Source organism: Embiotoca jacksoni, unplaced genomic scaffold (assembly GCF_022577435.1).
Source record: "Embiotoca jacksoni isolate LCO1_2020_lvr unplaced genomic scaffold, fEmbJac1.0.p SCAF_26, whole genome shotgun sequence".
Taxonomy (NCBI): domain Eukaryota; kingdom Metazoa; phylum Chordata; class Actinopteri; family Embiotocidae; genus Embiotoca; species Embiotoca jacksoni.
In genome coordinates, this window is record NW_027185377.1 from 3,801,706 (window position 1) to 3,945,884 (window position 144,179).

General features: G+C 41.1%; 4 protein-coding genes across 4 annotated transcripts; 2 read left to right on the plus strand and 2 right to left on the minus strand.

Annotated features, from left to right (window-relative positions):
- Nucleotides 1-11,846: 11,846 nt before the first annotated feature.
- LOC138204513 (mitochondrial nucleoid-associated protein 1-like) lies at nt 11,847-15,459 on the minus strand. The gene is given in 6 exon segments (XM_069159806.1): nt 11,847-12,468; nt 12,638-12,754; nt 12,908-13,018; nt 13,429-13,970; nt 13,972-14,677; nt 15,307-15,459. Coding segments are annotated over 6 exon segments (1,515 nt in total). The 5' UTR covers nt 15,317-15,459; the 3' UTR covers nt 11,847-12,439.
- Nucleotides 15,460-18,056: 2,597 nt separating this feature from the next.
- LOC138204743 (guanine nucleotide-binding protein subunit alpha-13-like) lies at nt 18,057-26,050 on the minus strand. The gene is given in 6 exon segments (XM_069160195.1): nt 18,057-18,775; nt 19,636-19,728; nt 19,730-19,837; nt 20,936-20,986; nt 24,241-24,467; nt 25,731-26,050. Coding segments are annotated over 6 exon segments (1,134 nt in total). The 5' UTR covers nt 26,014-26,050; the 3' UTR covers nt 18,057-18,403.
- A 791-nt stretch (nt 26,051-26,841) lies between these two features.
- On the plus strand, nt 26,842-41,500 carry rgs9b (regulator of G protein signaling 9b). Its single transcript, XM_069160196.1, has 19 exons — nt 26,842-26,991; nt 28,675-28,771; nt 29,493-29,543; nt 29,769-29,875; nt 31,297-31,348; nt 31,438-31,496; nt 31,578-31,654; nt 31,734-31,815; nt 33,564-33,626; nt 34,070-34,099; nt 34,200-34,261; nt 35,016-35,129; nt 35,238-35,353; nt 35,541-35,628; nt 36,650-36,788; nt 36,895-36,977; nt 37,330-37,453; nt 38,742-39,139; nt 40,153-41,500. The coding sequence occupies exons 1-19, from the start codon at nt 26,923-26,925 to the stop codon at nt 40,316-40,318; spliced, it is 1,977 nt and encodes a 658-aa protein (XP_069016297.1). The 5' UTR covers nt 26,842-26,922; the 3' UTR covers nt 40,319-41,500.
- Nucleotides 41,501-53,626: 12,126 nt separating this feature from the next.
- Nucleotides 53,627-103,133, plus strand: LOC138204745 (glutamate receptor ionotropic, NMDA 2C-like). The gene is made up of 17 exons (XM_069160198.1): nt 53,627-53,996; nt 54,468-54,619; nt 62,966-63,341; nt 64,652-64,750; nt 76,120-76,185; nt 76,972-77,160; nt 77,956-78,296; nt 79,301-79,415; nt 82,216-82,427; nt 89,157-89,325; nt 91,018-91,171; nt 91,658-91,783; nt 92,801-93,030; nt 95,481-95,641; nt 96,656-96,843; nt 98,746-98,978; nt 100,222-103,133. The coding sequence occupies exons 3-17, from the start codon at nt 62,982-62,984 to the stop codon at nt 101,767-101,769; spliced, it is 4,191 nt and encodes a 1,396-aa protein (XP_069016299.1). The 5' UTR covers nt 53,627-53,996; nt 54,468-54,619; nt 62,966-62,981; the 3' UTR covers nt 101,770-103,133.
- Nucleotides 103,134-144,179: the final 41,046 nt, after the last annotated feature.

The following is a 144,179-nucleotide window of genomic DNA, read 5'->3' on the forward strand; positions in this document are numbered from 1 at the left end:
ACTATAGTATGTCTTCTGAAATATGATAAAAAAGTCATACTATAGTATGTCGTCTGAAATATGATAAAAAAGTCATATTATAGTATGTCTTCTGAAATATGATTTAAAAAAAAAGTCATACTATAGCATATCGTCTGAAATATGATAAAAAAAAAGTCATACTATAGTATGTCGTCTGAAATATGATAAAAAAGTCATATTATAGTATGTCGTCTGAAATATGATAAAAAAGTGATATTATAGTATGTCGTCTGAAATATGATAAAAAAGTCATACTATAGTGTATCTTCTGAAATATGATAAAAAAGTCAGACTATAGTATGTCGTCTGAAATATGATAAAAAAGTCATATGATAGTATGTCGTCTGAAATATGATAAAAAAGTCATACTATAGTATGTCGTCTGAAATATGATAAAAAAGTCATATGATAGTATGTCGTCTGAAATATGACAAAAAAGTCATATAGCATGTCGTCTAAAATATGATAAAAAAAAGTCATTATAGCATGTCGTCTGAAATATGATAAAAAAAAGTCATACTGTAGCATGTCGTCTGAAATATGATAAAAAAAGTCATACTATAGTATGTCTTCTGAAATATGATTAAAAAAAAAAGTCATACTATAGTGTGTCGTCTGAAATATGATAAAAAAGTCATATTATAGTATGTCTTCTGAAATATGATAAAAAAGTCATACTATAGTATGTCTTCTGAAATATGATTAAAAAAAAAAGTCATACTATAGTGTGTCGTCTGAAATATGATAAAAAAGTCATACTATAGTATGTCGTCTGAAATATGATAAAAAAGTCATATTATAGTATGTCTTCTGAAATATGATTAAAAAAAAAGTCATACTATAGTGTGTCGTCTGAAATATGATAAAAAAGTCATATTATAGTATGTCGTCTGAAATATGATAAAAAAGTCATATTATAGTGTGTCGTCTGAAATATGATAAAAAAGTGATATTATAGTATGTCGTCTGAAATATGATAAAAAAGTCATACTATAGTGTATCTTCTGAAATATGATAAAAAAGTCAGACTATAGTATGTCGTCTGAAATATGATAAAAAAGTCATACTATAGTATGTCATCTGAAATATGATAAAAAAGTCATATTATAGCATGTCGTCTGAAATATGATGAAAAAGTCATACTATAGTATGTCATCTGAAATATGATAAAAAAGTCATATGATAGTATGTCGTCTGAAATATGACAAAAAAGTCATATAGCATGTCGTCTAAAATATGATAAAAAAAAGTCATACTGTAGCATGTCGTCTGAAATATGATAAAAAAGTCATATTATAGCATGTAGTCCGAAATATGATAAAAAAAAAAAGTCATATTTGATTTTGATTTGATACACTTTATTAATCCCCGAGGGGAAATTTCATCACTACAGCAGGGGGGCTCTCATGGGGGAGCTGCTGCAGCTGGCCGCCACTAGGGCGGCGCCAGGTAACCTGACCTGAGGTGCATGTTTTTGGATGATGGGAGGAAGCCGGAGAACCTGGAGAGAACCCACGCAAGCACAGGGAGAACATGCAAACTCCGCACAGAAAGGCCCAGGACCGGATTCGAACCCAGAACCTTTTTGCTGTAAGGCGACAATGCTAACCACTGCACCACCGTGCCACCCAATATATCTATGATAGCATGTCGTCTGAAATATGATAAAAAAGTCATATGATAGTATGTCGTCTGAAATATGATAAAAAAGTCATACTATAGTATGTCGTCTGAAATATGATAAAAAAGTCATACTATAGCATGTCGTCCGAAATATGATAAAAAAAAGTCATATGATAGTATGTCGTCTGAAATATGATAAAAAAGTCATACTATAGCATGTCGTCCGAAATATGATAAAAAAAAGTCATATGATAGTATGTCGTCTGAAATATGATAAAAAAGTCATGTTATAGTATGTCGTCTGAAATATGATAAAAAAAGTCATACTATAGTATGTCGTCTGAAATATGATAAAAAAGTCATATTATAGCATGTCGTCTGAAATATGATAAAAAAGTCATACTATAGTATGTCGTCTGAAATATAATAAAAAAGTCATGTTATAGTATGTCGTCTGAAATATGATAAAAAAGTCATATTATAGCATGTCGTCTGAAATATGATAAAAAAAGTCATATTATAGTATGTCGTCTGAAATATAATAAAAAAGTCATGTTATAGTATGTCGTCTGAAATATGATAAAAAAAGTCATACTATAGTATGTCGTCTGAAATATGATAAAAAAGTCATATTATAGCATGTCGTCTGAAATATGATAAAAAAGTCATATGATAGTATGTCGTCTGAAATATGATAAAAAAAAGTCATATGATAGTATGTCGTCTGAAATATGATAAAAAAGTCATACTATAGTATGTCGTCTGAAATATGATAAAAAAGTCATACTATAGCATGTCGTCTGAAATATGATAAAAAAAAAGTCATATGATAGTATGTCGTCTGAAATATGATAAAAAAGTCATACTATAGTATGTCGTCTGAAATATGATAAAAAAGTCATACTATAGCATGTCGTCTGAAATATGATAAAAAAAAAGTCATATGATAGTATGTCGTCTGAAATATGATAAAAAAGTCATACTATAGTATGTCTTCTGAAATATGATAAAAAAGTCATACTATAGCATGTCGTCTGAAATATGATAAAAAAAAAAGTCATATGATAGTATGTCGTCTGAAATATGATAAAAAAGTCATACTATAGTATGTCTTCTGAAATATGATAAAAAAGTCATACTATAGTATGTCGTCTGAAATATGATAAAAAAGTCATATTATAGTATGTCTTCTGAAATATGATTAAAAAAAAAGTCATACTATAGTATGTCGTCTGAAATATGATAAAAAAGTCATATTATAGTATGTCGTCTGAAATATGATAAAAAAGTCATACTATAGCATATCGTCTGAAATATGATAAAAAAAGTCATACTATAGTATGTCGTCTGAAATATGATAAAAAAGTGATATTATAGTATGTCGTCTGAAATATGATAAAAAAGTCATACTATAGTGTATCTTCTGAAATATGATAAAAAAGTCAGACTATAGTATGTCGTCTGAAATATGATAAAAAAGTCATATGATAGTATGTCGTCAAAAATATGACAAAAAAGTCATATAGCATGTCGTCTAAAATATGATAAAAAAAAGTCATTATAGCATGTCGTCTGAAATATGATAAAAAAGTCATATGATAGTATGTCGTCTAAAATATGACAAAAAAGTCATATAGCATGTCGTCTAAAATATGATAAAAAAAAGTCATTATAGCATGTCGTCTGAAATATGATTAAAAAAAAGTCATACTGTAGCATGTCGTCTGAAATATGATAAAAAAGTCATATTATAGCATGTAGTCCGAAATATGATAAAAAAAAAGTCATATTTGATTTTGATTTGATACACTTTATTAATCCCCGAGGGGAAATTTCATCACTACAGCAGGGGGGGTCTCAGGGGGGAGCTGCTGCAGCTGGCCGCCACTAGGGCGGCGCCAGGTAACCTGACCTGAGGTGCATGTTTTTGGATGATGGGAGGAAGCCGGAGAACCTGGAGAGAACCCACGCAAGCACAGGGAGAACATGCAAACTCCGCACAGAAAGGCCCAGGACCGGATTCGAACCCAGAACCTTTTTGCTGTAAGGCGACAATGCTAACCACTGCACCACCGTGCCACCCAATATATCTACTATAGCATGTCGTCTGAAATATGATAAAAAAGTCAAAACAAAATTCTACAGCTAATCTTGAAGAAAGAAAGAAAGAAAGAAAGAAAGAAAGAAAGAAAGAAAGAAAGAAAGAAAGAAAGAAAGAAAGAAAGAAAGAAAGAAAGAAAGAAAGAAAGAAAGAAAGAAAGAAAAACATGAAATCCTGTTATCTTTGTATGTCCAGTCTACAATCGGTGGGGTAACCTCAAGCACTGATGGTTTAGATGTTTTGTTCTTTTTTTTCCAAAGTATTTCTTCCGAAATATGATAAAAAAAAGTCATATGATAGTATGTCGTCTGAAAAATGATAAAAAAGTCATACTATAGCATGTCGTCTGAAATATGATAAAAAAAAAGTCATATTATAGCATGTCGTCTGAAATATGATAAAAAAGTCATACTATAGCATGTCGTCTGAAATATGATAAAAAAGTCATATTATAGCATGTCGTCTGAAATATGATAAAAAAGTCATATTATAGCATGTCGTCTGAAATATGATAAAAAAAAAGTCATATTATAGCATGTCGTCTGAAATATGATAAAAAAAAGTCATACTATAGCATGTCGTCTGAAATATGATAAAAAAGTCATACTATAGTATGTCGTCTGAAATATGATAAAAAAAAGTCATATTATAGCATGTCGTCTGAAATATGATAAAAAAAAAAGTCATACTATAGTATGTCATCTGAAATATGATAAAAAAGTCATACTATAGTATGTCGTCTGAAATATGATAAAAAAAAGTCATATTATAGCATGTCGTCTGAAATATGATAAAAAAAAAGTCATACTATAGTATGTCATCTGAAATATGATAAAAAAGTCATACTATAGTATGTCGTCTGAAATATGATTAAAAAAAAGTCATACTATAGCATGTCGTCTGAAATATGATAAAAAAGTCATATTATAGCATGTCGTCTGAAATATGATAAAAAAAAGTCATACTATAGTATGTCATCTGAAATATGATAAAAAAAGTCATACTATAGCATGTCGTCTGAAATATGATAAAAAAGTCATATTATAGCATGTCGTCTGAAATATGATAAAAAAAAGTCATACTATAGCATGTCGTCTGAAATATGATAAAAAAAAAGTCATATGATAGTATGTCGTCTGAAATATGATAAAAAAAGTCATACTATAGTATGTCTTCTGAAATATGATAAAAAAGTCATACTATAGTATGTCGTCTGAAATATGATAAAAAAGTCATATTATAGTATGTCGTCTGAAATATGATAAAAAAGTCATATGATAGTATGTCGTCTGAAATATGATAAAAAAAAGTCATACTATAGCATATCGTCTGAAATATGATAAAAAAGTCATACTATAGTATGTCGTCTGAAATATGATAAAAAAGTCATATTATAGCATGTCGTCTGAAATATGATAAAAAAGTCATATTATAGCATGTCGTCTGAAATATGATAAAAAAGTCATACTATAGTATGTCGTCTGAAATATGATAAAAAAAGTCATACTATAGCATGTCGTCTGAAATATGATAAAAAAGTCATACTATAGCATGTCGTCTGAAATATGATAAAAAAGTCATACTATAGCATGTCGTCTGAAATATGATAAAAAAGTCATACTATAGTATGTCGTCTGAAATATGATAAAAAAAGTCATACTATAGCATGTCGTCTGAAATATGATAAAAAAAAAAGTCATATGATAGTATGTCGTCTGAAATATGATAAAAAAAGTCATACTATAGTATGTCGTCCGAAATATGATAAAAAAGTCTTATTATAGTATGTCTTCTGAAATATGATAAAAAAAGTCATACTATAGTATATCTTCTGAAATATGATAAAAAAAGTCATACTATAGTATGTCGTCTGAAATATGATAAAAAAGTCATATTATAGTATGTCGTCTGAAATATGATAAAAAAGTCATACTATAGTATATCTTCTGAAATATGATAAAAAAGTCATACTATAGTATGTCTTCTAAAATATGATAAAAAAAAAGTCATACTATAGTATGTCGTCTGAAATATGATAAAAAAGTCATATTATAGTATGTCTTCTGAAATATGATAAAAAAGTCATACTATAGTATATCTTCTGAAATATGATAAAAAAGTCATACTATAGTATGTCGTCTGAAATATGATAAAAAAGTCATATTATAGTATGTCGTCTGAAATATGATAAAAAAGTCATATTATAGTATGTCGTCTGAAATATGATAAAAAAGTCATACTATAGTATATCTTCTGAAATATGATAAAAAAGTCATACTATAGTATGTCGTCTGAAATATGATAAAAAAGTCATATTATAGTATGTCGTCTGAAATATGATAAAAATGTCATATTATAGTATGTCGTCTGAAATATGATAAAAAAGTCATACTATAGTATGTCGTCTGAAATATGATAAAAAAGTCATATTATAGTATGTATTCTGAAATATGACAAAAAAGTCATACTATAGTATGTCGTCCGAAATATGATAAAAAAGTCATATTATAGTATGTCGTCTGAAATATGATAAAAAAGTCATATTATAGTATGTCTTCTGAAATATGATTTAAAAAAAAGTCATACTATAGTATGTCGTCTGAAATATGATAAAAAAGTCATATTATAGTATGTCGTCTGAAATATGATAAAAAAGTCATACTATAGCATATCGTCTGAAATATGATAAAAAAAAGTCATACTATAGTATGTCGTCTGAAATATGATAAAAAAGTCATATTATAGTATGTCGTCTGAAATATGATAAAAAAGTCATACTATAGTATGTCGTCTGAAATATGATAAAAAAGTGATATTATAGTATGTCGTCTGAAATATGATAAAAAAAAGTCATACTATAGTGTATCTTCTGAAATATGATAAAAAAAAGTCATACTATAGTATGTCGTATGAAATATGATAAAAAAGTCATATTATAGTATGTCTTCTGAAATATGATAAAAAAGTCATACTATAGCATGTCGTCTGAAATATGATAAAAAAGTCATATGATAGTATGTCTTCTGAAATATGATAAAAAAGTCATATGATAGTATGTCTTCTGAAATATGATAAAAAAGTCATATGATAGTATGTCGTCTGAAATATGATAAAAAAGTCATACTATAGTATGTCTTCTGAAATATGATAAAAAAGTCATACTATAGCATGTCGTCTGAAATATGATAAAAAAGTCATATGATAGTATGTCTTCTGAAATATGATAAAAAAGTCATACTATAGCATGTCGTCTAAAATATGATAAAAAAAGTCATTATAGCATGTCGTCTGAAATATGATAAAAAAAAAAGTCATACTGTAGCATGTCGTCTGAAATATGATAAAAAAAAGTCATATTATAGCATGTAGTCCGAAATATGATAAAAAAAAAAGTCATATTTGATTTTGATTTGATACACTTTATTAATCCCCGAGGGGAAATTTCATCACTACAGCAGGGGGGCTCTCAGGGGGGAGCTGCTGCAGCTGGCCGCCACTAGGGCGGCGCCAGGTAACCTGACCTGAGGTGCATGTTTTTGGATGATGGGAGGAAGCCGGAGAACCTGGAGAGAACCCACGCAAGCACAGGGAGAACATGCAAACTCCGCACAGAAAGGCCCAGGACCGGATTCGAACCCAGAACCTATTTGCTGTAAGGCGACAATGCTAACCACTGCACCACCGTGCCACCCAATATATCTATGATAGCATGTCGTCCGAAATATGATAAAAAGTCATACTATAGTATGTCGTCTGAAATATGATAAAAAAGTCATATGATAGTATGTCGTCTGAAATATGATAAAAAGTCATACTATAGTATGTCTTCTGAAATATGATAAAAAAGTCATATTATAGCATGTCGTCTGAAATATGATAAAAAAGTCATATGATAGTATGTCGTCTGAAATATGATAAAAAAGTCATACTATAGCATGTCGTCTGAAATATGATAAAGTCATACTATAGCATGTCGTCCGAAATATGATAAAAAGTCATACTATAGTATGTCGTCTGAAATATGATAAAAAAGTCATATGATAGTATGTCGTCTGAAATATGATAAAAAGTCATACTATAGTATGTCTTCTGAAATATGATAAAAAAGTCATATTATAGCATGTCGTCTGAAATATGATAAAAAAGTCATATTATAGTATGTCTTCTGAAATATGATAAAAAAGTCATATGATAGTATGTCGTCTGAAATATGATAAAAAAGTCATATGATAGTATGTCGTCTGAAATATGATAAAAAGTCATACTATAGTATGTCGTCTGAAATATGATAAAAAAGTCATATGATAGTATGTCGTCTGAAATATGATAAAAAGTCATACTATAGTATATCTTCTGAAATATGATAAAAAAGTCATACTATAGCATGTCGTCTGAAATATGATAAAAAAGTCATATGATAGTATGTCGTCTGAAATATGATAAAAAAGTCATATTATAGTATGTCTTCTGAAATATGATAAAAAAGTCATATGATAGTATGTCGTCTGAAATATGATAAAAAAGTCATATGATAGTATGTCGTCTGAAATATGATAAAAAGTCATACTATAGTATGTCGTCTGAAATATGATAAAAAAGTCATATGATAGTATGTCGTCTGAAATATGATAAAAAGTCATACTATAGCATGTCGTCTGAAATATGATAAAAAAGTCATATGATAGTATGTCTTCTGAAATATGATAAAAAAGTCATATGATAGTATGTCGTCTGAAATATGATAAAAAGTCATACTATAGTATGTCGTCTGAAATATGATAAAAAAGTCATATGATAGTATGTCGTCTGAAATATGATAAAAAGTCATACTATAGTATATCTTCTGAAATATGATAAAAAAGTCATACTATAGCATGTCGTCTGAAATATGATAAAAAAGTCATATGATAGTATGTCGTCTGAAATATGATAAAAAAGTCATATTATAGTATGTCTTCTGAAATATGATAAAAAAGTCATATGATAGTATGTCGTCTGAAATATGATAAAAAAAGTCATATGATAGTATGTCGTCTGAAATATGATAAAAAAGTCATACTATAGTATGTCGTCCGAAATATGATAAAAAAGTCATATTATAGTATGTCTTCTGAAATATGATAAAAAAGTCATACTATAGTATATCTTCTGAAATATGATAAAAAAAAGTCATACTATAGTATGTCGTCTGAAATATGATAAAAAAGTCATATTATAGTATGTCGTCTGAAATATGATAAAAAAGTCATACTATAGTATGTCGTCTGAAATATGATAAAAAAGTCATATTATAGTATGTCGTCTGAAATATGATAAAAAAGTCATATTATAGTATGTCGTCTGAAATATGATAAAAAAGTCATATTATAGTATGTCGTCTGAAATATGATAAAAAAGTCATATTATAGTATGTCGTCTGAAATATGATAAAAAAGTCATATTATAGTATGTCGTCTGAAATATGAGAAAAAAGTCATATTATAGAATGTCGTCTGAAATATGATAAAAAAGTCATACTATAGTATGTCGTCTGAAATATGATAAAAAAGTCATATAGTATGTCGTCTGAAATATGATAAAAAAGTCATACTATAGTATGTCGTCTGAAATATGATAAAAAAGTCATATTATAGTATGTATTCTGAAATATGACAAAAAAGTCATACTATAGTATGTCGTCCGAAATATGATAAAAAAGTCATACTATAGTATGTCGTCTGAAATATGATAAAAAAAAGTCATACTATAGCATGTTGTCTGAAATACGATAAAAAAGTCATATTATAGTATGTCGTCTGAAATATGATAAAAAAGTCACATTATAGTATGTCTTCTGAAATATGATAAAAAAAAGTCATACTATAGTATGTCGTCTGAAATATGATAAAAAAAGTCATACTATAGTATGTCGTCTGAAATATGATAAAAAAAAGTCATACTATAGCATGTCGTCTGAAATATGATAAAAAAAAAGTCATACTATAGTATGTCGTCTGAAATATGATAAAAAAGTCAAACTATAGTATGTCTTCTGAAATATGATAAAAAAAAGTCATGCTATAGTATGTCGTCTGAAATATGATAAAAAAGTCATACTATAGTATGTCTTCTGAAATATGATAAAAAAGTCATACTATAGCATGTCGTCTGAAATATGATAAAAAAGTCATATGATAGTATGTCGTCTGAAATATGATAAAAAAGTCATATTATAGTATGTCTTCTGAAATATGATAAAAAAGTCATATGATAGTATGTCGTCTGAAATATGATAAAAAAAGTCATATGATAGTATGTCGTCTGAAATATGATAAAAAAGTCATACTATAGTATGTCTTCTGAAATATGATAAAAAAGTCATACTATAGCATGTCGTCTGAAATATGATAAAAAAGTCATATTATAGTATGTCTTCTGAAATATGATAAAAAAGTCATATGATAGTATGTCGTCTGAAATATGATAAAAAAAGTCATATGATAGTATGTCGTCTGAAATATGATAAAAAAGTCATACTATAGTATGTCGTCCGAAATATGATAAAAAAGTCATATTATAGTATGTCTTCTGAAATATGATAAAAAAGTCATACTATAGTATGTCTTCTGAAATATGATAAAAAAGTCATACTATAGTATGTCGTCTGAAATATGATAAAAAAGTCATATTATAGTATGTCGTCTGAAATATGATAAAAAAGTCATACTATAGTATATCTTCTGAAATATGATAAAAAAGTCATACTATAGTATGTCGTCTGAAATATGATAAAAAAGTCATATTATAGTATGTATTCTGAAATATGACAAAAAAGTCATACTATAGTATGTCGTCCGAAATATGATAAAAAAGTCATACTATAGCATGTTGTCTGAAATACGATAAAAAAGTCATATTATAGTATGTCGTCTGAAATATGATAAAAAAGTCACATTATAGTATGTCTTCTGAAATATGATTAAAAAAAAGTCATACTATAGTATGTCGTCTGAAATATGATAAAAAAGTCATACTATAGTATGTCGTCTGAAATATGATAAAAAAAAATCATACTATAGTATGTCGTCTGAAATATGATAAAAAAAAAGTCATACTATAGTATGTCGTCTGAAATATGATAAAAAAGTCAAACTATAGCATGTCGTCTGAAATATGATAAAAAAGTCATGTTATAGTATGTCTTCTGAAATATGATAAAAAAAAGTCATGCTATAGTATGTCGTCTGAAATATGATAAAAAAGTCATATTATAGTATGTCTTCTGAAATATGATAAAAAAAAGTCAAACTATAGTATGTCGTCCGAAATATGATAAAAAAGTCATATTATAGCATGTAGTCCGAAATATGATAAAAAAAAGTCATATTTGATTTTGATTTGATACACTTTATTAATCCCCGAGGGGAAATTTCATCACTACAGCAGGGGGGCTCTCAGGGGGGAGCTGCTGCAGCTGGCCGCCACTAGGGCGGCGCCAGGTAACCTGACCTGAGGTGCATGTTTTTGGATGATGGGAGGAAGCCGGAGAACCTGGAGAGAACCCACGCAAGCACAGGGAGAACATGCAAACTCCGCACAGAAAGGCCCAGGACCGGATTCGAACCCAGAACCTTTTTGCTGTGAGGCGACAATGCTAACCACTGCACCACCGTGCCACCCAATATATCTATTATAGCATGTCGTCTGAAATATGATAAAAAAGTCAAAACAAAATTCTACAGCTAATCTTGAAGAAAGAAAGAAAGAAAGAAAGAAAGAAAGAAAGAAAGAAAGAAAGAAAGAAAGAAAGAAAGAAAGAAAGAATGAAAGAAAGAAAGAAAGAAAGAAAAACATAAAATCCTGTTATCTTTGTATGTCCAGTCTACAATCGGTGGGGTAACCTCACGCACTGATGGCTTAGATGTTTTGTTCTTTTTTTTCCAAAGTATTTCTTCCGAAATATGATAAAAAAGTCATATTATAGCATGTCGTCTGAAATATGATAAAAAAAAAAGTCAGACTATAGTGTGTATTCCAAAATGTCCTAAAAAAAGTCTTTTTTTGTTTTGAATTATTTATTTATTCATTCCACTTGGGAAACTTCCTTACCTAAAGCATTACTGATAAATATCACTGAGAGATAGCAATAAGATTAAACTGAAAACATTCCTTTCTGATAAAGCTTATAGTTCGGGCTGGCTCGGTTACCCATGAACCATGCCTCAGTCCAGGTTACCACTTTTAAAATGATTGACGCTTTCTCTGTTTATTGGGTGAAGTGACGGTTCTCCTTTTGTTCCCCTCTGCTGACTCACCAACAGCCACACTATAGTGCTAACTACCTAAGGAGGGGGCATGGGAGCAACCAAGTGTACAATTGGGAGGGGGGAGTCACACAATTAGGTTTTTCTTAACAATGGAAAATAAATTGAAAATAAACAGCAAATAACGAGAGACAGAAGCTTTGACAGTGTTCGTAAAAGGAGAATATATTTACAAATATTTCATACTCTGTATTGGGGGGGGGGGGACAGATTGTTATTTCTTCAGTATCGGGACGTACATAACGTATCTGAAGACTTGTTGATTTGAAGACTTGATTTGAATCCTTTAGAAAAACAGAAGGAAAACGCTCAGATGACGAGAAACTGGTCCCAATGTCTCGGATAAAAAATATCCGGTGTAGAAGCCTAAAAAGGCCTGGATCCTCCCTTTTCAGTGGTACTTCCTCCATCGATCAAGCTCTGGATAAAAAAAAAGAAAAAGCATGTCAAGTTATGTCCAAATCTATCCATTGTAAAAATCATTCAAAAATGACATCCAAAAATCATCCAAACAGTCATACTATATAGTATGTTGTATAAAAATGTCATACTATAGTAAAAATCATTGATCATTGTTCCAAACACGTACTTATACGAGGGTAAGACCAGATGTAGCTGAGCACGCAGTATCCCGCCAACAACATGCCCGGTCCGGCTACGCCACCTTTCTTCACGTCAATATACCTCCTGTAATACCACTGCCAGCCTGAAGGAGGCGGAGGAGAGGAAAAACACGCGTCGTGGAGTTACAGCAGGAGATGAGAGAGTGGTATTGATCTCCTGAGCCGACACAAACACAACTACACACACACACACACGGCCTGCGGGTGGCGCTCTTGCGTTTGCGTGCGACGCTGACCTCTCCGCATCGTTTCCACGACTTCTCTCGGACGGCTCGGGGTTTTGCAGGCCAGCCACTCGGGAAGCTCCTTCAGCCTCACCTGACCGAGACTCCGCCGCGCCAGAGCTCCTGACGATTCGGGACACAACCGGGAAAAGATCAACGCACAGACAGATAAATAAACACACACCTCGAATAAAACAACACCCTCTTTCATTACGTGACCGCCGGACGTCGGTCCAAATTCAGTCTCGACCCAATAAAACCGAGTTTTAACATTTAACTCCAATTATCTTTTCGAAGAATCTTTTTTTTTTGTGTGTGTGTGTTTGTGTGCGGAGCTCAAAGGTGACGTCTTGAAATGATTCGTTTTGTCTTCCAAACCCCAAAGACATTTTTAAATAAGGACATTGCAACACAGACGTTTGACATTTTGCGAAGGAAATTATCAACCGACTTGTCAAAACAGTCGATCGGTCGGTTGAAGGATCTCCGAACGAGATGAAACGAACGGAGTCGGCCGCTCGCCGGTTGCTGACCTTCAGCTGGACTTTCTGCACAGATCCGCCGTCTCCCGACCTCGAGCGTCTCCGCGTCCTCCGTCCTCGCGGCTCGCTGCTGTGCACGAGGGAAATGAAGCGGGCTGGAAAACTGGGAGGGTGGTGGTGATATTGCGAGTAGTCCTGTCAGGTGATGCCCCACCTTTAGGCTGACAGGAGGAGGAGGAGGAGGAGGAGGAGGAGGAGGAGGAGGAGGAGGAGTGGCTGAAAGTGCAGAAAGGAGAGGAATCGCAGGCTGACGGGAGGCTTGGTCTGGCAGCGGGGTTAAAGCTGGTTGTTTAGACTTCGATCGTCGCTCCGTGTGAAGCTGCTCCGACAGAGTCGCATCTTTTTGCTTCTCTCCCGGGAGCCGGACCGGACCGACGCCGGCGCCGGGTCGGATTTTGCTGCCGAGGTCGTCAGTATTTTCGATCCGGCTGAGGACGCTCGGCCTGCCGGACTTGAGGGAAGCGTTCGCTCGGCCCAACGTGGCTTTAACATCCCGGAGGGTGATCCCCGCCCGCTGACCGCTTCCTGGTTTCCGTAACGACGACCCCACAGACAGATCCTCGGTCCCCCCCCTCGCTGTCCACCCAGAAGTCGTCTCTCGCACGGGGTCCCGCGCTCCTTCCATTCAATTCGGAGTCCAGAAAGTCGGAGGCGTGTCCGGGTTGCGCGGCCCTCTTTGTTTTCGACACCTTCTTCTTCAGGGTGCTTCTGGGTTTAGTCTCTGCGGACAGAAGTGTGAGACCGGCCTCGTCCTCCAATGAGTCCTTTTCTGGGTCGGTTCTGGTCTCCGTTTGTGCTCTGGTTCCGGAGCTTCGAGTCGAATCCGCAGTCGGGCGCTCTGAGGTGGATCCGGTTCCCTCCAGCGACCCCTCCGTGACCCGGTTGGACTTTTCAGCTTCTATCGAAGCTCGGAGACTCTTCTTCTTCGGTTTAGAGACGGTGGGAGACAGAGGCGAGGACAGGCTGGCGGTCTTGATTTGATCGGCCAGCTTCTGTTTCTTCTTCTTAGTTGTTGGCAGAAGTGATGTGGAGCTCAGGGACGAAGATGTCGGCGGTGACGAAGACAACGTCTCCGCCGCCGCCGACGTCTTCTTTCCCTTCGCTGCGGTTTTCGACGCTGTCGTCTGATTGGCCGAGACGTGGCGTCCCGTCGGAGGTGTTTTGGAGCTCGCTGCTGCTTTGCAATGTGGCAGGTGACTCTTCAACCTTTTGTAAGTTTTCCCGCAGAATGGGCACACCTCTGTGGGGGGTAAATAACAGTTGTTATTTACAATACTGATAGTCTGCGGATTATTTCCATCATTTTGTACATTTGGGAACAAATATTCATTTCCAAGACAAAAACGTTGTTATATTGAAATCACAAATCATACTTAAGACAAAGAAAAGCATTAAAACAGCTCATCTGAGAAGGTGGAACCTCCTCTTGAAGAAAATATTTTTGCATTTCTGCTTGAAAAATGACAGAAAAATATAAATAAATTACTGATTACTTCGTCGCTGATTAAAGGTGCTTTAGAGGTTTGGTGTTTTTTTTGTTGTTGTGTTTGCTTGCACTTTTCTTTTCAAAAATTTTTCTTGACATTGATATTTGAATGTAGATGTTTTTGCAGAGTGATTTTGTACTTAAAATTTAAAAAAAAATATTCGCTAACTTCCAATACTGTAAAATACCAGTAAATATTAACCAATATCTGAATAAAAAAAAAGTAGTTTTTCAGGGTGACCTTTGCGCTGAAGGAAAATAACAACATATAAACTGATTTTTCATCATTCATCAGTGCATTAAGTTCCTAAAATAAAGACTAATACGTGTGGAGATGGTTAACCCACGTGGGTTTCCTGCTTTTCGTAATTTATGACACTTACCGGAGCTCATGCTTGCACGCGGCTATTAAACCGGCAATCACGTGGGACGCATGAAGTCAGACCGGAACAGTAACTGGTTTTAAGATCTACTTTAAAGATCATTAACACGCAGAGGTGCCACTTTTCAAGAGTTTTAGTCGGATCGGTGTTCAAAGTTGTTAGAAGTCGGTGGTCGTAATTGTTGTTCTGTAAGAAAGAAAGACCCCCCCTTTTAGGTAGCCTGTTGGGAGCCGGAGTGTAAATCGCTAAATAAATAAATAAATAAATAAATAAATAAATAAAATGACCACGAAACTTCAGTGCAGCTGATTTTTTTTTAATTTTTTTTACTGGGCACTTAGGATGTTAGGTTATAACGGGGCTGCCTGAGACACTGTGATAGTGAAAGTCCTGCATGAACACGTTGGGATCTGTCAAGTGGGTGTGGCGCGTCGATTCAGCGGAGATGATTCACTCCTCCCTACTTCCGGCTTTGCGTAAATCCCCAAACAAACCGACACATTTATGAAGAGAAGTAAAACAAAAAAAAAAAAACCCACTAAAAAAAACCAAAAACCCCTGAGGTTTTGACTTTTATGTCAGACTCGGATATGATGTAGTGTTCATAATTTTTTTTTTTTCTGTAAAAGCGTGACATTTATTTGATTGAAAACAACTTTTATTGTTTTAGGGCGTGATGTTTGTCATTATTTACATTTCTCAAATAAGCTTAGTTTTTAGGAAGATACCAAAATACACAAGCAACTCACCTGCTTTTCTATGTACATTTTGTATATTCAGACCTCTATTTTCTGTTGAATATTTTTGAAATATTTCTCTGGGCAAAATTTATTTTTCTCTTCGTCAGCCGTAAATCTGAAAAATATATACCTAAAAAAAAAAAAAAAAAAAAAAAAATATGCGTAATAAACAACGAAGGTCATACTATCATTAGAAAAGTGTATTTTATTGATAGGGTTAGAGTGGCACGAGACTTGACATGAGAATGAATTTCCAAAAGGTGATGAAACAAATTACACAAAAAAATACATCTACATCGAAAGGTCATCTTCATCGGAAAAGCAGTGATTTGAAAAACATTCAGAGTGGGGGGCGGGGGGGGGAAACGCCAATTCTACAACCATTTACATATAAAAGGAGATAAACCTGAATATTATTTACATAGCAACAGATTACAGTATTTACAAAGCCAGGAGTGGAAGCGGACTGGAAGAAAACTGAAGCTCTCGTGAGCTTCATGTTTGGAGAAAAGAAAAAAAACAAAAAAACTGCAGCCTGTCGGTGTGAACAGTCTTGACAAAGTGTGGCGTGATTTGGAGGCGAAACAGAGATTTTAACAGTGCCTGGAAATTGTCCTCTCAACAAAGGCCGGCCCCGAACAGAATACAGTCGCTGACAAAAGTATTCAACTCCGGTAGCTTTCTTTTTGTCACATTTTGTTCTACAAATTCAAAATGTACTTTAGAGGGAAATCCAAAAACAACATAAAAAAAAAAAGAAATGTTGAAGAGTTTTTCAGAAATGCTTGGAGTCACAACTCGGTGCCGGTGCAGATAATCCTCACATGACGAGTTACATCTCACCACAGCAACGCTGGTTACAGTATATTCAAAACAATCTAGAGCAAATCTCTGTACATTTATTAACAGACATTCATGATTCGGGCAAGCAGGGGAGGTCTGTCCCTTTACGAGGCATCTAATCAGAGATGAAAACAAAGAAAGAGAGAGAGAGAGGGGGATTCTGGGTAAACGGCAGGGAGTCAAAGCCAGGAGGATGCAGAACTGGAACACCACCCAGCTAACGGTATGGAGGACTGACTGAGTCTGACACCACTCTGCCACCCAGAGAGAAAACAGAATATTCAGTTAGTTCACCAACAATTACATCAGCATTAACACCGGTTTTGATTCAACCCTGAGAAAACAGTGGACTGCATGTTCACTTACTGGCACACCCGCCCAACGCGCCACCGAAGGTAATCTGCTTTACCCTCCAAACGACAGAAGACAAAAGGGACAACTCGCACCTTAATTATCCGATTAAAGAAGCTGAGATTGAGTTGAATTCTACGGAGGGCGTTCGAACAGTGATTAGGTTTTTAGGAAATGACGCAGGAAAGGCGTCGTAGGTTCAGTCTTGCGGTTCGTGGCCTCTTTTAGCAGTTTTTTCACCCCACAAACGAGGTGCCAGTGCTGGAGCCGGATTACACGTCGCGTCTTATAACCGTTCAACGCGCTCGACGGCCCCTTCGGCCGGTAACTCGTCCCGGCACCTTAAACCTGCTGATCTCAGGGGAAAAGTGTTGACTGGGATGATGAGAGGGAAGAAGAAAAAACAACAACAACAACAACAACAAATGTGCAGCCTTCAGATCTTTAGCAGGTTGACAAACCTTCCTCAAGAGCAGCGAGGCTTTGAAATAACGTTGCAACAGGAACGAAGGGGTGAATTTGGACTTACTGAATTCAGTGCTTGGACACGGGTTTGGCAAATCAACGCCGGCACAGAAAATCTCGGTACAGTTTGACTGTCTAACTCTTCGTTATATGTTTTCGAACAAAGATTTTTTTTTATTTTTTTTTTCCGCCGTGGATATTTCTCGATTAGAAACCATACGTCTGGTTTTGTAAAGAGTTTTGCTGACTTCCACTGGCGCCAGCACCGGCACCTTGTGAGTTGAAAAGCCCCCCCCCCCCCTCCCTCCCTCCCCCCGCCCCACCCACCTAACCTCCCCCCCCCCCCACCGCCCACCGCCACCAGTCACGGCAGAGCTCAGGACAGAGGAGAGAGAGTCCCAGGATGAAGCAGCCGGGATCAGATGTTGTCCAAGATCCAGACCAGTCTCTTGTCTTTCTATAATGCCACAGTCTGCCCAGCTGACTCGCTCTCCGCTCAAATCCTGAACTAGCAAAAGAGGGCCGACTCTTCAAAGAGGACAGTAAAAACTAATATAAAAATGTCTGACGTGGAACGCTGGCGTCTATCCGATTCTTCTGAGGCGGGTCTCTCCCGAGTCCTCTTCAGGAGCGACGGGGGTGGTTCGTCCCCATTCGGGTCCTCTATTTTTTTTTTTTCTTTCACAGGTTGCCAGGGGTCATTGGAGCATGAGCTGCTTGAGGTTGTCGTGGAGGATGGTGTCCTTGACGTCCCGGAACACCAGCCTGATGTTCTCCGTGTTGATGGCCGTGGTGAAGTGGTGGTAGAGGGGCTTCTGGGTGGCGTCTCGTCTCTTGGTCCGGAAGCACTCCACCATGAAGGCCTGGACGTCCGGCAGGCTGTGCTCCTGCCCGGTGTAGTCGGAGAAGTAGTCCTTGAGCGGAACATTTTTCACCTTCTCCTCCAGCAGGTCCGTCTTGTTGAGGAAGAGGATGATCGACACGTTGACGAAGACGCGGTTGTTGACGATGGTCTCGAAGATGTTGAGCGATTCGCGGAGCCGGTTGGTCTGCCGGTCCTCCATCAGCACCTGGAAAACACGACGGAGATTCAGTTTGGCTTTAACGTGAATTAGCTAAACCATGCTAGTTGGGGTTAGCCTGAAAAAAGAAAGCAGCTCATGTAGGAAGCGTTGTTGTTTTGGTGCACACGACTTGTTAAACCAGAGCTGGAAGAGCCTCTCGTGTTGTAGAAACGTCCTCCGTCGGGTCGGTGAGCTGCCGATTGAAAGCCTTGAGTCTTATTTGTATAGTTTAGAGCCAAAAAGTCACCGCACTTGGATGAGCTGGGGCTCTGACCCAATCTCCACGGACACGACGCCCCGCCCACCCACAGCAGAAACCTGACTGCACCACAGGCCTGTCAATCAAACGGACACGCCCACCCCGAAACGGGCCACTTTTTGAGAACAAAACTAAGAAGGACTGACTTTAGAGAAGGATGCCACGTTGTACAGAAATTGTACCAAACCACGAGCATCGTACATCCTTCCTGTCGGCCGAAGGGCTGTCGTTACGTAGATCATTCACATAAAAAGATACGAGTACAATTTTGTGGTGTTTTTTTTTCCTTTTTCGTAGAATAGTGAAGATAACGAGCAAACAAAAGACAGACTGAATAAAACGGGAGACAATGTAAAGTCTTAACGACGTTACCAGCACGCCCTCTGAATATTAAAAGAACATTTTAGAGTCACTTACAAAGCTTCAGTTTTGTATGCGAGTTATTAATTTTCATTAGAGGAAGTCTCACGTGCTGGAGTGAGAACCAGCAACCACAACTTCTCAAAATTCAGCGACCGTTATCGAACTGATTAACGTACCACTCGTCTGCCTGTCTGAAGTGTGTGTGTTCGCTCTACGGGAGGAAAAGACGAGTGCGTGACCTCACCTGGTCGTATTCAGAGGAGGAGACGAGGAAGAGGATGGAGGTGACGGAGTCGAAGCACTCGAACCAGCGCCTCCGCTCCGACCGCTGCCCCCCCCACGTCCACCATCTTAAAGGGGACGTTCTTGATGTCGAAGTCATACTCGTGGATGCCCTTGGTGGGTTTACGAGCCAGCAGGATGTCCTGCTGAGTGGGAAGATAATCCTGCGGGAGGGATGTGAAAGACGCAAAAAAAACAACAACAACACGTGAACACGAGAGAGAATAAAGTTTGTCCGCTTCGGAGTCCGTTTACGCTGAAATTCAAAACCCCGCGCTTAAAAAAAAAAAAAAACGACAACCCAGGAATCAAGTCCGACATCGAGTTTGTCTTTACAGAAACATTACTGCAGAGTTTCAGATCTTTTGTGTCGAACTGTTTTTGTACTAGAAGGTAAACACGGACAATGTGTTACTTGCGGTAACGTTTCATACAAAACCAGGAAGCAGTTGGATCTTAAACGAAAGAAAAATGTCATAATAATAATAATAATAATAATAATAATAATAAAAATAAGACGACACATTTAGGAGCTTCACGGGAATCACAATGTAACTTTACAAAGAAACAGGTCTTTAAATATTCACAGATGTGATTTTGTACTGACGTCAATGAGGAAAAATAAAGTGTTAAATATCCTTCCGCCATTCGTATCAAAAGGGTTTAATAACATGCGAGGGCACGTCGCAAAAAAATTGTTTTAAATATGCTGTATATTATTTGGTGTATACGTTAAGACGATTTATCAACATCAGAATATTTTTGCTTCCTAATATCAGCATCAATCAGGCTCCAGCGTCTGTGGCTCCCAATATAAATGACAATACAGAGTATTTGAAGGAGGTTATCAATTATGACCGTTATAAAAGGTGCAAATTAATTCAATTATATTCGAGTAATGAATGATGATTGCCGTTGTAATGAACTGCATTATATTGAGTGATGCATCTAATATAACGTAATGCGTTTTGTATTGAATGTAGTTTGTATTGTGTTGATTTGCAATAAATTATACAGGTTTATATTATAAATTATATTTATATTTAATTTCCCGGCTGCTATTGCCAGTTTTTTGGGGGTTTTTTGATCAGCTGTAGGACGCTTCTTTGACAAAACGTTGGCATCACCTCTGGTGAGCAACCGTCTCCGTCGGCTGTCGTCTAACTTTTTTTTTTTTGAATTGTCCAGACATGTTGCAATATGAACTATAACATGGAGATGTGTGATTATAACAATAATGAGTGCAGGCAGAAACAACTTACCGGCTCGCTGAGCTTATCCAGATTATCCAAGAAATACTTCACTGACTCACCCTGCGACAGGACAGAGGAGGAATTTCTGTTAATTCTGCACAATTAATTAGCTTCTGTCACGGTCTGCATGCATCACACATGTGCCGCTTGCTTTTATGACATACAACACAATGCATGTGTTGCTCTGGCGTAAAAGCACGAAGCTGGCAGGGGAGAAACGCTCTATTTAGCTGCCACACACTACACACACACAGGTAATCGGTTCGTTTTCGCTTTAAAACGGTGAGTTTCTGAGGACTCCGGGCAGGATGCAAATAATTTTGACAGTGCAGCAGCGTGTCTTTGATGTACGCAGAAGTGTGGCTCCGTCTTCATGTGTGGGAGCGTCTTTTTTCTCTTTTTCTAGACCGTTCTGATGCCGCTTCTGTGCAAGTCCAGACACGGGGCTGCCACCACTGACATGCATTCCTTCATCTGTCTGTGTGTGTGTGTGTGTGTGTGTGTGTGTGTCTGTGTGTGTGTCCTGCACTCAACATAACCCCCCCCCCCGAAAAAAAAGAAGAAGCAAAGCTGATTTTTCCTATCATCATCCTTCCTGTGACCCACAGTGTCTCCGCTGCAACACACCACACCTTTACAAGGGGATTATTTTGCATCTGTTTTGCATTAATGATACAATAAGCCAACACCCAAATTCAAATTGCACCAATAGTAGTCGCCGGGTTCATGCGTCTGTGTGCTCGGAGCAGCCATTCCCGTCACTGTAAAGCTTCTGTTCTCGCCTTTTTGATCTTTAAAAAAAACTAACCAGACCTGAAAAACCTGCGAGTGCGAGTGTGCGCACGGCTAAGATCACACAAGGGAGGGGTAGAGTGGTGTGGCGCTTCACTAAAAGAAAGAGGAGCTACTTTTCTTCTTTTTTTTTTATTCTGTCTCTGATTAAAAAAGCTCAAATCTGAGGGAAATGGTGGTTTTGAAATCGTTTAAAAAAAAAAAAAAATCTGTTCCATATAAAAAAAAAAAAAAAAAAGGAGAAGAGAAACCAGAAGAGCAATCACTCTGAGTTCTTTGCTCATTATAAGGCATGACAACGCCAGCAGTTTAAATGAGTATGGTGTAAAAGCAAAATTGAAACACGAGAATCACTGATGTCATTATGACACCTCGATTCAGGAAGTTGTGACTGAACATTTTGATATGTTCTGCTATCTCAGAAAGGAAACAAATCTCAGGTGAGAAGACACCGAATGTTGTTGTTTGTAGATTTTAAAAAGACAACACACTTGATGGGACTATAGAAAGCGGGAGAGGTCATATTCAGTCTGTACATATGTTTTTTTTTTTATGATAATTACAAAGCAGGCCTGAAGGCACGACTGAGCTGTGATGCAAATACTTAAAAGGGCAAAACACAACAGCTTTTATCTGCTGGCAGAGAAACCGACCGGTCCTCAATAACAAGAGGAGGGAAAACTGATCTTCAATCCCATTTAGACTTTATATTAAAGGTTTTAGACACCAAATACACCTGCAATTAATAATCATTTTCATCAGCGATTAATTTGCTGATTATGTTTTTGTTTTTTTAATGGGTTGGGGAATGCACATCAGAATTTCTTTAAACCCAAAGTATAATCCAAACCCCAAAATATTAGGTTTAATTTAATTTAAGACAATGCATATTCACATTTGAGCAGCTGGAACCACAAAGTGTCGAACAAATAAGGAAATCATTGGTGATTCATTTTCTGTCAATAATTGTTTCAGCTGTGCACTAATCTGTCATTTTTAGCCCACAAAGATAAAAGATAATAAAAAAAATTTAAAAAAAATGCACGCTTGTGAACACGTGATTGAAAGGTTGCAATATATATATTTTTTATCTATAAAATATCTAACTGAATATAAAATGTCTCAAGAGCCTGAAAAAAGAGAGAAAAGCAGCAAATTCACTTGTGAGAGGCTCAAACTAACAAATACTTTACTGCAGTTTCGCTTTGAAAATATCTTGTTATTATCTCATGTCAAAGGTTCAAATTCATCCACTTTGTTTGTATTGTAAGTTGTTGATGTTTGGATAGTTGATTGTTTATTTTGTGTTTCTGCAGGTTTGAAAATGTGTAAATATGTTTAAATGAATTATCAGTTAACACCCCTGATGACAAATTCAAAGTGGTGTAGTCCATATAGACACTATATATTAATAAATTCATATGTTCCAGCTTCTAATGCTGCAAATCTGATGTTTTCTTGTTTTCTATGATAATAAATGTGATATTTTTTTGAGGTTTTGGTTAACTAAACAAGCACTTTCCCCCCCCTGATACTTTTTAACCCGAATACATGAAAATAATACTTGCAGTCATACATACATGGAAAAATATCTGTGTGTGTGTCTTTGCACTGGTGTAACTCGAGGTGTGTGACACTCTTAAGTGTTTGTGAGCAAATAACGCTGAGTGGGAGAATCTGGGCTCTGTTTGTGAGCATAAAGCTGTTTAACTACAGCTCAACATTCCTGCTCTGATCACTCTTATTCCCCTTTTCTTGTCTGCGAAACCAGTTCACACCGACAAGCTGGTGAGGGGACCAACAAAACGCCATTGAGAGCGGTTCAGTCTTACGCAACTGACAGGCAAATTGTAATTTCTCTTGCTTTTGTCTTATTGCCGAGAGACACGTGGAGAAGTGTGTCCCTCAGTGGGATACGGGGGGGAGGGGTGGGGGGCCCTCAACAACAGGTTTCACCACATGAAACTACAAGGCAGGGAAATAAGTCAACTTTGAAAATGGCAGCAGGTTGTAAAAGTAAAAAAAAAAAACCAAAAACCAAAAACCAAAAATGACAAAATAAGAGATCGGAAAAGGTAATCGGGGGAGGACGTGAACAGCTCTACCGACCACAGCTGCTGTTCTGAGGTAAATGTTACAGCATTAAAAACACACATGCTGACAGCTAAGATATGAGGAGTGGCGGGAGGTGTAAACAGGAAGCTGCCTCGATCACATGGCGCTCGCTCTGTCTCTGTGGAGACACTCGAATCAGAGTTGAAGATACAGCGGGAGAGAAGAGAAAAAAATAAATAAACAAAAAATAAAAAAAGGAGGACGAATTCAAGATCGGTTTCACTTTCTGTTTTCAGAGCCTCTTTCGACTCTTGGTGTAAAAACCCCCCAAAAAAACTCGTACTGGATGTGGAGAACGAAAACGTTCGGGTCGATGTGAGCTGCTCGTCAATCTGGGCCACCGCGATATCTGCGTGCAAGGTTATTCATATATGTGTGTGTGTGTGTGTGTGTGCGCATCGACCTACCAGCTGAAACTCCCTGCGACGATCGTAGGCGTTCTGTATGCCCAAGTCCGCCCACAGAGCTTTAATGGCGGGCATGTACCGCAAGAAGACGGACGTCTCCAGCTGCCCGCTGGCCATCTTCGCCGACCGCGTGTCGAACGCCATCAGGCTGTCGCCGTGCTGCTGGTTGTCCGGGTCGCCCCACGGGATGTGCAGCTTCTCCCGCGCGTCCACCAGCACACGTACGCCTGAAGAGGAAGCGAGGAGATATGAAAAACACACAAAATCCGAAACAAAAAAAAAAAGGTGCAATACGTGCGACTTTTAGTTTAAAACGGTGAAAAAAAAAAACAAAAAAAAAAACTTCACACTGAATGTGATGACAACAGTTTTGACATTATGTCTCGTGGTGCAGAGACATCTACTGAAGTTTAGCGTGCCCCGGCCCCGGCCGTGTCTTCTTCGTAATACCACCCTTCGCCACATGAGGCGATAGCGAGTTGCTGTATCAGATCAGCCTCCAACAGGAGAGAAAGAAGAAGTAGAGAGTTTTAACCTCTTGTTAGAATGAATGAACCGTAAACAACAATGGCTTCAACGCCTGCAAAAATTAAAAAAAAAAAAGAAACCTAAAGAATTTGAAATCGGTGTCGCTTTCCGCCGCTGCAGACGGCTCCGGGTCGGGTACAGGAATTACGTTTGATGCTCGTCGGCAGCTGTTAATAACGACGGGGCAAGAAAACTTTAAATCTAACCACGTGACCTGAACGTTTGGTTTAGGCGTGAGAGTATTACGGCTCTCAGATTTCAGCGTAATACCGAACTGAGCCTCACTGTCGTCCTCTAATGGACGAAGTGGTACTACAAGACGGGATTTATGCGTATTGCACCTTTAAGCAATATCCCACAACTTGCTATAAATTGGGAGGTTCATTTCCAAACGATTTCTGACGTCACAGACATGTGCAGAGGATGGACGGATACAGCAACATCTGAACGTGCAAATAATTAAAATTAATAGTTTTAGAGCTAGATTTTAACACATTTTGTGACTATTAAAAGGATTAATCTCTGTTTCGGCTTAAAGGGATTATTATTTTTTTTTGGACCTTTGATAATATTCAGTAAAATGTCCCCTTGTTGTTTAAGTGAGTGGACAAACAGGAACACCTTACAACATAATGCCCCGGTGGGTTTACCCTCCATTAGCTTTCGTCCATAGCTTAGTGGTCGAGCAACACGATGTGCCGATGGCTACTCGAAACCGCCGACTTGGTTATAGCCGCGATAAAAAACCCAAAATCGCGAAATTCGTGACGGTTACGCGCGAACGAAGTTTTAAACGGGATAATTCCGGTAGGACCGCGGTTCGGTCTGGGTGTGTACAACTGTTTATGTCCTTCTCCAGCCAGCGGAGCGCCCGCTTTCAACAGATGTGGAAACTTTCTCAGCCGATTTAAAAGCGCCCTTTTCTGTCGCTTTAACGCTTAAAGAAAGCGTCGGTGGTTTACCTTTGATAACGTTGCTGTAAATCGTGGACGTGAACTCCTCTCGGTCCCGCTGGTCGAAGTCCTGGCCGTGGATGATCCGCATTTGTTTGAGGAAAGTCGACTTGCCGCTCTCGCCAGCGCCGAGCAGCAGGATTTTCACCAGCCGTTTCACGTACGTTTTCTCCCGGGAGAGGCATCGGTCGATCTCCTTGGACTTTCGCAGCTGGTCCACCTCGCCGCTGTTGAGCAGGCAGACGGGCAGACAAACTTTTAACACGGATCTGGTCGGCAGGAAATCCGCCATGTTCGCACAAACTTCATCGATGCTAATTTGACGCGCGTTCGCGGGGCGCGGGCACGCGACCAAGCCCCTTCCCTAAACTCAGGAAGTACAGCCGCCGACTGTTTAACGTTGCGGCGCTTCATGCGTTGCTGTTTACGTGACGGAGCCCACGCAAACCTGTCGTTTATGGTATATACGGGTATAGTTATAATACAATACAATCTATATTTAAAGAGTTTAGTAATAATAATATAATATAATAAATCGAAACACTGACTGGAATCGGCTGGCGGCTCCATGTCGCCCTCTGCTGGTTAGGTTTGGTAACTTCATTTAAAAAAAAAAATCCCTGTTACAAAAGGCTGCGCTCTGATTGGTGGATTCCCGTCTCGCTTTGGGTTTGCTGCCTTCACAGGCTGTAGGAAATATGGGAATTTATACTTAACCGCTCTTCAAAAGATCAATAAAATGTGAAATACAGACGGTGAAGTCTTGATTTTAAAGACTAGACCTTCTTAAATTTTGTTGTCAATGTTTGGGGAATTTATGACGTGAAGACAACTGAGCGACTGTTTATTTTTGACGAATAAAATTGCAGAATCTGTCATTTTAGACTTATCGTGATGATTTTTTTGTCATTCTTTTACATTGTGCCATTGCATTTGGTTGGTTTTAATTAAATCCCACGTGTCATACAAGTAATTTAAATATAACATCCACTCGAATAATGAAAAATGTGAATCTAACATTACCATCCTTCCAAATAAGGCGCGTTGTGGAGGACATTTGAAGGCGGCATCGCCATCGATCATTGCACATGCCCCCAAGCATCCTCACACGACACGGGGCTCACAGTGACAGCAGCATTGCATGTGTGTGAGAGTGTGAAAGAGAGAGAGAGGGAGGGAAAGTGGAAAAGCATCAGACAACATGACCATCAGAAACACTCTCCTGGATCATGGACAGAGATTCCGACCACGGATGGCTTGTCTCAAAAAGGTAGGCTATTCTCTTACACGAGAGATGATGTAAATCACAGCTGTGCTCGGGCTTATAAAGCGTACCTATAGACGCACCAAGAGATCGGTCACTTATATGAGATCTCCAATACAAGGCTTGGGCTGCAGTGGTCTGCTGTTGCCTCACAAACCCTGTTTTGTTTTTGCATTTGTTCATGAATTACATTAGCCTCTAAAAAAAAAATAAAAAAAAAATAAAGGTATTCTCTACAGGTCTTTAAGGGAATCCTAGTTTCCTGGTGCTTTTAGCAGATTGATTTCTGAATAATGGACTTTTTTTTTTTTAACACAACAAAGCCCACAGGGGGACTACTAAAAAAAACAACCCAAAAAAACCCTGAGGAACTCCCAACACATCTTAATTTTAGTGATAGGGTTATTTTTAATCACTGAAAAATGTCTTTTCAAAAGAATCAAACATTCAAAATACAGAAATCTGTAAATTAGATGTAATCTTGGTTTCTGTGCGCACTTTATCTGCTTGTCACATGAAGTGTTAGACTGTGTTTTGTCTCAACCTTTTCACATTGATAAGGTCGTTCAGTTTAATAAGCATTAAGCCTGGATCAGTAACAGAGCTTCCATCTACACTAACCAGCTGCTGCAAAGAAGTTAATCCAGGCACTGTGTATTGAACGCAGCAGCCCCGGTCCTGCAGGCCAGAGTGGGGGCTTGATCTCGCATTTGAAATTCATTCAAGAGCTGGATTTTTTTTTTTTTAAATAATTTAGCTGTTCAAATCAATACGTAAGTTCTTTCATGAGGAAAATGTTTTTGCGGTGTATTGATCCCAGATGCAGCGCTCACAGTGTCCTGCTCTCCAAGGGGAATTCATCGCCAGGAGAACTTTGTGTTTTGGTTCATGAAAGCCCACTTTGGTTCAGGCTCAGCCTGGGGCTCATAGCCTCTCCAGGATGACTTCAAAGCACAAAGCCACTTCAAACGGGCCCGAGAGTCAGCGGCTGAACACTCCCCACCTCACAGACCGAATTAGTGAAGCGTACGATTCCTTGCTTTCCCCGGTACGCACGTGAGTGGTGGGACCGGTGGGAGCTGTGGGATCAGATGATAAGATAACTGAAATAGTGTTTGAGGACAGTGACTCATCGCAAGCTGCCCACACAAGCCAAACACAAGCCATGAGATCAGGGCAGAGAAACAGACCCCGTCATCTCACCTCCCTAATGCAGCGTTAAGAATTCAAATAGCAACGCCGTCTTTGGACTGAAACGCTGAATAGTCATGTTGGGAGTGTTGAGTAATCACAATAACTGAATCATGCAGCATTTGTTTGATTGGAAATATTAATTACAAGCTTTGATAGAGAGAGTTAATGTCCCAGGGTGAGTTTTCGTATCAAAGAAAGGCAATTTGATGCAGCTTTTTTACAGGCTTTCATTAAACAGTGATGCTGTGTATCCTCGAGATAACCATCACGATCATCCAATAAACAAATTGTTCTGGAGCAAATTTAATTCACAAAAATCCAGGATTTCCGGACGGTTCCCTTCATGCAGGCTGCACGCCCACACACACAACCTGTTGCCAAAACAACCTGTTGGCATGGTGACCTGTGCCCCCCCCCTCCTCTCTTCCTCCCCCTCTTCCACCAATCAAGTTGTTGAGGTAACCTCCTCTCACCCCTCATGATATTCCTCTGCAGGCGGAGAAGGTGGTGCTGGAGATGCAGGACCCCAGAACGGGAGTCAAGTCGCAGCCTCAGAGGCTGGTTATCACCATGATACCACATGCCATCACTGGTAAAGAGGACACACACACACACACACACACACACACACACACACACACACACACACACACACACACGCACACACGCACGTATACAAACACTGATGAATGCACACTTGATGTCATTCAGCGGCTGGTCGAGTGATTGTGTCTGCGTTTAGTCTCACATGGAGGATACCAGATCTCTGGGCTCAAACTCGAGAGCGAGAGAGCTTCAGATTTCATCTCCATGACAACCCCCACGGTCTCAGAGTCAGGGAGAGGGAAAAAGTAGGAGGTGAAGGAGGAGGAGGATGATTGAGCGGGAGCGAGGAGGCGAGCAAGTAGAGGCAGACAGAAACAGGAGGGAAACAGAAGGTAGGTGGAGGAGGAGGAGGAGGAGACGCACAGAGGGAACCTCGACCGCTACGTCATTGCTTTAAAATCAGGCAACTGAATGAATGACACCAAGTAACCATGCCGACTCTCTATCCTTTTTTTTTCTCTTTGTTCATCATCTGTCCTTTCTTCTCCATCAATTGACTCCGTTCTTCAACTCCTCTTCTTCTCTTGTGTTGTAATGTTTCCTTTCCTTTCCTTTCCTTTCCTTTCCTTCACTAGACCCCCTGTTCTGTCTCTCCTTCCGCCTCTCTCCCCATTAACTCTTGACATTTACAGTCACACACACACTTATTTAATCTCGTGCATATTTCTGTAAACTCTGTCCCCTGACCATGTGTCTCTGCTCCTCAGGTGAAGACATCATCGCGTGGTTAGCGGACAGATTCCAAATAGACGCACAAGGTGAGAACGAGCTCAGCTGATGATGTCTGAAATTACACAGCACATCAGTTTAAAGTGGCTTTTAAGTTAAACAACCAGTTTTGTTTTTTTTAAGATGTTATCGTGTTGTTGCGTCAGCAGCGTAACGTGGCCATGAATCCATCTTTTGGAGTGAATATCACCAGAGATGCCACAGCAGCTGGTAAAATTCCCGCTCGTCTCCTTCTCTCTGTCTGTTGTCTTCAGAGGCGAGGAGTTTCGGCTCGATGCTGGTGGCGTTAGGATACATCTACCCTCTACAAGACCACAAACGTTTGGTGATCAAACCAGATGGATCCCTGTATCGCTTCCAGGTAAACAATTCACATCTCAAGGCTCAGCCGTGAATCTCAAACCAACAGGAGCTATCAGACAAAACAGTACTTCCAGCTCAGATTATGTAATTTTCTAGTTGCAGCACTTCGGACAGGAAGCCCCCCCCCCCCCCTTTTTTTTAAAAATTTTTTTTTTTATCTGATTTACGGGTGCCCTGTTGAGATATCTATGGATCAATGTTTTCATAAAGGCGTCCATGTTTTGTTTGTATTGGGAATGCACGAAAGGGAACCACACACCCACACAGAAACACACAGGGTGATGCCATTCACAGTGCTGCTCCCAGTCTCTTCCTCCCACCATCACAGCAAAGCGTGTATTACACCTGCCAGTCCACAAGAGGGCAGCGTGTTGGGGACGAGAGAGCGCTGGATCTGATTCGATCTGACCGGGAACCCTGAGGCCACGACGCCCCGAACACCTGTAGCGGAAACCTGACAGCGCCACAGGCCTGTCAATCAAACAGACACACCTCCAAACATTCTGCTTTTTGAGAGCTAATATCGAATTAATGAAGGGATTATTTTCAGATGGGCCGCCAGAAAACTGATTAGGAGGAGTGACTTTAGCGAATGACGTCATAATGACTTTTGGCAAAAAAATGGATTGACTTTGTATTTCATGGGAGAAGTTGAATGGGAGTCTTTGGAACAAACCCCTAGTGGCCCTCGGTGGTATTGCCCTTTAAGGCACTTCTGCACTAACCTCACTTTTCAGACCAGGACGTGCCGTCCACTTTTATATACGGTCTATTTCCATGAACCCTCCAGCCTCCTCATGGGGACATCACAACCATTGTACTTCATCACATGACCTCTGTCACATGACCGGTCTCAGTTGACATGCGTCTTCTTCTCACGCCAAGTTGACAGCAGGTGTGAGACTAGATTGTGACACTAACACGCTGTCCTCTAGTGGACTGACAGGTGTATTACATGCTTCGGTGTAATAATGGGTTGAATCTTCACATATGAAAATCTTGTACCAGGAAATGTTTGGTAGTTTTGCTTGATAAATACACGTGAACTGCGACTATAATTTCTGTCAAACGTGCAAAATGTATTGTTGACAAAAAAAAACAACAACACATGAAATGAAGGTTCACTGAGAAATCATGGTCATTCCAGCTTTGAAACATAATTTTTGCTGAACTTTTTTAACGTGAACATAAAATCAGACGTTGCCATTACACGATACATAAAAAAACCCTCTGAAAAACAAGATAAAACAGCGTGCTTACTATTTTTTTCTATTTTGTGTGTGCCGTAAAATCCCAAATTGGTTCAGTTCTGGTTTCCCGAGCAACGATAAATTAAACTAATTGTGGTTCGGACGTGCAACAAACAAATCCAACTCACACCTCTGACTCAACGTCCACTCTGCCCTTTGTTGTCTTCAGACACCGTATTTCTGGCCCACGCAGCAGTGGCCTGTCGAGGACACAGATTACGGTGAGTGCGACGAGGAGTTTTCACACATTTTCTCTCACATCCTGTTACCGACAAATCAGTTAACACCCTTCTCCGTTTCATCGCCGCAGCAATCTACCTGGCGAAAAGAAACATACGTAAGAAAGGGATCCTGGAGCTGCACGAGCAGGTGAGAAGGAGACCGAGAGACCCGCGAGGAGTTTCATTTTGTTTTGTTGGCATTCGCTGAGGCGTTATTTTACGTCCTCAGGAGCAGTACAACCATCTTCACAAGTGGATAAATCACAAGTGGGATTTCATAGTGATGCAAGCTAAAGAGCAGTACAGGTTGGTGCGTAGGAGACTCAATGACGTTCGCCGAGTGTCGCGGTCGAGGAGGTGTTACGATTCCTGTGTGTGATTTCAGAGCAGCGAAGGAGAGGAAGAAACCGGACCGGGTGGTGTTTGACTGCCAGGAGAGAGCCTACTGGGTGGTTCACAGACCACCGGTGAGAGAGAGAGAGCGCGCGCGCGCACACACACACACACACACACACAAAATCATGTTTACGTCACTTCAGGGGACATTATAGGTTTTCACCTTAAAATTCGATGATCTACATTATGAGCCGCTGCTTTTTGTCCCTTGAAGGAAGGCAGGTCCTCACAATTGTCACTAGGTACACACATCTATGTTCCCACAACGCGAGGAATGCAAGTACACGCCCACAGATAGTTATCAGACTTGTGTGTGAGCACAGGATGCAGCTTCATGCAAGATATAAGTGGCTTGCCAGCAGGCCCAGAAGTCAGAAAACAAATTGCGTGCCACATCTATACTTCCCAGGGTATCTCATTATCTCTGCCCGTGATGCCTCATTACCATTACATGTCCAGTCAGAGGAAAAGGGCACAACTGATTAATATTTCACACTGCATAGGAGAATGTGGTGCAGCGGTTTGCACGTCGAGAGTCTTGAGGCCGGATTACAGACCGACCGGAGAGGGCGGCAGCTCCACAGACCCTCTGGGCCATTCATGACCCCTCCCTGCGTTTGCCATGTGTTAGTTGGTTTGTGGTCAATTGATTAAGTACCAATGTGTTTGGGACTATTCCCTATTAAAGGAAATATCAACTGAAACAATAACTACCATCTCAAGCGAAGCCTGACTCCAGTTTGTCTTCTTGTATTCTTTACTGGTTTGTTTCTGTAGCTTTCGGTCACGTAGCGAAGCTGCCGTGCGTCTGTTTGCACTGCGTGGCCACTTAAAAGCTGCACAATACAACTTTAGCTCAGCAGCTGCTGGTAAAAGTTCACCCTCATAAGTGAGAGTTGCAGGATAATAGTCAGTGCTGACACATAATGTGACAGCAGCACAGGAGGAGTCGGCGAACTGACTCATTACACACATCAGTAACATAGCAACATCTATATAAATTTCTGGCAAGTTAGCCAGGTCCTCATTTCTGGATGTGAACTATCAAATAACGCAAAACCAACAATTTAAATATCGAGTAGACACTCTATGGAATAACCCAGATAAAACAAACACGATACAGTGAGTCTTTTATTGACCATTAGAGATGCTGGTAGGTGTATGTTTGTGCTTTGCAGATGACAAGGTTAGCTGTTTCCTCACTAAGCTGATTGCCTTGTGGCTCTGTCCTACGGACATGAGTGGTGTCACTCTTCTCACCCAACTGCCGGTAACATGAAGAATACCACGACCGATACCTTCCTGTAACAGAAGAAAGAGGCCCATTTATTGTTCACTCTTAACTCCACAGAAAATGTTGACACTTTTTCTAGAGAAGCAAAATGGTACTTTTTTTTTTAATGGGAAGATTTCTGAACCAGCATGCCAATTTATAACAGAAAAAAAAAAAATCTTTAAAAAGACAAATTAAACTAAATCTTATTCACCCATTTGACAGTTACATGTTGTCCACAGACTCACTCCCTTTATTTAAAGCCAGCTTAATAATTTACCAACAGATTTATCCTGATAAATGTGATTTCAATACAGCTGTTTTCACAACTCCCACTGAAAACCAATTACTTATATTTGTTGTATTTGTATTGTCCAAGCGGGAATCCACCATATGACACTAAACTGCCGAAACTGTCCTCGTGTTGTCTCAGATGGCGCAGCGTCAGCCGATGATTAGCATTATAAAACAGCCATCTGCTTTATTTATCTGGTCCTTTGGTAAACACACACACTGTGTCATCTTCTGTTGTGGATGTGTGTGCAGCCCAGGACGGTGAGCGCCATGGATTACGGACTGGAACGACGAATAGATCCCAATGCAGACGAGGTAAAAGGTGAGCATCGCCGCATGACCCGTACGAACATAATTCCTGTCAATCAGCTTGGATTCAATAAGAGGGCTTTAATCTGTGGATGAAGGTGCGGTGGAGGATACTTGCTTTCTCTTTCTGTTTCCTGTCTGTTGAGATTAATCTCTTCTCTTCTTCTTCTTCCTCCTCTCCTCTCCTCTCCTCTCCTCTCCTCTCCTCTCCTGCAGGCATTTCCCACGGCTCTCTTTTTGTATCTGGATTTTTAAACGGGTTACAAACACATACACACATATTGTCTCATGTTTCTACTTGACATACTGCTTAACGAACGTTTACAGTCTGCACAAACTACATTAGTCGCTTCTAGAATAAGACTCCTGAATCTCAGATCGAACAGGTGGCCGCAAATTTGCATTGTGAGTAATGTAGGCATTACGATTTGCTATATTTCTTTCCTTAGGCAAAAACACCTGATGTCTACGAGAGAATCGTAAGTGAGGTTTTTCAGTCCACTCCTCCTTTGACTTTTCCATCCTCCTGTTTCATTCATCATGTAACAGCTAAACATTTTTCTCCTCTGCTCCCTGCAGATGATCTTTACCCAGCAGTCCATCATGAGGCCCAGAGTGAAGTCATCCGTGTCCATCGGAGCGTAAGACAGTCTCTCATATTACCGGTTCTCCTGTATATCAGTGACAAACCAATCGCCTTAGATTAATTACAGCATGAAGTGTTTCTCTCAATAAACATTATAACACACACATCAGTTGCACCACATCTCTAGCTTGCTATTATAGATTTGGTTGAGTAAAATTATGTTCAGTCATATATTTTTTTTTTTTTTTTTTTTTTAAAGTAGAACAGTAAATAGAAAACACTCGCAGAAAGTGTAAAATCACAAAGCGACGCTCAAACACTGGAAATGTGTTATTATGAAATAGAAAAAGAAAAATTCGTAACCTGATCTGGATTCACACTAAATATTTGGAAACATTTTTATGATAGGGATGTGCAGTAGCTCTGGACTCAGAGCCTACATTTCTGCAGTTTCTCTCAAGTCTTTTACTGTGACACATTTTATACATGCTTTGCTAACAAATAATAAAAGGACAAATAAACAGACTCTTCGTGGAGTCTAATATTTAGGCAAATTTATTTAGAGCTCTTTTCCCTAATTTGCTAGACTTCATTTAAGGAAGATTACATTATGCCAATTAAGTCACCAAAGACAATGCTTGAATAATGATTAATATATAATATAACTCCTCTAAGTGAAAAATTCCCTTTTACACCTGCGTGTTCTTTCTAAACTGACCTGCAGATCCGCTGCGTCTGTGGGAGATGATCATAGTGAAGAAGTTATTTTCTTCAAATATTACAGTCATTTCTTTTTCCCTCCCGTGCAGATTGGTGAAATACAGCGCCACCTACCATAGTCACGACCCGTTCCTGTCCAAGTGTCTTCCCAGCAACCCCTGGCTCACCGACGACGTCACGTACTGGACTTTGAACATGCCCAAGTGAGTCAGCTGAGGATTACAGAAAGTTGGACTGCAATTTAAAATAACTTGTTCAATCTGCTAAATTCAATGATTTTCTTCCCCTGTGGTTGTTTGCGTGTGCGGCAGGGTGGAAATACCAACCAGAATGCGCGTGGAGAGGTGGACGTTCAGCTTCGCAGAGCTGCTGTCGGACCCTCGAGGACGAGATGATTTCAGACTCTTCCTGAAGAAAGAATTCAGTGGTACGACGAGCGGCGCTTTAATTACATCCTGAACAAAAAACACTCCAAAGAGCAGCACTAATGTGTTGCTGTTGTAAACTTGGTGCACCGTATATTCATTTTTGGTTCATGTTAATTTATTTTTTAGACATTAGGTCAGGCTGAGCGTAGTATGGTAACTAAGTTGTCCTCTCTTTTATTTTCGTAGGTGAGAACTTGGCCTTCTGGGAAGGTTGTGAGGATCTGAAGTGGGGCGCTGCTGAGACCATGAAAGAGAAAGCACAGCATATCTACAAGTAAGATCTTTGTAGAATCTTTTCTCTTCTCTGATGAATATTGACAGCAATAGAGATTAAAAATAGAGCAGTTGATTGACGGAAAAATAATCAGTAACCGTTTTGACGATTGATCAGTTTCATATGGTTTGGATAAAACAATCCTCTTTCTTTAGTTTCTCCACTATGCAGATTTACTGCTTTTTCTGTAACTGTTAACAGTAGCTGTCACACAAACTGTTGGTCAAACAAAACAAGACATTTGGGAAGTTGTTGTGGATATTTTTCACATTTCTTTTTTTTTTTTTTTTTTTTAACATTTCATTAACAAAAAAACTGTGTTGAATAAACATGCAGTATGAAACTTTTGTCTCCCCCTTTCTGCCAGTGGAAATAACTACCACAACACTGTCAACATGTGCTTACATCACAGGCTCCACTGTAGACTACATTTATTATTATAGCTGTGAAAGTGGATAACTTGTGGATAGAAGAAATAAAAGGCGTCACAACCTGACTTGTTTCGCCATCAGAACTTTATAAATCTGGTGTCTGTATGTTATCAGACCGAGTGGATGAAGTTCTGATGGCGAAACAAGTCAGGTTGTGACGACGTTGTGTAACTGCATACAGTTAGAAACAGACTTATCTGGATATGACAGGTTTAATCAGCATTATGTGAACTAAATGTTAAAACATTTACATCAACGTCTGTTACGAGTCTGGCACTATAGGTTTAACGAAAAAGTTAACTGTTAATGAAAATAACTGCAAGCAGGTTGGAAATGATTTGGCCTTTTACTGATCACGTTTTAAATCTTAATTCTGTCCATAGTGAACTCAAATTATCAATTTGGTGTTTAAAAAAAAAAAAAAAAAAGATTAGATGAGAAAAATGAGTATCATTTTAAATTTGTTTTTAGTTTTGAGGATATTTTGCCATGAAATGAAGTAAGAATATTTTGTGAGTGACTCACTTTGTGTACAGTAACGCTTGTGTTAAACCACCACCTCTTCATTTCTCCCACTCTCTTAATCCCAGGACGTTCCTGACACGAGGAGCTCCGCGATGGATCAACATCGACGGAAAGACGATGGAGATCACAGTGAGCGGCCTGAGACACCCCCACAGATACGTGCTGGACGCGGCCCAAACTCACATCTACATGCTCATGAAGAAGGTCAGTAAACACACCAGTAGGTGAGAAAAGGTGTTTTACCTGTAGTTCCCACAAACCGCACTAAAATAAAACAATGATTCACGACAAGGTTTTGTGTCCGTCGCAGGACTCGTACGGCCGGTACCAGAAGTCTCCCGTGTTTAAGGATACGTTGAAGAAGGCCATCAGTCCCGAGGAGCAGAAGTTCAGGTGAGAGGCAGCTTTTACATGTTTTTACCTCTAAGTAAGGAAACCATCTCAGACGATGCTTAAAAACTTGAAAATATTAGTCTGAATTTGACCAACTAGTCTGACACAGAACGAGTACTCAGTCAGAAATGGCCCATCGGATGAGTTTACTCACAGCAAACAGAGATATCGGTCTGAACGCGTTTGCGTTTCTCATCTCTGAGACTGAAACGACCACATCCATCGCACACCACAAAACGTCCTTTCCACCTGGTCTTTCCCTCCCTGTTCTCTCCTCCGCGCGCTCAATGACAAATCCTTCTCCATCCTTGATTTTCATCCTCACTCACTCTATTCATTCCTGTGACCTCAGTGACGCCCAGCTGGAGCAGAACTCGAAGAACAGACGGCCCAGTCTCAGCCCCATCATCCTCCGGCAGCAGGAGCAGGAGCTGAAGGCCAAGATGGCCGCCAGCGCCCCCGTCGACATCACACAGGTCATGAGCAAACTCAGCAAGCAGGGCAAGGAGGTGCCCCTTCGTAAATGAACGCAAGCACATACGGTTCAGTGACGTAGGAGTTTTACATGCTAACGAGTCAGGATTAGGACGAGTTCACTTTCTTTCTTTGAACCATTAAGTGTAGTTTCTTTTGAAATATTTCAAGGTTAAAGCCGCTATAATGAATATTTTACAATAACAATTCCACAGTGGAGAAGTCTCAGTAGGTGGTTGGTTGTTTCAGCCGCAAAAATGCCACAAAACAAAATCCGAAGAAAACCCTGTGAGCCACTGCTACGCTGATATGTTGATTAGTGCTACGAGAAAGTGAAAGTGATTGGAAAAACAGGGACCTGTAATAGTGAAAGTCTAATTGAGTTGCATGTTATTCAGCCAGTGTTTAATATGCTCATTAGGTTATACATGTCCAGTATACTGTACATCAAAACTGATATATTTAATAATAAGCTACAAAATGTTGGCGTTTACTTCTTGTGATATGTAGTCGTGCACGTAGTTTTGGTGTTATGTGTATTTGTATATAGTCAGGTTTTGAGATCTTTTCCATTTTCATACTACTAATTTATTAACCTGGAAATTGTCTCAGTGCTGCAGATCTCAAAACCTGGACTGACAAAAAAAGGGGGCGCAGTTTGTTATCTGGGTGAACTGAGCCTTTACATACTAAATTACACACACATCTGTACACGAGTCGCGGAGACGAGTGACTGCAGGCGGAGGACGAAGGGCCGTGTTGACACATCTGTTCCCATCTGTGATGTTTCTGTCCATACAAGCTGTACCTGTCGTTTGTTTGTCATCATTTTGTTCTCCGTCTTTGTTTGTTCAGAGTTCTGTTTTCTTTGTTGTCAGTCATAAACAAATAAAACATAAAAAAAAACAACAACACCTCATGTTCATCTGTTTGTCTTAAGTTATCGTTCATTCATCATTAACAGTCAAGCAGATTTTTACTTCCTTCCTTCCTTCCTCCATTCTCTGTAGCAACAAAAAGCTGCATGAAGTTCATGAGCAGATTAAATAAGAATGAAAGTATAATTTTGACATAGTTATGTCCCGTGTCTTCATCCCACCATTCTGTTATAATGATGTTTATATCAACTGCTGTGATTCATTATAAATGTGATGTCTCCAGTTAAAATTTTTTTTTACAAAAATGATGATGTGGGAACCAATAATTTCCAAATCACACAATATGTTTGGAGTGACTCTCTCTCTCTCTGGACGCCCTCTGACTGGTGTTTGTTGCCCTTTGACCTCACAGCTGTGCCGCTTCACCACTCCCGTCCCCCACCTCGCTGTCTACTCTGGCATCACCGATTTCCCCTCTGGCAACGCCTCGCCCTCGCTCCCCTTCCTGGCCCACACCCCGGCCTGTCCGTCCCCCATCAGTCTGGCCTTAGACAGCACCTCCGCCTCCGAGCGGCGGGTGGAGGCCAACGAGGGGGAGGGGAACCCCGAGGCCCGAGCCCCCGTAGCAAGAAGTGAGCCCAAGTCTCGCATGGCCGTGTCGCTGCGCCGTCTGCTGAAGCGCGGCTGCACCCCCTCCACCATGTTCGCCAGCCTGTCGCCGAAATGTCATTCAGCTGCCGGGACGAGTTGCCGCATTCAGCCAATCAGCCCGGACGAACCCAGCCGGGCTCCACCCAGACGGATCGGCAAGTAAGTTTATTGCCAAAATCTACACAATACTCGCACTCACAAATCATATGTTTGCTATCTTTTTTTTAATCTCTGATCCATCACTTTGAATATGACATTAAAACAACACTTTAACATTAAGGTTAAAGTGCTGACTTCCCCATTGCTGATGTTTTTTTTTTTTTTTACATTCATGTTAGATGAACAGGGGAATAATTACCACCAATTCAAGTCAACCATGACTTTAGTACTTGACTGGCCAAGTCAGTCTTCTGGCCTCAGTTCAACTGCAGAAAAAGTGAAACCGCCAGGGAAGACACTGAGTGTCTGCTGATGTCTGTGAACACAATGATATTTACTTATCACACACACAAAAACTAGAATGACCACCTCACGGCTGTATCCCTCTACCAACCAGTCAAGTTGCAGTTTACATCCGTTTCTGTCCAGACTTGTTTAATTTGTGTATTGACTGAGGATTTAAAAGGAATTTGACCTAAATCTGATTCTGATTGAAATGTTGCTGCAAGGAAGCTCCAATCTTTTTTCTTTTTTTTTTTTTTTTAAAAAGGATGCTTCATACACATCTTCAACCCAACAGAACAGATATCTGTATTCAAGATACTGAGTTATGGTGCTGAATAATTGCCAGAAAAATGTTTACGCAGAACATTATAATATCAATTAACCTTTGACCTTTCGGATATGAAATGTCATCACTTCCTCTTTTGATCCTGTTAGACATTTGTGATATTATTTCATAGTTAATGTTCGATTTCTTGGGTTATGGCCACAAATGTATCACAGTAACCTTTGACCTCTGACCACCAAAATCTAGTGAATCAAAAGTTTCAAAAGGGCTACAGTTCCTATAAAGTTAATCTGATGTGGATGGAATTTTTTTTGCATCAAAACTTAATATCAAAACTGTGACACACAAAGTATTAGAGTGCTAAACCAAAACGACAAATAATGTCACCTTTACTTTAAGCCTGCTGAGTGTCTTACTACGTCCTTTCCGCAACGTTTCTCAGCTTTTTCCAGATTAAAGTGGATATCCCTCCCGAGTGCCGGATCTACCCCATAGAGTCGGAGGACGAGGACGAGGAGGAGAACAGGGCTGCCTCTCTGGGAGGAGTGGGAGCCAAAGAGATCATCTGCCCCTGGGAGAGCCTCACTCCACATAACGGGATGGGCTAAAAGGGTTTACCGCAGGTTAGAAAATGACGGGGACGGCATCAATTTACTGTTTACTTAGAGGAACCGTTTTCAGTATTGAACACTCGACTGCCTGTTGGCTTTAAAAGACAGTGTCAGCATGATCATCCTCTCCGCTGTGCACCCTCATGGTTTTCAAAACAGTTTCTGTAAAATAGGGCTCAATACACAGTGTTTACTTTATTATGCACAGGATTTAGAAATAATAGGGTCACAAGTTCTAGCTCAAGACCCCAGAAAACAATGTTGGTCAACAAAACCCCGCCGTGAGCAATTTGGATGAAGTTTTTATAAAACGCGAGTTTTTTTTTTGGCGGAGTATTCCTTTAACTACAGCCTTATCGTCACCTACCCTTACTGATGTGAGCACTAGCTGAGCCCACCGTTCAGGTTGGAGGTTTTAGTTTTGATGGGAGCCACAAGAGGGCGACAGGATGCATGCAGTCCTTTCAAAAACGCACATTCAAACCTCATCCTGCATCCGTTAGCGAACTGTAGCCCAACAGCAGCCTTATGCACCTCCACACGCCCGAGATGTTTTCTTCAGTTTCTGCAAAGCAGGCATGTACACAGACATTTGACAGCCAGGGCGAGAAGACGACGACGACGACGACGAAAGAACGAACGAAAAATAAATATACTCAATTATTTTTGTGATTGCCAAGTAAAACCAGTAATTATCAATGTTTACATCCAAGAGGGTGACGAGCCAAAAGCAGCCTGTCTGCACACATGCCTGCCAAAATGTATCTCAATATTTACTGCAGTGGAGAAGTGTTCTTGTGCTAGACGTAGATGCCTCATTCCCAGTTTACTCACCTCTCAAACACACTCTGTGAAAACGACTGAATAGATGCATTTCAGGTGAAACGAGAGCACATGAGCAGCTCGTCTACGTATTACTATTTTTGCTCCTCATGCAGGACGAGTTACTGTGACGGGAGTCGGGTATTAGTTTTGTACACTCCGTGTAGCTGTCGTGTACTGTACACTACCCCGAGCGAGCTGTTGATATTCGGGTCGGTGCGACATGAACTAACTGTCAGAATGTATTCTCTTTACCATGTTTACAGATGCAAGAATGTGACTAAATACCTTAAACTTGTTGTATTTGATTTGTACATTCCATGGCTTATGTCAAGTGCCTCAATAAATGAGTGTCTTTACAAAAAAAAAAAAAAAAATCAAATTGCCTGTTATTTGGGTGGACTGAACCTTTACATCGTTTTTTTTTTTTTTTATCCAACTGATGCAGCAGCTGCGTTCAAAATCACATACTTTTTCTTTTTACTTCAGTGCGTGAGTTTGGCAGTATTAGTATTGGGATGCACAAAGCGTTTCTAAGTTGCAAAATATTCCTCTGCAGCCTTAAGTGAGTGGTGACGACAGCGTTCAACCACTAGATGGCAACGTAGCAACAGAGATACAAGCTGGTGGAGGAAAGTAAAAGATCCACGTGATGTTCACTGAAACCTGAGTATTAAAAACACATCAGAGCACTTTTATGCAGCTTCTTATTATGATAATAATTATTTGATATGCTATTTAAAAAGAGACTGTTAATGTATAAATCGTATTATTGACTTAAATTTGCCAGCTCAATAACAAACAATGAAATTATTTTTGTCTCGTCAAACATATTTATACAAACTACCAATCCCAGTTGTGCAGACATTTGTATGGCTGCGTGTTTTTAAGACACGAATACATATTCTTTTTGTATTCTGTGTAATGTTTTGTCCTTACCTGGACCCTGAATCTGTAATGCAGTTTTTTGAACATTTTTTGAATATTGAATTATTATCCAATATAATATTATATTATCCAATTTCCACATGCACCTATAGGTCAACATATGGGGACAGTACGGGCCATGTTACGATCTGACATCGACACAGGTATCACTGCAGACTTTGCAAGCATATGTGCTCCGTGTAAACATCATCTCTGCGCTCAGCGACTGATCTCTGGAGAAACAAAGCATCACTGAGGTTACTGAACTGAGGCCGCAGCAGAGCTTTGATCTGTCTGTGTGTTTTTTAGTGTCTCTGAACAGAGCCGTCCGATCGCTGTCTCACAATACCCTCAGTGGGACATTCACACGCAGTCCACTCATACATTAGCTTACCAAGAAGGAGGGAATTTATGCAACACGCTTAACATTCATCTCAGGTGTGCATATATTAAAATGCATTTGTGTCTTTTAATGAAGCCCTTAGAGTTTGGTTTTACACCTGGATGAGTTTCTTAAGAAACGTATAGCATACATGGCTTAATGTTTACTTTACAGGAATCAGGGTTTTCCTGTCACGTGGCCTCAGTCTGAGAATATTTGTACATTTTGTTCATGATCTGTTTACCTCCTTTGACTCTTGGATTTCCCTCTTAAAGTGCTGGATTTATTGGGCTGCAAGGAGCACAGGAAGAAAAGAAATCAACATTTTAAGCAGGAAATTGCAAACGTGACACGAGACATAAATATATATGATTTCCCGGTCCAAAAATTTCTGATTCAAAACTCAAAACAAGGTTCATTAAAGGAAAAGTTTAACATTTTGAGAAAGACAATACAATTTTTCAAAGAATTAAATGAGAAGATTGATAACGTTGATGAATGTTTTGTCCAGTATTTACTCCTCTTTAAGCTCTAGTTTGGTCTCCACCAAAGCCTGAGAAAAATATCTGGCTTTTTATATTGCAAATGTACAACTTATTCAAGTCATAAAAGTATTTTCCAAAATGTAGATCTATTTTTTCAATAATCTTTCATTTGAGTCAAACACATGTCGAAGTCCACATCTTCTTTGCTTAACACAAAAAACGGAAGCAGGAAACACAGGAAAAAGAAACCACCACAAACAAATGCATATTTAAACACACATACAGTATACACACACACACACACACACACACACACACACACACACACACACACACACACACACACACACACATCTACAGACACACATCGTCTCCGCAGACATAAACATGTGTCGGCCGTTGTGTGTGACCTCGATGTGACATGATGAATGACCAAATCAGCAGCGTAATGAAACGCTGCACATTCGCCTGCTGCTTCCCCATGTATGCATGTGTGTATGTGCGTGTGTGTGTGTGTGTGTGTGTGTGTGTGTGTGTGTGTGTGTGTGTGTGTGCCCAGGACCTCAATCAGAATCACAGGTGACCTGGTGTCTCGCTGAGCCTCCTAGGTTTGACAAGAGCAGATAATTACCAGTGACCTCCCACCTCGTAAAATCAACCAAGGAGGGAAAGTGAGTGGTGAGGAAGAGGAGTAATGACCTTGAAACTTCAACTATATTTAGGTCACCTTTTATGGCCCTTTCTTCACACCCCGTCACTTTTTTTTCATCCGTTAGCCTTTAACCCCCCAAGACACACCTTCTTGAACTCCTTTAATTCTTCCCCCCTTCCTCGAGGAATTAGATTATTGCGTGAGCTGATTTAACTCAGTCATAAGCCTGTCAGCGACGACTGGCTACACGCGTTTCTGAGACACACACACACACACACACACACACACACACACACACACACACACACACACACACACACACATTTTTTTTCTGATCTCAAATATGATCGAGGCTAATGGAGGGGAGCGCGATGCAGTAACACGATGTGCTATTGATTAACAAGCAGTTGTAGTTGTAAAGAGCAATGCCCTGAGAAAGGATATCAATTCAACTACATCAACAATTAGTTGATATGATTTAAAGACTAAAATCCTATTTCACCTCCTTCACTAACAATAAAACATTATGCAACTCACTGGACAATCGATAACACAGATGATATTCTTTATATACTATCATGGACAGGCAAGTAGGTGAAAATAGCATTAAAGATACCATAAAAAAGGGCAATGAAAGACATATGAGTGATCATCCATGACATATTGATATTCTGAACAGAGCAAGATATCTATTCAAAGATGCATCACATGCTGCAACAACTTCCACCGGTCGTTATCCAATTCGCTAGGTGGCGCTGTCACGAAAAACTACGGTCCAACCAAACAGCAGCCAACAGTGACGTCACCCATTGGTTTGTAAACTGCCTGTCTGAAGCCTCGAGTTCAGATTTTGGCCGTCATCACCTATAGCAAACCCTGAATGCACCACAAGCCTGTAAATCAAACAGACACGCCCCCAAACATACAGATTTTTGAGGCCTAATATTTAATTAATGACGGGATTATTTTCAGATGGACCATCAGAAAACTAATAAGAAAGAGTTATTTTAGTTGAATGAAACTGTAATGACTTTTAGAAAAAATGTATTGACTTTGTATTTCATGAGAGAAGTTGAATGGGAGTCTATGGAGCCAGAGCCTTTCTGGAGCTAACCCCTAGTGGCCTTCACTGGTACTGCAGTTTAAGGTACTTCCGCATTGGCCTCACTTTTCCGACTCACTTTTTTCCGACCTGGAAGCTATTTCTATATACAGTCAATGGTTCCAACAAATGCAGTTCTACGACCGTAACCCCAAAACTACAACCTCCCCTACAGCAGGAACATAATGTGGTTTCTATAGCTGCCCTCAGCACCATCCATCCCGAAGAATACGTCTTTCTCAGCATCACAGACCCCACAAAATGAATCCTTTTTTTTTTCTATCTATTCAGGCCAACAGCATTTGCAATTAATTTATTGAATCCCATGCTTGTGTGCAGGTAGCCCACAGGAAGTCAACTGGCTCAGCTGGCGTGAGATCCTGCCGACCTGACTGGTTTGGTCTTGACCATGTAGGTCGTCAGGGGAATTTCATCCAGAAGAAAACTGTAAAATGTCTGTCAGCTCTGCCTTGGGGTAAAGATTCCCTGGAATGACAAACCAACCGAACCCTGTCTCTCTCTATCTCTATCTCTATCTTTCTCTTTCTCTTTCTCTCTCTCTCACACACACACACACACACACACACACACACACACACACACACACACACACACACACACCGGAGTATGCACAGACATGTACTTGCATTGTGCACACATTACACATGTAGACTTACGCACACCCACGCATACAATCTTTATCTCATGAGAAACGGTATTAATACCTGGCAGGCTTTAAAATGTCAGCCAACCTCAAACAAGGTGCACAAAAGACCCAATTTATTTACAGATCTGACACTTCTCATGTCTCTCTGCTCTCGAGCTATTTTTGCTTTCAAAGTGTGTTTTAAGAAGGCGGAGGAAGAAGAGGAGGAAGGGGAGGAGGGAGATGAAGAATATGGACAGACAGAGTGGTCAAACGCTGGGAAAGGTGTGTGGGTCGGCGGTCAGAGAGATCAGCCTGTGAAGCCCTGAGGAGTCGATATTTTAACCAGCACTATGGAGGGGAAAACTGCCCCGCGATGTTGAGGCTTCTCTTTTCGGACACGCGTCTGATCAAAGAGTCGCATTGAGTGATAAAAATACCACAAATGTGGGCTAATCACAAATCTGCATTCGGTCCCGATGGACTTTATATACTCCGCTTCCTCTCGTCCACTTCCTTTGTCTTCTCCGGTCTCCCTCTCTGTCCTCCTCTCTTAGTATTCACCTCCAGTCTCACACACACACACACACACACACACGCGTTAGTCCAATCTCCAGAGCTGTTTACTCATTGAGTGATGATTGCCTGTTTAAACATCTGTCCTCACCAATGTACACAGTTATACACACGCACACGCACACGCACACACACACACACACACACACACACACACACACACAGGGTTCAATGTCTGATTGTATCCTAGACAACCTATCAGAGTCTGTCTGGATTTAAGATCTCCATAAACCAAGAAAAGATCTGCTCATGCAGTAAGTAACAAAAATCTAGAGCGCATCTAACCACATATGATGTATTTTACACTTAAATTATATATTTGATGCCTTTATTGTGTTTTTTTTTTGCACATATAATTTTTAATTCATTCAGAAATCAATGACAATGTTTTTGTTGTATACTTATTTAAAATCTGATTAAAATGAAAGAAGAAAACAAAAAATAACATTATTAACTAAACCTATTACAAACAAAGATGTTTAAAGTTGCACTAATCTCTATTTTAACATTAACAAAGGGTTGAATGACTGTATATTGTGAAATGTATTGCTTATAGCAGCGAGAGTTCTCACCTGACTTTACATTTGTGTTTTAAGCTCAGTGTTACTGGTCCATGACTTCATTACACAATGAAAGCAGATTTTGGATTTCGGTAAAAAAAAAAAAAAATGTAGTTTGCAATTGGATGTAGCAACTTCTTCAGGGTGTCAAGTTAAAAAAAAAAAAAAAAAAAAAAAAAAAAAATCTACAATACATATCTAAAACTTGAGAGCATGTAGTTTCACGTTATGAACAAAAATAAGCTTGCTTTACTCCAACTGCTCCCCACACTGCCGAAACAGCGCTTATTAAGGTTTCAAATGATCCTCCGCTCGCTGCTCCTGCATGTGAATATTCGATTTTTTAATGCCACTAGACTTCAGCTCTGCCTCCGACACAGCTGCCCTTACAATCAACTGTGTGGAAAAAAAATTTGTTTGGCAACACAGACGCTGTAACTTCCAGAGGATGTTGTTGCTGTAACAATGAGTTTCGGAAATGCTGCTTCATCTCTGGCTGTATTCACTTGTCTACGTTCCCCGGGGCGATATTTTTTGATTGCATTGTCTTAAATTTGCATTCTTCCTTTAGGGCACGTGATTTGTATACATGATCATTTGTAGGCATGAAATTGTGTCTAATTGCTATGCAGATGTCACAAGCTTTGTGTGTCAGTGAAACACAGTGACGCTGACAACTTCCCTGACACCGCGACCTGGGGAATAAGTGTTGGATGTCTCAGCGCGTTCTCCAGCCTAATGCCACTTAATTAAAGATTTAGATCACTTTCAACACCATTATTAGTAACAAGAAGACGCAACAGTGTCAGTGGTTACAAGTTTTTAATCGGTCTGGTCTTGAAACTGTCTTTTACGAGTCCGGATGAGAGTTTTCCTCGGTCTAATTTTACCCGCAGAACATCTTTGAAATTAAGTTTTACATTCATGGGCTGTTTTCAAGAAGGTTATCTGTGCTTTTGTCTTTAATCATAGAGTATTTCAACTTCCTGCACTCCATAATATCACGGCCATTTTATCCCTGCGAGGCGTTTATCTAATTTACAGATAGATAGATGGACGGTTTCCTGTCAGTTTCCGAGCGGCTTAGGTTTAAAGCCCAAGAAGAATCAGGCTTTAGCTGTCAGAGTGTCAAACTATTTCCAGTCCAGTCTGTCAATTATAATTTTTTTTTACAACACATATTTTTATTCAACTTAAAGTCGTATTTTTTTTTTTCATAATTTTTGAGTGTTCTTCTGTTTTATTTCTTTTATTCAGTCCTCCTTGTTTCCTAATTCTGTTATGTTAGTTTAGTCCTTTGTTTCAGTGATGCTGAGTGATTATCCACTTGTCATTGTAAAACACTTCACTTGGCTTATTTTATGAGCTTCTAGTGAATAAAATTGTTGTCCTGCAGCTTCTACGCTTGAGGATGTACTCAATTCATGAAGTTATTTCTGTCTTTTATACACTGTTCAGCCGGTTAAGATTACTGATATGAGAACACAGCACAGCAGTACAGTGAGTGTTGGGGCGTCTCAGCTCTGGCCTAATCACTCCTGAAGCATGGATGTAATCCTACACACGGAGACAGACTGGGGACTGATGATAGCAGACATCTTCCCCCTGAAGAACGGAGCTGAAGCATACAGGTGGATGTTGAGACGGAGGTGGGGCTGATTAAATGCTAAGCAGAAAGCAGAGATAAACGTGAATGTAAATATAGTGGCAGCATGGGCAGAGGAGAATGAAAACAGCGCAGTTTAGATGGCATCGCTTATTTGTTCATGAGGACCAATACTCACATTTACCTGAGAAAGACATTGTGACCTTTATGCCTAAATCTGGCTTTTAAAGAACCAAAAGATTGGTGCACTCTTGGGTCAATAATACCAACAAAGTGTGTCGTCTTGACTCGAATATTCGACTAGTCGCTAAAATATAAAAAAATCAATTAGTATATGCGACTTATTTTCCCTGTTTTTACCGGTGCCTGGTTGTAATGCCTTACTTCTGTCAAAAGGTGCCGTTAATATGCCTAAAAGCGGTCTGCCGGACGCCATGAAACCACAAAAGGAGGAGAAGAACACATTGCTAACGGACTCCGGAGCTTTGCAGGTCGGACCCTGTGGTGCTGTGAGCAGACTTCCCATCCACTGATCAATAATCAATGGCCAGAGGAAATTAGTTTGATGTTGGACACGCAGCTAAAACAACTGCCCTCATCTCAGCATGAAAAGCCCATCCCTCGTCGCAGTCTAAAGGAATAGTTAATTTGCTTTATGGTAGACAGTTAGATGAGAACAGGGGTTATGTGCGGGACCATGTCTCAGCTGGGACAAGTATCTCTCTGGAATCTTTGCTGTGTACCTGGACACTCGTCCCAGCTCAGATATAGTCCCGCACATAATCCTTAAGAGGGAAATCTTCCCATACATAATCCTTTAGAGGTGCTGCTAGGTGTTTTTTGGCAGCTTTAGACGGAGCCAGGCTCGCTCTCAATCTTCCTCTCTGCCAGAAAACAAATAAGGACAATTCCCAAATTATGTTCCTTCGACCGGCTCACAGACTTGGCTCTAATAATTAAATATCCATTCTGCTCTTTTACATTGAGCCATTGAAAAACAAGCACGACTAACCCTTAAAATAACCCGACCTCTGAGGATGATTCACCAAACCTGCCGTGACCTCGAGGAAGGTCGTCTGGCCGGAGCTCTTTAGAGAGGCCACAGTGAGAGGAGCTGTCCAGGGTGCTGATATGCTCGCTGGTGGTTTTATACATGCTGACGACTGCCACTTTAATTTATTTTCAAAAGGAAATGATGTGTTAACGTTTTGTCTGATAACCAATTAATTGCTTAGTCTATGAAATGTTCAACAAGGCTTTAAAATTAAATGGCAGATAAGTCGACCCCATTGGCAGGGACTCAATCTTTCTTTGCTTTCTAAAGTTGTTACCAAAATAATTTTTTCTAAACTGTTCATGCAATAGTTCAGGCCCGGAAACAGTTCACAGGGGGTATGTTCTGTCCCTCGGTGTCGCTACATCAAAACCATAACACAACATGGACTTTGATGATGTCGTAAAGTGGCGTAGGATCATGGGAGTTGTTTTGCAACACTATAGAATTAGCTAGTTTGTCAAGTTTCTTTCTCAATCTCAGACGCATCATATGGTCTTTCTCGTATTCTTATTCTTATCCTTATTCTTCATATTATGAAATGGATTGTTACTATGTTGAAATTACGTATTTCTCTGGACTTGAAGGATGATTGTGTATTTACACAACTCAACAAAATATATAACAGATATTTTAGTGTTATCCCTTTAAGGTTTGGTAAGAACGACAGTAATTGGTAAAAGAAACGTGAACAGCAAAGCAGACTTTTTCATTGCGAGTTTTGTTCTCCGGAGTCATAATTTCTGCCACAAGAAATCTTTGTCACTTGAAACGACTGCTGTTGGTTTTCTTGAGAGAAAAGTCTGGAAATGCCATCAACTGAAGTTTCCAAGATCCCAAGATGACATCTTCAAATGGTCTCTTAGGTCCCACCAACAGTCGAAGACACAAACAATCTGCAGTGTTAGAAAAGCAGCAAATCCCCACTTTTTAGGGGCTGGACTTCCTCCTTGAAAAAGTACTTAAAAATTGGTGTCAAATTATGTTCAGCTGCTCCATTAATCAGACACTGTACTCTACAATGTGTAAGTCAAGTGTGGAGCCACAGATGTTTGAGCTCTAGGACTTGCTCATCCTGTGAATTGCTTGACAATCTCCAACCAGTATTGTATCAGTATAGTATCGGTCTTCCACAAATCTCACAACACATATATGAAATAAATCCTCTTTCAAAATACACAAAATTGTAGAATTAATTATTTCCCTCTGGGCCAGCAAAGCGTTTCCCAGCAAACATTATTTTGTTACTCGCTGAATCAATCTGAGTTAATCTGTGGCTCTGATCAGGCCGCTGGCCAGAGAGCATATGTTCCATGCTGGCTGGTTTACATACTGTCCAGCTGCTGGCAGAGCGACTATCCTTTCAATCATCTGTCCGATATTGTCTGTTTCCATTCATCTGTGTATCCGTTACACACATCCCATACCAGATATAAACACCTCAGTCACACGTCTCACATCTGAAACACTCTATTTTAACACCCGTCTGTATTTATAGAGCTGTGTTAAAAGGCTTGTCACCCGACCAGGCTGCCTAGTGAGCAAAGAGAAGAAAACAGCTTTTATTAGGAGTGATGGTAACCCGCAAAAAGACAGCACTCTTTAAAACTATGAAACGCTTGTCGGACAGTGTGAGTGAAGGAAGGGAGGAGAGCAAAGAGAAACTGTTTGTCTCTCCGTTGCTAAATTAATGTCGAAAGTAGGCTATGAAGAGAGGGGGGAAAAAAAAAAGCGTTTTCTCTCTCACTCAGCATTACTCACTACTTCCTCCCCCGAGTACACAAACACACACTTAAACACATGACTCCAGTCAACGGAACTTAAAAACTATATATGTTTTCTCAGAGGTGTGATTGATTTGTTTCTCGTTTCGCTCCTGCGCTACAGTTTACCTGCAGGCAGGTGATTACCGTCACAATGAGCACTTTGATCTGTGAATGAAAAGCAGCACACAACACTGAGAGGCATATTTCCACGGTTGTAGAAATTCTAGGTCCATTGTCGTGTTTGCTGCGTCTCTTGTGCGTTCATCCTGTCGCTACTTGGAGGTAAATGTGACGTCTGTACGCGTGCCTTTCCAGTTCCAACCAAAGTTTACTTCTCCTTATCAATGAGTTTGTCAGTTGTCTTTCTGATTTATCTTTCAGTCAATCAAATATCATAAACCTGTGTAATATGAGGTGTGCAAGAGAGTCAATCAAACTGCAATGCAAGAAAACAAAACTGCTGAGATAAGCAAATGCATGTGGTTTTCACAGGACACAAAAACTACATTGGAAAATTAGTTCAAGGCAAATAACTATACACAATACCAGTTTAGGAAATTAAGGAGGGTAAAGGGCAGATATGTGCCAAGAAATGTCAGAATTGTCTCTTAAAGCTGTGAAGGAGGAGCAAAAATTGCCTCCAAGATTGTTAAAAATGAATCATATTTACAAGTTTAAGTCAGCATCCTAACCCTATATTGAGCCATGTTTTATTTAATTTATTTCACTTCAGTTTGATTTCCGTTTCTAACGCTTTCACACAAACAGTGCTGTACGTATGTAACTCTGTTATGATACCTGGCAGAGATCTGCAGGCAAGGCTGCTCCTGTAGTGATAAAGTTCTCGGTTTATCTAATAACTTATGCATTGTACACATAATAAGGGTATAGATGGCTGAATAAAAGCGTAAATAGTTAGAACTTCTTTGCTTTTTATTTACTCCTCTCTGCATAAATTGGGAATTAATGTATGAAGTTTAATCTGGGCTCATTTTACATTGAAAAACAGCAACTTTATGCACCAATTAGGCTGCTGTTTTTAATAAAAGTGGCCCCCAAATTTTGGAAATGCCCCAATTGTGTGCACACTGGGGGAAAAAGTTCCCCCCATAATATGTTTAGAATTTCTTACAGTGCAGAGTACATAGCTAATATCCCAACGGATACCAGAAGTCTACATCAGAATATGAAAATGCAAATTAACCAGAGAGGTCCACATTTTCAGCGTTTGTCCATTTGTGTCCAACTTGCAGTGTCTGCATTTGCAGTACATTTTAAAGCTTCTAATGTCAAATTATTGAATGTGTTATTAAATGCATAAAAACAACAATTTTGCATTGATGCACGGTGAATGGCCCTGCTGCAGAAAATGACCTTTAACGTTGATAATTAATTAGCAAAATGGTTCTTGATTACGTTTTTTTCTATCTTTTCTTTTCCAAAGCCAAAATTAATACTTATCCCCGAGCTTTGTAAATATACTTCATGAATTAAGATGAGTGGAAAAAGGTGAAACAAAGGAGGGAAATGATTTCCCGACATCAAACGCACACCGTGCACAGTGAGGTATGTTGGTAGCTAATGATTGGACAGGTGGTTCACTGGTCGAACAAACACAGACTAAACAAGCAGTCCTCTTCATCCAAATAAAACAAGGGAAAACATTTCCTTGGTGTTCTGTGTGAACGCTTGAGCTGCCTGATAAAAGCAAACCTTTCAATTGTCTCCATTTATTAACGCCGGCATTTTCCTAAAGGCAATGCCGAGATACTCCTGATTATTTTCAGACACGCAAAACTGGTGTATCGCCCCTTTAACGGAGTAAGTCTTTCAGTGCCACAGTTTATTTAATGTTTGGTTTGCCTGTTTAAAGGGTACTGGCTTGTGAGAAGGTCTGCTGACTCACTGACTTTGTAAAAGTGTATTCACACTTCTAAACAATGGACAGAGCCTCTTGGGTCCAGAAACAAGACTATTTATGGGTGTTATTTTGGACCTGTTGATGGTAAAAGAAGAAAAAAAAAAAAAAGAGTGAGGGAATGAAATGACAGAGCAACACAGTGAGGTGATTTAGGGTAACGACGGCAGGATACGTGACAGGATGAAGGTGAATAATACAGAGAAAACGGGAGCAAAAGTGGGCTGGAAGAAGAAGAGGAGGAGGAGGAGGGGTTGCGCTGAAGTGAGCGAGAGGGAGGAGAGGAAGAGAGGCAGGCTAAATCCTCACACCATTATTATCAGGACTCACATGCAGCCCCTCCTGTGATGGAGTGAGAGGAGATAGAGAGAGATACAGAAAAGATGGAGTTACAGAGGAAATGGAAAGCAGGATTACTGGTGTGATAGCGCAGGCAGATGAGCGGCAGCACAACGGTGAGACAGACAGAGAGAGAGAGAGAGAAACTCTGGTGGGAGACAAAAAAAAAACCAAAAACAAATCAGTGCAACAGGATGAGGACCTGCTAGTGCACAGCCGGCCCGACCCCACAGACCTGCCATCTGTCCCGCTGTTCTCTCTGTGTTCCCGACGCTCCCGCCGCCAGCCAACATCTGGATCACCTCACACCCATATGGGAGAGAGGGCAAGGAGGGGCCAGCGAACCCAGACCTCTTCCTCCCATCCTTTTTGATCGCACAGGACCCGAGGAGGCGGATCATCACTTTGGGGGGAGGGGGGGGGGGGGGCTGGGGTGGAGTATGGGGGGATCCCTTACTGCGGAGTATCATCACCACCACCGCTGGGGCTGACAACTGGACCGAAGGAGGGAAAAACTTTTGCTTCCGAAGATGCAGAGGCGTGCGCGGGACTTATCCTCATCTGCCCGTGAGATTTTCTAACTTCCCATGGATCTGTCGTGTCTCTTACCCCCGAGCCGGGAGAGGGAAAAAGAGGAAGAGGAGGCGCAGAGGGGGAGGAAGGAGAAGACGGCGGGGAAGCGTCATCGTCGCTGCCGCTGAAGTGTTACCGGCGTCTGTGCCCCCTTCACTGAAGAGGCATTTTATCACTCCCCCCACCCCCCCACCCCATCCCCTCCCCACCCTTTCGCTCCTCCGAACAGCAGGGAGCCTGAGGGATATAGACAGAGAGCTAAACACAGTGGGTTTATGCACATATGCACACACACACTCTCAAACACAAACACAAACACACACACACACACACACACACACACACACGCAGGCAGGCTGCTCATCGAAGGGGCTCCCGCACCTCTCTCGTCTTCTTTCACCCTCGCCTTCCCCTCACTTCCCTTTTCCCGTCCCATTTTGATGTCCTGTCTTCGCCTTCACGACCACTCGCGAACGGCGTCACGGCAACAGAGGAAGAGCGAGGCGTGAGAAGAAAGCGAGCAGTTAGAAAGAGAGATTTTTTTTTTTGGGGTGAGAAACAGGGAGATCACAGACACTTGCTGTCACGTTGTGAAGTCCTCCAGGGGAGTGTGCAGACATCCAAAAGCTGCCAAACGCACACGTGCGCGCACACATATACACACACACACACACACACACACACACACACACACTTGCTCCTCACACAGAGACTTGGTCTAAATGCGTACTCCTACAGGTGCTGAAAGGAGTGAGGGCGGCAGGTGAAAACCAGGTGTGAAAAAAAAACACCAAAAAAAGAGACAGAAAATAACATTTGGAGGAGGGAAGAGCAGCCGGAGAAACGATGGAGCAGCAGGAGTTCAAGTTGGATAACAGCAGAAAGCACAGGTAAGTCTTTCACACACACTCTCACACACACACACCTATACACATCCTCCCTGACACATATTCTGTCACTTAATCTGATCCTCCGTCAGGAAGTCATAGTTTATATGTGTGAGGAGAGACAGATATGGAGCGATAGATAGAGACAGAATAAAATCATTAGGAGCTCAGGGGGAGCGTGAGTGTAGACTCAGTCTGAGCGCAGTCAGACTTTCAGTTTTCATAAGTGAAGAGTTTCCTCGAGAGAAAGCTCCCATCTGCCGCTGACAGAAACAGAGCAGCCGGTTGTTACTATAACAGGAACTACTGTAACAGGACATATTAGCATTTTCCACTCTGAGGTTTGGCGGTTAGCTGCTTATTTGGTGTGTGTGTGTGTGTGTGTGTGTGTGTGTGTGTGTGTGTGTGTGTGCAGATTCTACCATACCTGCGTACACACTTCCTCAAAGTGACTCATTTACTTATGGATTATGGATGTTTCAGTTGCAGTGTTTTACTGCTGTATCAGTTATCTGGTAATGCTCACTGATTTGCCCCATAAGCTGTAAGTAGCAGCTCTCGTTTTTCTCCATTAGAGGCTTTCTGCCCCAGTTTACGTATATCACGTTGCAGCATTATAGTTTCCTTTAGCTGCATAGCTCAATGTCAAAAAGACCAGTGGTTCCAAAACAGGGGCTCGGGGGCCCTAGAAAGGCTCCCGATATAAATCTGAGGGGGTCATAAGCTGTTTAATGGAACTGTAAAAGAAAAACAAAAAATAAAGTTATTATTTGTGATTTGTTGGATGCTTGCGGTTTATATACTCTATGTATGATGTTGACATGAGTTACAAGCTACATACTGTATAGCAGTGATTCCCAACATGAGGTTTGGGGCTCTGGAAAAGGTCCCGAGTTAAATCTGAAAGATCCCCAAAAACTGAAAGGTAAACAAAAGGTACAACAACATTTTATCATCGTGATTTCTCACTAAATTCTTTCTGGTCAAATCCACAGTTTATTTTAGCTGCTCATTTCCTGACCAGTGGTTTCCAACCTAAGGGTCAGGGGCAGCATATGGGGCCAAGTCGGAGGGGCCACAAGATGATTAAAGGGACATTAGAAGAAAAAACAACAACAACAACAAAAATGACAATGTGGAATACTGAAATCTTTGCAAACTATTCCAGATTACACATTTTAGATCGCAACATCAAGTAACACAGGATCAGTTGTAGCGTTAACAGTTTACAAGAGAGGCGTCCTTTCCCGCCTTTTCTCTTTGGGGGTCGTGGTAAAAGAAAAAACATATTCTCCCGTAAAACTGTTTCTGCTATGGTGACATTTGTCTAAGTTAGTGTGAAATATTGTACTCACACAGCCAGGAGTATGTGTGTTAATGAATTCATACACTTGCATGATTTTATGTATGTTTTTGTAAGCGTATTAACGTCCGTTTTAAGCAGGTGTGGCAGCAGATTGAGTGTCACTGAGACTTTGATTTGCTATACGTGTGAGTGGCAGCGGGCCAAGCCGATTTAGTAATGCCCCCCACCCCCCCCACCGTCAACGTCAGTCATCTCTGCCGATACGTCCGGCGTGCAACGATTTCCTGTAAAGCTGTCAAATCTTTGTGTGAGAGCAGGAACCCGCGGAGAGATGGGGTTGCAATGTTAGCAGTTAAAATCCTAACTATGATAAATTTATGTGGCAGACGTTTTGCGATATGCTTCATTATAAGCTCAGGGGTTAAGAATGACACTCGTTTATTCACATAGTGAGTTTAATTTGTATGTGGAGGGTTTGATTGGCTTTGTTAACTGCATGCGAGCGTGAGATTGTGAGAGCCGCATGCGCAACACCCAAAGAAATCACTTCGTCTTCTTCACGTCGTCCTTAAAGAGAGATGAAAGGATGAAAGGAAAAGAAAATACGGTGGAGCGGTTGAGCTGGTTGACATTGACAGAGTGGCTGCTCCTACTTCAGGCCCTATGGTGTGTTAACTGTCAAACCCAGTAGCTGGTAGTACAGCTGATTTGATGATGTCCTCAGAAAACGATGTTAGAAGTGCTTCACGTGTCATTAATCCAAATGTGACTGAAGTCGGGACTTTGTTCCTGACCCGCTCTGAAGGTGTCAAATCAGACATTGATCGGCAGTTCAGTCAAAGAGGAGGTTAACTTGAACCTATCAGGAAAAAACTAGAACCTCGAGGTTTTACGCCTCCAACAGCCAAACTAGTCACTGTTTCAATCCATGTCTCTCCAGACTCATTAAATACATGCAGTGAAGACTTTGAAAAAATTTGACTAATAAAGCTGATTCTGATAGAGCACATATATAACACATTGCAGCCACGACAGAAGAGAAAGCTTCAAATTGATGTAGATTTTGTTGTAAAGAAGCCAGGACACCTGAGATTATTGTCACCGATTCAATATCCAACCAAGTGTGAGATATGATCACAATCTCCCCTTCTGGTCCTGAGCTACGGTGTTAATTAAAGGTTGGAAAAGGGTCTTTGCAGAATATTATGAGTTCACAGTGAAGTTGACCTTTGACCTATTGGATACAAAATGTAATCACGTCAACATTTTATTCACTTCAAAATGCGTGTGAAATTTCACAATCACTAAAGTATGAATTCTTGTTTTGTGAGGTCACAGTGACCTTTGACCTTTGCAAAATCCTATCAGGTCATCCTTGAAGCCGAGTCAACGTTTCTGCCCAATTTGAAGAAATTCCTTCAAAGCGTTCCTGAGCTATCACGAGAACGGACGGACAACCCGAAAACTATAATGCCTCCGGTCATTGATATCAATACGCCTTAAAGACAAATAAAAAAAATCTACTGTTGTAATCTACAGGAGTTTACAGCCTTTAGAGCTAACCACAGCAAATTACTGTTCCACTTGAAATGCTTCAAAGCAGATGGTTTCCAGTTTCCAGGGTTAGAATACCAGAATCAGGAAATTATGTCAGCGCTGCAGAATAAAAACTCACATTGGGATTTCTTGGTCTGCGTTAAGTCGCTCTAGAAATTCCTGATGTTTCACGCAGCTGTCGGAGCGCCGTGCCTTCAGCATGCTGATGAGAAGATGGCCGTCTTCCACATTAATACAAGCCCTTAAATTCAAGCTCCCCTAATTAATGCACTCAAATCAGTTTCAAAGGTGCCGCGAAAAAAAAAAAACAAGGTTGGAGGCAGGCGTGTTGATAATTCTCTGGTGATGATGCTCATCCCATCAACTAGATCCTCTCAGCTCATTTCCTCTCCACCCCCTGGGGACTCAGTGTGGGGACTCCAGCATATCCCGACTAAGTCGGTAAATGACTGAATAGTTCATACTTGTACATACAGTATACCGTATATTTCCAAGGATGTATGTGGTACTAACGAAGAACAGGCTCAGCTGAACGTGTGATCTGATATCTGGTCCACTGGAGTCCCGACATATATGTAGAGGTATATTTTTCGGAGCTTTTGCGATGCAAGTAAAGACGTCGACCAATCACATCGCGCAACCAGGCTGTCAGGACAGTTAGCGGTTTATGTAGTTCGCTTTTGGATGCGGCAGAGTTGGTAACAGTGTCACTGAATGGTTCGAAATCAAAATCTGCTCTTCTTTTGTCGAGCGAGGAGCAGGACAAGATCATCATCACTGGATGATGTTGAATCCATTGTTGTTTTTTTAAATGGAAAAATCATAGTCGTATTTATCTGATGAAGGACAGCTTTAGTGGCAGGAGCAGCGAGGTGAAAAGATCGATGGAAATGGTTTTTTTTTCCACTTTGAGAATGATTCATTTGATGAATTCTCAGAGGACAAGAGGCTGAAAGTATTCAGGATTATTTGATAAAAAGGGATGGTCATTTTCTTTGGCGGTTTGTGTAGTATTAATGGTTGTTTTTGTTGTTTTGTAAAGTAAATCGATCCGCCACCAATGAGTGAGTTTTGATGCTCTGAATAGGAAACAGTTTTTCCCCCTTTTTGCCTCTTTTTTTCTCATTTACCTGCACTTTCATTACTCCTGATCAGTGAACCTGTATGATTAGTTTTCATTAGTACACTGCAGAGTGAATTTGGATTTGTGTAGCTGTGTTCATGCTGATGCAGGTACAGCCGTACCTGAGTCCCAATGAGAGAGTTTATCCCACAAGGAGGAGCTGCGCTCCATCTGGAAATCTCCATAATAATAGAAAACCTGTGCATGCACCACAATACTCACTCACTCAAAGTGTGCATGTGAATATAATTTTTGATTTTAGGGACGCGTATGCACACAATTACTGACAAGCATCTAGCTTTCTTTGACTGCTTCCTGTCTGAAGGATTCATGTTATTTTTAAAATGAAAAGATAAAAAGATTAACCCACGGATGTTACGTGTTCAGTTCAGATGTCACACACTGTGGTCCTTTCAACGTGTTCACATGCTTTCTATGTCACCTCACTGTGAAAATCCATACAAGTGCACTCAAAGCCCTGGTTGTGTTTCTATTTCCTCTCAATCCAAGACATGGCAGCTGCTACGGAGTCGCAACTATGTCGTAACAACTAAATAACATTAATCCTAATTTTCACTTGTAGCCAAGGTGTCCTCGGTTCAGCTTTAACAGAATAATCCTCATAATTATCAAAACTTCTGACCATTTGCTTTTTTAATAGCAGTATTTACTTTTACTTTCAGTACTTAAGTACATTTAATATATAAAAAAAAAACATTTTTCTACTTAAGTACCGTAAATATCAGGATACTTTGAGACCAAGCCATTTTCTAACAGGTGACTTTAACTTTTACCAAATGTATTTTCTTTCCAGATATCTGTGCCTTTACTCAAGTGTAGCACACACACACACACACACACACACACACACACACACACACACACACACACATTGCTAATCTGAGACCCCATTATGATGCCCTTTCCCAGAGATTACACTGTTATAAATGAACACTTGACCTGCTCCCCCAGTCAGCATTCGTACAATCTCTCTATTGCTATTTCTATATTTTGGAATCCATTTTTCTGTTCCTTCCACCACTGCGTTCCCTTGAGGTTTATATTTTTAGGCATAGGATTACTTTTAAAGCATTACTTCTGCTTACCCTAACCAATTTTGTGAGTACAAATTATGCATATTCAGAACTCTTTTATTGCATTCATGTATTGAATGAGCTTGAATTCTTAAGGATACTGCAAACTGTTCATTGTTTACTCTGGTGGTTGAAAAGCAAGCAGTGCATTACAAAAGAATTTCGGTCAAGTTATAGTTCATGATGGATTTGTCGTCGTGCAGCAGTGATGAGTCCTTTTACGTTCACAACACGGCATAAACCACTGAATTAGGACAAAACGCAGATGTAAAGTTCACCAATATCCATGAATTTCCACATCATTTTCACTTTCAAACACTCATCCTGCAGATACCAGACACTCAGTGTAATTTCTTTATGTAATATTATTAATATAAACATTTTCCGCTCCACAGGCTTTAATAATGTCAAGCAAAAACATCTCTCAACCCTCAGGATATCAAGTTCTCTATGACATTAATCTAACGGTATAGCTCCCAGATTGTAAAAGTAGCTTCATACATAATGATCAGCAATATAACCAGACTTTTCTGCTTCAGTTGTACAAAAAGGTTCTGAAGTGTTGAATTTTTCTTTGTTATTTCAGATTATTTCAAATGCAACCAGATGCTGTTTGTGTCACGTCAGCCATTCAGAAGGCTTTCAGACGGGTGCTGCATGGGGCGGGGGAGGGGGGGGGGGAGGGGGGGGGGGGGTTGTTCGTTTTTAATCTCCACCTTGAACAAGTGGGTGGTGATTTAACGGACACTGTGATTACATCAAGATATAATGATTCAGCGGAGACGAATATAGTTGATCTCAGTGAGTCAAAACAAGCAATCATGGGATTTTTAAGGAGAAAAGGTCTAAGCCTTCAGCAGTCCAATCCCATCTCAGATTGTGAGATGCGGTTTTAATGTGTTTACCCTTCAATAAACCCCTGTTTGTGTGGATTTGATGACACGGCTAAAACACCCAAATGTCACTATACGCAGACGACACTGCTCAATAAATTCCTAATACACATCTCGGTTTCACAAAAGAAAAATGTGCAACATCACTGACCTTTTGCAAACCCAGATATCTTGAAGAAAACTTCAGCAAGATGAAAAACACAACAGAGGCAATTCAAAAACACACATATGACGCAATCCTTATAACAGGCTGCTCCAGATGTGACCCTGTATTGACTGGATGGTTTATCATTTAGCTCATTCTAATAACAAGGATGGATTGCCTTTCTTGAGTTCAAACTGTATATATACATTTTTCCTGTGGGCATATGAAGCCTGGGAGCTTAAAACCGTAATAAGATGAATGATTGATATGCCAGGAGCATGAAGAGTGTTGGAGGGGTGGGATACGTTTAACCCGGTGTTGCTTTGAATCAAAGCTGGGAGGTGCTGTTAATTATCAGAGTGTCTCTGATGGCCACAGATGAAACCGACACACAAGCTATCCTTTTTTATTCCTATCAAATATGTGTGTATGTGGAGATCTTTATTTGCTATATGAAAGCACCTGCCTTTATCAAAGGTTCAAAGGTATTGATTCAATAAGGAAGGAACTTCAAACAGCTCATGCTTCTTTAAAGTAGCTCAATCCGTATGCAGATGTGGAAGGTATCGCTGCTGTGAGTTGTTCTACGGATGCACATCAAAAGTTTGATTATGCTGAGTATAAGTCTCAATAATTTTACCAAATGAAGATATTTTTATTTTAGATTGCCTTCTTCAATTTGACTTACTGACATATTTCAACTCTGTTGCATATTACAGGCGTGTGTTAGGCCTTTTGTTGTGTATATTAATAATATGAATAATGAATAAAATATTTGTAGCTTTCATAATGTGTAACTGAAAACAAATGCACAAATGATTGAAGAGATGTGATCAAACGTTAGCATGGTTGAGCTGGTTTCGTCTCAGAGTTTTTAGCTGCAATACAACCGGCTGTATAGTTTCAGAGAAACTCTCCTCACATCTTTATAACCTGTGGTGATAAAATAGGAGATTGGCCCAGAGGAGAAAAATAATAAACACACACCTCAGACCAGTTGTTACAGCAAATCTCTAAAGTAAACGTACTTACACACTCCAGCAGCTGCAATAATCATGGCTAGGTTCACACTGTCAGTCCAAATCCAATTTTTGCAAATCAGATCAGAATCCAATCTTCTTGATTGACTGACTGCATCTTATATTGGACGTGATCAGATCTGATCTGTCTATGCGGGTGGCAGTCCTTCTCATTTTAGAGTCTATCCACATTGGTTGCTATAGTAATTACACCGCGTCTGGATGTATTAGTTGCCATAACCAAACCGAAATGGAGGGTAATGAAATGGGCTTGATTATTTACCACATCAAATGAGGAGCCTGTAACGAACGTTGTATGGAACTAATGATAGAGCGTCACAGGTAAAGGAGGCTGGCCAGCTCAAACCATATACTGTATGCGTTTTGAAGTGGATTTGTTCAAATAAGTCTTTGCGGTTCATCGTCGGACACCAATCAGATATGCACATAAATTGGATTTTGACTGAAAGACAGACTAGAGCCTATATCTCTTGTCCTTTGGGAGCAATGATGGAAATTAAAGGTAATGTTATTGTAGAGCTGTGGAGAGAGGAGGTCGGGGTCGAGCGATGGGTCACGGTAACTAATAAACAGTGTGGACATTGTCCAGTGGGTTTGAAAACATGCGAGTATGCAATTTAATTTGGGAGAAAAATATTAAAGCTGGATTTTTACATTGCACTGGGCATACGTTGGTTTTATGCGGATATTGTGAACAAATGTTGTTAACAGCAATGACTGTTGTTGCTGTTTTACTTCATGTATTTCTAAGCATGATAACGTCACACCACATGGAGACGCTGTGTGTGCGTGTGTGTGTGTGTGTGTGTGTGCGCGCGCATGCTGAATCAGAGATGTGTAGCGATGGAGAGGTGATTACAGTTATGACTGGGGGTTGGATTATGGAGGATTACATGCACACACACTCTGACACTGTGACACACACACACACACACACACACACACACACACACACACACACACACACACACACACACACACACACACACACACTCAGAGTTTTTCTGATGACACGAGTCTAAATGCAGGGCTAATACTGTCATACAAAAGGGTCAGAGAGAGAGACAGAACAGGAAAGAGAAATAAGGGATGGATATGTACTGACGGATTATGAGGCATTATGTCAAAATCACCATAAAAGTAAAGCAGCTTGTATGTTTGACACGCTGCTCTCTTCCCCTTCCTTCCCAGGCACTAGGCTGCCAACATGGCCATTCCCAGGGGACATCCTCCTCCTCCTTCTCCTTGGCCCCCTCTCTTCCTCCTTCTCCTCTTCCTCCTCCTCCTCATCTCCTCGCCTCGCCCGCTGCAGGCCCGGCCGCTCCTCCTCCACCCCTCCATCAACGTGGCGGTGGTGTTCAGCGGCTCCAGCTACCAGACTGAGGTCAGAGGTCGTCTGAGTGGGGAGAACTTTGTCGACTTGCCCGTGGTGGTCAGCCCCGTGACCGTGCTGGTCAACGACACCAACCCCCGCGACCTGCTGACACATCTCTGCGATACCATGGCAACGGAGAGGCTGCACGGTGTGGTCTTTGAGGATGATGTGGGCTCGGGTGATGGCGCTCAGGTGAAAATGATTTATGCGTGTTTTGGGGTGTTTTCTGATAAGACATCCTCTCCAGAGTCACGGTGTTCAGTCACCCACATCCGCTTCCTAAAGCTGCACAAGGCAACGTTTTTATGTAAAAAAGCATCTGTCTTGTCAGCTTAAATCACAAAGAGGAACTAATTGAGATGCCAAGCATGTACTATCTTTGCTGAAATTAAATTATGGTGTTCATATGGTTTTAGATCGTACGGAGAAAAGAAATGACATTAAATCATAGAATCAAAATGTAAATCATCCCTTAAACAGTGTTCTTATAGAAGAAGAAATGCTCAAATTACTACGGAAAAAAAATTTGTGTAGTTCAGGTCACTCATAAAAGTAGAGCACTTGATTGCTTTTGTAAGAAGAGAAATGTAATTTTATACTAAGCTCATATCAGCCACAATTAAGAAGTGTTTGCTCTGAAATCTGCACAGTTCAGGCAGTTCAAACCTGTTATTTGGGGTGGCGTGACTCAAGACATGACTCAATACCTACATTGCAGTCACTGAGACAGATCTTTTTTTTTTTCTTTTGGCGTGTTCCAGAAGTTGTGGAGCTTCTGACTGCATCCTGAAGCCCAGTTCAGACCAAAGACTCACGACGAGACGAAACCGTTTTAAAACGCAAAGAAAAAGATTGCAGCAGTGTGAACGGGACTGTCTCAGCTCAACTGTCATGGCTTACTGGCAGCTTTAATAATCATTAATACTCCTGTGTTTTCCCTACATTTACAAGTTAAAATATAGCCTGAGAAAAAGGTGCATGTTGCAGACTGACAAATTGCGAGTAGCTGCATGTTTCAAAACACCTCGTCGCCAATGTTTGGTCTGAACTGGCCTTAAGTTTTTGTTATCAGATGGATTTTGCGTATTTGCTATGGAACTGTAAACTACATTTCCTTTTTTCGAAGCACTTTGAGGATGTATAGTAGCTTTTTCTCGTATACAACAGTTAATGCATTTTGTGCATCCTTAAGGCATTTCCTTTTAAAAAAAAAAATTATAATTCTGACACTTGTTTACATCCAATATTTTGGCTAGAATTGCTGTGAAGCACAGCACCAAATGCCATTTTAGTTTGATCTTCGAATGATGTATATAAATTTCACTTCGGCAACCAAGTCAGTTTCTGGATTTGATCTGAACTTTAGGTCATGGGCTGCCTCACTCTATCAAATTGGAGAAACTACTGTATATTGTTATATTTTACATAACATGCTGCACGCAGGTGCAGAATTTTCATCTTCCTTCGTGCACACACTGAGTCTGTCTCTTTTTCGGCTTCAGGTGGCAGAAGTGGCACAGATCCTGGACTTCCTCTCCACACAGACAGCTCTGCCAATTGTGGGCATCAGTGGTGGCTCAGCCGTTGTCATACCATACAAGGTACTGTCAAAATAATGAGCCAATCATTTTCAGCGTTTGGCCCATCAGCACCCAGGAGCTTGGATTGGTTCTGAAGTAGTCTGCCTTCTTGCCACTCTGATGAATGCATTTCACCCAGAGGTGTTGCAATAACATTGGTCACATATAACGATCAAGAAAAAAAAAATGTTCACTGGTACGAGATGAACAACAACCTGTAATATAAACCCTGTCAGCAGCACTCGCTCCTCACAGCCTCCTGTCTTAGTCAGAACTCTTGTGCACCAGCATCACTCAGCTTAAAACAATTTAAGTAGGTCAGAGCGGTGAAACCCACTTTGGCAAGCAACTCGCTGCATGCAAATACTTGGATATGAGCAATACAGATGGGCGAATTATCGGCGATGACTGCAGCCTTCGACCCTTATCAGATCGTCTAATCCCTGGCTGGGAAAAAGCCACAGTTGTGGGAAGAGAAACTTTGCGAGGGGAGACAAGTGCTACGGGCAATCTGCGCTTCAATCAATCATCCCTGCGCTCTTGAAGAGCAGCAGGTTTTTCCTGCTATGATTTAGCATGTATCTCATTGATGAATGGAGACGGAGAGCAGTGAGCTGTGCGGTTAGATTGTAAAGAAGAGATTGATGACACCAGATGGATTGCTAATCTATACTTTTTCTCCACTTTTGAGTTGGATAATGGCTCCATCCCTTCTTCCTCTCACTGCGTGCTTCCCGCCCGTCTTCCCTTCCTTCCTTTAATTGCCTAACTGCTATCCTCAACACCTTGTATTTATAGAAGTGACTCTCACACATAGAAACACACATGCAAATGAACACAGTCACAGTCACTCACACACACACACACACACACACACACACACACACACACACACACGGCCAAATGGGTGAATTCCTGCACTTATCCACCAGCAGAGGAATCCAAACCGAGCTGTAAAGTGCAGCTACGTGGCTACGAACGGTGCATGTCGCCCGCAGGCGACATTTTGTAAACTGTGGCAAGTTGTATTTATCAGATTCCTGTTAATCAAAAGGTATCTGCAGATGTCACGTCATAGATGGGTATTAAACAGGAGGAGTTGTAGCTGCGGGAGGGTGATTGATTTGCTGTATTTTGATGGCAGAGCGGGAACGGCAGAGTGAGTGAGTAATAGGCAGACGGAGGAGAAAGATTCTTCGATGAAGCTTGGCTGACAGCTGCCTGAAGGCAATGTTTTACTGTCTCACAGTTAAGTCTCCCTTCTCTCTTTTGTGAGTGAAATAGTCATTCTTGTTCCCAAAATTCCATTTTGGTATTTTTTTTGGTACTCTCTGCACTTCTCACCTTGTCTCATTTCACCAACTTATTCATATTTTACTTTTGGTCTCTCTATCCCTCCAGCTTTATAATCTTTCCCTCCATCACCTCCACTCCATGAATACAGTTTTTTTTTTTTGGCTGAGTCTGTTAAGGTTGGCCAAAAGTAAGCCACGGGCCTGTGCTCTTTTGTGCTCTCTTGGAGCTCCATGACGCCATTAAACTGTTAATTAGACCCTTCAGGAGGCTGGAGCCTCCTATATAGTTTTTACAATTCACCCCAACATCAAAACCATTCAGTCTTTTTTTGCCCCCTATTTTTCTATTTTGCTTTCGGTTCCTTGCAAAAACCTCTCCAACCCGTTGCTACTTCCTTAAAATTGTGTTTATATTCAACCCAGATTTGGATCTCGGGCAGTTCTTCTACTGCCTCCAAAATGTTGTGGGCGAAGTTTGTCAGTGATCGACAATCTCTGATTTGTAATTTGCCGAGCCAATCACGGCTGGATTAATTAACCTCTCCACTTGACAGCGCCAGAAGACAAACATGCAGATGGGACGTTATCCGCGTACCGACCGACCGTTTCTGTGACGAGCCTAAAGTGTTGAGTGACGGTTCTGTATATAGCACAAAGACTAAAACACTCCCCTTTGTGGTCTGCATGTCGAAGGCCTCATTCAGCCCTGCGTCTCAAACTCCCCTTCAGTCTCTGTCTCTCTCTTATACACTCCTTTGTTGTCAGCAAGGAGAAAAAAAAAAAAGAAGAAGCTTGTCAGAGGTGTCGGGCACAATGGGACAGGTGGATTGGACGGAGAGAGACATATGTGAGTGCATGATTCTCACAGGGGATAAAAGAGCTCAATAGTGCTTGATTATCAATAGCCTGATGATGATGAATATCTTTGATGGCGGGTTTAAAAAGAAGCAGCACCAGCAGCCGCGCAGGCCGCCTATTTATGGTTCCTGTCTCAGTGATCTCTCTATGGCAAACAACAAGGAAGGAGGGAATGAGACAAAGATGAAAAGATTGAAGGGAAGAGAGGAAGTGTGTCTTTTGTCAGACGACACATACATCAAGCGAAAGCGAAGAGGAGGAAATGAGAAAGTGTGAGCAACGGCTGAGAAAAGGCATAAAGACTGTTCAATAGGGCCTGTGAGGGAAGGAGAAAAAATAAAGCAACGTGTCTCTCGGAGGAGTTGGAAATCAGAGCTTGAGTGTGTTATCTCTGTGTGAGTGTGTGTGTGTGTGTGTGTGTGTGTGTGTGTGTGTGTGTGTGTGTGTGTGTGTGTGTGTGTGTGTGTGTGTGTGTGTGTGTGTGTGTGTGTGTTGTGGGCTTGCTGGCTGGCTGTGAGTCACTGCAGTGTGCTGGGTGATCATTAGAGGGTGCTGCTTCCAGATGTCGAGTCATGGGAGTAGTAGAGCGGGAAGGCAACAAGAGAGGAGAAGGAGAGGAGATGAGGATGGGAGGCTGGAGGACACTCCGAGCGAGGCTGCGGGGTAAACAACAACAAGAAACTTTACCAACAACAACAGAACTTACATATATTTGCCATAATATTCCACTGTCAAATAAATGAGTGCTCTAATTATGATAGCAATGACTATGAGAATTCAATGTTTGTCTTGTTAAAACCACAAATCCTCAAATTTGGTGGTTTTTATTTTTGCAGAAACACTTAATGGCCAAAAGTATGGGAACACAAACAAAGCTTCTGAGTATCTAATATCGGGTTAAGTGTGTTTAAAAGGATAGATACTTCAGTTATGAGGCTTATCCCAGTTTTTATTATGTTTGGGATATGACATTTACCAAGAAATTTGGTGATGCATATACCAATAAATATGGTAAATACAAGCAGCCCGGTATTACCAGACCCAAATTTACAGAGTGAAAAGAAACAGTCTATCCTCTTTCCATTAAGGATGGTTTCCAGTTGGTGCATCCTAATAATAATAAACTTTATTTGTAATGCACTTTTCTAAACTCCAGTTACTCCAAGTGCTTCACATAAAATAAGCCATTAAAACAAAACAACAAGTGAATCCTAACAAGCAATAACAATACAACACCCAACAACACAATGATCGTATAAATGACCCATAAACATGCAGCTGGGAAGTTTTCCAACACAAAGCAACAAATTTGAAACGGTTAATTTGACATTCATGCACTTCGATTTGTATTTAAATAAATCTTTCCATAAATGACATATATTTAACATTTTCAGCAAGATAAGGCAAAATTCCTTTTCAGTCACACTGTTAGGTGACACAGCTGTGCAACAATAAACATGGGCACTGCAAATGTTTTGAGTGAATATTACAAACACCAAACTGCTGCCATTCATAGTCACTAGTTCTCCGCGTTGCAACTGTAAAAACCTACAAGCAAGTCGTCCTTATTCAACTTTATGAAACCTAAACCTCAGTTCAAACCAGCCTGTAGTTGAACCCATAGACTGTATAAAAAGACGGACATACTCTCCGGGTCTGAAAAATTAAGCAGAAGTGCCTTAAATTGCGATACCACTGAGGGCCACTAGGGGCTGGCTCCAAAAAAACCCTCTGGCTCCAATAGGCGCTCATTCAAAAACAGTCAACCACTCTCATCAAATACAAAATCACTACATTTTTTGTGTCTTTTGCTAAATTCACTCCTTCTGATCAGTGTTCTGGTGCTGTGAGAATAATTCCATCGTTAATTAGATATTAGGTCTCAAAGAGAGGTATGTCTGGTTTGATTGAGTTGCCTGGGGTTCAGTCAGGTTGCCGGTATAGGTGGGAGGGCTTCGTGTCCTTAGGTTCTCAGTGAGACTCACCCCTCAGTCCTCCCAAACTCTGCCCTCTTCTCCAAACCACCCCCCCCCCCCCCCCCCCAAGATAGCGACAACCGATGTGTCAAAGTCAAGGCTTCAAAAAGACACTTCACAAGCCGAAGGGGGGACGACACAGCGGGAGGTCCCACAAACGATGACCTCTGCAGGAAGTTCTATTTCTACAGGACACAGATTCAGACTGAACCATATAATAAAGCTTAAACTGCAGTTTCTGAGAACACAGCAATGTGGTTTAAGTGCTTATGTGAGTTTGACCCAGTCAACACAGGTTTAAATCCGTCCTGAACCTTAAATTGCAGCTAATCTAAGGACAGAGCAACAGCTCCCATGTTGTTTTGGGGGCACTTGCAGGAAAGACTGATACTATCATCAAGTCTTTGGAGGACAGCCGGTCTCGTTTAAAAACATAATCGCTGATGAAATAGAAGTCTTCATAAACCTGTTAGTACCAGTGGCTGTAAAGCCTCAGAGCTGATGGAAGCTATTTGAATTCACAGTGTAAAGGAGTTCAATGAAATAACTTGAGCTTTCTGCAGTGCTCTGACTTGATACGAGCAGTGAAGACCACTGACTCGAAATGACACCCTTTAAAAAGATGCCGAACCATTTCCAAACACATTATCACCTCGCTTCAAATAAGGCAGACTTTCTGAGAGGACACTTTGGATGAATGATTGTCGTATAAAAGAGCATTAGAGTTTACTCGTTACATGGTGAGGGTGTGGTGAAAGATTGTTTGTGTGGCTGCCGGGAAACATTTTGGGAAAGGAAATTTTAATTAACTACAGATGACAACTCTATTTTATTATCATAAAGCGCTATTAAATCTCTCTGTTTTTGAGGAAATACACAGTGAATGTTTAATCACTAACAAACTAGTTTTTGTTCATTACAGTTACAAACATCAAATAATGAGCGATCGTGGTTGTAGGCGATGATAAAGTCTGGAATAAACAAAGCCGACAGCTCTCTGTGTGTGTGTGCGCCAGTAAATGGGAACAAAAGTGGCTTTTAAGTGTGCACATGATGGATTTTTGAAGCAAAGACACTGTTGAGCTCGAGTATTCGAGCATATAAGATCATTTATTACAATTTGAAGCTGTCAGTAGAAGATTATATTTCAGGAGTTACAGTCTGAGAAGTGGCTGCAGTCTAAGGTCACACTCTGGTCGTGATATTAGACCGAAGTGATGCAATGAGCCAGACGTCTCTTACTGGATCACGGTGTACATTTCTTTTTTTGGGGGGTTTGTTTCTGTGGCAAAACTGACCCGTTTTCTCCGTTTGTCCTTCTGTACTTCTGTCTCTTCTCTCCACCCCCTTCAATTCTGGCTCTCTCTTGGCCCCATGATCCAGAAACCAGAAACTCCATAAACAGGTCATGAGAAGCCCAGAGCTGCTGCACAGTATTCCCATTGGAAAGTGTTTTTCTTTTAAATATTTTTTTTAAAATTTTAAATCTCTGGGAATGAAACCACGTTAATGGCCAGGTCACCTCCAGCATGGCCCAGTAATCTCAATAAGGCAGTCAGTCAAACTAGTCACACCATAGCATTGAGAGTAGCGTCACAATTCAAGTTAATTGTTTGTGGCAGGTTTCCCTAAATAGGTGAAAATTAATCAGTTTAATGAGGACATAAGCGTCACAATGCCGTGACAGAGTTTAATTATCTGTTAAAGCAAACTGTACTAAAACGAATTGTTTCTATTTAAAGGGTCAGTCCACACAAATTAGCTAAAAACAACATATGTTTCAGGTTCCCAGGTTCTTCTGCCACCAATCCTGACAAAACAGAAGTAAATCTAATTTAGTCTGTGATGCTCCAAGCATCAAAACTATTTTGGAAATAACTGCTGGAGGTACAGAAAGAGTCACGTTCAGGGCCGTGGCTGCAACCTCGGTGAAAACATCAAGGTCACGACTTCATTAATTCGTCTGCGGAAGTGGGAGCATTCATAACATACACACATTACACATTTTGGGTTCTTAAGTCACTAAGCATTCTCTACCACATTTACATAAAGTATATGTTCGTGTAGATCAAGCTTTGAAGCAACTAAAATGCAAAAATCTCACTTTGCAGAGAACCAAACAGTGTTGCCTGAGTGACGTCAGTTGCATTAGCTCCGCATCCCCTCTTCCCCGGTAGAACGATGGACAACACATCACTACATTGGGATTTCTTTTTCCGGAAATGTCTCACCACCGACAGCTCGTTCAGTTTGTAATACTGCAAATGTGAGGGCTTTCATCAGCGGCCACAGGCTCAGTCACTATCGTGTCTTTCAGCAATAGATAATGACTGAGCAGACATTCATTTAAATGAAAATCTCTATAATTTTTACTTCAAATGAACTAAAATGAGAAATGATGTGCTTTTAAAAAGCATGTTACAGAGGAAAAGGGCTCGGACTCCAGTCAGCCGAGGCTGAGTTTTTGAAATTTAATGAAGCAGTTCTAGGTTCATCAATTAATACATTTTGCATTACGAGTAAGTTCTATATGAATAAATCCTCATTATTTTATTATACAGGTCCGTGCAATCCATTACAACAGATTTGCCACAACTTCTAGAATAAGAAGGATATAATCTTCAGTATTTATCGACCGTCTGGAAGTATAAATTAGGAAAAACTGTTTGTGCGTGTCGTGAATGAAAACTCCTTGTCGTGGGTTCATACTTTTGCATCACTGTATTCGGGTTCATCCATGTTTCTCTACGCTTTGGAAACAGTCATGAATGTGAGGTGGACAGAGGCGGACATATTCCTCTACTCCAGAGATGTGACTTGTCAAAGGCAATTTACTTGTCACAGTGTATGCTGTTCAATCCTGATAAAAACACTTTTATCTGAGGCTCAGGAGGATTGTTGTCAAGTCTGAATATTTTCCTCAGTGACATCACCTGACTGATCTCAGGCTGGATCTGGAAACTACAAATCCTGTGTAAACTGAAAGCCTGTGCTACACCTGCGGAGGAGTTTGAAGGACTGAGTCTTTGACCAGGCAGACAAAAATCTTTCCATTCACATTACTGGAAGCGGAGGGTCGAGCGATTTTGAAGTGTGATTGACGGTGGGGACTAAAAATCAGGATATATCTCGGCCTGTGCTGCATTGATTCTGACTGTTCCTTGTTTACTCAGTCTAGCAGCGTGGCTCAATGGCATTGTTTGTCTGTCAGGTAGTTAGTCAATAACGATCTCAACAACAACAGATGGATTACAATTAAATGATTTACTGACATTTGCGGCCCCCAGAGGAAGAATCCAAATGACTTGTGATGATTGTCTGACGCTTTCTTTCCAGTTTATACAGTGTCAGTTGTGTCAGTCAATTTGCAAAGTAACTGCGGCCAATGGATAAATCTAATGGAGTAAAATGAATAATAGTTACCGGAGTGATTTCACTCAACAATGAACCCAACATTGTAAACGTTCCTGGTTATTTCTAGTAAACATTTATTATTCATATAAAAACGCGCGCATGTATAACCCGTACGAGAGATAGTAAAATAACACCTACACGTGAGCATCGACTTGCTCCCTGTTTGACCGACACCAGTCTCTCCACCGAGGGGGAAGCGTGGCACAAAGTCTCCCCCGTGGAAGGAGAGGAGTGTGCGAGCAGCCACCGTGTCCACCATCTTCCTGTCACATTACCATACGTATGGCAGTAGGACTGCTAATTACGCCGGTGTGTGACAGCCGCACTGCCAAGGTGGTGAGAACAAGACGGCTGGGAAGTGGAGGACGAGGAAGCTGGGGGGGGGGGGGGGGGGGGGGGGGGGGGGACTCTGTCTCTTCATGTGGGTGGTGTTACCGTGAGTTAAGACATGGAAAAGAAGGTATTTAAAAAAAAAAAAAAATTGTTTTTATTTTTTTATTGTAATTCTTTGATTTCACTACCAACGGGGAAAGTGAATGTCTTCCAATAAGTTTGATTTTGACTTTCTTAATTGGAAAGTGATAAAACACTGACTGGACTGAAGGGGTCACCACATTATCAGTTTGTTTAATAGCTCCGACACGACTAATTGGATTTTAATGGCACTTCTTCGAACGATTGCACCTCACCACCGCTCTGGCATATCAGCTGAAGTGGGGCACTATAGTTAACCAGGACTGCCAATCCCGAGCCATTTTTTATTTATTCAGTGACAGCCTGACACAGTTGTGTGTCGCTATTTTTATAACTATTTTGGTGCGCAGCCCAGTCAGTGGCCTGGTGGCATTTCAGCTCCTGGAGGTGAGTCTCCAACGAGCTGAGACAGAGATAAAAACCTGGTCAAATTGAGTGAGGGAGAGTCTGGCTGTGATATTCCTGTGGTACTCCTCGGGCTGCAGAGCTCTCTCGGGGCTTCGCGGAGTCTCTGAGCTGCGGGAGAGGGAAGACCAACAGGAAGGAGAGATGACAGTTAGTCACCTCTGAGACGGGAACAGACTGAGAAGATCTGAGACTTGGTCCCAAATGGCACTTGACAGTTTAACACTATCTGTTCTCTCTCTCTCTCTCTCTCTTCCTGCCTTCCTCTCTCATGCATGCGTGCAGTTGTGTTTTGAGATTACAGACTTATATTTCGGCCTGCAGTTAATATAGGAAGGAGTACAGCGTACAGATGGAAAATAGAAGAACACATTACGCTGATGAACGCCTTCTTGCACCAGCTGCCGATCAATTATCGAATCTAAACTTGAAATATTACTACTTATGTCAAATCCCTGCATGTTCTTGCACCTGCTTACATCACATGTCTACTCAGCCCTCCAGTACCTCGAGGCTTCTCACATCTCCAACTATTACAGAGGTTCATCTAAAAAAAAAAGAAAAAAAGAAAGAGGGCTGTTCAGTCTGTGGGACAGTTTCAGTTGAATTTGTTGACCCTTTTTTTTCTCGTTTTGCTGTTTGTTTTCAGCCAAGTGCAGCCGATGCTTTTTGTGTTTTGTGTGCATGTACGTTTCTTCCCATTCAGTGTGGTTGTTTAAGCAGAAATGAAATGACAACTGTTGACACAACAATTACACATGATTTATATGTCCCCAAAAAACTTTCACTCACATAAGAATTCGATCCAGTTTTGTAATGATGTTCCAACATCATTTGACCTTCAAATCACCACATCATTGCTCAGGATATATCTTTTACATATGACAGTAATTTGTTTTGTTGTTAGCGTTATTTTAGAAATCTTGATCAAGTGACAGAAAGGTTCCTGTTGCTGACAAAAATATATGTGACACGTGCTCTGGGATGTGAATACATGTGAAACCGAAGCAGTGAATCACTGTAAATGAGCACATATGGCAAAGCTGCCTTGCCAGTCAAGCTTTAAAGGGGTATGGTTAACTCGAAACAAGGGATGTTTTGACTGGTGCCAGCAATGGAAATATCTGTCACTGACTGAGAGAGTGACGAAGTTACACCGTTGGTCGAGCAAGAGCAAGAGGCTGAATTCATGTACTTCCACTTACATGTGCATAACTGCGTTTACACACTCACAAATATGGAAACTTGCAGTGAACTAGTACAAGGATGTTGTACTCATAATGGTGAATTTTCTTTTTGTATGAAACGCTGGATACTTGATATTCAATTGTTGCTATTTTGGCGGACATGCGGCGGAAGAGGAGGGACCGCCAACCAATTTTCAAACTGTTGAAATTGCCGGTCGAGGAAGCCGCAGCTGTTGCAGCTCAGACCATACAATCTGTAAACATATACAATTCATCTTTATTTTTCCTCTAAGTACCACTACACTGCTGTTGGACAGAAGCTATCAGTGTGTTTTATTGTGTGCGTGAAACAGAGGGCACGAAAAGACCGTTCATATTTTAGCAAAATGAGCAAACAGAAAATGAATCAGTTTCAATTCGTTGCGGTATGAAAGTTAGTGTACTAACACGTAGTCTGTCAAATGGAAGTGTGCACAGATTGACATCAAAGCCAGAGTCTCGGTGGCGAACATGCTTATACAGCCTTTATAGAGGCCAAGCCTTTGATTGAATGGGACTGACCAGGCAATCAGGATGAACATGAAGAGGGAAACACTTTACCAGTAAGAGGGAAAGAAAAACACTCTAACACAGTTAGTAGCGGCCAAATCAAACGATCCTATCCTCCAAAACAAGTGGGCACGAGACGGGCCGGCGGGGAAGGGCAGGAGCTCGTCCCCGTTTGTCCAGAGTTCCTCCGCTTCTCGTCCCCGAAGCCTGCTTTCTCTCATACTATTTGAACTACATGGGACTCCTGACAACCTCTTTCCTGTCAACGCACACAGCGACTAGATATGCAAATGTGTGCTAACACACACAGAGACGCACAACACTGGACCGCCCCTTCTCGACAGAAAGAGAGCAGCGGGACCGAGAGCTGCTCGGAGACACTTGTGCCACATCGAGGCTGAATACGGGCAATCAAAGCGTTTGAAGAGGAAAACATCGATAAGAGTGCAAAGCGTAATATAATATCCACGATAGCTGTTCCTTTTACAACATACATCACCCTGCATCTGCATCTTTATGGCTGTACAGTGCAAATGAATATTTCACAGCTGTGTATCGTCAATCAGTCAAGTTTTAAAGGGTTATCGATCATGTGTTTGCTGCCAAACTTTTAAACGGCACTTTTTAGGACGTTGCGGATATTTATGAAACATTTTCTAAAACGTTAAGCTGCTTCAAGTGACAGTGTCCGAAGCTCGCTTAAAATGTAGTCCCCCACCCCCACCCCCACATTTGTCACTTCTCATTTACTTAATTGGTATTGTAAGTCCGTTGCGCTCCGCCAGATACGTGACTTTTAACACGGATGGCTTTACAAGTGATAATATGCTTACCGAACAAGAGGGAGAAGTATTAAAATGCACTGTTCTTGAAGTTTCAACCAAATTTAAATGTTCCGCAGCAGTGGCAATGTTAAAGGTGACGTGTAAATGAGGAGAAGCCGAGCAGGTAATCTGAAAACCTTTCGTCCGGTTTGCTTCTGTTGTGACAGGTTCAACACTGTACTTGGATGTTCGTTTGCTGATTTATTCAAGATGTTGAGTTCTTCTCATATTTTATGACCTGTGGGCCCATAAAACCTGTTCGGAAATTGTAATTCCTTTGCAGAAGTGGCACGTTTAAAAGTATCTCAAACCCTTGTGACAGCAAACGTCCACCCGGCCGTGGATGTCGTTCGCCTTTCCACCCGTGACAAACTGAACCATCAACTGAGACTCTCCTTGTGTTTACAGGCCGAGGGATCCTCTTTCCTGCAGATGGGGTCCTCTCTCGAGCAGCAGGCCATCAGCATGTTCAAGGTATAGAAGTGCATTTTATTAACCTCCAATCAAAATCCTACGCTGTCACACCAAATGGTTGGAGGGTCAAGCCTGACTACTGGGACCTCTCAGGCGGATTAACACCGTGAAAGGGACATCCTAACAATCAGTGGGGGAAAAAACCCTGATCATAAGTTCTGGACCAACGTCCACATGCTGATACAATCTGCAGGCTATTTATGATGGATTGTACAAATTGCCATGAGATTGGCGGGCTTTCATTGTCACAGATGTTTTGGGAGTCAACCAGATAATCTCAGTTAAGTCTGTAATGATGTCAATCTATCAACTGAGAGAGTTTCATAATGAAAGTGACAGTTTGTAGCAAAATCAGTAAATGGCTATTAGTAAATATAATCACATATAGATCAGTTCAGATTTTAAAGCTTTCTAGTTTGGTTTTGTCATTACTGACCAGATGTAGTCTACATCAATGTTAAACACCAAGCATGTATTAATACAAGAGGAATTGTTTTGCAAAGACTTCTTGATCACAGTCGGTCTTGTTTAATCTGATGTGCAAAATTCGCCAATTTTAATGGCGGCTCTGTGTTGGGCTACTGCTAAATTAAGCTAAGCCTAACAGAAACTGGCTCCAGCTACACATTGATCACAGCCATGATGAATGATATCGATCTTCTCTAAGCAAGAATGTAAACCAACATATATTTCCAAATTATTGCTTTCGGTCCCTATAGATTTTGAAATGTACTGATAATAATTAATAATAACTTCTAGTAAGCACTTCATATGTCCCTGTTTCAGATGATGGAGGAGTATGACTGGGGCGAGTTTACGGTGATCACCAGCTTGCTGGCGGGCTACGACACCTTTGTGGATATAGTTCAGTCCTACACAGACACTTCCTATTTTCTGTGGAATCTGCAGGACATCTTGTCTCTGGAAATGTCTGTCGGGTCGAGTGACGTGAAGACCAAACGAATACTGCAGCAGGTACGATGACATATAAAGTTGCTAAGCATCGAGTTTGTATGAAAAAAATTGTTATGCGATATCTGTGGAACAGCTTCAGGCAATTTCTTCAAATTTGGCACAAACGTTCACTCGAACTTGAACTGATGAGATTTTTTTGGCCAAAGGTCAAGGGTCAAGGTCTCGGTGCCCATTACTGGTTGTAACTCAAGAATTATGACCAAATTTCTTAAAAATGTCTAATAGGTTAAAACTATGATGAGATGACATTTAATATCCAAGAGCTCAAAGGTCAACTTCACTGTGACATAAAAATGTTCTGGCCATTGTTCAGCGCCGTAACTCAGGAACAGAAGAGGAGAATGTGACCATATTTCACATTCAGTCAGATACTGAATTGGTGAGACTGATCTTGAGTGTCCAACATGAAACAGTGCTGATTGTATCGATCTTCTTTGCTGGCAGGTTGAAGATGTGCTTGAAGCATTTAAGAATTTGTAGCAAAACAAACCCATCAGAACAAGAACAACAAAGCTTGAATGAATGCTTCTTATTAAATTTCTACTACATATATGAGTTTTTACAGACATGTATGGAAACTGCAACTTGACTGGTTGGTGTACGACAATGACGAGTTTAGTAATTCAGTGCCGTTAATAATAATTAAGTGAAGCTGAAATTCCCACTCTCACTACGTTATAACTCGGCTTGAACTTTTGAAACAGGTGGCGTCACCGTCTTCCGATGACCTACGGCGTGCTCAAGCTGTTTCCCTTCGTTCTGCGAGTTACCACAGATTTCTTCTCTTGTCTGCAGGTGGACTCGCAGGTCCTGCTGGTGTACTGTTCCCATGAGGAGGCGCAGTACTTGTTTCAACAGGCAGCTGAGGTGGGTCTGCTGGGGCCAGGCTACATCTGGATCCTCCCCAGTCTTGCCGTGGGCAACCCCGAAAGCCCTCCACCTGCCAGCTTCCCCATTGGTGTGATCGGCGTGATTACGGACCAGTGGAGAAAAAGCTTGCGGCAGAGGGTGCGGGAGGGTGTGGCCATTGTAGCCAAAGGGGCCGAGAGTTTCAAGAAGCAGCATGGTTTTATCCCCGAGGGACACGGAGACTGCAACAAGCCGTCGAAACACTCAGACAACAATACTCTGTTCAGGTGAGGCATACTCGAGCTATCGCTTCTTGTCTTTCCAGCAGCTTGAACATTGTTTCCTCCATTGTTTTGTGTTTGCAGATCATGACTGTTGAAATCCACTGTTTGCTGTTTGAACCAAGAACCCATACAAAGAAAGACTCCATGTTATCTGCTTCTGGCTTCGTCGTGCTGTTTTCCTTTCAAATTCAGGACTGATTTTAAATGAATTATCTTAAAGGCAGAATTTGCATCCTCCATTTCTCAGTTGTTAATTCCATTAGGCCTCTTTTTTGTGCCCTGCTCAAAGTTCAAACCTCATGCTGACCAAGCTGATTCTATCTCCACTCACAGACCATAAAATAGTCTTCTTCTGTGGATCAGAATCTCACCTGAAAGCCCATTTATTCATAATATTTCATTGATAAGTCCTTGCCTTGATTCGCTCTTATTTCTTGACAACTTTTGCTTGCATTTGAGGTAAATATTTATTCAAGCTTTAAAGCACTTTGTGACCCTGGTTTTGAAAAGTGCTGTATAAATATAATCTTACTGACTTCCTTTTTTTTCCCGTTAAACACGGAGAGAAATCATTTTTTACAGCCTGAAACTCCCAAAGTGATCATTACTGACACATCGACAGAAGAGCACAACTTCAACTTTTTTCACGAGGCCGCCAGCACGCGACGTGAAGTGGTCTGAAATGCAAATTGGTCTGAATTCATTATACACAGTAGAATCTATCGTGGATTTATACCTTAAGACACATCAAAATCACTCCGTAGGAACACCCTGCTGTCCGACCAATCACCTGCCGCTATCATCCCCTAATGAGCTACTTCCAGTCTCCCACATTAGATTAAGCCCTCCCGGGGGAGCTTTGGCTTTAATTAGGAGGTGATCATTGTGTGTGCGTGTATCCGAGGAAATGAATATGCAAATGATCATGTGTAGAGTGTAGAATCAAAGTTCACTGATTGCGTACTTTATACTTTGGATATTTGTGTTGATGTTTCTGTCGGGCACAGGCACATGCTGAACGTGACGTGGGAAAGGAGGGACCTGTCGTTCAACAATCAAGGCTTCCTCGCCAACCCTTCCATGGTCATCATCGCTCTGGACCGGGAGAGACTCTGGGACAAGGTACCGGGCAACATAATCACAACAACACGCTGGCACTGGTAGCACAGGAACAGTCAGACAAATTCAAAATCAGCACCATGGACAGAGCAAGAACCAAAACCACCGACGGAGTTGAGCATCGAAAAAGTTCGTCCTGTGGCGCGGCCCAATATTTGTTAGCATGTAGGACAGTGTGGCTACGGCTGTGCAGAGGAGTGGACCAGTAAACTATGACATTATAAATCTGACAAACAAATGCATCTCATGCACTGTGAATATTATGGACTTGCAGATTACTGAGGTGGACAGTGTTTTCCAATGGTTTTTTTTAAATTTTTTTATAGATAATAAAAAAAGATCTTTCATTTTTAGGGTTCAGATTAATTATAGTTTGAAGTGAGACCTGTTTATTAACAACCGTTATTGGCTATGTAATCTTTTGGCTTCATTTTGTTGTTAGATGTAATGGGTAAAATCCGGAACCACATGTGCATGTCTACGTTTCCCTGAGCGTGACTATGAACCCCAATCTCTCCTGATGGTTTGATTAGTGCAAAGTAGCTCTGCAAAAGCACTTTGTGTTGCTTTGGTGAAAGATTGCTGCTTGCTGCCCGATCAATGTGTGTCTCTCCTTGGTAAATTAGAGGCATGTTGGAAAGCACTAACAAGTAGAAGCCTCTTATAACTGCAGTCTGTCTCGAGAATCAGTTTCAATGTATAACATTTAATCTTTAGATATCTTAATGTCAGTGACTTAGAAAAAACAAAAACAGGAAGATATATTTTTTTCCCCTACGATTGCTAAACGGATTTAGTTTTTTTTAAATTTTTTTTATTGTAATAGCCATAATTTATAATGACATTCTCTGAAAGTGGAATTCACAATGAATCCGAAAACATCACAACACAAGTGAGAAAACCTCCGACCGACACTTAAAATCTGGCTGGATGCAGATAGTTTACACCGGGAGGTAACTTCTAAAACGTTGTGAACATCATCAGGAGGTGGTCTTTGAAGTGGAGACAGAATTTAAAATTAATAATGGTGTGTATCTTTGTGTTTCCTGGTGAAGCTAAATCCTTCACCTACTCCTGTTTCATCGAACCCATGCCCCTGCAATCTAGACAGTTTTACACACACACACGCGCACACACACACACACACATGCACACACACACAAAGCCCGGAGGGTGTATTGAAAAAGTGCGACTAAACAGAGAGACCTGAACGTAATCTCACAGCTACAGTTGAACTAATTTACTTCTGCCCTGGAAAGACCAACCTACTTTATCAATGTCACCTCCTGGCTGGAGCGTATGTATGCGTGTGCGTATGAACATGGACATGTAATTGTGCTGAATTGGGGTTGGGTTTGTACCCCCGTGTGTGTTGATCCTGAAACCTCACATACTCTCCGTCCGTCTCTTGTCCTCAGATGTGGTGTCGATGTCACACCTGACGAGACATCTTCAAACAAGATGCCATACAACTGTCTAAATCCCGTAACCTGCTCTCTGCTTCTCAGTCCCGTCTCATTACCACCACGTCTCTCTCTGCTTCTTTTTCTTCCGTTATCCGTCATATCATGACACATCATGGGTGTCCTGTTTTTTTTTTTTTTGTAAAGCCTCTCTCCACCGTGACCACCCGGCACTGTAACATGACGTCGGTTTCCTATCTGAAGGGTGCAGCCGGGGGACATTTAGGTCAGGAAAGTTTCCTTTCTTTACTGGGATCTTGCACCTGAAGACTCAACACAGTGAAATAATGCATCATTTCATATGAACATTAGATAAAATAGCTACGTTCAACGGGAAACTTGTTCCTCACAGCGACAGTCCCACGATTATTATAACACAACTCTGCAATTCCATTCAGTTCTATCGAGAGCTTTTCCATATAGATCTGTACATCGTCCACGTATGACGAAGGAAAAACATTTAGTCTGAGTGAGCGAAATCAAGAGCCGGTATGAAAAAGAGGTCTCATTAAATCTGTGAGGGAGCGAGTTTCACCCACAGTAAGGCAGCGCCGGCCGAGCCGGGTACGGCTCATTAGGTCGGGTGATGTGACAAACAGTCCTGGTTCTCATGGAGAGCATCGCATTGAGCTTAGTGCCGACATCAGCGGGACTATTCATTTTGTGACGTGACATTACACAGCAATTCTGGACCAAAGTGACTCCCTCCGACGATCTATTGCTATTTTACAGTTCTTATCTTGTCCCAGTATCTGTCAAGATCTCAGTCTGTAGATTTATTTTCAGTTCAGTGAGCTTTAGTGGCACAAAAACAGCTTTTCCATTTATAAAATGGCTTTCAAAACGCAGCAAATATTTTAAACACATAATAAATAGCGGTAATCACTTGAACAGTTCCCATTTATGAATAGTGACATTTTGATTTGTTTATTAGTTGAAAAAAGAAAATTAATAATTCAATAATCAGTCAACAAAGTGAACACAGATTGAGGGCAACACATGCTGGGATCTATTATTAATGTGATGCAGTTGGTTTGCTCTTTGTTTTAGTTTCTGCCCCCCCCCCCCCAAAAAAAGAAGAAAAAAAGATGTCTTGTTTCAAGACTTTTAAGTCTCCTTAGTATGCATTAATGAACTCTACGCTCCTTTCATCTTCTAATCGTCTTCCTCCAGGTCAGCACATGCAAATCTTTCTTTAAAAATGAATTAAAAAAAAAAAAATTAATTCTGTGAAGTGGGGAGTAGCAGGACAGGTGAAGAGAGACCGGTTTGACATGAAGGTCGTGGCTCCGGTTTAAACACACACGTAATACCAATGAGCTCCTTGTCTCCGTGCTCAGGTGGGGACGTTCGCTCGGGGCATCCTTCAGGTCCGTTACCCCATCTGGCCTCGATACGGCAGCTTCCTGGAGCAAGTGTCCGACGACCGTCACCTGACTGTGGCCACGCTGGAGGAGCGTCCCTTCGTCATTGTGGAGAACGTGGACCCGGACACCGGTACCTGTGTCCGCAACACGGTGCCCTGCAGGCGTCAGTCCAACTACACAGAGAGGTACACGCAACAACGCCAACACTTCTTCTTCTTCTTCTTACTTCTTGCTTTTTCCTGTACAGTTTGCTTTGTTTTAGTTAAAAAAACAAAACATGAATCCTCATCGTTATTTCTTAACTATTTCACATACAGTGCCTGTTAGGCTGTTTTCCTGTCCTAACAGATAGACCTGGGCATAGCTGTTGGTGTAGCGATGTGAATTACGATTGGGAGTTTGCACAAGGGGGTTTTATTTTGAAAATGGACCAGATGCTCTATGCTGTTCCTCTGTGTGACTTCCTGCCGGGCTGATCTGCTCTGGGCAGCTCGATGCTATCTGTCAAAAATAGACGAGCACGTATTTTTGGCGAAGCTGAACACTGAGCCTCTTCTGGGAGGCTGCTGAAACCTGCCTTAAGCCTACATATGTAACTCACACATACAAACACACGGTCACTGATATTTGAACCCCGGTAATGATGAATTGTTCCCATGGATGTAAGTAGAAAAAAAAATATCGATGCGTGCCACTTTCATGCTTTGAAAATGTAGCAAAACAATAAAGAGGGTTTTAACTTTGCTGCTGGCATTTCTACGCTTTGAAAAACCTCAAAAGAGAATGGGAAAACATGAAATGCTGATTTTGCAAAGCAAACCTGAGATGAATGGTCTGGTTGGTGTGTAAACATGGGTTGCAGCAACAGTCTCATTGCCAGACATTTTGGACCATCATGTTAAACCGATGAGCGAAACATTTCACCATGTTTCTCTCACAAGTGTCAGTTTTAGTTTCGACAGCGCAAAAATCGCTCATTGATTTTACTCACTTCTCCGAGAGCTTTTAGCCGTCGTATAACACACTGTCCTCATCAGCCCATTCAGTTTGCTCAATTTCCTTTAAGTGGAGCTTTGTGTTAAAGCTTTCCAGCATGTTTTAGGACTTCTCATCCACACTGACTTCAAAGTTCAGTTTAAAAAAAACAACTAATTTTTGACCTTAGAAACAGCAGCTGAAAAGAAAAACTTCAAATCAAGGTCCACTTACTCTCCAAGCTCCTAATCTGAATATACCAGTTGTTTATTCTTTGAGCAGAACGTTTCCGATTTCAATAAAAAATATCATCATCAATGTCAATTATTGATTCAGCTACCTATCTTTAGACAGCAGTTAACATTGGAGGACTTTTTGGAGGCTTCTATCGCTGTATAAAAAAAAAAGGTTTGTAAAAATAGGTCATATTTCTAATAATAAAGGATCATTCTGGTATGGCTACCATAACATTGGCATCATATCAGCACGGGTATCGAAACATTTCCAGTAACTCTCAGTCGTGCACCCAGACATCTGCACCCTCCCTCCCCTGTTCCTCTGCCCCAGTTTTGTTCTGAGCAGATACCTCAAACCTCCACACTTCATTAAACACAGAGTAATTGTGTGTGCTGAATGTCGAAGCACTTTAAAAACACACCTCCGGTGTCAAACACAGATCGCAGCATGGCAGAAAACAGCCATTAAACAGCTATTACGTCCGACTACCTACAACTGGTGCTCATCAAGAATACACAACATCTTCATTATGTTCAAACAACCACAAACAATACAAGTACAAGTCTGTCATAAACTTAATTGCAGCTCTGCAGTAAAACCAACATCAAACACTTATCAGTTTCCAGTTTGACAACAGAAGCACTCTGTGAAATACGTATTTACAACCACGACTGGAAAACATTATTCTCATATAAAATCCGTGTTTGTCTGCCTTAGACGGCCCTGAAATCACAGTTTACCTGATAAAACACAAATATAATTAAAGGTCAGCTACATTTCAGGAGTCGCTATAATATCCTGCTAAAATCAACAATGCATGTTTTTTTTTTATTTGAAAAATGTGAATTTAAAATGTGACTAAAACACTGATTTACTAACCTCACTTCCTCTACGTGCGAAAGCAAACTGAACGATTTAGATGAGGAAAACTACAAATGGAAACCAGAACTTCCAGGTTTGGTTTTTAGAAATAAGGAAGACTCATTTCCACATTATTATGGTGTCCTTAGTTAAATTCACTCCTTCTGATCAGTTGTCTGGTGGCCCTTCTGAAAATATTTCCAGAATTAATAAGATGTTAGGCCTCAACAAGAGGTATGTCTGGAGGCCTGCCTGGTTTGATTAACATGCCAGAGGAACATGTCAAACATAGGCACGCTGTCCTCGGGTTCTCGGTCTGATCCGGCCCTCGCTGATCCCCGGCTCGTCCAAAAATGGTCACGTCTGGCTCCAAAAAAACAAAAAACAAGATAGCGACGGCCAAAATGCCCGACTCAAGGCTTTAAAACAGCTGTTCACAAACCAGCGGGTGACGTCACCGCGGGCTGCCACTTTGTCTCTTTGCAAAGTGCCGGGATGGGTATTCAAACAGAGTCCGGTTGTACGCAAATTTCCCTGTTGACTCAGATCTGGCAGGTCAGTCCAATGAAATGATTGAACGGTAATTATTTTTAGATGCGTCTTCTGCTATTTTCGGGTAGACGCAGCGACACAGGAAGAGAAGCGCTGCTTCCAAGGACCTATTAATCACGTGTGATTGTGAGCATCTTGTTCAGCATGCAAAGAGCAGCAGGAAATACTGTGAGAGCAGACATCACTTAACATTTGCTGCCTGTTCCTGCACCTTTTTATAACGAACAACAGCTCTGGTGGGACTGCAAGTCAGACCTCATGCTGCACGCGTGTCAACTGACAGCTAACGTGCTACACCCACCACATGTCACCGCACAGGTTGGATCGTGCATTTAAAGGCCATGTTTGTTTACTCTGTAGTTTTTTGTTGTTGTTGTCGTCCTTCACTTGTACTTCCACCTACTGTACGGCAGCTCTTCTCCGCTCTCTGGAGCTTGATTCCCTAACTTCATTCTCACCGCCCGTTATTGATCATGTTTCTGTGTATTCATACTTCTGCGTTGTTTACCTGCAGCAGAGAGCTGACCCAGTTGTAGAAAACAGACCAATTGTACAGCCAGCTCTGATTGCTCGAGTATGAAATGAGTGTGTATTTTACCGACACACTTGTGTTTCAGTTTCACATACTGTAGAGATGGTGTATATATATATATAAAAAACAACCTCAGAGGGATGATTAATATGCAGTTTAGTAGATGCTTCAGTTTTGCTTCATTCTGAAATTGAAACGAAGGGAAGGTGCCTCAATTTTCATTTTGTATAACACGCTTTATATCTTGTATAAAATCTGAAATGATAAACAAGACAAGACAACAGTTTTACAGGCGGAGTTTTTCCCTCCCAGCTTATGTGGGAATTTTTGAATTGTTGGGTTTCTCTGTACAATACTGTTTTAAGGAATAAGTTCTGCTCTAAGGACGTTAATGCATTAAGTGCCATGAAATAACCTGTGTAGTGATTTGGCGCTATAGAAATCAAATTTAATTGAATCGAAAATTGAATCGAATTATGTGTCGGACTTTTGCGCTCGTTTCCACTCATTATGCTAAACGAAGCTTGCCAGCTGCTGGTTGTAGCAGACGTAGGAGTGGTGTCCGTCTTCTCATCTAAACTCTTGGTTAAGAAAGCGATCATGTGTCATTATTTTATTCACTTTAACAACCTGCTGGATGCAGAATGAGTCGTTACGGACCGAACTAGAAGTTCGTTGGAGAGGATGGACCACCTTTTTAATCACCTGACGGAGAGAAAACAAAACAGTTCAGCCTATAGATACCGTATCCGTGGTGCCTTCAGTGACTCCACGTGCGTGTGTGCGCTGACCGCTGCTGGCACATTAATTGCAGAAAGAGATACGTAGCGGCTGCTGTTGGGCGCGATGGCACATTGATTGCCGGTAAAGGAGATTTATCTGTCCAACATGGAGACATCTGTCATAGCATCGCACGGTGTTGTTCCATCGTACGCTCTTTCTGCTTCTCTTTGGCTATTTCTCTCCGGCTGGCGTGTCCCATTTGGACGGTGACCAAAAAAACAAGTAGCAGGACGAGACGGGGAGAAGAGGACTGCTGCTATATAAACCAGTTAATCTTGCTGTGTGGTCGCAGCAGCTTCCCTGCTGAGCAGATGTTTAGTGTGATTAAAACTTTTTTGTCTAGCTCATTAAAAACCTCTTTTCTTCGGACAGCTGATAGCTTCTTTTGGCAGAAAGCCGAGTCTACCTGATTACAGGCCCCCCTCCAAATGATAATCAGGTTTTTAACCTTGTTAACATGTCCATGTTTTTTTTTTTTTACTTTTTTTTTTTTATAAATGCTGGAAGACTTATCGTAAGCAAAATAAGCAGTCATTGCAAAGTACTTGCACTTTTGAACTACATGGCACCACAAACAGTCTGGGACTCAGACAGCCAGGATTTCATCCGTCACATACTTAAGGTATTAAAATCCCTTCAATTTGAAAGGGTGGTGCTTTTCATAACATCGAGCTGCAGGCGAAGGGTGGAGGGTGAGGTGGAGATAGAGGCGGGAACTATTAAAATATATCCACCTGTAACGAAAACCTGACGGCACCCCAAATATATCAATCAAACCTGAGACGCCCCTGAACATACCTCTGATGACACCATAAAGACTTTGGGTAAAAGACATGTATCGACTTTGTATTTCATGAGAGGAGTTGACACTTTTAAATGGGAATCTATTGGAGCCAGAGGATATTTTGGGCTTTTTTTGGCCCCTTGTGGCCCTTAGTGGTATTACACTTTAAGGCACTTCTACACTTTCAAATGTAGAGACTACGTCCATTACAGTTCATGCTGTGATGTTTAGCCAACAAGCTTGTGGAGAAATAGTGATCGTTAAAAGGCTGCTAAATCAGGAAAAAAAAAAAATGTTGCATTATTTATTAAATAACTTCTAATAATATATTTGGCTCATGATACTGTTGAGACTGACTGTTCCAATGATGGATTTTTAGTTTCAAGCGTTGTTACAAACATCAGAGGGATTTTAAATGAGGTTGTTTTACTTGTGCAACAAGAATCTCAAAGTTATAGCTTCAGTCCGGTTTTCAAACAACAGCAAATTAAATGGCCACAACTTTAGAATGAAATGCTGAACAATGTCATGTCAGTGCAATGTTTGAGTGTCTACATACTTAAGGCCATTTAGTGTGCCTCTGGCTTTGGGACTGTTGGTTAGGTTGGTTTTCTGGACTATCAAGAACCTAAACAAGTGATCCGTTAAATCAGGTGACGTTCGACAGATTAAAAGTTTGATGAGGTGATGGAAATGTTGATATTTTGAATTGACAATCGCAACGAATGCGCTGTAGTACAATTACTGTCGGGCATTAACCTTGCAGGGTTTTTCCTCATCATTCCTACAAGATTGACAGTGGTGGTTATTTCAAATACCCTCCTCTTTCCTCCTCCATCTGTCCTCCTTTGTTCTTGCCCTCCTTTCCTTCCAAACTGAAGTCGCTGCCCCGTCAGGGCTCGTCTGGTTGTTCGCAGTGTGTTTTCTGTCTGTCGTTCAGCTCCAAATTTTCCTCTCTCTGGTCCGACTGCCTCTTCCCCTCCCCGCCTCTCCCCCCGCCCCCTTCCCCACCTCCCTCCATGCTGCACTAGTTTCTGGGCATTTTGTGGAGTCCACACAGCAGAACACAACTGCTGCTAATCCTCGGAGGACACTTTACTGTATATGCACATGTGTTTGTGTGTGAGGCGGGCGATAGATGGCCCAGTTTCAGGCGTGTTTGTTTGTGTGCGTGTGTGCGTGCTGGTGAATTGTTAGCGGAGTGTGTATAATGACGACAGGTGGCCGGCTTCTGCAGCAATTAATTAACACTGCGTTTATCCGAGCTAGACTCCCGTGAAAGAAGCAAGCCCTCCAAACGCACTTAAAATGTTTCTAAAATGAACTCTTACAATTTTGAAAATAATCAGCTCGAATGTTAATTACTCGCTTGACTTTATTTCATTCAATCTTTTGCTCATTTATTCACTCGCATGCTCGCTTTATCGTTCCTCAGCTCTTATGCTGACTCATTGACATGCTGAGGTTATCAGTCAGTCACACGCACACGCACACACACACACACACAGCGTGACTCAGCCTTTGTACATTTTAGGCCTCCACTTTGGCAGCTAGATAGATGAAAAAGTGAAAAAATACGGTTTTGTTTCGGGGTTTTTTTTTTCCACAGGAAATGTGTCGGCTTCATTTCCAATCTGTCCGCTTTTAACGTTCACTGTCCGCTGTCGCTTGTCGAGGTTCGCCATTATTTTTTATTCTGGTATTTTTTCTAAACTTTCTGTCCTTCTGTTCTCTTCTTCTACACCCCATTAAGTAGCAAGGCCACACAGAGGAAGTGAGAGTGTCCCACACGCCTTAATGTGCTTTGATTAGAGGCCATCACAGTCACTCAGCCATTCACTGTGGGCTCCGTCACACTGTGTGGAAGTGTATTTGTGCGTGTTTGCCATTTTTGGGTGTCTGCTCCGTCTCTCTGAGAGACACCTTGTTAACCGACATTGATTTTAGCTAATGAACCAACAATCGCCTGCCCTTCACTTTGCTGCCGTAGACGATGGCCGCTGTCAGCGTGAGAGCCGGCGACTATTTAGCACTCACTCGTTGAAAAAAAAAAAGTAAAACAGCAGCTTTAGTCTCTGAAAGCTAAAGATAGCAACTGTCCCAGCTCGCAGGGAGAGTCTTTGATCATGTTGAAACAAAACTGTACTTACGGTATACGCGTGACGGTGCTTTTTGTCACCCTTCTCGCAGTATTATCGGCCACTCGGAGACCTACACCAAACTGTGCTGCAAGGGCTTCTGCATAGACATCCTCAAGAAGCTGTCCAAGACCATCAAGTTCTCCTACGACCTTTACCTGGTCACCAACGGGAAACACGGCAAGCTGGTCCGCGGGACTTGGAACGGAATGATTGGGGAGGTGAGACTCACGGCTGCGTTGTTTAAAAGAACAATAAATTCCTGAATGCAGCAGCCAGGTTGTTGAATTTACAGACAGTTCTTAGAACAAAGTGTTTTAAAATGTTCACCCTCAGATCTAACCGAATAAACGTAGCCTCGGGCTAAAGCACGCCCTAATTATTTTAAAGGTAAGCTCTTCATGTGTAGCGTGTTAATATTACACACAAAAACAGCACGAAATGTTAAGCCATAGTTTTAGGTAACGGTGCATACAGTAATAATGATAATCTCGTTGAGGTCATGAGAAAAAAAGAACAATCTGAATTTAGCATCATGGCACACATTTGGACTCTAAAAAGTACAACAATAGGAAGTAAAAAATATGATGACGAGAGAGAAGAGACAGAAACAAAAGTTAAACCAAAACAATGTTGTAAAAGACAGTAAAATAGAGCTGAGAAGAAGTACAGAGCCGGGTTGTAATTCTCTGTGGGTTCTTACCCACAAGCAACTCCTTTCATATTAAATACTATCTTTTGAACAATTTTCAATATAACAATATTCAGTTCCAACATTTTAAATGACTTTAAGGAATGAAGTAAATATAAGTGATGACACACAAGTCTTTGGTAAACAACAAAACAGTTGACAGCAGATTCTTCAGTAGAAGTCCCATAAAGAGGGAGAAGGATGAAATGCGAAAGCCAGTTTGGGGTAGTTTTGTACATTTATACTAGTCGAAGTGTGGAGGTGAAACATGACTGTAAAGTCAGAATTTTGACTCAAAATAGGTTTTCATTGAATGGTCACATTTATCAGCCTAAATTTTGCTAAACTAAAAAAAAAGAAAAAAAAGTGATATCATAAAAACTTCTGCCAAATAAATGGAGGAGAAATGAGCTCATGGCTGTACGTGAAGACAGTACTTGAGTACCAGTGCCGTTTTTAGCAGTGATGCACATTGTGACGGCATTACATGGTCGAGAGAGTTTCTTTGATGGTTTTTATGTAGGTCAGTGGTGAGGTCATGCATATACATATGGAGCAAACACACTTCCCCTCCACCTCCACCACCACCACCGCACACACACACACACACACGCACACGCACACGCACACACGCACACACGCACACACGCACACACGCCAAGCCACATCAAACACAGTCACATCTGAAAGCGAAACACCCTGAACAGGTGTTCCTCAAGAGAGCCTTCTTGCTTGTGTTTCTGAGCCTGAAGGCACTCTGCTTTGAATCTGTGGCTGGATAATTGTGTTTGTGTGTGTGTGTTTGTGTACAACATTTGTGTACAACATTTATATAAAAGAAAAACTTCTCTGTATTTTCCAGTAAAGCTACCGTGGATATGAGCACTCTTGAGATGCAGCATGCGGTCTTCCTCGATGCTCAAATAATGACGGGACAAGTATTTCTCACTCATCTCTGCAAACAGCCATTATTAGAGTCGTGTCGTACTGTAGAGCCCAAAATGTTTGCTGCCGGTGGCCTCGCTGTTGAAAAGGGATTTGCTCATGAAATTCAGAATTTGCTCTCTCTTAAGCAAAGGAAGTTTTTTTCTTTTTCTTTTGATCAGTCAGATCAGATCAGGAACTGAAAAAAAACCAGCAGAATAAATAGGAAAACATTTGTGACCGCTTTCGGTGTCTCGCTGGTTTATTTCACGCTCTGTTTCTGCGTTTCTTCTCTCAGGTTGTGTATAGACGAGCTGACATGGCCATCGGCTCTCTCACCATCAATGAGGAGCGCTCCGAAATCATCGACTTCTCCGTGCCGTTTGTGGAGACCGGCATCAGCGTCATGGTGGCGCGCAGCAACGGGACCGTTTCCCCGTCTGCCTTTCTCGGTGAGAAACGCAACAAAGGTCCTCGACAACCGTTTGATTTGATTCCTTTGGTTCAAACTCATCACAGCATCTGTTATCCCGCAGTGTCGATGCACACGTTTGCAATGTTGATGCCGCTTTCTTCCAGGATGGCCTACTTAAACGAGTTCTGTCTCTGCAGACGCTTCGGGAAACTTCCCATTAAGCTTTTATCCCACCAATAACTGTAGCCTACAACTAAATCCCCTTATGCACCACGCACACACCTAAATCCCTTCTCCAAACCCCTAAACAACAAAATTCAGCACAAAATCCTAAACAGTGTTATTTTTCCCCTCTTTTCATTTTCACATCAGTCAGTTCTTTCGTTCTGTCTGTCTGCTATCCTCCAACCACACATGGTGACCCCCCTTCCCCCCATCACTGGCTGAGGTTCAGAAGCAGGAAGTACAAAAGAGACTTGGTTCAATCAACGTTTGTTCCTTCCCTTTCTCCTCCCTCATCCAGAGCCCTACAGCCCAGCAGTTTGGGTCATGATGTTTGTGATGTGCCTGACCGTGGTGGCCGTGACGGTGTTTGTTTTCGAATACTGCAGCCCGGTTGGCTATAACCGCAGTCTGGTGAGCGCCAAAGGTGAGTTTTTACACTTCCTTCTTTGGCTTTCAGTGGTCGAAGTGATCCCCCTCACGTACAGCGGATGATGAAGAAGTAAATAATTACTACAGTATTATTAAAGCAAAGGCATGGCGCCAAAAACCTGCCAGTAAAGTCCATATTTATCCCACAGATTTGAATGCCTTTAATCTCACAGACTTGCAAACTCTCCTGTTTTCAAAGTGTAATATGACTGAATGGATTACATTTAGCCATTTATATTTACCTCTTCTAAAAATATCCACAAAGATACCTCGAAGCTACTGAATTTGCATCCTTCCAAGTATTTTACTGTAAGCCTGCCTACGCGCCGCTACGTCCAGCCGCGTCTGAATGTCCTGCGACGTTTGAGAGTTCCTCGACCAGATTTTGGGGAGAGGGCTAATCAATCCCACAATGCAGCACTGACAGAGCGTGCCTCGTCTCCGGGTCCGAAAGGTCATTTTCCTGTTTTAATTAGCATTCGTCGCTGCGCTAATCGAAGTGTGATTGATGGCGGTGGCACCCTCCGTTGCTGCACATGAGCAACGGTGGCAGAGAGCGATGGAAACGGGCCGAGGCAGTGAAATTGTTCTGTTGTTCGAAAGTTTGCAGAAGGGCACGAGATGGCTCATGAATACTTACGTAGTGAACAGTAGATATATTTTACTTGATGAGAGAACACGCCGAAAATGTCTAAAAACCAACATCATCGTGCTGACAGTCAATTCGTCGCTGGCAAAAAGAAAAAGCCCATTTCCCGTCTGAACCCAGGTGGTATCTTGACATGCACGTCCCAAAGTCTTGAGATATCTTCCTCTGAGATTTCTACTTATTTCAACCGTCATCTTTTTGCAGAACAAACAGAGTCTATAAAAATAAGATTCTCCGGCCAAGAAATATGACATCAGGTGTTTGCATGGAACTGACAAAGCTATCGAGCAACCACAGGAATTCATACTTTGTTTGTCAAGATTAAATACAGTAGAGTAATATCTGCTCCCTCTGTTTCCTCAGACCCTGGCGGTCCGACGTTCACCATCGGGAAGTCGGTGTGGCTGCTGTGGGGAATTGTCTTCAACAACTCTGTACCCATCGAGAACCCCAAAGGAACCACCAGTAAGATCATGGTCCTGGTCTGGGCCTTCTTTGCCGTCATCTTTCTGGCTTCTTACACTGCCAACCTGGCTGCTTTCATGATCCAGGAACAATATATCGACACAGTGTCCGGCCTCTCCGACAAGAAGGTAAGAATAAAAAGTTTCGCTTGGAATAATAACCACGGAAGTGATGATGAGGCAGGACAATTATAGCATGTCCACGCAGACATACTGAAAGCAGGCTGCGCTTGTGGAGCAGGGAGATATGGAGCGAACCGAGTCCCTTTGTGTTTGAATCCAGCTCTTGCCACTGTTCATCACTCCGCATTGACTAATAAACCATGAATGGAAGGAGAGACAAAAGGACTCGCAGAAAGCCTTCAAGATGGAGTCAAGTAAAAGGATTGTCTTGTGAATGTCTCTGTCCTTTTCCCTATCAGCGGGGAGCCCAGTGGCATGAATGACTAATCAATTACTGCCGTCTGTCAATACAGATGGTGTCTGAGTCTCCACTTGTCCTGTCAGTATTTTGGTCTGTCCATCAATATTCCCCCTGTGCTGTCTCCATCTCTCGTCTCCCCTCACACTGTTAAAACAAGATCACCAAATGTCAAACGATTAAAACAGAAACAGTCGAGCCACAGAGGAGAACACCACCCATGCACTTCCCCTACCACTTAAAAAACACACACACACACACACACACACACACACACACACACACACACACACACACACACACACACACACAAAACCTCAGGCCTCAGAGGAGCTTTACAAAAGAGCATTTTATTCCTCTAACAGCGACCACAACTGGCAGGCAGGGATCAGCAGAGCCACCTCATTGATCTACGTCTGTATTAACCGACTATATTAATTTTATGCAGATGCATTATATCCCACAGCATGAAGGCACTGATATAAATTAGCCTGCACAACCCAACGTCAGCTGCCCTTTAATTCGGAGGTCCTAAATGACGAAGGATTAGTCGGGTTTAAGGTCGCAGGCCGGCAACATGCACATCTCTCAGGTATAAAGGATAAGGCTGGTATTATTCTTGATTTTTCTTATTGTCAGAAACACTATTGAAAAAACAAAACAAAAAAAAACCCCAATTTTTTTGTCCTTCTCTCAATATGTACCAAAACTAAGAAATATAGACACGTAATTGATCTAACTCAAACTGCTGAAGCCTTATATTAACTTCAATTAATCACAGCATTACTTCATTCTATTACGCTTCTCTCATTAAGCAGTTATGTCACTGTTTTTAGAAGGAATTTCTTTGCCACTATTGACAAGAGCAATAATCATAGCAACTAATAATCCTGTCTTTGTACAGCCATGTGAGCATTATATCAGGTTTGACTTTAAAAAATGAACCTATCCTGTAATTTCTAATCCTCTGTGATGTGTTTTTTTTTTGTTTGTTTGTTTTGTTCAAACAGCTGATTATAAAAAAAAGACATCTCGACTGAATCCACTGCAGTTGCAGCCGAAGAGCGGTTATATATTAGCGCACATACAAACACCCACTCCCACGCTCACGGTTTGATTGGCTCATTCATTTGCGCTCAGCTCAAAAAGGTCAACGCTGTAACCGAGATGAAAAGATCTTTTCTGTTTGCAGTCTAATTGAGCCCGAGCGCTCGGCCCTGCGTCGTACGAGTCGCCTCGTCTAATGTGAATTTTCCGCGGACAGTGAAAATGATTCAAACACATGCATGTTGCTTTGATAGCAGATTTAATCAAATTGAGGTGAGCGAGTAGCTTCCAGTCCATTTATACAGCTTTGAATTCAGCTGCTGATTAGATCAGTTTTGAAAAAAGACATGGAATGATTCTTAAATGGATTACATTAAACTGAGTAGTGCCTCATCCTCTTTACTCCTCTCTACCCCATTTCTTCATTCTGGTGCCCTCTTTCTTCTCTTTTCACAATTATTCCTGCTTCGGTCTCCTCTCCTTTTACCTCCTTCTCTCTCTTCTACACTTCTCCTTTCTTCTTCTCCTCTTTCCCATTTCCTTTCGTTTTGTCTCCTAGTTTCGTCTCATTCCCCCCTTTTCTTTTTTTTTTTTTAACATCCTTCTCTTCTCTTTCTTCTCATCCACCTTTCTCCTGTCCGCCTTGTTGTGCTCAATACTCTTTCTTTCATCTTCTCTTTACGATTCTCCTCTTGCCACTTTCCTTTTCTTTTACTTCCCTTCTGTTCCTTGCTCTCGCTTCACTTATACTGCCTATCCTCCCTCTTCTTCTCTTTTTTCCCTCCTGCCCTCCTTTTCCTTACACTCCTCCCATATCCCTCTACTTTTTAAAAATATTTTCCCTCACTCTTTGGCCTTTTCCTCTTTTTGTCTGCCTTCCCGTCTCCATGTCTCCTCCTCTTCCCTCATCATCTCCCATCTCTTTCATCCCGTCTCCCCATATTCTTCTCTAACTCCCTTCAGTCTCTCTCCTCTCCTTCTGTTCTCTCCTTACTTCCTTCTCACCAAACTTCTCTAACTTCCCTCTATTGTTTCCCATTCCTCATTTCTCCGATCTTGTCTCTTCCTCCCCCTTCCCTCTCCTCTCCTTCCATCCTCTCTCTCCCTACAGTTCCAGAAACCACAGGAGCATTACCCTCCTTTCCGCTTCGGGACCGTCCCAAATGGGAGCACAGAGAGGAACATCCGCAGCAACTACCCCGACATGCACACGCACATGGTAAAATACAACCAGAAGGGGGTGGAGGAAGCCCTAGAAAGCCTCAAAACCGGGTACAGTCTTGCTTAAATATTAACTATATAGCACATTTAAATAAGCAGTTATATTTAACTGATCATGACGCTAGACACAAGATGCCACAGTAATAATAATCACAATTTTGGTGATACAGCAGATAACTGATGTTCTTTGTTGTTGTTTTTTTACATCTATTTCTGAATTAGGCCAATGTGATGGGTGTATTTTTAGATGTAAAGTAATGTCTGGTGCAGCTTAATTTGTAAAGAAGAGTGCTGTCAAACATCTTCACAAAGCACTTAAAGAACCATTTTATTCATAAAGTACACACTGTGTGATCTTAATATTTTTGTAGGGATTTTTTTTTTTTGTCATTGTGGAAGGAAAATGAACTTCCAGCGACCTGAAATATGTCTGGAATGTGAATACATCAGGGTGAACATTTATTCACCTTTAATTTTGGCCATGTTACCAGCATGGCTCTCAGTATAGCAATGTCAGTCAGTTCCAGACTGAAATATCTCAATGGCTATTGGACTGATTGCTTTTGAATTTGCCATTCAGACATTCATGGTCCCCAGTCAAATCAGTTTATGACCAAATACCTACAACACGAATGACATATAATATTCCCATTTCCATTGTCAGTGTGATAGCCTGCTGACATTATCACTTAGTCTCTAGAAAATCTCTGCCCACAACTAGCATCGCCACTTTGCAACTTTGGTGAAACATTTCTAAAACCCTGAGTAAAGGTTCACTGTGATGAATATCCAATCTCAAGCAACTTTCAAGTCTCTGCGAGCTGACAGTTTCAGAAATGAACTAAAGCCTGGATGGTGGGAAAAGTCCAAAAACATATACAGTGTGCTTTTCAATGTGGTCAGCAGCAACACAAAGTGCACAGCAATTGCATTTAAAGAGCTAAAACACACAAAACCACTAACCGTGAGAGAGACAAAAGATAACTACAACTTTAACAAATGAGGTGTGTTTATGTAAGAACTTCTTAAACTTCTCTCAGATGAAGATGAGCTATTTTCATGCAGGAAGCTGGATGCCTTCATCTACGACGCCGCCGTTTTGAACTACATGGCCGGCAAAGACGAGGGCTGCAAACTGGTGACCATTGGTAGTGGGAAAGTGTTCGCCACCACGGGATACGGCATTGCTTTGGAGAAAGACTCCCGCTGGAAACGACCTATCGACCTGGCGCTGCTGCAGTTCCTTGGAGATGGTGGGCACAGATCCAAACCTCACACGCATTCAAACGCAAACTCGTACCTGCGCAAACACTGTCACATTTTCCTCAGCTTTATCGGTTTGTGTTTATTTCTGTCTCACTGGCAAACTGTATGTGAACCATGAAACTGGCGCCAGGCCACTTCAGTGTGCTGTATCAGCAGGGAAGTGGGCTTACAGGGAAGAGTTAATATCCTGCAGAACAGCAGGGAGTGTTAGGGATATGATTATCTCTGTTATATACACAGACACACACACACACACACGCACGCACACACACACCCTTCTTACCTACACGTACACACAAACACACTCGACATGATGGCCGTCGGTGTGGAGTTAATATCCTCCTTCCTCTGAGGGCTTAAGAGCATCCCACACATAGACTCGCCTTCACTCTGAGCTTTCCGTGATGATATAATAAATAGTGTGTTTATGGTCAACATACGGTAACCGGGTGATAAAACGGGCCGTGCTCCCTGGAGGCTGCTGGGGAGAGCTCAGCTCAAGAGGTGGCCACCTGTTCAGAGGCCCATAGGAGCAGCTTATGTGGTAATGATAGCTAATGGAAATGTGTTTCAGGACTGTAAATTCTTCACATTTAAAAAGGTGCTTCATCAACAGAGTGTAATGCATGCACGCCACCAAAGAATAAAGAATACAAAATAGTCATATCCCTTTATATATTGCAGCAAGAAATGGGGAGGACAGTAATAGATTTTTCACAGTTATGGCTCAAAGTTCTGCTGGATTTGAAACAGAATAATAACTATATAATACCCGTAAAATCACCTTTTCCACTTCACTTATTCTCCTTTAAGCTATGCGATATCTACACTGAGTGAAATATTCCACCTCATGATAACCGTTTTTATGGCAGCAGCCTCAAATTGGAATATTCCAGATGTTTTATTTTATATACACTCATCCAAATTTCTGCCTCGCATATTGGGTATCTTTTAACAACTTTTATACAATGTCCCCCGGTTTTAGGACAGTGGAGCAGAACAGGGATCCTAAACAAACAAACCAAAAAAAACCCCAAGATCTTCTAAGGTCCAGCAGCAAGATTCATTTGAAAGGCTGAATCAGTCCATCTGAACACATGTTTGACAAGAACAGATTAACCTCCAAAACTGGATTAGGGACCAAGGAAAACAGACAACTGCCCCGAGGCCTCTGACAGTCAGGTGCCCTAATATTTTCAATTATTTAACTACAAAGATATAACATCAACTATGTCATGAATTATTTTTGTGGCCCAGTCTTGTAGTGAGACTCTGTATCAATATGTACCTTGAACACCTTTTTTTTTTCTTCCCAAGTTTCGATTCAGCTTACATGGTACTTTTTTCAATAAGTAAAGGTGTGTTTTGTCAAAATACCTCCATATATGTATATATATATATATATATATATATATATATATAGATATATATAGATATATATAAATATATAAGTGTATATATATATTAAAAAAAAGGCATTTATAGAGTGCTGTGCGTACTTTACTCACAGAAAATAGGATGCAACAGGGGCCCAACAGCAAAGTTTTGCCTCAGGGTCATCAAACAAGTTGATCCAGTTAGTCCAAGTTCCCATGTTTACAAAAAAAAGCATTGAAGTTAAGGTGAACTGCAGTCAGCTCTGGAGACATACTGTCGTACTATTGTGGGGGTAGTTGGAAAATTGTGTGCATGATCAACAAATAAAATGAATCACTGTCCAAAGACTCTATGACTGTACTGTATAGCATATCCAAGACAATCAGGGAAATAGTTGTGCTCCAGTTGGTATGTTATTATCTTTTTCGCTCTGTCAAGTCATCTCGCACTCTATCTCTGCTCATATTTCTCTCTTTTGTCCCCTCGCCTCTCGTAAACCTTCGTCCCATCAGGAGACACCCAGCGCTTGGAGACAGTCTGGTTGTCAGGAATCTGCCAGAACGAGAAGAACGAGGTGATGAGCAGCAAGTTGGACATCGACAACATGGCAGGTGTCTTCTACATGCTTCTGGTGGCTATGGGTCTCAGCCTGCTGGTCTTTGCCTGGGAACACCTGCTTTACTGGAAACTACGACACTCCCTCCACAAGTCGCACAAACTCGACTTCCTGTTGGCCATTAGCAGGGTGAGATTTTGCTCTTTTTTTTTTAATTTTTTTTAAATCAATCATTAAGCAGTTTTTAGGAATGACCTGAGTTGTTTGTGCATCCTCGGTTGGTTTGATAGCTGATTGGTTTACAGAAGTGGGGTTGAGAAACTGCTTCACTGATTTTTCACATTGACTAGTGACTGATTGGCTAGCTGTAATTGGATTAGTTATATAACAGCTTGTTTAAGAGATTGAAAGACTGGCTGGTCTATTATTTTGACTCTAACTGGGTGGTTGGCTTTTTCTTCATTTAATATGCTGTTTTACATGAAGTGGCTTTTATGGGATGATAAATGAATGCAAATGGATGTCTATTTGCATGTAATTACATGGCATCATTGGGGGACCTTGTTATTATATTAGCTAAAATGGCACAGCATTCTTATTAAGAATGAAAGGGGAGGAGATAGACATAAAGGAAGAAAAGCAACTCTAATTTTGGTGCTTACCCAGCATTCAACTTTGATTGCCTAATGTTCATTCGCAATTTGCCTAAATCAGTACCCATTTTGTTGATGCTGTTGTTTAGGAATGTGGTTATTGAGCGCAAAAGGCGCAGGCTGAAGCCAGGGAAATGTCTATGGACTCCAGTCCCCTCTACTGTGTAATTATACCATTGTGCCTGAATCTGGGTTTTATCAGATTAACGGCTAAATGACTATCTGATCATTAATCCGTGTGGGGCAGCCCCAAGGACCAAATTAAATTTGGCTCTTTCAGGAGCTCTCAGCCAACTGTAAGCAGAGAGCAGTCATGGGATTTGGCTCTTTGTTTGTCCAGGCAGTTAGAGACGGTTTGTTCTGTCAGGGACTTTAGGCATGTGTGTCCGTGTGTGTTTATTGGGGCAATTCTCTCAGCTTAAACAGTTTTTCTTTGAGTCCCGGGAGAATGCATAATGAATTTATGACTAAGACTTGCCTCAGTGATAAAATGAGATATTAATGAAATCAGTTTTTTTTTATTTGACTGCCAATGGGGATTTATTAGTTAAGAGGTGAGTCATTACTTAGAGATGCACAAATTGGCTGAAATCCCGTCTGTGAAATAGTCCCCATAGGACCACTAGGGCAATTCAAGGTCGAACAATTTGTGGCTATCCATTGATTTGATTAAAAATGATTGGTTAATTTTCTTTCTACTCAACTTTTCCTGTCTTTTGTCTCACTTCTCATTGTCTTATCTTTTTTTTTTGTCTTTGTCCGTCTTTTTCTTCTATCAGGGTATTTACAGTTGTTTCAATGGAGTAGAGGAACCTGGGCGCTCATCTGGTTTGGCCAAACCTGACCTGACCTCCAATTATGCTCAAGTGAACATGCTGAAGATGCTTCGCACTGCCAAGGACCTGGTGTCCACCGCCAATGTTGAGAGCTCCCTGGACAACGCTACCAAGACCATAGAGCAGTTGAGCCGTCACGGTGGCAGCTTGCCTGTTCGTGTTCCACAAGTTATCACAGAGGCTGTACCGGGAGGGTTCGCCTATGTTACGGAGAATCACTGCTCTCTTCCTCAGCGCTCTCTAAGCCCACCTCTGACTGCTGTTACATCTCTGAAACAGCAGAGGAGTGTGACCAGGCCAACACCACTGCGCTACACACTTCCGACTCGCTCTACTTCATGTCTATATGACAGACCACTTCCCGTGTCCAGCCTCAGCAGTCCCCACCTGGCTATTGGAGAGCCGCTGCCTCATCAGCACCCACACCACTACCAGACCACGGGGAGACTCTATGTAGACACCCATCCTCACTCGCCCTTTATCCCCTACACTGATCTCCAGCTGCCTGACATCTACGCCTCTCACCCAGTCTCCTCGCCCCAAAACCAGGGCTTTTCGCGAAGGAAAAGGAGATCCAAGAGTTTTCAGGGTGATGATGGGGATATAGAAAGGAGAATATACGGGGACCTGGAAAAGAGTGACAAAAGTCCTGTGTGTCTGAGTCAGCTCAAAGCCAACCACCTCCAAGACAACCACATCTCCTCCCCGAGTGTTGACAACATTTACTCAGGGGAGGTGATGAGTCCTCCAGTAGAAAACTACAGCTCTTGGCCCCCGGAGGACCTTGTGGTGAGAGGGAGACGCAGGCACCGCCGCCCCTCTTTTCTTAAAGCAACTTGGGGTAGCGAGCAGATCCACCAGTTTGATGAATCCCAGTCTTCTCTGTCCAGCCAATCACCTTCAACCTTGCCAGACCTGTTCCCATGTATTCTTACTCCGACCACACCTGCCAAGGCCTACAACCCGGCCCATCTTCGAAACAACCTGTGCCTCCCAAGGAACCAGGCCTACCTCCACATAAGGGAGGACCAGAGGAAGCCCATCGGGCGTAAGGGCCAGAGGCTGCGCTACTCCCACTCCACCCACCTCCCAACGTATGGAGAAGCAGTTCGACATGGGACTGGGTTAGGGCGGGGTATGGTGCGGAGAGCCACGAGTTTGCTCAGCAGACAGTACGCGCACTACCTGAACTCTTACCCTGGGCTACCCCTTTACCACAGCCCAGTAGACTTGCAGCACCACAGCCAGGCTTCCAGCGGTCACCTGAGCCCCAACCCAGTGTGCCAACTGTTGGCTTGCAGTGGTGGCCGATGTGGGGGCCAGCGGGCTCTTCTGTACCAGGACAGCGTGTATGGTGCCTACGGGATCTATCAGGGGTCCCAGACTGGATCAGAGGCTCTGGTAGGTCAAGGACCAGGGGGACAACCTGTGGGGAGCCCCTGTGTACTTCGACCCTGGCGACGGGTGTCCAGTCTAGAGTCTGAAGTCTGACAAGAAACCATAAGGACCTCATGAGATGGAAATTGTGGAGATACACAAGACAAGACTCTAAAACATTACCACTGTGGTGGGAGTTTATTGATTAGATTCATGTAGAGGGGTAAAGTCATGATTTGAAGTAACTGTTGATTTTTCTGTGTGATCAAAGTGTGTGGTAAAGAATATAAGTTTGGGTCTCCCAATTTAAGGACCGACGTGATGAACATTATTGTAAGAAGACTGCACTGTTACCAATTTAACCTTGAGAAAGCTGTGGAAAGCTGGAGTTGGCAAGTTTAACTCACTTGCTGCTTTCCTATGAACAACGCTTGTGTGTTTTCTGTGCTTTAACATGCACTAAAATTTACAACAGTCCATGGTGTTGGCGCATGGTTAAACTATAACCAGAGTTTTCATGCTGTGCGTGTGTTGTGTATATTCTATTGTGGATGGTTGGGATTCAGTCGTGGGTGTCGTCTAGTATATGAACCGTTTACAGCTGGGGGGAAACGGTGGAGGAATAAGAGGTTGTTTCTTTTCATATACAACCACCAAAAACTAAAGCAGCCACTGTAGCAAGATACTTGAAGACGGCTACAACGCAGACATGAAGAGTTTAATTCCAACATGAGACATTCGATATTAAAACACTTCCGACTCCGGACACAGAAGAGGAGCAGTTTTCTAGAATGAAATAATCATTTGGGACATCTGTTAATGAATTTCAGGTAACTTCTTTAAATATTTATAATGTTTTGGAGCTAAGCCCTTCATGTCTTCATTTAGGGATGAATTAAGAGGAAGCGGTGTCTTTACGAAAGCAGTCCATATGAACACAATCTGCAAAAGGATGACAGTATTGGGACAGCGTTGACCAGCACTAGGTGTCTTAAACCATGGACTCTTGTTCCTCACTGGGTCTCACTGTGAGGCTACAGTACAGCACAACATCACACATGGCCTCACATTAAATAAATTCTGTATTCTAAGTACTATATCGATATAGAGATATGTGTTATTCGAGGATGATTAGTGTCATATTCATATATTCTGCATATGATAGAAATTTATAGTCTCTTTTTCTAAACACACCTCTGGCACATTCTGAGTTTTTCTTTTTGTAAAACTGTTGCTGATTTACTGGAACATTTGTTATTCATGTATTAACTCTTTACGTTGGCCTATATAAAGATTTTCATCACTCCCTCTTTTCAACTCTTTTATATTCCCTCATCATCTTGCTTTTTTTTCCATCTCCTCTAACTGTTTAATGATCAAATTTAAATGAGGTAATTGAAAGCTATTCTAGTATCTATATTACCTGGCTCCCTCACCCTGTAATTAATCACTTAGACCGATTAAAGAGCCTTTTTGAATGAACATGCATGTGCGCGTCTTCTTTGTGGAGTTATCTTTCTGAAATCGGTGTACTTTGCAGCAAAAAAATGTGTTTTAATGGGGAAATGCAAACCTTAAAGGAATAGTCCACCATTTTGGGGAAATAGGATTAATCTTGCCAAGAGTTGGATGAGAAGACTGGAACCGTTCTTATGTCTGGACGCTAAGTACGAAGCTACAGCCAGCAGATGGTTAGCTGAACAAAAACTGAAGAAAGAACATTTGGGAGGTTATGTGTTGGATTGTTGCTGCATTCAAATGGGGGAAGTGTTTAGCATGTTGATGAGAAGAGTCTTTAAAAAAAAAAAAAAAAAAAAGTATTTTCTTGTGGTATTAGTGCCGTTTTGTGAAAGCTAAAATTTTTCAAATTGACGTGTTTGCTGTTGTTTTCAGAAATAGCTGAACTAATTTTTTTGTTGGATGGAAAACTAAGAAAATGTTGGTGGTCCCAACAGTCTTATTGTTTTCCTCCAGTCATTATGACATCATAGGTCTGTTAGCTTGTTTAATTATTAGCCTCCATGTCTTCTAGACACTGTTCATTTTGCTGTTACCTGGCAACACGACTCAACCACCTGAACGCCATACTGTGCGCACGTAATTCCACGTCATGACTACGAGCGCACAAGTTGAATTTGAAGGCAGCAATATGTAAACATTGATTCGATTTTGTGTTCGAAGCATTTTCTCAGCTTTAGACAAAGTCATACTAGTTGTTTCGTACCGTTTCCTCTTTATGCTAAGCTAACTGGCAGCTGGCTACAGTTTCACTTGTACCATACAGACTGTGCTGCACCTCCCAAAATGTTGAACTTTTCTTTTAAGGCTGCAAGGGGATGGAAAAAAGAGGAGTTAGAAGGGAAAGAAAAAGACAGAACAGCAGATGAAGACGACAATCTGGTCGCTGATCAAAGCCGCCTCCTCTGATCTTGTCATATGGAGGTCAGTCATCTGCTGCAGCATCCTGGAGGAATATCCTTCTGGTGTTTGGGTCACATGTCAGCTGGTGACTGACACAAATACGCCGCAGAAAAAAAAGACTGCACCAACTGGCACTGATGTTATTTCACTTCAGATTTTCTGTAGACTTTTTGGATTGACAAGGTTTCTGCCGGGGTTTGGTGGACCTCACCGAGTGGTACTCATGACATGGCGTAAAATTTTGAGCAACGCTCGTCTGAAGCAAATTAAGGTAAAGATAAACTACTTCAACTCAAGGTGACCTGTTGCCATGGCAATTACTTTCTCGCTGTGCTGTTGTCATGACGAGATAAGACTCCATTCAGGAGGCCAGATGAGTAATGCTGGAGAGTCCAACCATTGAGCACTTTGATTTTTCCATTACTCTCTGCTTTGTTACTGGAGCACTGCCTTAGATTGGACCATAATATTGATTTAATTCTCTGCTCTGATACTGATCCCATATTTTTTGAGTTCGAGGTAATTGGACTTCTTTTCATCTCCGAAGAGCAGAAAGGGGCTGAGCAGGCTTTGGCAATTATATAATTAAGACATGCTTGTTGACCAAACATAAAGCCTGGATTTACACAGGTGAAAGGGGTATTGATATTTTTTTGGCACAAATATCGAATGATACGAATGTATGGAAGGAAAGCAAAGAAAGAAATTATAAAAACCTGCCCTACATTACAAAGTCATTTATTTACCAAGTTAAATGGGCCATCACTATTTCTGTTGTTGGTACCAAGGAAAAAAAACAGCTGAATAGTAAAGTAGTAAAATTAAATATGACAAACTCAAACTTAGGAGAGTAAAGGAAAGTGATGTCAAATTCAGCTTAGTATTTTTTAGACCAAATACTTTTCCAAAATAGCTACACTCTTTTACACACTCATTTCAAATGTCGCTAAAAATTCAGTTTGAAGGCTTTTATCACAAAAATCTGTTCCCAAAAGATGATAAAAAAAAAATTAAAAAAAAGTGTTGAGCTCTTCTGAGCACTTTGCTTATATAGCTGTCAAATAAATAAACTATCATCCTATTGTCAGAGTAACTAATTGGATGATTGCTGAAAGTTTTGCACTTTCCAGAGATTTGAAAATCAAATTTTCACTTGTCATTAGTCTCTTACAAGAAGACAACAGCTTTAACAAGACGACAGCCTGGAATAGATGGCAAGTGTTGGATGACTCATTACATAATGGTCCAGTAGTTACTGTGTCATTTCTTTGTGTTTACAGGGCATCAATACAACTTTCTCTTTTTAGGTACATATGTGTAGGTGTAAGTGAAGACAAGAAAACATTCAAGAATATCTGAATAACATCTTTGTCAAGTTGGACATCAAAAAAATAGATCAAACTGTAGAATTATTACTTTGTACAAGACAGGTACATTTAAATGCTTTTAATGTTTTGATTTTTTACATTGATTCTGTGGAACAAAACACTATTAACCAATTTTAATCTTTATTTGTACCTTATAATTATTCAGAATGTATTGGTGTATTTAAAAAGTACTGTACTTAAAGAGTCATTTATTTTTTTTGTCACCCAAAATGCACATTTCAGACATTTTTTTTTTTTTACTTCTTTACTTGTTCGTAGCAACACAACAAGTAACGTTCTACTTGGTGCCCCATATGTACAAAATATTAACAAACACGTGGGCTTGTAATCTAAAGTGTTACCAAATGTGTACAGCGGCGTATGAGCATTTTCACACTAAATATAAAAAAAAGTTCAAGACTGGCAAAAAAAAAAAAAAAAATGTGGCAGTTGCCCAGCCATAAGAGAGTTAAATGTGGACATGGAGCCCCAGCTGGCCTTAAATTGTGTTCCCAGTCTTGATGGCTGTTGAAATGAATGACTTCCTGTCCTCCACGTGGTGGCATGGAGAAGCTCTTGGATGATTCCTGTGTAATGGAGGGCGGAAATGTACAGTTCATGAATGTCAGTCTGAGCAGCATCCCTGTCCATCTGCCACTGAGACTGTTTTAGTTCGCACAACAATGACACATTTATACCGAACAGTTAAATTACAGTTGATATTCATGTTTATGAGAGCGCGATCTCAACAATTAGTGGATGAATTGCCACAAAAGTTGGTACACAGGTTTGTGTCCCCCTCAGGATAAATTGTAATCATTTTTGTGAGCTTTTGTTACATACCTCAGGTCACTAGTGACGAGGCACTTATAATAAAGTAGGATTTTAAGTTATATATTACTGTAACCATGTTAGAGGGAAGTACTCACAGTAACAAACAAATTATTTATACAAGTTTTTACCTTCATTTATGTCAGACAAATGTGTTTTTTTCAAAACAGATGAATGTTTCACAGTGCAGGCGGATATATATTGATGGATATTGGAATTCAGCTCAGTGCAACACTGTGCCTAAGGACAGCCTCAGAGCTGCGAGAACAGCTGTAGACTCTTGGTCTCAGTTGCATCATTTCAGATGTATTTCAACAAAATGGTGGCATTTGACGAGAGTATAAACAATCGCAAAAAAAATAAAATAATTGACAGCTTTTTAAACTTTAATGCAAGACCTGTTGGAATTACCAGCAAATAACTGCAAAGAACATAAATATAATCAAGGTAGGAATATGAGACTCACTACAGGGTATAACTTGGGTAGTTTTCTTGAGTGTTTTACAGTAATAAGAAAACAGTGATTAGGATTGACTGCAGTCACTTTAGTCACCAAATGCCTGAAAGTGTATGTGTGTGTCTGTGTTGGTTACATGTGTGTAAAGGCTGCATCAGGACTGATGAAGGACCTGTCTAACCAAATGATGACAGATGTGAGGCGTGCATTTGAAAACATCAGTGGAGCACCTGGGACAGGCTGCAGACATCACGTACAGAGACTGACACATTAACAGCACATAATATAAACATGTCCACATTCAAAAATTATTCCTCTCACTTTCTTCAACACACACTTGAAATATGGCATCTCAAACTCAGACAGAGATGAAGGATGCAAATGCAGAGATGAGGAACAATTAGGAGCCTTTACCAGCCTGGGGATTTAACATTCATGTCAGGAGGACGCAGGAGTCTTTAAGGACCACCCTCAAAGCTAAAACATTATTCATTTATTCACTCACGCTCCCATGCAGACACACGTCACCTCATAATGTTCCACCAGGGACACTCAACTCTTTCATCCACTGCGTGCTTGTTTTTGAACTCATTCTAAATAAGATTAATGCCGAGAATGCGCAAACTGAATGCGGTGGCCCAGTTGATTTTTTTTTTAAGCACGCAGATGCTGTTTATACACGTATATAAACAACGAGCAGCGGCAACCTTGACAGGGTCGTCGGCTACAACGTCTGGAGTCACCAGAGGGCCGGAGTCCGGTCTCCTCACACCTCCCGCCTGCGAATAAATTGCTTCACGTGTCGCGGCACCAGCTCCAGATGCTCTGAGTCACCTTGAGACAAAAAGGCTGGCCCGCCCTCCCTGATAGGTGAGGAAAAGGAACGACGAAGAACGAGTGAGGTGAGAGGACAACAAAATGTGGGAGGAAATGAGGAGAGCCAGACAAATATTTGGGACAGCGGTCGGGGGTATTGGCGAGGAAGAAAAGGAGATTTGAGAGAAACTAGAGATGTCGGAGGAGATGGCTGAGAACTGTCACAGGAGGAGAGAAAGAATAAGTTACACGAGAGGAGGAGGGAGGAGGCTTTAAGAGGAGATAGAGAGAATAAGGGAGGGGAGGTGGAGCGAATGTGGCGAGATAGACGAGTGAACGGGGAGGAGGGGAAGACGAAAGGAGAAATTTTAGGACGGCTGATATGAGAACAGGTGGGAAGTGAGCAGGAGAGCAGTGAGAGGAAAGGAGAGATTTATTTCTCTGTGTGTCTGACAGAGAAAGGATTATAATTTGAATTGCAGGACGACAATGTGGAAAACCAGGAAGATATTGGGGGGGGGAGAAAAGAAAAACTCCCACATATCTTTATTTCCTGGCTGAAAAGGTGCAATTTTTATACTGATAGCCTTATTATGGAGAGAGACGCACAAGTACCAAACAACAACAACATCATTACTGTTTCACTGACATACATGCAGAAACGTGATGTAAATGACAGCCGCTCTGGTTGTTTTGACTTCCGCGATCACATTAACTAAATCATCAAAGCAATACAGCGTTCTGAGTGTGACAGCTGTCTGTGCATATGAGGACACATATTATTGTGCTACAGTACGCAATTAAACTTTGAATTTGAGACTTTGGTGTGTGTGTGTGTGTGTGTGTGTGTGTGTGTGTGTGTGTGTGTGTGTGTGTGTGTGTGTGTGTGTGTGTGTGTGTGCGTGCGTGCAGCAACTCCTCCCGTATCTGAGACAAGACGATTGGATCTGCCAGCCAGCAAGAACGTTAATTACTTCGGCAATCTTCGGGCTCACTTCCCACAATCACACCCATCTCTGGGAAGGGAATGAGCTCGGCCATTCAGGAAGCCCAACTCCAGACCGAGCCGCCGATTCAAATCTGTTTTGAGGAAATCAACTACTACGCAGAACAATACAGACGTTCGTTACGGAAGTAAGAGTCTTTTTGCCCTTAAAAAATAAAATTTCCCTCCCACGGTCCTAAACAGCTGGTACAATCATGGACAATAAATGTACGTCATTACTTTTGGGTGTTAAATTGAGAATATTGTCTGTCAGGCAAATTTAAACAGAACGTAAATGAGACAGATTGCATCTTAATTAACAAATCAAGCATCCGTTTTTTTGTCGCCTGGCTCCGCCCACCTACTGCTCACGGCTTTAGCTTTTACATATTCTGAAAACCCTGTTCGCATGAAGGTTTGCTGTGTGTAGTGGTGGTAGAACTGGATGAACAGATACGAACAGTTGTAGCAACGCTAGCGAATATCGAGGACATGCAGCCGGAGCGAGAGCAATGAGGAGGCGAAGGCAGTTCTGGTTAAAGTTAACCTGAACTTAAATAAATTAAATGTTAAATAAATTTAATAAATTTAACAGGTAATTTCTCACATACAACATTTTATTAATTTTCCAACTATTTAAATACACTCTTGCAATACGGTATCTCCTTGTAGCAACCAAAGCTTTGTGTAACAGTTGGTTAAGTTTAAGGAGAGATCATTTTCACTATGTTTCCCTAAACATAGAGGAAAAGTTCATTATTTTGGGAAAGAAAACTATTGGCATGCAGTGATAGATGAAAAGATCGATATCACTCATGTCTTTATGGTAAATGTCAAGCTACCAGCAGATATTTAGCTGAGCTCAACTTATCCTGAAACTCACTATTACCATTACTCGGGAGTAACTAAATAAAACGAAGTATTTTACCGATATAACGTTCCATACAACTTACTCTGGTTACTTGAGTATATTATTTTGATGCTCCACTAATACTGATGCTGAAGCTACAGGTTATTCTGCAGATTTAAATACAATGCATTTCTATACAGTAAATCAAAATCACCCAACAATATATAAAATGAGGAAAATTAGCTCTGCCACAGCGAACAACAATAAAATACAGCTTACATGTTATAACATGAGACTAGTATACATTTTCTCATCGGAGTCTTAACAAGTTGAAAATGGAAATAAGTCAATTGCAAGACACTTTTACCAAAGTGCTTTTGTTGTTTAAACATAGCTGCACCAGGATGCCGCGTGTTCTCCATTCAACGCAGCCTCCTCGCTCCAAACATGTTGCATTTCCCTCACATGAAAAAAATAAATAAATGTTGCCTCTGAACACAATGTAGGCAGCAATTATGTCTGTTACCACAGTGTTGTTGGTGAAACAAACGAGCAGTAGGTATAAAAGTAATTTCTCTGAGACGGGCCTGACAAATGATGATGTGGTTCCATGTCCTGCACCTCATGTGGCATTTTCCTCAGCTATGTATTGATCAGTCTGATTTTTCATCCCTTCCCAAACTGTCACAGATCTCTATTAGACCATAGGCTCCAATCCTGAGGCGCACCAGTTTCTCAATGAGTTTTTCGGGGAGCAATTTCAGTGGGCCATACATCATCAGATGCAACCTCACCCGGAAAAACAAGAGGTTCATCAAGTTCCTGTACGCTGCGCTCCACCTGTGCGGGATAAATCAGCTCTGTGGAAGATCTTGATTTCTCCGTGAGAAAATACTGCGGGTCATCGGATGAAAGCTGCAGCTGTGATTAGCGGGTGTCATGCTGCTGACGTCTTGTGAACAACACTATAAAGCACACACACCGTCGCCTCTCCTCTTGTCCTTCCAAGGTGACAGCTCCCGGGGTGCTCTGGCAACGATTACTTCAGCAAATTAACAAAACCCCACGAAGAGCCGCCGACGGCCGAGGAACCGGGGCCACACATCTACCGGCCTGCCAGCAAGACGCACACAGACACGCATGCACGCACACTGCAGGCTACAGAAGCCGAAACCATAGCCCTCTAATTAACCAGTCCCACCCTCTTGACCCAGTAGCTGAGAGCAGCCTTATTATCAGCTCCATCTTCTCCCCTCAACGAGTCTTTTCCTCCTTGGCTAATATGAGGTTCAGCCCTGTGCTCTCCTGGAGCGGGAGCGCCAAATGAGAAGAGAGGGAAGAAAGAAATTCGGTCGGATGTTATTAAGGGAGACTTGAGGTTTTCAAAGTTGTTGGCCCTTTTTAACAGATCAGTGTGTGATGGCTTCTCAGTTGGAGATGTGGAAGAGCAGAGTTAACAGACTGTCTTTTCCACTCACTCAAGAACTTGTCTTTTCCTTCGCCCTAAAACTTCTAATTTTATTTTTTTCTTTCTGTTCCTCAAAGAACTTTCTGACGGGTGTAGTCGTCTTTGCATGTATTCTCACAGTGCCACACAGTTTTACCTGGTGAAGCTCCAGAGCCTGGGAGCAACGTGATCTTCTTCTCCTTATGGTGTTTAATGGCGGCTGTCAGACAGCTTTTTAGTTGTATTACCGCCACCTTCTGTTGGGAGTAAAACATTTCATCCAGGCACCGGTAAAAACGGGAAATTAGGAAGAACGATAGTCGCATATACTTATCGATGATTCGAGCACTCAAAAATCATGTCCCATCCCTAATATAGATTAATTTTGCTTCCATAAGAAGATATGTTGGAGTTCAGGGTCAACCAGATCCTCAACTCTACTCAGTCCATCTTCCTTTTAGTGTGTCCTCTCACTTATTCAGTATTTGAAAATTACAAGTGTAGCCAAACACACCCAGAAATATCTGGCTTTTCTGTTGCAAATTGCTCCACTATGCTCACCAGCTCATTACTAGCTTTGCCTGTGCGCTGTTTGATGCTGAGCCGACAGTGTAGTCATTTTTTTCAGAGGCATTTCATTGAAAACAGCTCGCTGCTCCATTTTAAAACAATGCTGTGAACCAAAACAGGACAGATAGGTGACAATTCTCTCTCAGTCTCCTACTACGAGCAACTACTTTCACATTATTCCGAGTCATCAGATCCATTGTTAATAAAAAAATAAGTAAATTTTTATTGCATATTTTACCATACAATAGAAAATAATAGGAGACATTTTTTGGATGAGACCATACAGATTCTTCTGAAAGAAAAGTAAAAAAAAATGTCATAAATGAGACTTGTTGCGCTCCCTGTTTAAAGAGACCGGTACAAAAGGTTGACTTCATGTAACCCCTTTGTGGATGTGTGGACAAGTCAATGTTTGCAGACCACAAGATACAAGATGACTTTTGGTGTAACGTGCTATTTGTATAGCACGTTACACCAGCAAGAGGAAAGAAAGACAAGAAAAAATAAGACATTTGGTGTATCCTGAGTTGAGTACATTTCGGCTTGCACCCCCGAGGAAATCAGCGAGGATGCTGAAACTATTAGAAATTTGGAACAATGATTCCGACCCAGTGGGTACAGGGTCGCAGTGACCTTCATCGGGACCACATACTCACTCTCGTCATTTCATTTATTTATTGTTGATAAAAATAGTTTATTGGTCATTATTCAATGAATGGTAGGGGAAATTTGTGTGACTGTTGTGTCAGTTGAAATTCAGGATTCAGACTTTTGTCACGCCGGCCTAATATCAACCCAAACAATTGAAGAACAACTTCTCGTCACCGGGGTTTAACATTAATTTTCTGCTGAACAGTTCATTTGGCATGCTTCATCGGGCCATCTGGGTATTCAATTCCAAGTTGTCAAAATCTTTTACACAAGCTGTCTTTAAGAAATTGTCTTCTTGTTCATCGCTCTAAAATGTCAACAGTTTACCAGTCAGATTGTGCAGCAAGGGCAGAGCAGAAGACATATTCACGGCTACGTTCTCACCCGGCAGCTTCTCTAATGTGTTGATTTTCCATATGAAGCCTGAAAGTGTTAAATAGCTCCACAAAGATGAAGGCTAGATCTCACATTCATCCCATTTACGGACCTCTTAATGCCTAGATATGCATCATACAGAGGGCTTGTGTTTGACTTTCAGGACCTGAAGCGGCTTTCTAACCCGCTGAAATGTTATAGCAGCAGAGATCCAACTCATGTTTGTGGCAGCAGTATGTCACGTTTTTCTTCGCCTCGGGGTGAAAAGTAAGAGAAAGATTCGGATCACGGTGGTTGGATGGGTCAAACTGAGGATTTTCACCAGGACACTGAAGATTTGAGTCTGTGAATTCACTTGGAGAATTTTATTTTCCTCATCCTAACCAAGCAATTTTGGCTTTTCATTCCTAAGCGAGGGAAAATGTGAAATTGACCCAATGTAGTGGCTGATGGGTATATTCTACACTGGCGTGATACCAGGTTAAGTCCAAGTGAAGAAAAACATGCTGCAACCTCATCAACTGCACATGCAATCCACTGCTTTCTACAAGTAGTGTGTACAAGGACACACCAATGATTTTGCTCAACTAAATAAAAAAAAATAAAAAACACCTCTTCTTCATGCTGTCCTGAACATGACATTGCATTATCATCATTCAGCGGTAGAGCATCTCAGGGAACATCAGATTGTTCAGATTGGTTTGGGGTCTAAAGCAGTGATTCTCTGATTCGCTATGCCCCAGAGATACAGTACAACTGACAAGGACCGATCTCTTCCTACCTCTGGCACCACCTCCTTTCCATGAAGCCGTGAAGGACAGTACACATCCAGTAAATGCAAATTCAGTTCAGTATCTTGATCATGTATATATATATATATATTTATTTTTTTTTACCGTGCATACAATCTTAGCATCTGCTCTATGTCTATCAGTCGTAAAAATCTTACAACCCCTATCAACCACATACTTCTGGGAAGCTTTTTTTCCCTTCCCTTGTGTCATCCACAAAAAATAGGACAAAACAGAGAATCAGACACACCCTCAGTCTGCTGCTGATAAAGATCATTCACTCTATGGCAAATTAGTTGTGAATATGCACAAATTTCTCATTAAGATTTGATCGTATCCAAATAAACTATCATTTTGGCTTCTTATGTCTCTGTGTCTGTTCATAAAGTATACACACACTCCCGCTCACCCTTTCAAGGAAAGGTTGAGTGCCCCTGAAAAAGAGAAAAGGTCTTGGGCAATGACTGCTTGAGAGATCGACCAGAAACAATTATTAGCAAGCGACTGTACATGTAAATTAATCCCCCCCCCAAAAAATAATTTCATGAAAACATCTAATCATGTTTTACTTTAAAACCCATTTCTTCTTCCTTTCACAGCTGTGAATGTAACGTGATATCTGAGATGAGCGCTATCAGTATAAGAGGTGATAAGAGCAGTCTGAGGAAGGTCACGTCTTATACGAGTGAGTGTGTGTGTGTGTGTGTGTGTGTGTGTGTGTGTGTGTGTGTGTGTGTGAGGGAGAGATCACTGCTGAGCAGAGCAGATGAATGTGGACAAGTTTGCGCTTTAAGGGAGAAGATAAGATGGGTGTACCTTATCTGAGTCAGCACAAACCACCTCTGACAACACTGAGGGTTTTGTACCCGTGTGTGTGTGTGTGTGTGTGTGTGTGTGTGTGTGTGTGTGTGTGCGTGCAAGATAGGGAAGATAGCATCATGGCTTTTAGAGACAAGACCAATTTCTCCAGAGAGAGTTTCTGGCATGTGATACAGACTCACTGAACAACATCTCTCTGTCTCACTATGTCTCACTCTGTCTCACTGTCTCACTCACCCACCGTCTGAACGAGATCAGTTTGATGGAGACTACGTCCACCCTGAGTCTAAGAGCGCATCCACACTTTTCAGGTCACAAAGATTGTCATCGACACCGCAGCGCTATCTCCACGTCTTCGTCCTCATTCACAGTCAACGTGTGATCAGCAGAAGACAGACATGGTTGTTAAACCTCCGTTTCGTTCCCTCCTGTCATTACCTGTCATGTATTTTACAGCTAAAAGGTTGTTTTACAATGTAGTTCTTCTCATTTACTGATTCTAGTTTTTATTTTTTTCATTTCTGTTGTCAGACAACCAAAAGGGTGTAAAAGTAATTTGAGCGGCTCATACATTTTTGGAACCTGACACGATCATCACAGGTACCGCATATCCAAACAAAGACATTACTCATTTATCTGCATTTTGTGAGTGACAATCATTTGTTTAAAATGCCAACCGTTTGTGGTCTGCACACGAGTAGTGCAGCAGATTGCTTTTGTGAAACAGTGACTCCTGTTGCTGCACCGAGACATCAATCAAATCCCTATTGACTTCATTGTTGTCTGACAACAAATGAATAATAATACCTGTAACCTCTTGAGGAATCAGACATATTGATATTTAAAATGAGGACACGCGGTGGGTTTACTGCAACAGGCATTTGTCATCTTAGCACGGGTTTCTAAAATGTACCTGCCATGAAGGCCATTAACACAAAAATGAAATTTACGGCTTACCGGGCATTCAGAGCGAATACGGAGCGGCATTGAAAGGCTGTGTTGACGCAGGGCGTTTCGCCTCTGGTGGGACAATTAAATACAATCCAGACAGGCTGCTTTGAGACTGAATTATTATCAGATGCCACAACACTGCAGATTGACACTTTGATGATTTTTGGGTTTTTTTCAACTAAAACTCTGAAGCAACACGGCAAAACAACACGAGATAGTCGTTTTTATCGTTCGGTGTGACAGTTGAAAGGTGGCGGGTAAAACTAGTCAGCTCATTTTATCTGTCCACAGTGTCTTCTTGCACATGTGCGATTGGCTCCCAGCAAATAGTGACTTCACTTTTTTTTTTTTTTTGCCATGTGACCCATGCTGTGCCAACACGGTGGCCTTATAGAAATCAGATCCTTCGAATGAAATGAAGGAAGGGGGAAAAACCACGACAGCAAGCGGCGGTTTCACATTCAGCCAGTAAAGTGTGGACAGACAAAATAAGAAAGATCTTGATGCCTGAAAACAAATCTGCACAACTTGTAGTAAACTTCAGTTAATTGTGACCCACACTTAAGGAGTTCTATGTCTTCATCTTTACCGGTTAGGCTTTAATCCTTCTCTCTCTCTAACATTGCATGAAAGCATAAACAGTTCCTCCCTTTGCTTTCATGTCCCCACCTTCACCTGCACTCGCCTGCTTCGTTTCCACTCTCCATATATCTGAGCCTATTCATTTACGGGGGAAAGAACATTGCACTTTCTGATCACTCTTTCTGAGTCATCGAGCGTCGAGCCGAGGATGTGAAGCCCATTGTACCTGTCAGCGCTCGGGGACAGAGATCACCATCAGCCAGATATCAAACCAGACTCACTGGTTTGGATGTAATGAGGAGAGGAGAGGAGAAAAAGAAAAAGGATGGAGGAGAGATGAGGGGAGAGTACAGACAGAAAATGAAAAGAGAAGACAGGAGGAGAGGCAGAAAGTAACAAGGATGGAGGAGGGAGAGAAGACAGAGGAAGTGAGAAGAGGAGAGGCCAAAAGAGGAGAGGATGAGAATGTAAAGTAGCAGAAAGAAATAGCAGAAAGCACAGCAGTCAAAAGGTAAAAGATGATGACATGACAGGAAAAAAAAAAGGAATTGTGGAAAGAGAGGAGAGCAAAAAATAGAAAGAAAGGGAAAGGATACATATGGGAAAAGAGAAAATGAGGAAAACGTGGAGAAGAGGAGGAACGTGGTAGAGAAGAAAAAAAAATCAACAAGAAAAGGGGAGATGAAAGGAAAGGAGAAAAGAGGAGGGCAGAGCAAAGGAAAGGGAAGGAGCAGAGAAGAGAGGAGAGGAGGCGGAGGTTGAGACAGATGTACACACTCGGTCAGTTTTCCCTGAAGCACTGACAGGTGAACACGCACACGCCCCAGTGGAGAGCTGCACACTTGCCAGCCTTTTCATACGTCTAATGTGTGTATGTGTCTGTCTGCTGGTATCACTGGTGTGTGTGTGTGTGTGTGTGTGTGTGTGTGTGTGTGTGTGTGTGTGTGTGTGTGTGTGTGTGCGTGTCGTATGTACTGTATGTGTGCACGTCTGTGTTTAGCTGTGCACAAACTCTGTCCGCACTGTCCAATCAGCCACGCTTTATTACTTTTCTTTGTGTGCTTTTGAATCTGTTCACGCCTGAATAGGCACCGCCGGTGATCCGTGTGCGAAACGCCAGCTTAGCCCGCAGAGCCGAGGCGAGACTCCATTCGTCTTTACCCGTCCGCTGTCACCTCGTGTGATCGACCGCTAACCTGATACAACCAACAGCTCCGTGATGAAAGCGACCGAACGACGACAAAACAACGATGGGAAAAGGCCATCAAATGGGTCCAATCTGGCACGAGGCAAAAACAAAGAGAGAGGGGGAAAAAAAAAAAAAAAACTGAGTGTGAATTCAAGAAACAGGGGAGCAATCAACAGCGAACAATACGTAAAACCCAACGAGACGGAACGCAAGACAAGAATACGAAGTGAGTTTTGCGCAGGAACCATCTGAAATCGCTGCTGTTCTCCTCTTGTTAAACAACGCCGGAGACTGCTGCTATCGATTAATACCCAGCAAGCAGGCGCTTCTCATCAACACCACAGCCTGGCTGCTCCTGTTTGTTTACTTATTTATTCATGCTGATTTCATTTCTGATGGGAAAGCCATTCGCCTTGCTGCGTTTAAATAAACCCTGATGTATTCATCTATTACAAACACTCACACAGTAAGGGAGTAATTGCAGCGCAGCACTTAATACCCTTTAATTCACCGTAATCACATTAAGCAGTGCCGGTATGTCTGTGTCTGTCTTTGAAGGCTTCTTTCCTGTTTGTCTCGTAGAACTTTCTTTATTTCATTGCAAAACTTACCAAAAAAAAAAAAAAGAAGCTTAATCCAGAAGCCGCTGCGTTCCAAATACAAACCTTTAAATCATTTTTAAAAGCAGTTAAGAAATAAGATCTGCAATCTTGTTTCATTATTCTGTGTTCAGGTCGTCCCTGATTTACCCAATAATGTTGCTGGTTTTTGATCATGTTATTAAGGTTTCTCTCCTGGCATTGATTCTTCTAAAAACGAATCTCTGTTCATCAAGATTACATTTAAATTGAAGTTTTTTTTCCATTCAAATAAATTCCCTAATATCTTTCAGTGATTTGGATTCAACTCGACAGCTTTGCCTTCATTCATTACATGCGTATCTATGAATATGCAATATCCACCCACTGCTCACCTGCAGCTCAATTATATGCAAAGCCTCACCCCACGAGTTGACGGGATTGGTTCCTCAGGGTTGTGACGTATGAAAGTCGAGCTGTCTGAATCTGTGTCATTACATAATTAATATTTTCACAATAACAATGGGACAAATTACTATTTGTAATGTGAAAGACGTCACCGAAAGTGACGAACACGGTGACTTATCATCCAACTCTGCAGCTCCTCTCAGCTCGATAGAACAATGTTGTATCTTTCAGCCAATTGTTTTGGCTTTACGACTTGAACTTCACTGTGTGGGTTTTGTTTTCCAGCCACAGAAAACACTCATCAGGTGGTCCGAAACACAACATCAAATGATGTCTCAGTGCCTCCTAGATATGAAAATAGGTTTGTTATAACATCGATATGTCAACGGTATAAAGTAAAAGTATGTCACTTTCACAATGAACAACACCTAGAATGAAAAACGTTTGAAGAAATAAGCAACTTTGAGTATGACAGCCACAAATAGCAGTTGTATTACAACATTTAAATGACACTGATCTACCTGTATAATAAGACCTAGGATTTAGTGAGGAGATTAAAATGCAAGCAAGGTGAGTAAAAAGGTAAAAGGGTGAAGCAGACTTCAAAGTAATCTCCTGGATAATGTCATCATTCCTTACTGACATTTTTTTTTGGTAAAAAGGTCAACAGAAATCCTGTTCGCAACAAGTGCATCACATGTTTCACTGCTTACTCCTCAAGTCAAATGAACTCACAAAAAAACCCAAAAAACACATTATGGCCGAACCTGTTAAACGCATGTCTCGGTACACACAGGAGGGAAAGTGTGCGTTTCTAGGAGAGTGTAGACGCGAGCAGGAGAAGTAATGCATATCTCTGTGAGGTTTGTAGACTGTCAGTGTGACTTCCAAACCCACTTAAATGACTTCACGCTCTACATCCCTCCCCATCTCATGTGCCCTGCAACCTCAGCAACAACGCATAAAAAAAAAAAAAAAAAGGGTCTATGCAATAGCTAGAAAATGAAAGTCAAACTGAACTCTGCCCACAGGAGGTTTCCCCTTGATATACCTGGACATTTCTGTTGTTCGCTGCGTGTGGTTTCTGGGGTAATTTTGACCAGTTGACTGGGGACAGCATGTCTAATTGGGGACAAACTTGGTGTCTCCATTTGATTTTGTACTGCAGCTGCACTCCGCAGATTTAAAGTGGTTTCTGTCTTAATTGTCAGGCTAAGGTTAGTAATTGGGGTTAGGGTTAGGTTAACTCTCCAGGGAGGGAGTTTAAGTCAGTGCCTTAAAACTATGCTACACCAAAACGTGTGTGCGTGCGTGAGTGTGCGTGTATTTCCCATGCACACTCATGTGTTCATGACAAATCTTGCTTCAGCCGGAGTACCTCTGTTCCCATTTTGTTTCCAATTATAGTCTTTTCACCTTCGGGAACAAGAGATTTCTTTTGACTGATTTGTTTTCTACTATAATTACTCCATTTTAGTAACTTTAATTGGACAACTTATAAACAAATCCCCAATTTCACCAAACGCACGAAAAAAAAAAAAAAAAAGCTAAATATTACCCAATTACCCAGGGACGGTGACGGAAAGTAAGCAAGTACATGTGCTTAAATACTGCGCCACAATAAATGTTTTTAATCCTCTTAGTTCAACTTTGAGGGTTTCCATGTAATACTTTGCGCTGTGCATAAAAGAAACACTGACTATTCATTTGAATGGGTAACATAAAAAAAAACCACATCACATCATCATTTTTCGGCCCGTCCATCCACCCCAATCTCCTGCCTACGCAGAAAGAACTCCTCACTGGATCCTTTGCTCCCATCATAATTACAACAACCACAAGAGGGGGCTGTGACAATGAAACAAAACTAACGGTATTAATAAGCTGCTTACACTTAAGACAAGAGGTCTTTTGATTTTAAATCACATTTTTCATTTATCACCTTCAAAAAAAAAACCCAACAAGACATTAAGTTTAAGCAAGCAGCCCCACAATTTGCAGATTGACTGGCAATCTAGCAGCTAGTTTAACCTCAGTAACTGCACTTCAAAAGTCCATTGCCACATTTAAATCCTGCCAGCTTGTTAAGGCATCACCAGCAATAAACCCTATAATAATAATAATAATAATAATAATAATAATAATAATAATAATAATACGAGAGGAAATCAAAAAGTCAAAAAGAGACAGAGACTGCTCAGAGATTTCTCGCATGTAAGTAATGTGCTGATCATAGAAATGATGATCAGAACTAAGACCAAAGTGTCTTAGAAAAAGGAAAAAAGTAATCAATTCTGAGAAAAGTAAAAGATCTACAGGTATGATTAACATACATATTGCGGATGATAGTTTTCTTTACTATTTATGTCTGTAATGAGATATTTGGAATATGTTTACAAGATCCTACATTGTATCCACATAAGCCTCATTTTATGATAGCTAATCCCACCCTTTTGAACTATTTCTGAGGATTATTCTTTGGTCTCTTTTTAAAATGCTGTTATTTCTGAGTGGTTTTTGATTTATGCTTTGACAAGGCCATGAAAGTCAACCATTCAACTATAAACTGAGATAAACATATCTGCATAATTGCCTCTAAAAATAATCAACCATTTGAAACTGTGACCCCCAAAAACCTCCTGCTTTAAAAGTGCTGTCTTCTCCACTGACTGACTGACATAAAATACCTTCTGTATCCTTTTTCATGACAACAGAGCCACACAAAGCTAACACCGGTGTACGTGGCCCCTGAAGATCCGCGTGTCGAGCCAACCAGAGGGTCTGACAGTATCTCTTGAATTGTCGTCCTTCAAGTAGTCTTTCATCCGTCTTCCAGTCATTTTTCCAAATGCAAAGTCAGAGATCTGAGAAGAAGGCAATTCATTTCTCACCTGCAGGAGATTTAATTCACAATGATGCCTTTAGCTTGATATAAAAGCATAACTTGAAAACACAGTCTGTACATGAAGTGTGTGAATTGCTCCTGCTTTCTAATGTTCCTTTCCTCTGGGTAGACCCAGACTAATAATACTCAGTCTGCTCTCATCTGTCCAGAAATGTACATTGACTATTACAGCTCTCTCTCCCTTCTGTTTCTCCTCCAGGGCTCAAATGAACACAGCAGTAATGGGAACATCACTCGTTCATCTTTTCTCTTCCTCCTCTGTTCACCATCGTTCTTTCCCTTCGCTGGGAGAGAGACTGAAAAGGAAGAGCTTAACAAGAAAAAAAAAAAAGGTGCCTTAACCTCGTCATAACACACACACACACAAAATTTGTCGATTTATATATTTTTTTTTAAACTGAAAAAGAACAATCAAAAAAATGCTAAGTTGCCAGAGTTATAATAACTCTGCAATGTTACACATGATCGGCATTACAAAACTTCAAATATCGTATTTCAAGCAAAATTGGCCCAAACAAATTACAATAAAATGTTCACATTTTATTGTAATTTGTTCAGTGGTTATTGGACTGGAAATTTCACTTGCTGAAATGCTGGTTGTGGCAGATGTAACACCTGTGACAGCCAATTTCTACAAGTATTTAGCCGTTAGTTGGTTTTTTTTCTGATTTTCCACCCTGATTCTGAGCACACTCCTGTTTTTCTTTGTAAAAATTGCATTAAAGGTTGTTTGTTGCTATACATTTGCTAACACTGTTGATCGAAAGATCAAACACTTTGGTAGTTTTAAACAGAGGAGAATTTTATAGCATAGCCCTGGTTGATAACTGACCCACTGCTATCGTCCAGACTGAAATCTCTCAGATGGGATGCTGTGAAATGTTGAACAGACATTCATGGTACACAGAGGATGAATCCTAAAAACATTGTTGATTCGCCTCCCACAGGATGAATTGAAAGAGCATGAATCCTGAGTTGTAACAAAATCGTCAGGTCTAAACTCTTAATATGTTCAGTTAGCATGATAAACATATGCAGAACTTGGATGGAAAACATACCTGCTAAACATAAGCATGTCAAAACTGTCATTTTCTTAGCATGCTTTGACATTTGTTTCAAAGCACTGCTTTGCTTAAATGCAGTCCTAAAAAGCTGGTGGTTTAGCGCTAGACTTTTACTCCTGTTAAGGAGGTAGCCACTGCAGATACGGGCTACAGTGGGATTGTCAGTAGAATGAAAATAAAGGACAGTAGATGAATAATAACAGGGCAAGAGGTAGAGGTGATCTCAGTCCCTCCAATAGCTCCAAACAGTACGAGGGCAATTTACCCTTGAAACAAAAGCTGCGCGGTCATCATACATTTATGTAGAGAGTGTGGAGAGTGTGGAGAATGTGAGATGTTAGGAGGGACCTGTTCATGTGCATGAGATTTTGTGTGTGTGTGTGTGTGTGTGTGTGTGTGTGTGTGTGTGTGTGTGTGTGTGTGTTTATGCAGTTATATGTGCAGTGGTATGAGAGGATATGACAGGTCAGTGCAGCGCTGTGCTGTGGGGAGGGGAAGAATCGACCTTGGCTGTTGTATTGAATTAAAGTTTTTATTCATAGGAGGACATGATGGGAGAGGAAAAGGTCAGGAACATTTTCATGAACCTTATGTTGTACTAAAGACTGCACTTTACATAGTTGATGCTGTGAAATTGTGTTGCCAATTATGTGCTGTGCAACTACAGTGTTGTTTGAAGTGGTAGTTTCAACAGCAGTGGTGGTTGTAGCAGTTCTATAAAAGCTGGTGTCACTACAACATAGTTTCACACAAATCAGTTTATAAAGAAGAAGTAATTATCGCTCATCTCCATGGGAGTTATATGCCAAGATTCTGACTCCAAAGTCATACCATTATTGACTCGACACATTTTTTTCCACCAGGTGTTGAGTTTTCTGGCTGTCAAGATTCACTTTGTACTTGTTACAGACTCACAATTCCCAAAACACATGGCGCTTCAAAAGCCATCATTTCAGAGGAAAAGAAAACTAAAAGGAAAAGAATAATAACAGTTTCAGATGACAGCTGGATGTTTGAATATTAAATAACTGACTGACCGATTCAGTTATGTATTTTTTTTTTTTGATCCCATTAAACATTTAGCTCCTTTAAAAACCAGGAGCAAACAGAGGCCAAAGGTTTTGTGCTGAGAAAAAAAAGCCTCAAGAATACAAAGAAGGGTGTTGTTTAAGGCTCCACAGAGGGTCAAACACATTTGTAATGTGTGGATGAGCTGCCACAGAGCAGCACTACAGGGAGAGTGGCTATATTTGCAGGAACAGGAGTTAAGCGAGATCACGAGGCAATCACAGGCTGGCAAGGCGATGTGAGAGTGGATGATGTGCAGACGAAGAGATGAAAAAAAAAAAGCTGTGGGGTGACAGATTGGAGACTGAGAGCAAAGAGGCTCTAACTACTATCTTCCAGTTACTGCAAGTTAAAAAAAAAAATAAAAAAAAAAAATAAATGAATACAGAGAGTTATAACGATAAGAAAATAGACTATGTTGTTCTTCTAAAACTTTCAAAGCCATCTTGTGAACACAAACCAATTTAGACGGTCCAAATCATTCATTGCAGTTAGCTGGAGGGGTTAACAATAATTAACCGTTTTAAGTGAAGTCTATAATCAATATTTTTATAATAGCAATGTATCAAACAACATTGAGAAAGACTGAGTTTTAGCTTGTTTTGTTGTACACAAAACACCTGCTCAGCATGAAATGGCAAAGTAATCGAGTAGCTAGTGAACAAAGAGAAGCATTTAATAGTTCAAAGATACCACAGGGCAGCGACAAAAGCAGCAGCACATGTTGAGAGACTCTGCGCTACACACTAAATTCACTGTGACAGTCGGCCGAAGGAAATGCTTGCAAGCATTAAGAGTTTTTATTTTTTTTATTTAGAGGATGAGGATGTTACGGCGTTACACAAGCAACTCTTGCTATTGCAGGTTTACTGAAAACTGGCAGATCACTGCTGAATACAGGGAGTGGCCCCAGATAACACCCCTGTGGAACTCCAAAAACAACAAAGCTCGGCTTCTCAACAGACTACTACGTTTCCCTTTCCAGTAATATATTTCATGTAAAGACAGCGTATATAGAGAACATATACAACTTGACATGACTGTGTATATTATACTCCAACACACAGACGCACTTTTCATGCCAATAAATTCTAAAATTTAGCTTATATCACAGTTTTTTTTTTTTTTTTTTTTTTGCAGTTTCAGTGCAGACATGACATGACATTACATTACATTTAGCTGACGCTTTTATCCAAAGCGACTTACAATTAGTGCTTTTCAACCATGAGGGTACAAAACCCAGAACAACAGGAATCAAGAAAATACAATTTCTTCAAGAAAGCCAAACTACAAAGTGCTATCAGTAAGTGCCATTTTAAGTGCTACTAAAGTTCTACTGTTCAAGGTAAAGTCGGAAGAGGTGTGTTTTTAGTTTGCGGCGGAAGATGTACAGAGTTTGCACACACACACGGTACACATGGGTACAAATAACACCATGTTCACCACTCTACCACAGACACCTGAGATGTGGCATTGTAATGCCAGCTGCCGGGCTTTTATCTTTGGCATGTCTGATTTCTTCAGGCTGCTCACGGCCAAAATATTTCCAAAGCTGCCAAGCAGCCAAAACATTTCCAAAGCTGCCAGAGATGATCACAGACACACACACACACACACACACACACACACACTCACACTAACTCAGATGCTGGTAGTGGGGGGTCATCTATCAGGTCACAAAACTAAGATTGCTGCTGGGCTCTTGGGTAACGACAGATGTACAAGTGTGACTTTGCAACGCTGTATGAATGCGAAGAAGGGCAGAACTGGCGTATAAACCAGCATATAAAAAAAAAAAAAAAAAAAGGGGTTACAGACATCTGGAAGTCTAAACAGAAATCTAATTAATAGCCTCATTTTCACAGCGTGTCAAAGCAGCAGCAAGCGGAGTGTGTACAATTTAAGTTATTTGTTGTTGACTAAATGTTATACAGCTTCTCGAGACCCAGGGCAAGTTCCCGTGTGTAGCTAACCACCCGCTGATGAAAGTTAATGGGGTTTAGCCCCGAAGTCAGCAACAATGTGCTAGCCTAACCTGATCTGGATCACTTAAGGCGGACTGACCTTTAAGGTGGACCGGGCTGCTGAGTTCAGCTTAGTTTGTAACGTTCATTAAAAGTAGTCAAGGACAGTGGACATGAGGAAGGACAGATAGTGTTTGATGTCTGTGTTCGTTTTTTGTTTTTAAAATGTAAATGTTTAAACAATATTTTGTTATATTTAAAATATAAATTCATTATAATTCTGTTCTGAATTTATTATTATTTCAACTGGTCAAAAACCTTTCAAATCTCACAGACTGGCCAAAATTTCAACAGAAGATATCCTCTGGGCCGCAGGAATGTGAAGAGTAAATATCTGCACTTTTGGTAAGAATTTTGGCACGATAGTAGTTCTTATGAAAAAAACACAAGTTTCTTTCATTGATTTCATTACATTTTATTTGCAAAAAATAATTTTACCTTTCAATCAAGTAAAAAAAAAAAAAAAAAAAAGGCAATAAAAAAAAAAAAAGGAAAAAATAAAATCAAACCAAAAATTCAATAATCTAACATACAATAGTATACAGATTGTTAGGAGTATTAAATCCTGTTTTTTCCTACTCAGGTGAACCTGGAGTTTAGGGCAATAGGCCATAAATTCAAAGTGACCCATCACAGCACAAAAGCTTTATGACTCTCACACACACACACACACACACACACACACACACACACACACACACACACACACACACACACACTTTCTCCAGGCCTTCCCCACAGTGGCCTCATGCAGGGCGATGGAGTGTCAGTCCTCTTTGGTTGCTGTGAACAGGGAACAGGTGTGGCAGTCGACAGATGAGGAGGTCCGTCTCCCCTGCCTTCTGAATAAAACACCATCTATCTCCATCTCAAACTTTCTCTGCAGTCACTCTTGTCACACTAACTGTATTCTCAAAACAACATATGTTTAAATCTACAACTTTACAATGAGGCACACAAAATTCTCCCAGAGTGAAACCTTGTGAAGGAGTTCTGCCCATGGCCTGTGTAATTTGTGAAAAAAAACCTATTTCTTCCCAGGTAAAACTCAAGAGCTACTGTCAATATGGAAGCAATATGTCCTATTTTCCCTCAGGAAATGCAAAAAAAAATGTGACCTAATAAGCAATGCTGACTATGTGCCAAATCAGATTTCAGATTACGGGGCACAGACAGATGGGAACCGAGAAGGGGGTTCCTCCAGAAACAGCATCCCCCCACCTGTCCTGATACATGACCTCCAACCTGGAGCTCGCCACAGGGCAGATGATTTATTGAAGCAGATGGGGGAGGGGGGGGGATTATCACACTGGTGTTTCTACGATGTTTTAGCCCAATAATCACAAATTACATGTTGATTTCTCCCCGGCTTTCTCTAGTGTCATTTCTAACAACCTGAAGAAAGGTTTTTCCACTATTCTAGCTTGAATTTTGATCAATAAACTCAAAGGGATTAGAGGAAAACTCAACCTGTTACAGTCATAATGTGTTTTCTTCATGAAACCCTCAACCACACTGAAAAGGAAACTGCCTTCATTTCAAACCCATCTAGTACATAGAGATATTTCACACCAAAAAAAAAAACTTACTTGAAATGCTATTTGGGCTTTAGGAAAAGTCAGGGGATCATCAAAGTCAGTAGGATTCTTCCAAGTTTCATGAGTACTTGCACCAAATTTTCTCTGTTCAATCGGTGAGATAGAGCAGATTTACAGACCACTTTTGCCACTCTGGAGCCAGGTCGCTAACATGGCTTCAAATAATGTAGTTCTTTCTTTTGATTTTTCCATTTTAACATCCCATCAGTAAGATGTAAGACTTTGCTCCTACTGAGACTTTTACCTTCTGTCCTGCGTCATCTACTCACAAGGAATCTTTTATTGGCTACTGAAGGTGGCCCAAAAGCGACAGAGGTCATAGCGGATGGCGTAAATCTGCTGTACGGTGACCCGGCCGTCCCACCAGAGGAAAACCTCCATAGACAATGTAAATCTCTCCGTCTCTCTCTCCTTAGCTATAAATGTCAACTTCAAGAGCGGACAGCATATCCAACATTCCCCAAAGACGGAACAAACACGCTAACACACACATACTGTATACAGCTGGATAGACAACGCGCACACAGGCCAGGGGAGGTCTTCGTAGCTGAAAACAATTTCAGAGCAAAGCTGCTCATCCCAGAGGACAAAACCATATCAATAAAACTGTAAAATATTGCCTCATTGACCTGGTTTTCCTCCTATGTAAAAGTACATGCGTGCTCCTAAGTAACAGCAGACTGCCACATGAATCTACACACACACACACTCGATCACGTGTTATTAAGTGTTTTTACCTAAATGACAAAGTATGGCAGGACTTTTCAAAGGTTGACATAAAGCTTTAGACGGAGTAAGAACCCTATTCTCCAGTCTCAAACTCGTGTGTCTTTTATGCAGCCACTAAACCATCCACCAAGCAATGTCCAGTTACGTCAGCAAACATTTAAATGACACCGAAACATAATCAAGTAAGTTTCCATGAGAGGGTCTCATGTCTCCCAACTTCCTATAAAAAGTGAATTTGTACATTTTATGAGCCAGCAATGTAAATAAACACTTAAAAAAAAACTTCAGGAAAGAGACAGCATTACTTATAAAAGCTGATGCCCTGAGTCTAGACTGAAAAGCCCTCAGAGAAAAGCTATTTGGTGGCGTATCCGCTTGGTTTGCAGTCCGTCATTTGAACAGCACTTTATTTTTGTTTTTCTTTGCAGTATAAGAACGAGGAAAATGCAAAATGATCATTTACCCAGATGCTACAAGAGGGCAGTTCACGGATGACCGAGAACACAGGAAACTAAGGGGCAAGAAGGAAAATAACAGAAAGAACTGGAGTTACTGGAACATGTTTAAGGACATTCGCCAATTGTCACGGAATCATTAATGGGTTGTTTTAAGTATAAGTTAACACACGCAAGGCCGTGAATTCCTCTTTTTGTAGGTCACACTCGCTACAATCGGCCATAATCATCCACACAGGAGATCTTCATCAGTGTCTCGTGTTGCTTTGCATGCTGCACTCCCTACTGTCAGACAGATGGGACCCTTTTAGAAATATCACCCCATGTCCCCCCCCCCCCGCCCTGCCTGCCCTGATACGTATCCTCCAACCTGGAGCTCACCACGAGGCTGATGGCAGACTGTACGACACCTCTGAGGGGGGGCGGGAGGGGCGGAGGGAGGCCATAAAGCCAGCGAGGGAGTTTGAAACAATCGTACGGCCGGTTTGCGTGTTGTAGCTCAACAATTAAAAAATGATGCTCATATTTGATATTTATCTTCTAGGCAGCGACTTTGTTTCAGACACCTGAAACCTGCTTTAAGAGGTCACCCCTCAAAGGCAGTTGTTGTTTTTTGTTTGTTTCTTTGGTAATATTGCAGACATCCAATCGCAAGCAAGAGCCGTTTAAAAAAAAAAATAATAATAACATCCTCATTGTATGCATGTAAGCAATGACATTTAATATCGGAAGCTGCATTTTTTTTTTTAAATATTTTTGACTGCAGCCTCTATCATACTGGGGCTGATACAGTTGTTACGGTAACTTGTTTGCAAACACATCTAGCAGACACAGAGTGATATTAGCGTTCATCCTTTTTCTCAGCATTGAGAGCATTTTGGCTTTAACCTCCGTGAACTCCAGAGGAAAATATCTGGCTCTTTAGTTGCTGAATGCTCCACTAAACAATATTAACCGTGTAAGCGAGCCGTTTGGTACTGTGCGGGGTGTGTACAGTAGGTTTATCAGAACTTGTTTGCAGGAGAGAGCTGCCTGCTGCTGCTGGAAACTGGGTTGATGAGAGTTTGATGAAGGTTTTGATGCTAAAAAAGGACTGTACTCATAAGCTGCTGTTGGGAAATCAAACCTGAAAGACAATTAAAAGAAAACAAACACGGACACCGTAAAAGAGAAAGGATCATGTCAGTCCGGCAGCTATTAATACGTAATGTCTGGTCTAATATACGTTTGCTGGGCTCGCTTACCTGTTTGTTTAAATTCTTTTGTTTTATGTGAAACCGTCTAAACTTTAGAACGCAAGACACATTTTAGAGAAATGTCTTGATAATTAGGTGCAGCAAATAAAATAAAAGTTTCAGAAATTCCCACAAAGCAGAGTATATACATTCTATAAACGCTTGTGGAAGTGACCGAATTGCTGCAGTCCTGAAGCAATAATGCCTTGCCGTTTGGTATAAAAGTTTGATAACTAGGTTACAATCCAGACTGACATATTTCCATTTTAAAATGCGTAGCTTTTGCTCCGTTTACGCAGGAACGGATCTCATCAGCGTCAGCGAGTCAAAGCATTTTACCAAATGTAGCCTCTACCTGGGCGCCCTGCACACATCGATAAAATCCCTCAGTTTAAATGTAGGTTCATCTTCCATTTGAACAACTTATTTCACTCGTTTAAAAAAAAAAAAAAAAAAAAAACGGCTTCTCTGTGCACAACCAACCTGCTAGCATCGAATGATAGCATGTGAGGCATTTAGTGAACATTGGTAAATTGTAGCATCTAGCAATAGCTTCATATGGATGTTTAGGGGTAATTTGTTAACTGTTAGTACAGAAAACAATCTGATTTACACTCTCCCCCTCTAAACTGCATTAAACTAAAGATGTTTAATATCATTTTCTTTTCTTTTTTTTTTTTTTTTTTAAATGGATTTTATAAAATTGGTATAAAAAAATAAATAAAAAAAAATGTTCAGGAAGCAGCATTCAAGTTAAGGTATCGGTAATTGTATCGAAAACTTTTGAATGATATCCAGCCCCGAGATGCTTGGTGCTTTAAGACAGAGATGGACAGCTAGAACGAAGCAGTGAGAGGTTTGAAGGTATAATACAAAATGGGAAAGTTGCAAATATGCAGGCTTCAATAACTATTTGAAGGGTGTGATGGATATGTTGGGAGAAAGGCATATTACCGCCACTTCTCTTGATCACCACACTTATTTTCTCGTACGACATCCAGAAGAATGATGGCTTACTGCAACAGTTCACACGGGCAAAAACAGGTTGTGGAAAAAAAAAAAAAAAAGCTCTTTGGAAAGGGATTTCATAAGTCAAATTCTTAGGATTTTAGTTCAAAATGAAAACACGGAGTCCATAGGATGTGTGCTCACATTTACTCACACAGATGAGCTCCAGCTGTCAATTTATAATAAAAAGCTGAGAGGGTTGGGGGGGGGAGGAGGAGGGGGGGGGGGGTAACTAAAACACCTCCTCTGCCTCGATTACGCAGCTCTCCATCCACACCGGTGTCTCCCAAAGAGCCGTCAGCCGAACAGCCTCACCGAGCGCACGGCGAAGGTCAGTTTGACAGGGCGAGATGAGGTGTTGATCAACGTGACAGAGCCAAGTAGAGTAAGGTAACAGGGTAGTGGGTCATGCACAAAGAGCCATCAGATGTGGTTTTCTTTTTTACACACCAACGTACCAAAAACAAAACTCCCGCTACACACCGTTTAGTCCAATTATGGTCGCAGTTCGTCCTTCACGACTGGTTTGCAGAACCAACCTCGACAGCTTTGCTTGAGGCTCACGAGAAATAGAATTTTGCTTGATAAAAATAAGGACTAGAATTAAATGACAATTATTTGGTACTTTGGCCACTTAAGAGTGCAAGTGTGGAATATCGCAAACCACAGTTTGGGAATCACTGGCTTAGAGAGTGAAGGTGAACAGAGGGAAGGCTCCAAATAAATGCGAATGTTGACCCACGTTTTTTTTTGGTAAACGTGTAAAAAAAAAAAGCCAAAAAAAAAAAAAACGTAACCGTTCGTTAACAAGTTTGCTACAACAACTTCATAGGATGTGTTTTGTTTACAGCTTGTGGCTTGCTATTAAATTTTGAGTGAAAGTTAAACATTCGGAATACTTCCACCCCGCCGTATGTTAAAAGTGCCGTTTCCCTCTCAGTGCAACTTTCAAACTCCCCCTCCTATTGTGTTGTGTTTCTGCAGAGTGTGCAGAGCATGTCAAAAAAAAAAAAATAAATAAATAAAAATACTCTCCAACATTAAACACTTACAGTAGAAACTGCTGCTGTTAGCTGGATCGCAGCCTCACCGCTGATGTTCCCAAGCTGCCTCGGTGTCAACGGTACATACCCGCCAGTATTCTACATACGGCGATGACATCACCCGAGGGCACCAGGCTTTTTCTCATACTTTTTTTTTTTGCACATGAATATTCTACACCCGACATATGCTTTAGACTGCACGCAGGAATATGGTCTCGCTTTGCCGTGAACAGCGTGCTGTAGGAGATCTGCTGCTGCCTCGGGTGAGCTCTGTGTTTTTCAGTGGAGCATCTTTAAAAGAGAAAAATAAAAACAGCTTTTTTCAGCTCCGTCATTGTTATTATTAATGTTACACAGCACATTCACCCCCACAAACACCCATTAAAGTTCCTTTGAAGTTCAGATGTTCTTTGATCAGTTGCCGCCAATGTGATATGTAAAATTGATATTAGTCATTTTCAGACACCAGGGAAACAATTAATAATCTGTAAACTCTAAAGACTGCTGTTAGTTATGTGATTTTTTTTTTTTTTTTTTTTTTTTTTTTTTAATACACTGCATTAACTTATGAAAAATATGTTTCCCTATGTCAACAATGAAGAATATGATGCACCCCAGACAGAAGATAATATTCAGGGTATTAATGTGCATTATCAAACCACTGACTTGTTGCTGTAATCACTACTATATTTTATCGCACATCATAGACTCTGATTTAAAAACACGTTTGTGTACTAAATCAAAATCCAACTTTGAGTGTAGGAATAAATGTTTTAGCCAGTACAATGTGTCTGTGTTGATATAATGAGCAAACTATACATATAAATCATTTGTCATTGCAGGTATTACAATTCTGCGCCTGAGGCAGTCCGCCGTGATTGATAACTTAGATGATTACACTTTGCCGATGGGAGATGGAGGAAGAGAGCAAAGGAAGGGACATAATGACACTAATGATAATTACAGAATTGCTAATACGTGAAACTTCAGCAAAGTAGCTCTTCCCTCAGACCCAGACACAGCAAGATATCCTTTGATCCCCTCCAATCATCAGAGACACTTAGCTAGGGTGTAATTTCAATATAAAGGTAATAGTATATACTGCATATGCAAACTCGAAAGCACCAACTAACGGTCTGATGGCGACACAGCCTCTGGGAGCTAATATTTCAGGAGTTCCAGTGTAGCCAGCAAATATCTGGGCCGAGATTTCCTCTTCTGTGCGTCAGTCGTTGTTTCCAGTCCAATTAACTTAAGACGTAAGAACATTGTTTCAAAAGAAGCCAGTTTAAACTCGGTTTTACAGATTAAAATCAAGATGCTGATTAAACAGCAGGATTTCTGCAAACGTGTGCCAAAATAAAACCATGTAAATCTAACAGATTAATTTATTTGAATAAATAGCTTTTTAAATGGAGCCTTTCCCAACATGGCTGCTAACAGATGTCCTCGTCATTTCTCCCATAAGACCTTGCGTCCTGGAGCCTTATCCTTGAATCGTATTTGGTCATGCAGCCTGTGTGGCCGTATGAAATATGTCTGCTTCATGTCAACCTTCATTAGAGGGACACATTACCCTCACAAACACAGTATGACACTCTATATCACAGGAACATATGGCCATTAATTCATGGATGGTGTCATGCTAATGAAGAGAAGCCTTTCATCAAGTGGATGGACCTCAGAGTGCACATGCATGTGTGGAGAGTTTTAAAAAAAATTTTTTTTAACAAGGACTGATAGGATGTGACGTACATTAAATCTACCAACCAACAACACAACACAAAGAACTCACCCGTTAGTCAAAATAATTACTTTTAAAGTACCATTCATACAGGGGGTGGTGGTGGTGGTGGTGGTGGAAGGGTTGGGGGGCATGGTGATGCCAAAAATGAAAAATTACAATATACAGAGGTCATTGCAGATTTTAAATACATTTGATGGGCTGTATCGGAGGAAGACTCTGACCAAAAATAGTGGATGGGGTTTCATAATTAACATCTTCAGGATTTTACTTAAAAGTGACGTGTCGCCGAAAATATCTTATTTGCTGGCAAAGGACATGCAAATTAGTCCCTATGCTGCTGCACTTTGAATCTCTTGAGCGAGGAATAATTAGATTAGTTGATTACTTCCCAAAACAGAGACTGAGCGAAGGACATCATTTGATTAAAATCATTGATGCTGTTGTCAGAGTGACAGTTTTGCTTGGTCTGTTGGTCTTTGTGTGGATGACTGTTACTGGTCCCATCGTCTCTATTAACTCTTCAGCCATGTTGTAACATCTTGAAATGAATTGCTTACCTTCATGGTTGTCTGCAAGTTCCTTTTTTTATACGTTAATGTTGCTGTTACTCTGTCACAATGTATCCAGATCTCAGAAAGTTAAAATGACTTAAATATAAATATGAAGATGCTTATTATGCAGAATTGCATATTTCAGAATAACATATTATCTTATTGGGGTATCATTTTGATGCATGATATTGCTTTAAAATTGCAGCTGGTAAAGTTGGGGCTAAATTTAAATAATTTAAAGTATGTTCTCTTTTGTAAATTTCCCCCAGTGTTTAGACTAAGAATAAATCATGATATCTATATTGATTATTTTGTACCTTTAATCTGAATCTGTATAGTAAGTGGAAAGTGAAAATATCAAATAAATGTAGTGAAAAAAACTGAGATGTGGAAAATGGAAATGCTCAAGAAAACCAGAAGACCAAGATTGTACTTGATTAAATATAAGTGCACTTAATAAATGGAAATGTAGCCTACACAGGCACCTTCCACCGCTGCTACTCTTTTAATTTGCTGCTACAGCTGCCGTGGAAAACTCCCCATAACTTTAAAACGCGATAACAAACAACATCAGCAGTCCAACAAATTTGTTTTCCCTGAATTTTTGCTGCGTCACGTTGGCAGGCCTGTCCCGACAGTGTGCCCCTATAGCAGCTTGCTAATGACTGTTCTCCCAAACCGGACCTGACGGCGTTCTGTGACCGCAATCAGAACGTCACGGCGTCTAAATGAAGAAAGTGGAGTCGGTGGGGAAAAAAAACAAACTCCCCCAGGCGCTGCGGGACGGGCCGTCCTCCTCAAAGCAACGTCCATCGTGCGCAACGCTGCCTCTTTGCCTCTCCCGTTGTGTAAATCTTTACATTTTGGTGTTCTTTGTGTGTATTTCTGTACGTTGTGTTGTGTGCTGACATGTAAGAGCCGGACAGGCATCCCTCTGTGTTCGCCGTTACTACGTGTTGGTCACCGTGTGAATGACTCACTGCTTCCTGATGAGAAAGTGTGTCAGTCACACTCCAACAGTGACGGGCTGATAATCACCTCCCAATTAGCCTTTATGAGGCTCGGCCAAGAAAACACGCGCGCAGACAAACCAAAAAAATACACCGAAAACAAAAACAAAATACTCCTCCGGCGTCACCCGCCTGCGCGACCTTCGACCCTCGGCTCGAGTCGTCTTAATTTGTGCTGCACGGGTCAAACCAGCATCCCCTGCAGGGGTGGACGATTGCAGTGAGAGCAGTTTAAATCTTCAGGTATCATACAACACTAATGGGTTTGCAAAACACCCACTGCAGTCTTGTTTTTCTCGGTGAGATAAATCAATAGGAATAGTGTCTTAATCCACCCACATGTTTCAGAGCGGGAGTAGGAGGGATAAAAGGAGTAACTGATGGACATAAGAAGGGATTTAATACAAAAAATAAAATATAACTTTTAGAGTAAAAATAGATTTCAGTTAAGGGTGTACAATATATATATATATATATATATATATATATATATATTTATTTATTTATTTATTTTAAACAGAGTAGACAGGCTCATATGTTTGCATAGAGAGGAGGTGAGGCTTTACAAGAGAGCTGGAGAACTCACTGCTCTCAAGGGTGTGGATGCGAATAAGAATTGAAGACAGCGGAGGGAGGGAAGAGGGTAGCAAAGGAGAGTAATAACTGGGCGAATGCAGAGCAGGATGACGGAGAGAAGAGGAGGCTTATTAAGGGGAGGTGGGGGAGAAGAGAGGTGAGCTGTGTTTGTGCCAGTCGGTGCCAGAGTGGCTACGACCAGTCCCTCTGTTTTGGCTGGCAGATGGGTCCTGTCGTGGTGCCGCCTGAAGGATGGCGTGCCATGCCGACGCCTTCCCTAGGAACACACACGCACGCGCGCACGCGCACACACACATGCACACACACTCTTGCAATTTCACTTCCTTTCTTGCCAGCATGGCCGCAGCACTGACAGATTGAGAGCAAACAGGCAGGCAGGCAATCAGCTCAGACACCTGAGAGCGCCCTAAGGATCCCAGCTCTCGCTAGCTGGCGGAAGGGACTGCTGGCTACGCTGCAAAACACCAATTAGGTCCTCCCCAAAAAAAAAAAAAAAAAAAAAAAGCTCCATTAAAAGACCGATTAAAGAGCCATTACAGAGTAATGAGATGAGCGGTACCTGTTAGGCCTGAACCAACCTGAACCAGCGGAGGTACAGCAGACGCAGCACCTAAGACATGTCATTTTATTGGACGGCCACGTGGTCAGACATGATGCTCAGCCTCTGTCATGTCGGGGTGCACTGTCAGCACAGCCTCAGAGGGTCATAGCTTATCATCGTATCCATTCAAACTTAATCCCTTTTCTTGTTTTTAGTGAACGGTGAAGAACTGATGAAGCAGAAGAGTCCAAAAATAACCCTTTAAAGAAGGCGTTCCAAACAAGCCGCTTTGACATCAATTGATCCATATTTGCAGTGGAGCACATCCAGGGAATGAAGAGGGACCGTTTCCTGTAGATCAGTGATGAAGTGAGCTGCCACTGAATCCCCTATTCAGTCGTTAAAACACAGTGGACTTCACAAGGGCAAGGTGAAGAATGGCTCATGGACGGAGACCGAAATTGTTGTGAAATCACTTATCTGTGTGATTACTTTCTATTTCTATTTCTATTTCTATCCACCGATGTGGCCTCTCCAGACCAGTTTCTGAATCTGTGTGTCTGTGTGTGTGTGTGCGTGTGTGTGTGTGTGTGTGTGTGTAAAGCCCAAGACGGACAGAGACAAGTGTTCTTCTGCTTGATATCGCAGCCTCCATCAGGACCAATCAATACAATCCTTCAGAATTACTGTCACAACAAAATGAATTGCTCTGCCATGCAGAGAATACACATACACACACACACACACACACAGAGCCAAAGTTTGTATGCTGCTCACCCGTCCCTGCGCACACGCACATTGACATTTATGATGTTTACTAAAGCGAGCAGCGCGCTCTAAAACATTTTGTATGTTCAGTTGATACAACAAAGTGACTGCACGGCCAAATAGATCAAACAAGAAGATCCGGGTCATGAAACGGCGTTCCTACCAAAGACTGACGGTGCGTTATTAATTCCTCCCACATTACAATAGTGAAGCCAAAATATCTTGTATCCTATAATGACATGCTGTTGTGATTATGTTTTTACAGAATGTGTTTAGCAAGTTGCAGAGAATGACAGCATCCATAATTTGTTTTCTAACATCCACTTCTAATATCCACAGATTTTATTTTTTTAAATGATTCAATAATTTGTTTATACATTTATTTGATTAATAATTGAATATTCGCCCCACCCAACACTCAGGTTTTTATAACAAGACAGATTTTAAAAGGACAGGATGATTGAATGGACTACTCTGCCAATGCTCTTATATTGATACCCCATATTTGCCTCAATCTATAAAATAAAATATTAATATTTTATTTTGTTGTCATACAAACATCCTCTCCTCTTCCCTGCTGTCCGTCTCCACCTCTCTCCCCATTTGAGAGAGGATCTGTCCTTGTTACAGGGTGGCCCGTTGACTTTGGCGGGAAAATGGATATCATGTATCCTTGGGGTCACATTTGTCTTCATCGATATCGTGCAGAGGCACGGAGACACGCGGCGAGAGAAGCAGGCAGTGACACAGAGATGGTCAATAAGTAATAAAAGGAGAGGACAACAAGATGAAGAGAGAGTGAAGGACGCGGGAAGAGAGAGACAGACGGGGAACTGGGACACAGAAGGACGAGAGAAGACGGAGGGAGCGAGAGAACCAGACGAGAAACTATCTTCAGATGTCTGCTGGCCGCTTTGGGCATCTGGGACGGGAGGACGAAGCGGAGGATAGGTGCGAGGTGATTAAAGTACCGCGTTGGCCCCGTGAGGACCGACAGACCCATCTCCTCCGTTCGTATTTTCCTTCACCCAGAAAATCCAACTCCACTCCACCTCTCCTCCAGTCGTAGTCACATGAGACCGCCTTGCAACAGCTGGCCTCAATGTCAGCGCAGGGCCGCTGCTCTGGGATCAGTGGAGGAACGCAGCAAGGAGACAGATGCCGGGAACTAATGGCCGTCGTTACGGACACACCCACTCCTCTGCACGAGGCCACGCTGAGGAACACAGTTACAGACGTGCACTTCGCACTTTTTTTTTCTTTTTCCGTCTCATATTGTTTATTTTGTGCGTCTCTGTGGTTATTCTACGTCTCATTTCCATTATTTGGTCTCTTTGTGGTTTTTGCATCTCATCGTGGTTATTTTTTTGGGTGTAATTTTAGCCTCACCTTGGGGTCATGTGCATTTAATTTAGCTCTTTCTGCGTCACAATTTGGTCATTTTCATCACTTTTGTGTCACATTTGAGACATGGTGCAAATCTCTGTAGCCATTCTCCGTCTAAATGTGGTTGTGACTCAAAGTCAAAATTCGTCACCAAAATTCAGAGCTCTCGTGTTCCCAGGTAAAGTAGCGCTGCCAGCCTCGTCGCGTACGACCAAATTTAACAGCTTACTTTGGAAAGAATGCAAATATGAGGAACATCGATTTTTTTTTTTTTTAACTTATTGCTGTGAAACGTTTTAGCAGTTTCTGTGGATGTTTGAAATACGTTTCCCCCATGAAACAGAAACCAGGCTGATGATGGAGTCAACTTGAGGTTTTCATAGTCATCTTTCAAGCCTGCAGGTGGTGATACTCAGAGACGTTTCTTCACCAATGACGTGAGAACATTCAGTATTTGCAGGCCAAAGCAAACACTACCACGATAAGTAATTACATTTCTTCATGTTTGACCGACAGCAGACAGATCATGTTTACAAATGAACCCAAATCACTGATTTGCGGGCCGTACCAGCTCATCTCGTTGCGATGAGTAAATTCGAAACGAAAGTGTCGTCTGGACGAGACGAGAATAGAATCGCTGTCATGCGACTTTTTTTTTTTTTTTTTTTTATTACACCGTCGTGAACACAATAACGTTCTGATTTTTTTTAGATGAACGTGAGAAAACAGGCTGAAGTGTTGCAGAATCTGAGAACCGGACAGCACTTCGTTTTCTGCGTCTGCGCGGCTAATCATAGTTTCACACATGACTCGATGAGATGGTTACCACTTCATTAGCAAGTAAGTGCAGCCAGTTTCGTATAATAAAAAATGTATGATGGGCTAATAAAGGTGGGTATAATGAGTTTTATGTTCCGTTTGCAGGCCTGCTTGGGCACCACACACACACACACACACACACACACACACACACACACAGCACTAAATCCACAGTTCATCATCCTCATCATCCATCCTAGCGCATCCTCCTCTCCAACCTGGAGCTACACAGTTAATACGTAAAGTCCCAACACGGCCCGCACTCACACACACACACACACACACACACACACACACACACACACACACACATACACACTCACACTCACACACACTGTGGATCCATCTGTGAATACACAAACAGAACAAGGTCACTTTGGGCATCTGTGTGACCAGCGGTGTTGAATATTTGGACTGGAAACCGCACTTGATGCCACTTCAAATAACGCCCGGCGCCAAACAATTGTCACCCATGTTTGGTGGGTTTGTACTCGTTTTCATTCACTCAGAAGAGCTGCTTTTGTTGGCCGAGGACCAACTGGAGAAGTGACCAACAGCGTGTTGTCTTTGTTTGTTTGATGGCGCTGAAAACAGTTATTGACAAAGCACACACAGGGGAGAGGAGAGATATAGTCTCGGGGAAAAGAGGGGGAGGAGGAGGAGGAACGTTTTGATGAAGACAGAAAATGCTGAGGGAACAAATAGGGGAAAAGAAAACAGCACTGAGAGCCGAGCAATAAAAACAGATACATGTCCTGGTAATGTATTTTAATTCTGTCCAGGTGTGCTGCTAGTCTTCACAGCAGTCTGTAAAACTTTGCATTTGCTCGGTGATACCGCGTGTATTAAGACGCATTGAGATTGCACTACCTTAGGGTTGGCATTTTATTTGTACCTTTTACGATTTCTTTGACCTCCGTGTTCCAATTGTATATAGACGAGGCCATGGAGGTGTATACAGTGTATTCAGCACATATGTATATACAGTAGGGGTAGGAGAGAGTGTGGGAGGAAACTTTTTTTTTTTTTTAAAAAGCAAAGAAGAAAATGTGGCTACGGTATATGCTGAACAAACATGCTTACACACAACCATAAACACTCACACACACACACACACACACGAACAAGCCTGGGCCATCCCTGTAGCTGACCATCAATCTTCACTGACACATTATTAACCATGATAGCTCTGGTGGGTGTATCTATATTGGGAATGAGTAAATAAACAGAGAGCCAAACACATTCACACACGCCGATACGTGCACGCCTCTCATACACGGTTGTGTTTTTTCCAAGTGTCGTACGAGCTATCCGTCATGCTTTGAGGGGAAAATACATTTATAACTTCGTATCTTCATCCGACTGCCGCAGTCTAAATAGAAGTCGCCTTGGCGGGGAACACAACAGGCGCGACCGAAGATGCTGCTTAGTGAAGTCCACCAGCCTATAATCACACGGCACAAACATGCACGTTACGACCCACAACAAACACAAATACGGTTTCTACAATGGAAGCTGGTGAGCAACAAGTCGTGCTTTATCTGCAAAAAATTTTTTTGTTTGTTTTAGAATATATATATATTGTTGTCATTGTTTTTAAAGTCATATTATCCTTAATCACCCTCTTCTTTGCAGATCATCTGCTCGCCAATGATAACATATTTTTCTTATGATCAATATACAGAAATAAAAAAACAGTTCATTACTAATTTCAACGGTGTGATTTTAACCTCTTTCCATCTCTCAGCGGTCTTTCTGGATGTCTCGACAGATTGCTCGTGTTTAAGCGCCTACATGCGTTTAATCTCTCCGCCGCTGTCGTTTACCTGGACGGGCCGCTGACTCGACCGCTGCAATGTTGTCTTTAAAAAGTCCATCAGACGGCCGCGGCTGATTCAGACCTCTGCTGCCAGACTCGTCACTAACACCGGCAAAGCAGATCACATGAGTCCATCTTGCCACATTTTATTAAATTAAACTGGAGGACAGTTTATTAATATCTCGCACTGCTGTGCAGCAGAACTTTGATGTTTACCTACTGTTTTATCCGTCTTATTATATTTTTAGCATATTTTAATATTTTAAATCATTTTAAATTCTATTTACGTGTCTTTTTGTTTTGCCCAGTGTTCTTTCATATCTCGTCTTAATGCCTTTCTGTCTTATCCAGAGTGCTTTGAATTGCCTTGTTGAAAAGGACCATAAAAATACTTTTGCCTTGGCTTAAGGGTCAAAAGGACCAGAGGGATGTATCGGCAGAAATGTAATATATAATGGCATATTCATAATTATATTTTCATTAGTTCCTAAATCACCTGAAACTGAGAATCGTTGCATTTTTGTCCACTTAAAATGAGCTCTTCATATAGGCACCAAACACTGGCTCGCTAGAAAGGGCCTATGGCCACCATAGATTGTCTTGCACCCTTGGAGGAAGAGGCGAGAGGTGTTCAGGTGTAATCCCCAACTTCACCTCTAGAGGCCACTAAATCTTACACATTGCGCCTTTAAGCATGTCTGTTTTGTTTACTTTGTTTTTGAGGACACGCATGCCCACATGCCACCAGTTTCATGATATTCCCACTGACCAAGACACGCAAACGCACAATTTGTGATTTGTAATTGTTTTGTAAGGAAAGAAAATGAACATCATGCATTTAGTGAGAATGTTTGGTGTTACGTAAAGGATCTGAATACTTGAGCACAAGCTTGCAGACCCGTCGGAACCCAAAACACTCCTTTTAAAATTTGGGCTAGATTGGATAACAAACTAAGAGACTGCCACTTTGTCTCGTCTGTTTCTTGCTTGAATTTACACTTGACCGTCAGTAATGAGCAGCAATCTGATCTGCACAAAATGCTTGAAGAAGCTACGTGATTTAAATAACACAGTCTTCATCGGAGGTTTGCTGGTTGTAAATAACGTCTTGAAAAAAAATTCTGCAGGTGGAACAAAGCGAAAGCTGCATCCTGCGTCTCCAACTTAAAGGCAAACTGTTCCGAATTTGAAATTACCGAGACAGACCACAACCTTTTCTGTCAATTCTGCCTCAACGTTTCAACTCTAATAGTGTCAGAAAAAGTCATTGCTGAAGGGAGTTTTCATTTTCCACAAAGCAACAGACAACTCTTGCTCTGCCAGTCATTGACGTGTGTCTACAGACTACTCCTCTTTGCCAATCAGATTCTCCTGATAGAACTTTTTCCTTTTGAGCGTTTCTCACAAGTTCATTCGCTTTTCATTGGGTTGTAATGATTAATTTATGGCCCGGTGCCGTGTTGAAATTGAAATTCTCTTTTGACTAGATGTCACAAATACAAAATAATGTATCGTCTAACCTGAGAAACGGTTTTGTTATTGCCATCTCCGTACTCTATATAGACCAACGGGTATGAGTCTGTCCACTCTAGTTCAAGGGGCAGTGTGTTACAGCTGATTAAAGCAGAAACAGTCATCCTGGCGATTAAGATTCACTTTACAACCGCTGATAGCAATGCTAATGACCACATGAGCAGAGAGGCTCCTCAATCTGTACAAATATTCTCCTCATGCTTCCCCCGGTTTTAGGAGACAAGGGGCCTCTCCTCATTTGCAGTGTGACGGCTGTGTTGCAGGGGGTGTCCCTGCCGGCGGGAGACGACGGCTGCAGAGAGGCGGCGGAGTGACTGACGACTCCGAGATAGTCCGTCTGTCAACCAGAGTGATGGCTGGAAGACACGCGGTGACAGATCAGGCGAGACGAGAGGAAATAAGAGAAGAGGAGGAGGAGAGAAGCCTGGCAGCTTTGTCTTTCAGTCTGGGGAGATATGGGAAATGGGGACAGCAGGGGAAAAAAAAAAAGAAAGAAAAAAAAAAAAGTGCTCAAGTCGTGGCTGTGTTGCTTGCGGATGATCAGCTGGCACCTATAGTTGTTGATGATGTTTTCAGGGAAGATCAAAGGCTGAAAATGTGCTCCATTATGCTCCATTAAGCTCGTATCCATCCGATGTTGTTCAATGGTATCAACGGTAGTCATCAGCCAGTGTGAAAGCATTCACCCTGGGACATAATGAACAGCCTAATCAGGCAAGTCTGTAATCAGCCAAGTATCTTAATTAGGCTGCGGATGGTTTCTGAAGAGCAGTGCTCTGTGTGGCTTCAATCAGTCAAGCATCAACCGGTCACATTTTTGGGGGGAAAAGATGTATTGATAATACCTTTTGATTATTAGCCTGACCACAGACGGCTTCTTCCCTTCATTTGTCACAAAGGTGCGATTTGTTGTCAAGGCATTTCTCGTTGACAGCGTTATCAGCTAGACAGGCCTCAAAAGTGCGAAGGGGACATTTTATATTTCCTGTGAAAATTATCAACAATAATTGGATGCGTTGCCTAAAGATATTTAGCGCAGATACTCATGAAGTGCAGAGGAGGGATTCTAAAGCCTTTGGTGTTCTCTTGAGTTTTCCTCTGGTGCCATCAGCAGTTCAAATCTTTCTCTCACCCATTAAAATGTGTCAGCATTCGCCTCACTGATTGGCACAAAATGTTGTACGTAAATTTGCGGGGCCCAGACAATGACTTATATTGACCTTGGAGGTCCCCCCTCCCCCCCCCCCGATGCCACCGTGACATTTGTCATTTTTAGTTAACTTTCTTAAAGATTAAAAGGATGGATTGTCATGAAATCTCGTAAAAGAGCTTCAGGGTCCTGTTTGGGTTAATTGTAATAACTTTGGTCATCCATAATTACAGGGGTGGATCAAAAAAAGTCCAAGGAGCAGTTTGGAACTTTTTGATCAGCCCTCATATTTCATTTAGCACCATCAGATTAGAATCTTGAGTTTTATAATACTTGGATTTATGAAAAAAAAAACCCACCTGCAATCTAATGACATTCCCATGAGCCTCAGCTGTAGTCCATAAACTAAGAGAGACTGTGGTATAAAGGAGGCTACACAGCGCGTCCTAAACATCAGCAAGTTACCGTGTCATTATGAGCATGTTAGCATGCAAATATTAGTATTTAGCTGCGCAATCGCAGCCTCACCGAGCTGCTGCGCCGTCTTATTGAAGGCAGTGGTATTCTCGTGATTGAAGACATAACGTAAAAGTAAAGGGACCCTAATGGGTCAGAATAATAACGTTTATATGCAAATGCAAAGGCGGCCAGACCGCCCAACAGGTGAGTCCTGTCTATAATTTCATAATACTGATTCCCATCTGTATTTAAATCTCCCTAATTTCTCCATTTATGTTCTAATGCAGGCCGTGTCCAACTCGGTGCAAGGTTCTAATTCATCCCAACCAAAATTTGAACCTCACACTGTGGAGAAGTTAAACGAATTTGCATATCCTTGGCTGCAGAGCAGTCAATCATCCCGGTGTCAGGCATAGTGCATCTCCCGGGTCACGCGTGGATTTCCGCTCTCAGGTTTGCCTCCTCCAGGCCCAACAGATCCAGGACAAGGAGCAGCACTAAGAAACATATTAGCATAAACCCATCCTGCTCCCTGCTTCTCTTCCACCCGTCGCCTGCCCTTCACACACACACACACACACACACACTCACTGACGAGTCCTATTTCCTCCACGTTGAAACTAATTAGTCCGTCTGACAGAACTAGTTCCTCGCATCTTTCCATCAGCTGTTTCTGCTTTCGAACACTGTATGCGCACGTGCTCGCGGCGTGAAGTGTTTGGGCATGCGAGGTATATTTTAATGGAACGATCAAATTCTGCAACCCCCCACGAGGAGGAGGAGGCAAGTTGTCCAAAGTATTGCCTGTCAGGGGGAGCCGCAGTCATTTTGAAATAAAGCGATAGCCATGCGTACAAACGGTGTCACTATTCAGCAGAATGACAACGACACATACAGTAACTGTATACCTGCAGGCTGAGGGAAAAC

Excerpts from the sequence above, each read along its gene's own strand:
- rgs9b (XM_069160196.1), top strand. The coding sequence starts at position 26,923 with ATGACCATCAGAAACACTCTCCTGGATCATGGACAGAGATTCCGACCA. Across the intron at positions 31,655-31,733 it reads CAAGCTAAAGAGCAGTACAG|AGCAGCGAAGGAGAGGAAGA; the intron begins GTTGGTGCGTAG and ends GTGTGATTTCAG. Across the intron at positions 35,354-35,540 it reads CCTGAAGAAAGAATTCAGTG|GTGAGAACTTGGCCTTCTGG; the intron begins GTACGACGAGCG and ends TTATTTTCGTAG.
- LOC138204745 (XM_069160198.1), top strand. The coding sequence starts at position 62,982 with ATGGCCATTCCCAGGGGACATCCTCCTCCTCCTTCTCCTTGGCCCCCT. Across the intron at positions 82,428-89,156 it reads CAGTCCAACTACACAGAGAG|TATTATCGGCCACTCGGAGA; the intron begins GTACACGCAACA and ends CCCTTCTCGCAG. Across the intron at positions 98,979-100,221 it reads TCCTGTTGGCCATTAGCAGG|GGTATTTACAGTTGTTTCAA; the intron begins GTGAGATTTTGC and ends TTCTTCTATCAG.